General features: G+C 47.2%; 7 protein-coding genes and 1 non-coding gene across 12 annotated transcripts; 2 read left to right on the top strand and 6 right to left on the bottom strand.

The window, feature by feature from the left end:
* Nucleotides 1-3,496: 3,496 nt before the first annotated feature.
* Nucleotides 3,497-5,646, bottom strand: Mzb1 (marginal zone B and B1 cell specific protein). The gene is made up of 4 exons (XM_036205171.1): nt 5,102-5,646; nt 4,237-4,361; nt 3,826-3,936; nt 3,497-3,726 (listed from the first exon to the last, which is right to left on the bottom strand). The coding sequence occupies exons 1-4, from the start codon at nt 5,300-5,302 to the stop codon at nt 3,576-3,578; spliced, it is 588 nt and encodes a 195-aa protein (XP_036061064.1). The 5' UTR covers nt 5,303-5,646; the 3' UTR covers nt 3,497-3,575.
* A 1,557-nt stretch (nt 5,647-7,203) lies between these two features.
* Nucleotides 7,204-12,583, bottom strand: Prob1 (proline rich basic protein 1). Its single transcript, XM_036204231.1, has one exon. It carries the CDS (start codon nt 11,479-11,481, stop codon nt 8,422-8,424), a length of 3,060 nt encoding a protein of 1,019 aa, XP_036060124.1. The 5' UTR covers nt 11,482-12,583; the 3' UTR covers nt 7,204-8,421.
* A 131-nt stretch (nt 12,584-12,714) lies between these two features.
* Nucleotides 12,715-22,406, bottom strand: Spata24 (spermatogenesis associated 24). 3 transcript variants are annotated; one of them, XM_036205333.1, is made up of 6 exons: nt 22,128-22,313; nt 20,804-20,869; nt 20,446-20,576; nt 20,280-20,350; nt 13,481-13,583; nt 13,220-13,411 (listed from the first exon to the last, which is right to left on the bottom strand). In XM_036205333.1, the coding sequence occupies exons 1-6, from the start codon at nt 22,242-22,244 to the stop codon at nt 13,246-13,248; spliced, it is 654 nt and encodes a 217-aa protein (XP_036061226.1). In that variant the 5' UTR covers nt 22,245-22,313; the 3' UTR covers nt 13,220-13,245. The 3 variants fall into 3 exon arrangements, with proteins under 3 accessions (XP_036061225.1, XP_036061226.1, XP_036061227.1); XM_036205334.1 differs by having other exon boundaries at nt 13,220-13,375; nt 22,128-22,312; XM_036205332.1 differs by lacking the exon at nt 13,481-13,583 and having other exon boundaries at nt 12,715-13,411; nt 22,128-22,406.
* Nucleotides 22,407-32,319: 9,913 nt separating this feature from the next.
* Dnajc18 (DnaJ heat shock protein family (Hsp40) member C18) lies at nt 32,320-69,763 on the bottom strand. 2 transcript variants are annotated; one of them, XM_036204841.1, is made up of 9 exons: nt 69,631-69,762; nt 69,041-69,134; nt 67,476-67,662; nt 63,706-63,851; nt 46,670-46,855; nt 43,486-43,595; nt 42,011-42,120; nt 38,336-38,508; nt 32,320-32,999 (listed from the first exon to the last, which is right to left on the bottom strand). In XM_036204841.1, exons 3-9 carry the CDS (start codon nt 67,577-67,579, stop codon nt 32,875-32,877), a joined length of 954 nt encoding a protein of 317 aa, XP_036060734.1. In that variant the 5' UTR covers nt 67,580-67,662; nt 69,041-69,134; nt 69,631-69,762; the 3' UTR covers nt 32,320-32,874. The 2 variants fall into 2 exon arrangements, with proteins under 2 accessions (XP_036060734.1, XP_036060733.1); XM_036204840.1 differs by lacking the exon at nt 69,041-69,134 and having other exon boundaries at nt 69,631-69,763.
* A 9,387-nt stretch (nt 69,764-79,150) lies between these two features.
* Nucleotides 79,151-88,645, bottom strand: Ecscr (endothelial cell surface expressed chemotaxis and apoptosis regulator). The gene is given in 12 exon segments (XM_036204984.1): nt 79,151-79,478; nt 79,677-79,773; nt 81,561-81,597; nt 81,806-81,904; nt 82,774-82,887; nt 83,535-83,600; nt 83,951-84,088; nt 84,661-84,720; nt 84,888-84,932; nt 85,392-85,430; nt 88,536-88,611; nt 88,613-88,645. Coding segments are annotated over 12 exon segments (813 nt in total). The 3' UTR covers nt 79,151-79,469.
* Nucleotides 88,646-94,382: 5,737 nt separating this feature from the next.
* On the top strand, nt 94,383-94,445 carry LOC118595078. Its single transcript, XR_004946453.1, has one exon. It is a non-coding gene; the product is annotated as a U7 small nuclear RNA (small nuclear RNA).
* A 2,171-nt stretch (nt 94,446-96,616) lies between these two features.
* On the top strand, nt 96,617-97,644 carry Smim33 (small integral membrane protein 33). The gene is made up of 2 exons (XM_036205207.1): nt 96,617-96,640; nt 97,255-97,644. The coding sequence occupies exons 1-2, from the start codon at nt 96,617-96,619 to the stop codon at nt 97,642-97,644; spliced, it is 414 nt and encodes a 137-aa protein (XP_036061100.1).
* Nucleotides 97,645-102,223: 4,579 nt separating this feature from the next.
* Nucleotides 102,224-109,158, bottom strand: Sting1 (stimulator of interferon response cGAMP interactor 1). 2 transcript variants are annotated; one of them, XM_036205077.1, is made up of 8 exons: nt 109,062-109,158; nt 108,838-108,880; nt 108,474-108,700; nt 108,160-108,343; nt 107,801-107,909; nt 103,877-104,115; nt 103,095-103,281; nt 102,224-102,730 (listed from the first exon to the last, which is right to left on the bottom strand). In XM_036205077.1, the coding sequence occupies exons 3-8, from the start codon at nt 108,698-108,700 to the stop codon at nt 102,537-102,539; spliced, it is 1,140 nt and encodes a 379-aa protein (XP_036060970.1). In that variant the 5' UTR covers nt 108,838-108,880; nt 109,062-109,158; the 3' UTR covers nt 102,224-102,536. The 2 variants fall into 2 exon arrangements, with proteins under 2 accessions (XP_036060970.1, XP_036060969.1); XM_036205076.1 differs by lacking the exon at nt 108,838-108,880.
* Nucleotides 109,159-116,753: the final 7,595 nt, after the last annotated feature.

Here is a 116,753-nt window from a genome sequence, read left to right on the forward strand (position 1 = left end):
ATTTTCAGCTTCCCAAAGCCCCTCTGCGTTTTGGAGGCTACTGTTCTCTTCATGTGCCTGCTGCATGTGTTTCCCTAACATGCCTTTCTACAATGCTCAGTTCTAGCTGCTTCTGCTTGCCATGGTCCAGATTTCTCTGCTGCTGTCTGTTGAATTCAAGATTTCCCCCCTACCTTTTAATTCTTTAACTGGAAGAGAAAAAAGACCTGATCAAGACCCCTGGATGTTATCAATGGGATGTAAGGTGTAGGGACACTTGGTTATAAAGCCTATTGACCCCCAATAGACTGAACTTTTGGCAACCCTTACAGCAAAGTTAGCAATGCCCATGATGTCATTTAAGACTATGTAGTTAGTCGGGCGGTGGTGGCGGCGCACCGCACGCCTTTAATCCCAGCACTTGGGAAGCAGAGGCAGGCGGATCTTGTGGACTTATAGAACAACCAAAGCTTCACAGAGAGACTTGTGTGAAAACAATCAATACAGAGTCAAGCCCTCTGTCAGGGACAGGCACAGTTTAAGCACAAACACACACACCAGACAGATTACAGACAGACCGGAAACTGGACTATGGACAGCTGGAAGGTACAGGGAGACAGAGAACTACACAGTGTCTTTCCTGTTCTCACACGTAGCTCCTCTCTGTCCCTTCTGCTTTTCTCTCATTGTTCTAAACTTAGGTCTTCCTCATCTCCGTGCTCATCTTTGTTCTTCTAAATCAATTCCCCAGGAGCTGTAGGGGACCGGTATATAAATACATAAGCAGTAATTCTTCTGCCCAGCTGTACAAGGTTTGAAGTTTTCAGGGTGGCAGAGAGAGTGATAAGGATCCACACAAAAGGCAATAAATGTCAGCTTCCAATTCCAACCCAAAGGGGGAGTGACTAAAGGGAGATCTCTGGCAGGGTCAACTAAAGGCTAAGATCAGTTAGGGAACTCCAAAAAGGAATTTATGTGCTCAAACTATGATCTAGAAGTGGTTAGGTAAAATGTTAGGAGTCTGTATATGTCAGCATAAGCCACTGGTAAAGTAAAACTGTCTTTTATTGTTAGGCGCTGCTTTCTGGTTGGGCGGGGGAACGTATGTTTGGTTGCTAGGCAACCTAAGTCATAGCATGTAGCATTTGGTTAGTAAAAGCACTTTCGCTCTGAATAGTTGCTAAGAAGGGAATCTGGGAATAGCACCTGGCTGAGATAAAAGGGGAGGATAGAATCTTAATTTGCACAAGAAACGAAGCTTGGCACCTGCCTGGCCTTGCCAGCAATCTCCTGGGGTCAGTGGGAAGTAACTGCCTTAACTAGCAGATGGCTAAAACATCATTCCAGAAGTGTGAGCAATAAATCTCTTAAATTAGGGTCTTGGGTAAATAACCCGGAGAAAGGTAAAGAGTTGATGATTTAATTGTTAGTGGTTATTTTCTCTTATCTGTAAGTGAGATGAGCTAATTCTTATCTATACTTTTGTTCGGAGAGTGGCTCTGGCCAGAGGTTTGCTAATGAAGAGTAAACACAGCTGGGAAAAGTTATCCAATTACCCCAAATGTATAGGGGAAGTTGTGCCCAATTAATGATCAATCACACTGGAGGAGTCGAATGGGGAACTATTATAGCACACGCAAGAAATTCACTGCAGGATACAGCTAATACATTCAAAAGCCAATATCACCAGGACTCCAGAAGTCTTGGTTTTCCTCTGGAAAAGTTTGTAACTTTTCCCAGGTAAGAGCTTTGCCAGTATCCGCTGAATTCCTACTTCATATCTTTGCGTCTTCTAGCAAATCCACACAGTGGGATACTAGGGATCCAGAGCAGTACCCAGCGTAATGATAAATAAAAGAGAAAGGCGAAGTGGGTACCTTTCGGCGGGCACTGCCAAGGTGTGCCACTAAGCAAACACGCCACGGTTAACAGAGGCAGGCCGTCAGGCAGAGAATAGGGAAGAGGAACAAGAGACAGGACAGGCAAGAGAGGAGGAAGAGGGGTGAGAGAGGAAAGAAGAGACACAAGCAAGCGAGCTGCGCTCTGGGGGCCGCTTTGAAGGGGTGCACTGTGGGATAGCTAATGTGGAAAGGCACCTCATAACACTGATGACGTTACTGCTTCGGTGGCAGAGGCAGGCGTCTGCTGTGGCGGAAACTAACACCCAGGGTCTAAACGTTCAGGCATGCTTGATGAATTGCCCAGATCGCGGGGACCCCCAAAAGACCACCACAGAGACGGAATCCCGTAGGTAAAAGCAAAGAGCCTTTATTTCAATGTTGGAGCTTGGTCTGCTCGTCTGACCGTCTGTCTGGTGCAGAGGTGAGAGCAAAGAGCCCCGAGCCCGGGCGGAGTAGGGTTTGGTTTGGTTTGGTTTGGTTTGGTTTTTTATCCTAGCAGAGGTTGAGATGAGGGGATTTCCAGGGTTCAGGACCTGACTGGGCATCTGGGTGTTGCCTGCCAGTAAGCCTGTCACAGCAGCTGTGTCTGGACCCCTAAGCCTGTTATGGCAGCTGTGTGGTCAAGCTGTTTTGGGCCCCCACCCTTGAGACACGCCAATTCCCCCAGCAGCCCGCATTGCTCCTACCTTCAAAGTCTGAAGCCCCTTCCAGCCCAGACTCTACTCAGTCTGTAGCCTGTCGGGTCCCAAAGAAACCCGGCCAGGGCTCACTCAGCACTGCTCACCCCGGCCCCCCGCCCTAAACCTCCCCAGCCCAGGGGAGGGGCTTCGTTGCCCTCCCCCCAGCTTCTCATTCCTATATAGATCTGCCATCTTGGCCATGCCGTTCTCTTGGTCCTTGGCTCGTCCTGGTCTTCTGCTCCTGGTCCCCTTTCTTGCCCCTCTCAGTGTCTGTCACCATCCCCCCACCTCCTCTCGTGACCCAGTTCAGTCTGGACTCTTCTCTATACCTCTGGCTGTTCTCGTCCCCATATCAACAATAAAATCCTTCTCAACCATACCTCGAGCTGCCACGTCTTCATTCTTGCTCATCATTTAGATTGAGCCTCTGCTGTCTGAATGGAAACAGATAGCAAGAAGTCCATGCCACGGGGGCCACAAGGTGGCTGTCTGCCCTTTGCGTCTGAGGGATCTAAACAGGGACCTGGACGGTTTGGCCCTGGACTGGATCCCTGTGACTGGATCCTTTCCTAGCTTGCTCACATTTCCAACCATGCCAACTCTCTTCTAGGTGGGTGGAGTGATAACGTGTTTGGCCCTCTGTGGGAAGGACAACAGAGACACCAATGTCTGTCCTGCTACCCCATCCCCAAACTCCTTTACAGAGTATTCACAGTCACTGAGCTTTATTTGAAAGTAGAAAGGCCTTACAGGTCGGTCCCCAGCCCCGGGGCCCCAGGAATGGGTGGAGGAATACGGACAGCAGGAGCCAGGCTTCCCCGCCACCGCCTCCCCACCACCACTGCTGAAAGGCTAGAAGGGTCAGGCTCAGAGGCCCAGGACGGTCCTTACAGCGCTTTCAAGGCTGAGGCAGGAGGGTAAGTTCAGGGCCAGCCTTTGCCACATGATGAGACCCTGTCTCCAAACCACCATTAATTAAAAAATTAGAGAAGATCCACAGGTGTCCCAGCTTGTACTAAAGCTCTTCTCTTGTGACCGGGTTCTCCTGTGAACAAGACCCCTGAGTGCCCCCACACAGCAGTGCCTCCAGAGTCTCGTGGCGGTAGGCTTTGTAGATCTGGTCTTCTCCAAAATCTCCCAGGTACTGGAAACATGTCATGGAGAGCCTAAGGGAGCATTAGGCACCTTGAACTCTAACCTACCCACAGGGAAGTTGGGGGACAAACCGGGACTCCAGGGAGTCCTTTCCCCGACCCTGTCATTACCTATTGGGCCAGGGACCCCCAGTAATCATCACGCTGATGCTTGGCTCTGTCCCCTTGCTAAGTCCCGGGCCCATGAGACGTTTCATCTGGTTCACTTCTTGGACTCCATAGCTGATGGGGTGGGAAGCACGGGGTATAGGATCAATGGGGGCCTGGCCAGGGAGGGACTTGCTGCTAGTCTAAGTAACCTGGGCATTTGCTGAGCTCAGAGTTAAATCCAAGGCCCAAGATCTCACAGTCACCTTTACTTGCTGCCAAGAGCAGCTGTAGCCCAGCCAACCTCCTCCCTCAGGCCAGAGCCTCTGTGGAACGGGCATGAGGTGTCAGTGGGGGCCGGGGGGGGGGGGGGAAGGTCTGTATCCACCAGCTTTTCCCCTTAAGAAAGTGCCAGGGCCTGGGTTGGCAACTCACGACTGCCAATTCTGTGAGCAGGTCCGGTCCAGGACATCCGTGTAAATCGACTCACTCAGCTCCTGCAGTCCACTGGAGTCTGGAGCATGAGATTTAGCCTCTGCTTTTGCCAGATGTTGCCCCATCTGGAATGAGGAGGTGTTGAGAGCCAGGACTTTGGGACGTGCTGTCACTTGTGGGGAGGGGATAGGACAGACAGCCAAGTCTCTGGGGAGGATGAGGTGGCAAAGGAGCTGTTGAGAGGAAACACCTGTGAGGCAGGCTGCAGGCGCCCCCCTCTAGGCGCCAAAGCTGGGCTGGGCCAGTTTAGGCAGCACCTACTTTCCTGGGGGCAGGGGAGGAAATGCTGTGTGAAAGACCTGGCCCTTCTTTTAGGGCACACTTGCCCAGTAGCATATGCTATTTTTAAACCACAAGAACAAAGAACAAGGAAAGCCAAGAATAATGATGATAATAATAATAAATAAAATAACCAGAGCCCAGTCTTTAATAACACATGTATTCACCTGCCCTGTGTACACACAGAAACATGGTCACACAGGCATACTTGAGAGGGTCGAATATGGTGGGTTCACATAGATACACATATACCCAACATGCACGCAGTAAAGACACCTCAAGGCCTGGAGAGAGACAAAAAAGCGTACAGAGTAGGAATCTAAGAGGGTGAATGATTCCCTGGGGTGACAAGATAGGATTTGGGTACCTTAGATCGTCTGCTCTTAGGCAAATATGTAAACTGAGGCATGGTAATTCAAGTGAAGGGGCTGGTAATGTCATCGGAAGCTTGCTGCTCGGGGGGCTAAGGACTAGGGCTTAGATGAAGTGGTCTGAGCAAGGACTACTGGGGACCAGTGGAACTTACTTGGTAGGCCACAGCCCGGCAGGCATCACAGCGCAGGTGAGCAGGCATGTAAGATGCGTACTTCTCTTCATCATCCAACACTGGAGCCGTAGCTGAGAGAAAAGCCTTATCCGCAAAGCTTCCCAGGATAGCCTTGCACCCAAACAGTAGCAGCAATGGCAGGGGCAGCCTCATGGCTTCTGAAGTGACTTCATGGAGCATGCACTGAGGTTGGGGTGCAGATGTGCATTCGAATTATCTGTGGTTTCGGCCAATAGGGAACTGACACCTCACTGGTTCTCTTCCCTTCCCCCATGGCCCTGGAGACGCCACGTATGCAGTTTCCATAGCAGGACCCTGGCTCCAGCCGACTGAGCTGGGTTTCACAGATAGGGGATGAGGATGCAAAGAGGCTGGGCGAAGAAGACACACGGGGGCTGACGCAGCTCACTATTGTGACCTGGTCAAGTGACAGGGACTGTGCGCAACATCCTGTGGGGCGAGGTGGTTGATTACAGTCATCTTAATTCTACTGCTGAGGATGTGAAAGCTCAGCGAGAGGAGACAAATCCTCCTGCTAGAGGGGCCATGTTGAGAGTGGTCCCCAATGCCTGTTGGTCACTCAGCCACCAGGAGGAATGTGGCCATGGTTGCAGTTGCCAGCCTAGAGCTCTCACTGTGTGAGGCAAATTCACGAGTGAGTCTCGGCGACCACCGCATGTGAGAGCACACATGGCCTTTCTCCAACCCTAGGGTCCCCTTCTCTCAGGCAGAGCCAGACAGGGAAGGGCTTCGTGGGGGTTGTTTATGAGGCAGCAAGCTAGCTGGGCGTGGTAATGCACGCCATTAGTCCCAGCACTGGGCAGGCAGAGGCAGGTGGATCTCTGAGTTGGAGGCCTACAAAGTGAGTTCCAGGACAGCCAGGGCTACAGAGAGAAACTGTCTCGAAAAAGAGGAGGAGGAGGAGGAGGAGGAGGAGGAGGAGGAGGAAGATGCAGCAAGCTGTAAAAAGCTCAGAAGTTAAGAGTTGCTGAGGATCTGGATTCAGTTCCCATCAATCACATGGTGGTCCACAACCATCTGTAACTCCAGTTCCAGGGCGTTCAATGCCCTCTTCTGGCCTCCATGGGCCTCTGGCATGCATGTGGTGCACATACGTACATGCAGGTGAATACTCATAAAATAAAAATACATATTTTAAGGGTTATTTATTTATATGGCTTTTTTGAGATAGCCCTGGCTGACCTGGAACTTGCTCTGTAGATCAAGCTAGTCTTGAACTCAAAGAAATCCACCTGCCTCTGCCTACCAAGTACTGGGATTTAAGGTAGGCATCACCATTCCAGGAAAAAGTGGGTTTTTTGTTTGTTTGTTTGTTTCATTTGTTTAAAAGGGTGGTAGCAGGAAATAAGGACCATACACTAGTTGTTACTTCGGTCACCATGGCTCTCCATGGTCAGCCATTTATTGCACACCAGGACAAAAGGACCCGCTCCAGGGGTGGCCCTGGTCCCTCTATGCCATTGGGATCAACGTCTGTGGGAGAGATGTCCGGGTCATTCTGACTCAGTGTTTTAACCGATTTCCAGTCCAGGGCAAGGCTGGTAGAGGACCCTAGGGATCTTGGCTGTACAGCCTTGGAACCAGAGAGCTATTGATTGTCAACCTTGATCCTGCTTCTAGTGGGGACTGTCCTTCCCCAGACACCCCTCCAGCAAGGTCCAGTCATTTTAGGCTCGAATCTACAGAAATCACTTGCCACCTCACAGAGGTTATACCCTACCCCTCAGTTTACCCCAGGCTCAGGGCAGGTGGAGTATGGGTTTGGGGTCTTTCCTGCGCTGTGAACAGCCTGAAGGACCAGTCCCTGTGTGGACACTGTTCCCTCTGCATGGAGAATGGAATCAGCTAAAGTGTCAGGGCCCTTGGCCTACTCCATATAAGAACATCCTTCCTCTTCATATGGGAACATCCTTCCTCTCCATATGGGAACATCTTTCCTCCTGCCAGCCCCCCTCCCCTGGGTCTTTTGAGAGAGGGTTTCTCTGTATATAGCCCTGGCTGTTCTGGAACTCACTTTGTAGATCAGGCTGGCTTCGAACTCATAGAGATCTGCCTGCCCTTGCCTCCCGAGTGCTGGGATAAAGGTGTGCACCACCACACCTGGCTTTCTCTTGCCAGCTCTAACCTACCTTCCAGTCATCGAGAACACCCCCTTTGATGGCACCCCAGCCTTCCTCCCTCTTGTCGTCCTGGGCATTCAACTCATTTTCTTTCTATCTGGGTGGATAGCTTCAAGATGAGCAAGCTCAGCTCCCTCCGGGGGTCTACAGGAGACAGACACTGGGGCTTGAGGAGGAGCTAGGCTCCATGCTGTGGGCTGTTAGCTGTGGTCACACCATTTTATAAAGCCCCTCCATTTTGGTTAAACAACCACAACTCCCAAAGCTAACGTGATTTGTTCTTCTAGATTTCCCTGCCCCGTCAATCTTTAGTAATGGCCAGCCAAGAGAAGTATTTGCTGATCCCTTGACATTCTTTAATTCACCACCTGTCCCTAGTCACCCCCAGCAACCAACAGAGAGCCCAAAGAAGAATAATTTCGCTCCTCTTCCTCGTTTCCTAGACCCTTCTGCAGGCCTGTCTGCCAGTGAATGGTCTCAACCCTGGCTGTCTTTACAGGGACCACCACTCCTGGGTCATCTCACTCCGTCCTCTTACCTCCAGTTCCAAGCCTACCCTCCACATCTCCTTGCACAACATCCCTGCTCTGCCTCCACTTACCCTCCTCAGGGCTGCCATTCTCAGCCCCAAGCTGGCCTGGGGCCACACTGCGTTCTCCCACAACCTCCCAGGACAAGGCTCAAATCCCGATTTGATTTGATGGCTGTCATCCACCCCTCCATCTCTGCAACAGCCACTGTCCTGCTCCACTCAACTGGGCCCAGTGTTAGGGAGATACAAACAGCTCACCAGCACCACAGGCCTGCTACTCCCACGCCTGCTATTCTGGGAAACCCCAACATCTCTTAGTGGTCTCACTTTGACATACTTGCTTGCCTGCATACACACATACACACATACAGCACACCCTGGGAAGGGTTGGGAAAGGGATACACATTTTTGTTGGTGGGGGACGGACGTAGGCGGCCAAACATTAGCTAATGATGTTCAGCACTATCAGACCAGGTAGCAGATAAGGTCTCTTAAGATCACTTCCGGTCTGGTCACCGGCTGGAACTAGCCAAAGAGTTGATAGGAGGAAACATTAAGAGACTGGGGATCAGAACTTCCAAAGCCTTCTAGGGAACACAACTTCATGGGGATCGGGACCTTAGGCTTCACAAAGGAAACACGGAACCCTTGCTGGACTGGATGGGACCGGAACTGGAGGGCGGGGCACAGAAGAGCATCGGTGGAGCCGGACTGGGGGTCCCGCTCAAGGGCATGTAGTACATCCCCTCCAGGGGCCCAGCCTCGGGGGCCCAGGGTAGCTGGAGACTGCCGAGGGCCGGCAGGTTGGGGGACGGGGGCGACAGGGGTGAGCCAGGGATAGGCGCATAGGCCGGCGGGTAGAGGCCCGGCCCGAGGGCCAGCGGGGCATAGGCCGGGCGTGGCGGCCGGGAGAGAGAGGGCGAGGGCGGCAGCAGCACTTCCACGTACTGCCCGCTCTCGGGATCGAAGAGCAGCCGCAGCCTCGGCTGCCGCGGAGCCTCCACTAAGTAATAGCGACCGCTCTCCGGGTCCACGAGGACCTTCCCCGGCGGCGCGGTTCCTGGAAGCCTCCGCAGGCCCTGGGAGGAGGCAGGGGGGAGCCGGTCGGTGGGAGGCGCAGAGGCAGCTCGCGGGAGGGGTGCAGCGGTCCTGGCCGCCGTCGCCTGAGGTTCCGGCGGGAGGGGCGCCTGGACCGCAGCTGCAGGAGCCACAAGGGGTGTCTCCAATTCGGGTGCTGCCCCAAGGCTCGATCTGGGGCATGCCTGCGGGGAGCCGGGGCGGGGAGGTCGGGTCTCTGCTGACCCTAAAGGAGACCTCTGGGTGGAGGTACGAGCGCCTCCGAAGGGGCTGGTCCGACCCTCGTGGTCCGGGACCGGGCGCTGGGCCTCAGCATCCGGGTCTTCTCCCCCAGGACCGCGTCCTTGGACACCCGGGGTTTTCTCCCGACGGCGGCTCATGGCTAGAGCGCCAGGCAAGCGGATCTCACTGCGCGCGAAAGGCTTCGCGGTGCTGTTCTCTGCCCTCCGCCTCGGGACCCCGCTGGCGTGGGAGACATCCTTAGAGGTTGCATGGAGGGAAGGCTCTGGAGACTCGTAGGGATGGGGTACTACCGGCAGAAAGTCCTTGAGAAAAATGGACGTGTAATGAGCCGGGGCGGGCGACTCCAGCGCGGGGAGCTCGGGCGCTTGGGATGCCTCGCCCATCTCCCCGCAGGCGTCAGCAGGAGGCGCGGGAAGCCCGGAGCCTGGGGTTCCCGCAGGAAAGCTCGGCGCGTAAGTGGTCTTAACCATCTTGCGCACGTCTCGCGGCCGCGGGATGGTCACGCGCGGACGCCCGGAAGCCGCTTCTCCCGAGGCCAAGGCTTCTGGGCACACAGCGTCGTCCAGGATGCTTGTGGGATGACTTCCGGGCGGTTCCTGAGCATCTATAACTAGAGACGGCGGCTGCCTGCCTCTGAAGGCAATAGCCTCCTTTTCCAGGGTGAGCAGACACTGCGCCTCGGTGAGTTCTGGAGTCCCGGGCGCTGATGGTGTGGGCGGCTCCAACTCCTGAGTTACACCATTCACAGCTTCCTGGCGCAATGCCGTCGACGAGCCCTGCGCAGTAGGACCCCATGTCTCTCGGGGCGATGGGCTGTTCGTTTCAATGGGATGACCAGGTGACTGTCGTGGGGGCAGGACTGGCAGAGATCTGTCCCTACTCAGCTCTATTGCATCTCCGTCTATCGAATGCCGAACCCTCCACAGAGAAGGAGTTTTGGGACACGGATTCCCAACTCCAGCACCCCGAGTCCGTTGGGAAAGAGGTGGAGGGGAAGGGCTCCTTCTGCTGACGACCTCCTCGACGGCCGCATCCCGATTTTCCCACTCGGATGACGTTTCAGGGAAGGACGGGTTACTCATTCTCCAAACAGTCCTATGAGGTTGTGGCAGGTTCTGGGGGGACGGGCAGCGAGGCCCCCGCCCCGCCCCGTTTGGAGCCTGCCGCGGAGGGGATGGGCTCCTAGGCCTCACAACCCTACTGGGAACCACCCCGGAGCTCCTAGAATGGAAGGGAGGACTCCGTGCCCTCGGCACGGTTCCACCGGGAGTCTCACGAGGAAACTGGACCTTAGATTCCTGGTCGTGAGCCTGCTGAATCTTCTCCTCTGACTGCAGAAAGATGCTGGAACTAACTGGACCCAGCGGTTCGGTCCCGGGCGCCGGCTTGTCCCGCCGAATCGCTCGCTCTCTGAGGCTGGGCCAAGGCCGCGGGGCTCTGGCGGGGGCAGAACCATCGTGGGCGCGGGGCGGCCGAGACCTGGCCTCTTCCGGGGCCACACGAGTGCTGCGTGCCGTTTCCTGGGGGTTCGTCTTGGGTTCTGGCTTCCCGGTGGGCCTAAAGGTGACATTGCTGGGGGTCGGGACCGAAGAGCCCAGTTTTCTGGCCAGTGCCGTCTGCACGACGCCCGCGGCGGCCTGCAAGCGGCTCAGAGACTCGTCCAGGGAGCCGGTGCGCAGGAGCAGTCGGGGATGCGGCGCGCGACTGTCCTGCGGGGGACTCCGAGGCCGCGGACGCAGCTCGATCTGACGCTTGGGTACCGTGCGGGGTCTAACGGGCGCGGGCCGCTCCTCCAGGGCCACCTCCACACACTCGTACTGGCCTGAGACGGCAGGGCTCGGCCCGCGGGGCGGCAGCTCCAGGTAGGTGGCCCAGCGAGAGCCCCCGTCGGGGGCCTGCGGCTGCGGCGAGACTGAGACGCGCGACGCTGACCCGGGCTGCAGCGGACTGCTGAAGGCGGGCGCCATGGGCCGTTGCTCCTCCAGATCCTCCGCGTCCGAGCGGCTGAACAGAGGCCCCGCGCCGAAGATGACTTCCATCTCCCCCGACGGCAGCAGGCGCAGCTGGGGCCGGGGCGGCTGCGGGCCGGAGCCCGGGCCTCGCGGGAAACCCGAGCCGGAGCAGTGATGCTGGCGGCTATTCTGGGCGCTGACGGACAGGACAGGCTGCGCGCCCGCCCCCCGCCCAGGAGCCACCCAGAGCCAAGTCCCCCGGCCTTCTGTGTCCGGCCCAACGTCCGGGGGCTCCGGAGAACCCGGAGCTGTGTGGTACGAGCCGGACGAACTGGACGAATCCTGACGCCGTGCAGGGGCAGGCAGCCGCCTTGAGAGCCCAGGAAGGGCTGGCGGGGCGAGCGCAGTCAGCATGGTGGGCCGGACACTTAGCACTACCTCCCCTGGTGCCTCCGCTGGTGGCGCCTGCACTGTCCTGTCCCCGCCCCGCCTGGATGCCGTGGGGTCAAAGCGTCTTAAAGCGCCAGTGTCCACCCCGAAGCTAGCGGCGCTGGCAGCAGAGAGACCTAGGCCCTGGGCCCTACCGGGTGAAACCCCTCTGCTGAACTTTCTCCAGCACAGGTGGAAGGCCCGGTTGGGGCTCCAGACTTTGGCTGACAGGCAGGTGAGAGGAAGGCAGGCCTAGATTTGGAAAGGAGCAAGTGCGAGGCCCAACTCCACCTGTCACAGGTGGGAAAATACTGTCCTTGCAAGGGGCTTACCTGAGTTGTTCAGGGTGTGAAATCTTCAAGTTCCATATCCTCAGCCCCCAACTCTACCATCACAAACTCCATGGCTTCCTTAGCTACAATCCACCTACTTCCTTGACTTCCCTCACACCCACATATCACCTTTGGTAGGACAAGGAGAATCAGAATGACTCCTAACTCAGGACGAGCCAGACTCAGTGCTCTTAGCGAGACCAACAGGGAAGAGCTGGAATGGGGATATCACAAAGCCTCTTAGCACCCAGAACGAACCTGGGAGACAAGCCAACCACTGGAGGGGTCCCAGTGCCCGACATGCCTTCCTTCCCCGGTAGGGAAGCAGCCACCAGCTGTCATTACGACAATGGGACACCACTCGCCCTGAACTTCTGGCTTAAAGGTCCTGCTATGACTCAGGCCCCAGCTGGCCCTGAGACTGAGGCAGAGCACCTGCCTTCTTTTCGCTCACCCTCACACTGACCCAGCACAGGCCAGTCTTAACCAACTGTATGTAGTCTTGTGAACCCCATTCCCCCGATCACTTAGGGGCATCCTTGGTGAAGGCTTCTGAAAGGATTTAACCTTTCGTCCTATGAAGGCCTGCCTGAGCAGCTTGAGCAGGCTGTGGTCCTCTCCCAGATTTAATTTTGTAACTTCCATCCTCTTTGTGAAGGTTTTTTTGTTCTGAAGTTTAAGAAGGTGTAGGAGCGGTTTGTATGGCTAGTATATAATACACTGTTTTTTTATACTTGTTTCGGGGGGTTTTTTGAGACAGGGTTTTTCTGTGTAGCTTTGGCTGTCCTAGAACTTGCTCTGTAGACAAGGCTGGCCTTGAACTCAGAGAGATTCGCCTACCGGTTTCCCAAATTCTGGGATTAAAGGTGTGTACCACCACCACCTGGCTCATACATGTGTTATCATCTGGTTTCTAAGATTCACTGTGGTCCTGGAACTGAGTCTTTAAAGTGTCTGGTCAAGGTACACCAACATACACGCACGTGCGCGCACACTCCATTCTTCCCTAACCCTATCTATAGCCAACTCCAGAGAATCACATTTATTGGAGTCCAGGTAGGGTGTGACTGGGCTAACCCAGGCTGTGCATGGAGAAAAGGCCTAACCACCAAAAGCAAGCAGCAGTTCCTGCTAGACCCGGAAGACCCAGATCCCACCCCATTCCCATCAGCTCTACCCTGTCCCAAAGCAGTACAGCAGCAGGGGCTGGAGGCTTGAGCAGCATTTCCTCCTGAGCTCAGAAGAGGCTGTACAGGGGTGGCAGGCCCCAGACCTGTTCCCCATGCAGCCGTGGTGCCTTGATCTGCTCTTGGAGGGGTGAAGGGACATACAGGGGTGGAAGGGAGGAGCTGTCTCCCCTGAACAGAGACATGGAAGTTGGGCATTACAGCTAGAGAACAGGAAGACAACCAGCATTTTATTTTTCCCTGGGACACTGGCGGCTACGGGCCCGTCGTGTTCCTGAGGCTCTCTTATGCTTCTGGTCCAGCACCTGGGCCATGTAGCTCTCCTGCTGCTTTTGGATCCGGAAGTCAGACACGTGATTCCTGCAACGGAGCCAGCTGGTCGTAGGCTGGACAGCCCTGGGGAGGGGCCAGAAGTCAGGCTCCCCACTTCCATCAACAACCCCCAAGCCTGGCCCGGCCCCTCACCTGAAAATCTGTTTCTGCTGGCTGATAACTTGCTGCAACTCTTTAATCTCATTCTCTTTGCCATTAAGTATATCTTCTTGCTTTATAATGTGAGACTCAATTTCTGTGGGGGAGAGAGGCAGGGAGGGGGGGTGGTTCCCATCTCTCAGGCCCCTCCTGAGCTGAGGTCTTCCCTTGTGAGGCTTTTCAGAACTTTGGTCTTGATGCTCAGAGGTTATCCTTGAACAGCTGCCAGTCCCTCAGTATGAAGTGTGTCTTTCTGTATTAGAGACTGAACCAAGAGCCTTATATATGACAGGTACGTGCTCTACTACTGAGCTACATACCCAATCCTTTTTGGGTTTTTTGTTTGTTTTTTGTTTGTTTTTTTTTGAGACATGGTCTTTCTAGAAAGCCCCAGCTGTCCTAAAACTCACTCTGTAGACCAGGATGGCCTCAAACTCCACAGAGATCCACCTGTCTCTGCCTCCCGAATGGGGCGATTAAAGGTGTGCTACCCTCTATTACTTATTTTATTTATTGTTTGAGACAGAGTCCCTCCATTATGTAGCTCTGGCTGTTTTGGGACTTGCCCCATGTAGACCAGGCTGGCCTTGAATGCAACAGATCCACCTTCCTAAGCCTTCCAAGTGCTAGCTAGCATAACCACCTCATCTACTTTCTACTTGGTTTTGAAGCCAAGTCTCATTAAATTGACCAGGCTAGCCTTAAACTCACTCTGTAATCCTGGTAGGCCTTAAACATTTGGTCCTTCTGCTCTGGGATTACCTCAAAGTGTTCACACAAGGTTCAGCCATATCAGCAAATTTATGGGGTCTTGGGAGTAGAGACCATGATTATGTCAGCGACTTTACCACTCTATTAGAGACCTCACTCAGATGAGGATGGGCAAGACCCTGGGAAAGAAGCAGCCGAAGCCCTGGTCCTTAGTTGCTGCCCCTGGGTCTTTACACTTCCTTGGTAAGACCCCTGCTCTAGAAAGTGCACCCCCTGGTCTTCCTAGTTCCTGCCCTCTCCTGTCCTTTTCCCCTTGTGCCCATGTCTAATGTATCGCATATGTCACTCATTTGTCTTTCTACAACTAGGACCTAAGACCCACAGGACAGGGACTATTGTCTTCTTCACTGTTATCCCTAAGCCCTAAAACCATGCCAGCCCCTTAGATCTGTGTACCGTGGGGTGGATGAACAAGATGCCCCTAAGGACTTTGGGATTGGAAACATCAAGTTTGGCCACCTCTGTCCAACCAGACCCAGTAGGGACAGACTGGATGCCCAGCCCTATGCTATACAGGGACGCTGGTGGGAGATGAGGTCCTTGGCCCCATCAGACATGTGCTTATTCCCCCCAAAAAAGAGTTAGGACTCAGGAAGTAAAGGCTGGACAGATGGCTCAGTGGTTAAGAGCACTGACTGCCCTATGAAGGACCCTGAATTGGTTCCCAGCACCCATATGGTGGTTCTTCACTATGTTAACTCTAGTTCCTGAGGATCTGGGCATACTCTTCTCACCTCCATAGGCACCAGGCACACACATGGTGCACAGACATACATGCAGGCAAACACTCACACACATAAATCTAAAAAAATAAAAAATCCTCAAAAAACAAAACTCAGAAACTACACTGAGGGTGTTGGCACATACCAGTAATCCCAGCATTTGGAAGGCAGAGGTGAGAGTATTGGGAGTCCAAGGTCTCCTACCAAGTTTGAGGCCAGCTACATGTCACAACAGAAAAAAATAAATAAATAAAAATAAAGACTCGGGAGTTGAGGGCTGGTGGTGTGGCTCATTACTGAAACACTTGCCTAGCATGTATAAGGCACATGAGTGCACATGTACACACACACACACACACACACACACACAAACACACACAGAGAGAATAAAAACTAATGACAGACAGAAGAGGAAATGAACAGGATGAGGCCACACACTTCCAGAAGGCTCACACTGATGAGGTAGTGTTAGCATGCTGGGCTAGCTGCCTTTTAGGGCCTGTCACTCACACGGAAATAGTCCCTCTTCCAAGGCAGCATGGAGAGGACAGTGATGACGGACAGCGATGGAAAGCCTCTCTCCTAATAAAACATGCATTTATACAATGATTTCTGTGTTTGGGTCAAAAATCCAAGGTGCCTATACGGATCTGAGAGCACTCACTTATATAACTTCCCTTTGATGGGGCCCTGGAAAATTCTGATCCCATGGGGCACAGGGGTAGGGGAGAACATCCCACTGACTAAAAGGCTGCACAGGACTGGGAATACAGTTCACCGGTAGAGTGCAAGCTTATGGGCTCCATTCCCAGAACCATTAAAGAGAGAAAGGAAGGAAAAAAAGTGCTAGGTGTGGAGACACATGACGGGAACCCAGCACTCTGGAGGTGGCGGCCTGAGAGTGAGCTCAGAGTCATTCCATAGCAAGTTTGAGGCCAGCCAGGGACGCATGAGAACCCTTCTCAAAAAAGGGGGTGAGGGAGCTGGACTTGATGGTTAAATATACCAGCTGCACCAGGCGGTGGTGGCGCATGCCTTTAATCCCAGCACTCGGGAGGCAGAGGCAGGTGGATCTCTGTGAGTTCGAGGCCAGCCTGGTCTACAGAGTGAGTTCTAGGACAGGCACCAAAGCTACACAGAGAAACCTTATCTCAAAAAACAAACAAGCAAAAAAGACCACTGGCTGCTCTTCCAGAGGACCTGGATTCCATTCCCAACACCCATGATAGTTAACAATCTTCTGTAACTTTAGTCTCAGGGAACCTGATGCCCTCTTCTGGCCTCTGAAGGCACCAGGTACACACAGAGTACACATGTAGAAAATACACCCATACATATAAAAGAGTAAGGTTAAAAAACCTATCATTAGCCGGGTGATGGTGGCACACGCCTGGAATCCCAGCACTCAGGAGGCAGAGGCAGGCGGATCTCTGTGAGTTCGAGGCCAGCCTGGTCTACAAAGCAAGTTCCAGGGCAGGCTCCAAAGCTACAGAGAAACCCAGACAAAAAAACAAAACAAAAACAAACAAAACAAAACAAAAAACCTGTCATTAAAGTTAAAGAAATATAAAAAATAAAAAAATAAAAAAAAAATGGAGAGTGAGGATTGAGGAAGGGTTGTCTGTAAAACACCGGCCTTGCAAACAGAACCTGACTGAGGTCTACAAATCCATGTGAAATGCTGGCTATGGTGGCATATGTTCATAATCCTAGTGCTGGGGAGGCAGAGGCAGGAGGATCCTGGGTTTTTCTTGGCCAGCCAGTATAGCCAAATTGGTGAGCTTCTACTGTGGAGTAAATCTTCTCAACATGTGTAAATTATGCTGTGTAGCTGAAGTTTTCCTGTGTCCCACCCAGTCTGCATGTAGCTGAAAGTTTTCCTATGTCCTGCCCAGTCTGAAGCTGCTCAGACCCAAGTAAACACACAGAGGCTTATATTAATTAAAACTGCTCAGCCATTAGCTCAGGCTAGCTACTGACTAGCTCTTACACTTAAATTCAGCCCACTTCTGTTCATCTATGTCACCATGTGTTCTGTGGCTTTACCTGTGTGCTATTACATGATGCTCCCAGGATGGCGGGCTGGCATCTCCTGACTCAGCCTTCCTCTTCCCAGAATTCTCCTTGTCTGCTTATCCTGCCTATACTTCCTGCCTGGCTACTAGCCAATCAGCTAGTATTAAACCAGTATACAAAAGCATTATTCCACAGCATTGCTGTGATTGGTTTAATAAAGAAGCTGATGGCATGTAGTTGGACAGGATAAGGTTAGTTGGAAAACCAGACTAAGGATAATGGGAAGAAGGGCAAAATCAGAGGAGTCACAAGTGAGACACAGAGAAGAAACAAGAGGTGCCAGATAAAAGAGAGGTAACGCCATGTAGCAGAATGTAGATGAATAGAAATGGGTTAAGTTGTAAGAGCTAGTTAGTTATAAGCCTGAGCTATCAGCCGAGCATTTATAATTAATATTGATTTATAATTCATATAATAAATGACTGTGTCCGTTATTTGGGAAATGGCAGGAAGGAAAGAAACCCGTCTACAAGCTTCAGGCCAATGAGAGAGCCTTTCCTAAACGAAGTGGGTACCACTCCTCAGGACGATACTGGATGTTGTCTTCCAGATTCTATGTGTATGTGCACACCTGCATTCACCCCATACATGAACACAGACAACTTAAGTGGAATGGGGACTGAGGAGGTGGTTCAGTTGCTAAAGTACTTGCTGCACAACAAATGTGAGGACCACAATTTGGATACTGAGCACCCATATAGGAAGCCAGGTGCAACTGTGTGTCCCTGTAATCCTACTGCTAAGGAAGTCAAGACAGTGGGTTCCTGGGGCTTTTTGGGTCTAGCTGGACTGCAGTCTAGCCAAAATTGGCAAGTTTCAAGTTCAGTGTGATACCCTGTCACAAGAAATAGGGCAATGGGCCAGTGAGATGATAGCTCAGCAGGTTAAAGTTCTGGCTGGCAACTGGAGGACATGCATTCAATCTCCAGGACCCACACAGTAGATGGAAATGTGAAGGCCAAATTTTCCCTCACCTCCACACATATACTGTGGGATGCACATGCACACATACACACCACACACAAACACACAAGAAACTTTAATACAAAACCACTGCTTAAAAAAAAATGTCAGGGGGTTGAAGAATTAGGTCAGTGGTTAGGAGCACGTGTCCCTCTTGCAGAGGACCCTGTCAAGTCCCATCACCCATATGGCAGCTCACACTGTAAGTCCAATCCCAGGGAATTGGATGCCTTCTTTTGGTATCTGCAGGCACCAGACATGCAGTGCAGATATACACATACATGAAGGCAAAACACTTATACACATAAAATAAAATTTAAAAAATGATAATGTGGAGAGTTATTGAGGAAGCTGACCTCTGGACCTTGCATACACATGCACATACAATCAGACAAGGACACATACAAGGAAGAAGAAAAGGAGGAAACACCAACAGAAGCTCTATCTACGCAGAAATGTTGGTGCATCTAGATTTCCTCTGAAATCTGTTCCCAGAGGCACAGGGTAGAGAAGAGGAAAGAGACAGGGGTAAAGGTGGGAGACTTAGGAACTCACTGAATGACAGGAGGGGCCACGAACCTGCTTCTCAAGATCATCCGGATAATTGCATCTAAAACTCTTTTGGGAAAGAACTAGAAATCTATGTGACTAGCTGGGCATGGTGGCACCTGTTAATTCCAGTATTTGGAGGCAGAGGTAGGAGGATCTCTCTGAGTTCAAGGCCAGCCTGGTCTACATACCAAGTTCTAGGACAGCCAGGGCTACACAGAGAAAACCTGTCTCAAAAAACAAAAGAAAGGAAGGAAGGAAGAAAGGAGCTGTGTAAATATAAAAAGAAAACTGAAATCACAAAGGACCAGGTAGGAGTATTGATTAAAGTGAGGGTCACAGCACCATACTGGCTAGGTAAGGGCTTGTAGCCCATTGGAGAGGTTCAGGACATTATGTGGAGAGGCAGCCAGACTTTGACCCCATGACACATGGAGAACACTACGGCCTGGGCTGATTTTGGTAGAGGAAAAGATGTCTCTCTGGCTATACCAGGAAATAACTCTAGTTGTCTAGGTACGGGAGATGTTAAGGACCCGGGGGGTAGAGGGACATAATGGGTATGAGACAGTGACTCTCTGTTAGGCTTCAGAAGGCCTTGCCACCCATGACACCTGTCAGCCTGCTTGCCCTGATCAAGAGAGCAGCCTGTTGGCATTTCCTAGAGAGTGTGGTGTACCAGGAGTGGCAGAAGGCTGTGCCTGAGGACTATCTAGGGCCCCATGGGGGAGCCTCACCAGGAGGGACCTTGACCGTCTTGGGCTCGGGCTGGTCTCTGGCCTATTCAAGATCTGCTACAAGAATGAACAGATCTCATGCATGGAATTTATGGCTGCTCTGTAGGCTAAGTAACAAGAGCTGAGCAGTCTCTGAAATGAAGAGTGTTCCTGAAAACTAGGACAGCTGTGTCCAGCTCAGAGCACTCTACAGAACCAGCAAACGGCCAAAGACATGTACATAGCAGAGCTGAAATCCAGTGGCCCAGACATGTTTTACTCAGTGAATAAAACACTTTCAAATTGCCTAAATGAGTTGCCTACACTAACAATTTGGAAATTTCCATTAAAGTTGACTTGCAAATTCTTTTTCTTTTCTTTTCTTTTCTTTTTTTTTTTTTTTTTTTTGAGACAAGGTCTTACACAGCCTACAATGGCTTCAGACTTCCAATCTTCCTTCCTCCACCTCCTGAATGCTGGGATTAGAAGCACAGGCCACAACACCTGGCTTCTAGATTCTTTTTTTAAAGATCTGGTGATGCTAGGCTCTGTTCTCACGGGAGGGCCATGGCTTTCATGAGTCCCCATTCCTATTGAGCCCCTTGATCCTGAGTCTAAGACCTCTCACAGTGGGACTGCGCTTGCTCTATGGTTCCTCTAGAAGCAAGGTTATCAACAGGGTACACGATTTCTAGCACTTATCAAAAATGGGAAAAAACAAAAGGTGGACTAAGAAGGTTGTATGTTTCAAGAAAAATGGGAGCGAGCCCGTTTCTTTATGGCTGTGAAGAATACCGCACACCGATTTCATCCATCATTTCCGTGGCCTGCCTGGTCCCTGAAGGCATTTTCGAAGGTGTGACCCGCCTGGACTTGCCTGTATCCTCAGCCGGGGGCAGAAGTTGGGGTAAAACCCTGATTTTGGCACAGGCACTGGGCTGTTGGGAAAGAGCCCATGTATGTTAACGTGGGGGGCAGCACGGGCCTCCCGCCTACCATTACATTTGCTGATGAGCTGGTCCTTCTTGCTAGACTCCTGCAGGACTCTGTTCTTGATACTGGAGAGCCTGCGCAGGGAGAGGGAAATGAAAGGGTGGGCAAGGCAGAAGGCAGCGGAGGAGCCTCCTACCTCCATGCCCCTTGCTGCGGCCCACTCACTCACGCTTTCTCAAAGGCCAGCTTCTCTTTCTCCAGCTGCTTGGACAACACCTCCACCTCTCCAAGGGCAAACTGTAACTTCTCCTCTTCCTTGGCCAGGAGGGCTTTGGTTTTGGCATGAGCAGCTTTTTCTTCCTGCAGGGGAGGTTCATCCCTCTTTATCCCAAGCTTCCTTGGGTCTCTTAGGATCCCCTTAACTAACCTCCTTTCTCAGAGGTGCATGCTGAAGCCAGGGTGCAGGGAAACTCTACCTCACTACAAGGGCTGGAGGTTCTGAAAGACCAGTGCTCAAGGACTCTGCCCGGACACAGGGATCTTGGGAAATGGGAGAAAATTAGGAGTCTGCAGAGGTCATTACTCACCCCTAGTTTCTTCTCTATTTCCTGGAACTCTTCTTTACTGACAAAATTTTCATCCTGGAGAACCATCTGCAACAGAGCCAGGCTCAGGAAGGGACTGGGACTAAGGTGGGATGGGGGTGCCTTCTAAGGACCAGGACAAAGGACGAATAATGAAATGATGTCTAGGACTTCAGTCAGGCCTTAGGACAGGAGAACTTAGTTCTTTACTGAGGCCCAGCTCTAAGTGCTACCTGCAGGGAGCAACTAGTCTCATGGAGATGGCTCAATGCCAGCACTTAGCGCTGTATGTCGTGGGGCCCAAGGGACTGTGGTACACACAGGGACCCTGGACTCAGCTTTAGTGAGGATCAAGATTGCTCTCAGAGAAAGTGACATTAATCCTGATATCTGACTACTAAATATGACTAGAGAAAAAAAATGTTCCAGATGGTGGAACACACATGCCAAAGTGAGCTGCCAAGAGAAAGATCTGGGAGCCATCAGGGAATTGAAGTAATTGAGTGGCTACAGAAGCATGCATTTTGTTGAAATAGGCAGAGTATACCTCTCATAATCCCCCTCAATCTAACTTCTCAGAAGGGAAGACACTGTCTAAAAATCAGTAGAGTGAAAAACATTTTTGGTTGTGAGCCTAGCCTTTAGTGGCTGATCCATCTCTCCAGCCCTAGAGCGAAAATTAGATGTGAAGCTAGTTTTATTTTTTCTTTTAATTTTTTTTTTTTGCGCTAGAGAAATATCTCAACATTGTTACCAAAATAGAAAAAAACAAGGGCTGGAGGGATAGCTCAGCCGTTAAAGGCTAGGCTCACAACCAAAAATATAAGAAAAAAAACAAAAACTATGAGCTCCTGCTGGCCAGCAGCAAGGCAACCTGTGACGTCAATGCTTGGCACCCATTAGCTCAGGCTGGACACAAACGGACACCGAAAGGTTTGGAGACCCTTAAACCAGCACCATGAAAAGCCAAATTTGTATTAGCACTGTATTTGACACTGGGTGGGAGTGAGGCTTAGGGAATGATCTGGTTTCTGTGCTCAGGAGGCCTTGGAGAGTCAGTGAGGTCATCTCCGCTGAACGTGGAGACACTGAGGTTCAATGAGTATCTACCAGTCCCTTCAGGAACCGGGCAGAGTGTGGAACATCTTCTGACTTAGGTTAAGTTAAGGAAGGCACCCTGTTCTTCTTGGTTCCATCCCTAGCAGCCAGGTGAGCCCCGCCCCCAGGATGACGCCCTCCGCAATATATTCTAGCCACGCCCCCTAATCCAAGAGGGCCTGGCCCCGCCCCTGCCGGTGAGGCCTTTCCCCACGCTCTGGCTGCATACCACATTCCTCAGTTGGTGGATCAGTTCCTCCTGAGATTCAATCACGTCCCGCAATTGATCGAAGGCGAGACACACAGATCCGGAGCCCCCCTGCGACCACCCAAGGGGCGTCGCCATCTTTCGCCCCCGCCAGCTCGTTGGAAATGGCCACCCGCTGCGTGCCCTACCGGTCGCCAGCCAATGAGAACACGACGCCACAGAGCACCCTAGCAACCGGGGGCGGGGACTTCCTCTGTTAACAAGGCGGAGGACCGGCTTTAAGAAAGCCTCCGGGGCGTGTGGCTCAGGGAGTAGAGCGCATGATACGGAAGAGCTAGGCTGAATTGCATCCCCAACAATGCAGCAACAAACGACTGGGCGTGGTAACTTAAACTGAAAACCTCAGCATTCAGGAGGCTGGAAGATTGTGAGTTCAAGACCAGCCTGACCTACAGACAACAGCCTGCCTCAAAACAACAGAACCCACAAAAAATACAGAAGCTCAATGGAAAGAGTGTGCTTCTAATTAGCATGTATGGAAAGCCTGTAACCCTCCCACTTCGGAGGTAGAGGCAGAAGAATAAGAAATTCAGTCATCTTTTCATACATAGCAAGTTCAAGGCTACCTTGGACAAGGTTACCTTGACTCCAAAACAAAACCAAACCCAAAAATGGAAATCAAAACCTTATAAAACAAGCCAGGGGTGGGGGTGGGGAGCTAGAGAGATGCCTCAGCAGTTAAGGGTACTGACTGCTCCTCCAGAGGACCCAGGTTCAATTCCCAGCACCCACATGGCACTCACAGCCATCCACAACTCCAGTCCCAGTAGATCTACCATCTTCTGGCTTCCACAGGCATTGCATGCAGGTGGTATACAGATACACATGCTGGCAAACACTTGTACATATATAAAAGTTTCTTATATTTAAAAAAAAAACAACAACACCACGCCGGGCGTGATGGCTGATGCCTTTAATCTCAGCCCTCTGCGAGTTCCAGGACAGCCAGAGCTACACAGTGAGGCCTTGTCTCAAAAACAAAACAAAAAACAAGGGGAGGGGGTGTTGGCTAAAGCAGCAGAACAGTCATTAGAACACCCTGTAGTGGACACAGTCTACAGTCTATACTGTCCTGAAGGGAGTCACTAGCTATACCTGGTTCTCAAACTGTTACCCATGGGCTTAAGAATTTCAGAAAAAAAATTCTTTTGAGATTTTTTTGAGTGTTTTGCCTGCATGTATGTCTGTGCACAAAGTCTGTGCCTGGTGCCTGTGGGGAGTCAGAGTGGAGGCTCAGATTCCCTGGAACTGAAGTTAGGGATGGTTGTGAGCCACTCTGTGGGCACTGGGCCTTCTGAAAGAGCAGGTGCTCCTAAACGCCATTTCTCCAGTCATGTGCTTAAGTTTTTCCAAAATCTTTATTTAAGTTTATTTTATGTGAATTGGTGTGAAGTTGTCAGATCCCCTGGAACTAGAGTTACAGACAGTTGTGAGCTGCCATGTCGGTCCTCTGGAAGAGCAGCCAGTAAGTGCTCTTAACCACTGAGCCATCTCTCCAGCCCCAGGTGCCTAAGGTTTTTTGTTTGTTTGGTTGGTTGGTTTTGGTTTTTCAAGATGGGGTTTCCTCTGTGTAGCTTTGCATCTTTTCTGATGACTTACTCTGTAGCCCAGGCTGGCCTTGAACTCACAGAGATCCGCCTGCCTCTGCCTCCACAGTGCTGGGATTAAAGGCGTGCACCACAGCTGTCTGGCTAAGTTTTTTTTTTTTAAAGATTTATTTATTTTGTATACAGTATTCTGCCTACATGTATACTTGCAAGCCAGAAGAGGGCACCAGATCTCATTACAGATGGTTGTGAGCCACCATGTGGTTGCTGGGAATTGAACTCAGGACCCCTGGAAGAGCAGCCAGTACTCTTAAGCGCTGAGCCATCTCTCCAGCCTCTCCCCCACCCCCTCACCCACCCCCTTTATGTTTTTAATTTTTGAAAAAATTGTTAATGTGTGTGTGTGTGTGTGTGTGTGTGTGTGTGTGTGTGCATATGTGTGCAAGTGTCCATGAGGCCAGAGGAGTTGGATCCCCCAGAACTGGTAGTTGTGAGCCACGTGATATGGGTGCTGGGAACTGAATTCTGGTCCTCTGGAAGAGTCATGCATGCTCATAATCACTGAGCTATCTCTCCAGCCCCCGCCTAAGGATTTTTAAAGTTTTTGGTTTTTGTGGGTTTTTTTTTTTTTTTTCTTGTTTGTTTAAAACAACAACTTTAGTTAGAATTTCTATTTTAGGAAACTCTACTTCTGAGCTACATCCTCAGCCCACAATTCCAATAGATACAAGTAGCTAGTGGTAACTGCATTGGACAGCATATGCCTAAGGTGCCCTGAAGTTTGAGGCCCCCACACAGAGCTTGCACAGAACTTGTCTAGTAAATGAGGCTGTTCATCTGAGTTACCCAGACAAAGCTCCAGTGGCCCTCCTCCATGGTAGTGATCCCTAGGATGCCTCCATGAATTGTGCTGTGTTCCCTCTCTCGGATCTTTCCTGAGATGTTGCTTCATGTCCTCGACACTCGATGTTCACCCCATCAGTCTGTACAGGCTCCCTCGAATGTATTTGGGACAACACCCTGAAGGGCAGGAGGTTCTGACAACCAGTCCCTGGTTCGACCAGGGTTCAAGTCCCAGGACTCACATGCAGCTTCAGTCTCAGGGATCTGATGTCCTCTTCCAGCCGCTGGCAGGCTCCAAGCACAGATGGTACACAGATATCTATTCAGGCAAAGGTCTCATGCACATAAAAATAACTAAAAGTGTCTAACTTTTACAGAAAAGGAAGACAACAGAAAAGTACACTCCAGCCTTCTGCTGTATTCTTTTGGCTACAGGAATGGAGACACAGACCCCACCCATGTTTCCTTACCTACTGGGGACCAAACTCATGGCAAGCACTTTCTCTGACAATTAGCTCCACACCTTCCCTGCTCTCCCCAGCTCTTCTCCTGTTTTCAACAGGAACAGTGTCAAAGGACTTAGGTTCCTTCTTCTGTTCTGTTTGTTGAGAAAGGGTCTTGTATAGCCCAGGCTGCCCTTGAACTCCTGACCCAGTCTCCACTTCCTAAGTGGATGACAGGCCAGTTCCACCACACTGATTTTGTTGTTGTCTTTTGTTTTGTGAGGTGTGACCTTGTTGGAGTAGGTGTGGCCTTGGAGGATGTGTGTCACTGTGTGTGTGTGTGTGTGTGTGTGTGTGTGTGTGTGTGTGTGTGATGGGGGCAGGGCTTTGAAGTCTCACATGTTGAAGCTGTGCCCAGTGTGGCACAGTCTCCTGCTGCTACCTGCAGATGAAGATGTAGGACTCTCAGCTCCTTCTCCAGCACCATGTCTGCCTGCATGCGGCCATGCTTCTCGCCATGATGATAATGGACTGAACTTCTGCCTCCTCTCTATGAGTTGCTGTGGTCATGGTGTCTCTGCACAGCAATAGAAATGCAAACTAGGACAGTCTTCGTATGTCCCTCCTGCTGACTTTGCACCATGGCTCAGGCTTGCCTTGAACTTGCAGCAATCATCATTCACACTCTGCTGGGTTCCAGTTGGGGTCACCCAGTCATCAGACTCCTAGAGCAGCTCCTTTCGGAAGGTGGCATGCTACCTCAAGGCTCATCTCAGTCAGAACTAGGCTAGAGGATGAGTGTGTCAGTAATCAACTACAATTAGTAGTCATGTAGCTATGACAGTGCTAAGAAAAAAAAACAGGGCTGGAGAGATGGCTCAGAGGTGAAGAGCACTGGCTGCTCTTTCAGAGGTCTTGAGTTCAATTCCCAGCACCCACATGGTGGCTCACAACCATCTGTAAGGACATCTGGTGCCCTCTGCTGGCCTGCAGTCATATGTGCTGTGTACATAATAAATAAATAAATCTTAAAAAAAAGAAAAAGACAAATAAGGAGTTCAAGGGGTACTTCACCAAAGCTGCCCAGCGTGTGTGTGGACATGTTCTAGCTGAAGCCTGAGCTAACAGGGAACTCTTGGCCAAAGGGGAAGCGGTCCTCGGAAAGAAGGACCAGTGAAGTTCCTGGGGCAAGAGTGGCAGCGGCGGAGTAACTGTAAGGTTAGTCAGAAAAGACAGCCAGAGCTGGCCCTGCTGCTCTAGGCCGATAACCTCAGCTACTTGGAGGCTGAGGCAGGAAGACCATGAGTTCAGGCAAAGTTAGGTGACTTAGCAAGACTGTCTCAAATTTTAAAAAATAATTTTTTAAAGGCAGTGGTGGTACATGCTTTTAATCTCAGTACTCGGGAGGCAGAGGCAGGCAGATCTTTGTGAGTTGGAGGCCAGCCTGGTCTACAGAGGGAGTTCCAGGACAGAGAAACCCTTTCTCAGATATTAAAAGAAGGAGGAGGAGGAGAAGGAGAAGACAACGACGACAGCATAGCTCAGTGGCAGGGCACTTACTTAGCACATGCAAGGGCCTAGATTAATTATCTGTCTGTCTGTCTGTCTGTCTGTCTCTCTCTCTCTCTCTCTCTCTCTCTCTCTCTCTCTCTCTCACACACACACACACACACACACACACACACATACACACACACAGAGCTGGGTAGTGGTACTAGAGAGATGAAACCAAGTATTGTTCATGTGGTTCCCAGAACTCATGTTAGGCAATTTACAAAACAGCTAATATGCAATTCTAGCTTCAGGAGATCAGCTACCTCTACTTCTGTGGCCAACCCCACTCAAACCAGGCAGTGGTGGCACACGCCTTTAATCTCAGCACTCAGGAGGCAGAGCCAGGTGGATGTCTGAGTTTGAGGCCAGCCTGGGCTACAGATGGAGATCCAGGACAGCCAAGACTACACAGAGAAACCCTGTCTCAAAAAGACAAAACAAAACAAAATCTTCAAAACAAAATGTTATCTATGATTAGAAGTTGGATGATTTTAATGCTGGGGATGGAAACAAGTTACTGAAATACTAGGCAAGAGGGTGAAGCTGCAACTGTGTAAGTGGATGGTGGTTTGGGAGTGTGAGTCTAATTACACCTGTAATCCTGGCACGAGGGATGTCCAGGCAAGAAGATAAGGAGTTCAAGGCCAGCCTGGGCTTCCTGGGACCCCCTCTTTTAAAAATAACCTCAAAATGAAAACCAGTAAGATAGTGGTTCTTAACCTTCCTAATGCTGCGACCCTTTAATACAGTCCTTGTGCTGTGGTGACCCCAACCATAAAATTATTTCATGTCACTTCATAACTGTAATTTTGCTATTGTTATGAATCGTATGTAAACATCTGAAACGTGACTTCCCAAGGGGTCTCAACCCACAGGTTGAAAACTACTGTGCTAGGCATTTGCTCTAGAGTTCTGGGGTAGGTACCATTTGTTCTCTGCCCCAGCCCACCTAGAACACAGGAAGTTCTCAGACTTAGCTGAATTGAGTTTCATGTGTATGTTGGTCCAAGTAGGAGATATACCCTGTTGGACTATGAAACATTAAATACCATGAGTGGTATTTTTAAACCAAGACTTTGCTAACTATGGGCCACTAGGAACAAAGCCAGAAAAGAGCTTGTTAACTAACACAGATGTTTCTGATGCTAAACCTAGTCTTGATCTGGACTGGCTGTGGTAGCTGCCATTGCTATCTGAAGAACGGAAGGAATCCTTAGCAGAATCGACTCTGGTTCAGGTAAAGTTGCACCCTTCACCTACAGACACTCTCTGTGGGTTCATTCCTCTCCTCTGTGCTGTTTCCAAGCCTCTGCCGCCATCTCCAGTGAAAAAAAGTAGATTAGGTTGCTCCTAGGTATTCGGCTTCAGGGTATCACGTTGTGTTATACATTTATTTCAGGATAGGAACTGATTTTTTAAGCTGAGGACCAAACCCAGGGCCTTGCACTTGCTAGGCAAGTGCTCTACCACTGAGCTAAATCCCCAACCCAGGAACTGATTTTTATCAACAGGTTCTTTTTTTCTTTTTCCAAGACAGGATTTCGCTGTGTAGCCCTGGCTGTCATAGAACTCACTCTGTAGACTTTAAACTCCCAAAGATTGGCTATTTCTGCCTCCTGAGTGTTAGGATTAAAGGCATGCACCACTACCAGTAGGCTTATTTTCACTCTTAATGTAAGAGTGTTGTCATTTTATATTGTTCTTGCTGAAATTTTATATGTAAATTGTTTCCAAACACCTCCATCCAAAAGAAAACATCCACTTGCTGCTCCTGCAGAGGACCCAGGTTAGGTTCTGTTCCATCACCCACATGATGGCTTACAACTGGCGACCTCTTCTGGCCTCCAAGGGCACTGCATACACATGGTGCACATACATACATGCAGGCAAAACACCTATACACATTAAAAAATTGATAAATCTAAAACAAAAACAAAAAATCCTTAGCCAAGTGGTGGTGGCTCACACCTTTAATTCCAGCACTTGGGAGGCAGAGGCAGGCGATCTCTGAGTTTGAGGACAGCCTGGTCTACAGAGCAAGTTCTAAGATAGAGCTACACAGAGAAACCTTGTCTAAAAAAACCACTCCCCATCAAAAAAATCTGGAATTCATCCCATTAGTATTCTGTATTATTCTAAACACAAACTATTCCACATCTTTAGTCCAAAGTGGCTCCAAGCATGAAGACTGTGGTCAAAGGACAACAGAGAAAAGCCATAGGTTGCATTTTGTATATAAAATTGTTTAATGTTTACTTTGTTAAAATACACTCATTTTAGATGCAATGGATCAGGTGTCCAAATGTTTCAGCATTTTCACAAGTGTCGTTCCTGACTCCAAACACTGAGTGTGATGCAAATGTGGACCCAGTGTACAACAGTTCCTTGGTGACCCCTGCATGAGGTTATCAACAGTGCAGGCCCACACATTACGATGTAGAGTAACTTGTTCCTTTCCCAAAATAAATATATTAGGACACCAATCTAATACCTTAAATGAATACAAAGTAAATGCCAGCTCCTGGGAGGAGCAGTGCATGCAGACTATGGGTGGTTCTCAAGGGGCCTCCTGGCAGCGCTAGTTCTGAGGAGAGTGAAGACAAGACAGAAAGCAGCCTGCAGCTCAGCCAGCCTGCAGCTCAGCCAGCCTGCAGCTCAGCCAGCCTGCAGCTCAGCCAGCCTGCTGGATCCTGTTTCCAGCAGGGTTTGGCATTTCTTGTCATTTCTAACAGTTCCCATAAGCATGCATAGCGATACTATTTTCTTACCGGTCACTTCTCCCAAGCTGTGCGGCCTGGAGCTGATCAGTGAAGCGTACATGTTTTCCTAGCTTAAGCAGATGAACGAGGACATGGGCTCCTTCTAGCTCTATGGCTCCTTCCAGGGAGAATGTCAGTCTCTGGTCCTGTGTGAGCCCTGTTTCTTAACCTCGTCCCCATCAGTCTCCATTCTGTAGTCTCAAACTACACTGACAGTGAGCCACACTGGCAGCAAAACCATATCTAAAGGGTTTACACTGCCAGGACGTCTCATAAAAGACATAGGCAGGAGTACAGAGCTTACTTTACCACACGCGGACAATGTATCTAAATTATAAACAAGGAGTTAAGAGTTTAACACAATTCTAGATAGTGCCAAATAGATTAAACTACCCCTCAATCAAAGCAAATATAGTTCTTTTGAGGAAATAAGATATGAGTACTGTAGTCTATCAGAAATAAACAAAACAGTACCACCAGGCTATAAGGACAGACAGTTGGTGACAGTTAATGGAGCTGAGTTAGATTGACTCTGGTGTCATCACCACAGATAATTCATCACTGCCATGGTAGCCACAAACTATTCAAGGGCATCTAGGGGAGGGTGTTACCCTGGCACACCAGTTTCATGATGGTCCACTTTCTAGCCGAGCCATAAGCTTGTTCAGTTCATGGGTACATTTTACAACATATGGGTATTGCTGTTGTTTGTTTTGAGAAAGGGTTTCACTATGAACTTGCTATGTAGAGCAGGCTGGCCTTGAACTCACAGTATTCCGTCTGTCTCTGCTTCCTGAGTGCTGGGTTTAAAGGTGTGTTTCACTATGCCTAGCACATTTTACAAACAAAATTCCCTGTTGCTCATAGGTTAAAGAGGTTCTCAAAAAATTTGGAAGATGCCGGTGGTGGTGGTGCACACCTTTCATCCCAGCACTTGGGAAACAGAGTCAGGCAGATCTCTGAGTTCAAGGCCAGCCTGGGCTACAGAGTGAATTCCAGGAAAGGTACAAAGCTACACAGAGAAACCCTGTCTCAAAAAGAAAAAAAAGAATTCAGAAGATAAGTCTGGGGATGTAGCTTAGTAGGCTAGCATGCACAAAGCCTTGGGTTCTTTCCCCAGCACCACAAAAGCCAGGAGTGGCTCCAGCATTCAGGAGGTAGAGGCAGGAGGATTTCAGGCAGTAGTGGTGGACACCTTTAATCCCAGCACACAGGAGGAAGAGGCTCTGAGTCAGGGCCAGCCTGGTCTGCAGAGCGAGTTCTAGGATAGCCAAAGCTACACAGAGAAACCCTGTCTTGAAACAAACAAACATAATCATCATCACCACCATAAAGGGGTCGGGTGTGGTGGCACACACCTTTAATCCCAGCACTTGGGAGGTGGAGGCAGAAGGATCTCTGAGTTAGAGGCCAGCCTGGTCTACAGAGTGAGTTCCAGGACAGCCAAGGCTACACAGAGAAACTCTGTCTAGAAAAACAAAAGAAAGACAAACAAAAAGTTCAAAGTTTTTGGCTGTATATCAACTTTGAGGCCAGTCTGGGATACATGGGACCCTATCTAAAAACAAAAAAGACAAATATAAACCAATTGCCTACTGGTCTTCTCATTCAGTCTCATGATAATCTGGACAGCTCAGTTTCTCAGGTCTGATACTACCCCCACAGGAGGGCACAATCACACAGCCAGAGCAATCAATGCCTTTGTCTACAAAGAGCTGCCTTTTCTTCCTCTGAAGGTTTTGTTGTATCAAAGGGTCATGCTTTTTAAAAAATGTGTATGGGTATTTTACCTACAAGTATGTCTGTGCACCATGTGCATTCAGTGTCTGTGAAGGCCAGAAGAGGGAGCTGGATCCTCTGGAATTGGGGTTACAGAATGTTGGGATCTGCCAAGTGGGTGTTGAGAATTGAACCTGAGTCCTCTGGAAGGACAGCCAGCACTCTTCTTAACCACTGAACCATCTCTCCAGCCCTGGTCCTGCTTCTAAAAGACCAGTGGGTAAGCAGTCCTGAAGGGACACAGACCTACCATGGAAAGGATGCAAGCTGGTCCAGGGGTTGGGGGCGGGGGCAGAGGTGTTCTGAGGACAGAGGCATCCTAGGGAAAAAGCTCTGCTTTGCCAACCTGGCTAGAATCACCTGAGAAATAGGATGATTGCTCACATTTTGTACTTCCTTACCTAGTCATATGACCCAGGCAACCATTTATCATGTTCTGATTCATAAAAGAGGTGATGCACCAGCTTCACAAATTATGAGGAGGCTTTAAGTAAAACAAAAGCAGAACAAACCACATGTGAAAGCCGTTGCGTTGCCGTAGGCACCCATAAACACTGAATGAATGAGAGATCACCTTGTACTAAAATGCACAGGTCACTGAGTCAAGCAAAATGACTGCTAGGCTAACATCAGCCTCCATGAGCAGAAACAGGCTCCTCCCTTTGTCTCCATGCCTGAGCCTCATCTTGGGTTTGAGGACTGCACTTCTGTGCATACTTGTCCTCCCTGTACAGCCCACCACACTGCATGCCGACTTAAAGGGGAAGGGACACAGAATGCTCGCTAGTTCCGAAGGGCAGGGAGCCTGCGCTGAGGAGCTGGCAGCCTTATATTCCACCTTCTTCCTTAGCCCTGCTTCCTGCTGTCGGGCGGGCCACTCAGCTGTGTCACAGATCAACAGGGTTTTTGTCTTTTGTTATTATTATTATTATTTTTTTTTTTTTGAGACAAGATCTCGCTATGTAACTTTGGCTGGTATGAAACTTGCTATGTAGCCCAGGCTGGCCTTAAGCTCATAAAGATTGGCCTGCCTCTGCTTGTGTGAGTGCTAGGATTAAAGGTGTGTTACCATGCCCAGCCTGCTCAACACCTTTTACTTCCTAGATCCTCTGAAAGAGATGACAAAAGAATTAAAAGGAACCTCCCTGGGTATAGCAGGTCAGGCCTGTAATCCCAGCACTTAGGCAGGAGGATCATTGCAAATTCAAGGCCAGCTTGGACTCTATAGTGAGTTCCAGACTAGCCTGGGCTACCTCTCTCAGAAAAAAGAAACCACAAATCAGGCAGTTTGCTAATGCTCCTGTCTCAGCAGAGCCTTGGATAACACCAAACTACTAAACAGCTCGATTTCTCTCCACTCTCCTTGGGAGTGGAGAACTGAACACTGGGGGATGCTGACTCTGGCAGGGAGAGGGTAATTCTCGCAGACACCATCAAGGCTCTGACGTGCACTGGCTGAGCCTAGAAACACCTAGGGAGTGGGCTTTTGCTGTAGGCAGGATGAAGGAAGAAATGTGGGTCTTCTCTGGGATGCCCTGATCTACATTCACAGAGGAGCACGTCCAAACCTCACCACTCATGTAACTTAGATGAACTGTCCCTGCCCTGGGAGCCAGGCCTGGAAGAACTGGATGGTGACAATGTGGCTCCATGTCCTACAGCTCTGCCCGACAAAGTTAGCGGGTGGTAAGTGTCATCATTTCCTACCGTGTATTATAAAATGGAATTTGCAATGGAAATAGTAACAAGAGAGAAGCCCCACCCTGACTGGGCCACCGTCCTTTCAGCCGCCCCTCCGGAGGCCGATTAGCTTGGAAAGTTTGTCACAGTTGTCCAGTCTCATCGACTCTGCTCTCTGCCGCAGTCGCTCGTCTCTGTAGAGCCCCGCCAAATTGGTCAGCTCAGACTCTGAAAGAGACAACAGGTAGCAGTTCCTTCGTTAAGGCTGAGCGCTTTCCTTTCAGTAGTTCTAGACTCAGCAGGCCTCACTTCCATGCCACTCTGTTCTACTCCATCCTGGCACTGCTACCCTCCCCCTGGAGGAACCTGCTGGGCACTGCACCAGGTCCTGAGGGTGAAGGCCGCCCATGACCCGACCGCAGTCTGTGCTGTTCTGAGAGCACCAGGCTTGCTTCTTGTCAGCAGAACACTCGGCCCCAGGCTTGGAGGCCTGCACATGTGCAGAAGAGGAGCCTCGTACCGTGATGGGGACTGGAGCCCCACCGCCTGTTCCTGTCATCTCAACAGAGACAGCGGCTTCTTCACTCTCTCCAGCACTGCAGGCTCCTGAGCCACACACGACATGGGGTCCTCTGGCAGATGAGCATCTTCAGAGGGTCCCCACTCAAACGGCTCTTTTAAAATGAAATCGTCTCGGCCCAGTGGCCTCTGTGTCCTTGACTAAGTACATTTCATTTTCTCCTCATGATAGAATAGGCCATGCTATTTTTAACTGGAATATAATCTCTGCTGTGTTTCCCAACTCCATGGTGGTTGGTCTGAGTTTTTACTCTCTTTTAAGTTCTTCCTTCTGGGGGAACTCCTGACATGCACCTTTGGGGATATGTCATGTGTGCCACATATTAACAGGATGGCACGCTTGAATGACTTCTGAGAGCTGCCAACAGCAGGCAGCTGTTAAAGGACCATGCTTGTGAAAATTCTATTTTAATCATTTTGAAATATGCCTTCCATTCTTAATCATCTTGCTGACAGGTTTTGTTTTTCTTGGTGGAACGAGACGCACCTGTCTGATTAATCGGCAAACTACCAGGACACAGGAATTAGCCTTAGCCGTCAGCCAGAAGGAACAATGGGCATGGACCTCTGAATAAATCAACACCAAACACTGCTTGGCATTTCTGCTCACAATGATTCTATTTACACCAAGTAAGGCCCAAAGTGCAGATGAAGTGCAGGGCTCCAGGCTCCAGGGTGAGGGGTGGCTGAGCATGACAACCCTCCCTGGACAATGGACTGCAGGCCTGGACTCCAGCCAGCAGTGGCTTGGCAGGCAGTGGGTCTCCCAGGCTGCAGAACAATGTGCTCTTACCCTTGGTGCGGGTGCCCACACGCCTGCATGCCAGGGCCTGCCTTGGCACCATCTCCTTGCAGGTGATGAGGCTCTGCAGAGGGTTGTGTGCTGCACCCAAATGTTAAGCTTTTGCTCCTGCACCCCACTAGGTGCTCAGCACTCCTTCCTAGGATTTCTTTGGCAGGTGAGGAGGCTCTATGTAGGAGACTTCTGTGAAATCAATCTGCACTTTGTTTCTCTAGAGTCACAGCTACACCAGTGTCCAGAACAGATTTGTGGCTCTGCTCTTCACTGGGGCAAGCTTCTTATGCTATTTTGTCACTGACTTTTATGTGTCATTCTCTGAAGTCCTCATCCTGAAGGCATTAGAGACTGACGATACTTAGTGTTTTCTGTTTTGACAGCCACTATAACAAGCTGAAGGAAGATACCTGTCACAGGAGACATGGATTGCTTACACAACGCTCATGGAAACCCAGTCAGACAACATTGCTTTGGAGCAATGAAGAGGCAAAAGCCAAAGGTTTACTCAAAAAATATAATATTTTAGCAAATTCTGTTAATACTCAATAACTTAAAAATATTTTAGGGGATGGAGAGATGGGTCAAAGGTTAACAGCATTTGTTGCTCTTTTTTTTTTTCTTTTTAAAAAAGACGTATTTATTAATAAACACAGTGTTATGTCTGCATGTACCCCCGCCCGCCAGAAGAGGGCACCAGATCTCACAATAGATGGTTGTGAGCCACCATGTGGCTGTTGGGAGTTGAACTCAGGACCTCTGGAAGAGCAGCTAGTGCTCTTAACCTCTGGACCATCTTTCCAGCCCACACTTGTTGCTCTTACACAGGACCTGGGTTCAATTACCAGCACTCACATGATGGTTCATAACCATCCATAACTAGCTACAGGTGACCCAATGCCCTTTTCTGACCTCTGCAGGCACCAAGCACACATGTGATGTACAGAAATACATGCAGACAAAACACTCACATATAAAAAAAAAAAAGAATGAATCTTTAAAAAGCTTACTTTATGTGTATGCATGAGTGCCTCATGTAGTGTATATACGTACACTGTGCACAGGCACGCGTGAGTCTGAGGAGGTCAGAAAAAGGTGCTGGATCCTTTGGGACTTGTTACATTACAGTTGTGAGTCACCCTACATGCGTGCTGGGAATTGAAGCCTCTGAAGAGCACTGAGCGCTCTTCACCACTTAGCCAGCTCTCCAGCCCCAGGATTCAATAATTACAAGGAAAATGAAAGAAAAAAGTCTTTGGGAGGAGCAGGATCAATAAAATACCTTTTCTCCTTAACAAAGGAGAAAACAAAAAGGGAGAAAACAGGAGAAGAAAACAAACAAACAAAATATCCTTTTCAATTGAAACTACCCACACCCCAGTCCCATGGAACACTGCCCTTCAGTCTATTGTGTGAGGCTGTTCAAGCATGGACCACTAGGGATAAGGTGTTCACCAGTCACTGCTCTAAGCTACACACACACCACACAACCTCTCAGTAGGAAATGAATTCTTTCCCCCACTTCAAAGCCTAGGATTCTATCCACTCTGCTATCCTGCTCAAGGGCACGAAAAGAAGTACTCAGTGAAGGCCAGCACTCACTCAGCTCTTGATGGACCAGGCTAGGAGGCACTTTCCCGGCAGTATGTATAATATGCAGCTATATCTATGAAAGAGTTCACAGGACAATTATCACCCAAGCAAAAGAATACTCATAAAAAATCACCTATATTAGGCATTCGAGGGAAAAGCAAATGAAAGGAATAATAAAGACTTTCAAAGACAATGGCTACCCTTGATAAAATTTCCATTTGGTATTTTGCCAAGAGTGAACTTTGTTCTCAGTGAGTTTATTTTTACAACCTCAAAGTGCTAAATTTAACCTTCCTGGCTGCACTTGCTGCTGGATTCAGAGGGCAGATGCTGCCTCTCAAATGGCACTGGGGTGGTGTGGAGGCTCCACAGAACCACCCTGTTTAAATGCTAGGAATACATTTGTTTCAGAGTATGTGCTGACAACCTCCATTCAGAACTGGGGAATTGTACCCATCAGGCTCATTCAATGGATTTGTTTATTTGTGTGTGTGTGTGTGTGTGTGTGTGTGTGTGTGTGTGTGTGTGTAGAATGCAAAATGCAGATTCTCCTGTAGTTCTTACAGAAAGCAATAAAATTCAAACCATTCCTGTCCCCAATACAAAGGGGATGCTTAGGACACATTACTGTGGCTTTCACCTGATTTAGATCCACATAGACTTTTGCTCCTAAATTTTTTCCTGGGGCAGGCCTTGATGGGGAACATCTTTAAGTCCAGCACTCAAAAGGAGAGGCAGGAGAGTCTCTGTGAGTTTGAGGCCAGTCTGGACTATACACCGAACTCTTTCCCAATTTCTTGTTCTTTTCCTTTTTTTTTTTTAAATTCCATTTCTTTTTGGGTGTGTGCACCCTCATATGAATCACAGCATGTATGTGGTGGTCAGAGAGCAACTTTGGGAGTCAGCTCTTTTTCTACTTCTGGGTCCTGGATTGAACTCAAGTCAGGCTTGGTGTCAATCGCCTTTACCCACTGACCCACCTCACCAAAACAGAGTCTTACTATGAAGCTATGGCTACCCTTGACCTAAAACTCAAAATCTTCCTATCTCTGCCTCCCGAGTGCTGGGCTCACAGGCCTACACCAGCACACCCAGCTTTTTCTTGATTTCTAAAAGATAAAACCCAATTTAAACAGCCTGGTCTACATAGTGAGTTCCAGGATAGTCAGAGCTACATAGTGAAATCCTGTCTCAGAAAAACCAACACAAACAAAACTAATTTAACAATGAGGTAGGTAAAAGCAACTTCCTTATCCTGTTGACTGCCCCTTATTTGAGAAGGTAGCGAGGCTGCCCTGTAGAAATAGAGGGCAGGGGCAAAGTCCCTGAGGGGGAGGATAATACATCAGCACTGATCCCTTACTCACATTCCTCATCAGTGCACAGATTTCCAGTATGAGAAACTTTTCTAACAACATGTGTTGAACACCTGTTCTGAAGCCAGGACTGTGCCCGCAGCCCAGGACACAGAATTAGTAAGACAATCTGTGCTGGGACCAGCAGTCCTGCAGAGGGAACACACTTAATGGATCACTAATGCTATTGATCAGTACTGTGGTGGCCGGAAGAGCCAAGTGCTTTAAGAACACACAGGAAGGGCGGGTTAACTCAGTGAGGGGTAGGAGTACGTGATGGGTCAGCAAGAGCTTAGAAGCACTGTGAGCAAAGAGCTAATTTTGTAAGTACACATTTATAGACATCCAGTAATAAAGCTTAGAAGATGAGTTATAGTTTGCTTTGGAAAAAAAAAAAAAATCAACCAAAGTCCAGTTTGCAAAGCCAAGATGCAGTTACTTTGCAAATGTGTGTGTGTGTGTGTGTGTGTGTGTGTGTGTGTGTGTGTGTGTGAGAAATTCATTTGTGCTGGGATGAAAGGCGTCCACCACCAATGTTTGGCTCATGCCTACAACTTCTAAACTTCTGACTTGACTCAATAAGGGAGGCTGGCTCCGTCAGATTTCTCTCTAGGGAATGTGGGATTTAGGGACTGTGAAGGAAAGCAGATAGCACCGAGAACTTCATGAAAAAGCTTGGGATGCAAAATGGGGGGCAGTGACTGGTGAGGTTAGGGACCTTAGGACACAACAGGAAGAGCAACATTCAACCACAAAGTCCCACACAGTGTCCCTTGACTGCCACACATACTTTGGGGCACTTGTACACATTCTTGCACAAATAAATAAAAGTAATTTTTTAAAAGAAAAAAAAGCAGGTAGTAAGGTGGCATAGCCAGGGCATACCTCTAATCTAAGTCCTCAGGAATATCAAAATCCAGGGCTACATACGGGCAGCCTAGAGGCAGAGCCAGGCAGATCTCTGAGACCAACCTGATCCATGCAGTGAGTAATAAGTCAGCTAGGGCTATGCAGTAAGCCCATCCCCTGTGGGGTAGGTGGCAGAGAGAAGAAAATACAATAGGAGAATACAGTGATGCCGAGTTTCTAAGTTTTCCAATCCTGGTCACATGTCAATAAGCGTCCCTTTTTTGCAGTAGTAGCTGGGGGGCAGGGGTCTGTCCCCTGTCTCTGTTCACCAGCAGAGGAGAGGGGTCAGGAGGCTGGGGAGACCTCATGACAGCCTGCTCGGCCTTACTTACTTTGCTGTTTCTCCTTCCAACAGCTTGTCTGGATGTAATCAATATAATCTTTCTCTATTGTTTTCTCCAGGTCACGAAGAGAAGCTCCTCTGTAGGCCTTGTCAAAGTTTTTATCCACGAAGTAAGGCACCTGCAGGTTCTGCGTTTCTCTAGAAATGGTATAGCCCAAGGTTCTGGAACAGAGAGCAGCTCCCATCAGCTCATACCACCTGACAAGCTTACTCTTGGCTGGTCTCTAAACATCTCCCAACATCTGTCAGTCCATTAGTGAAGTAGAACACAGTCATCACTATAGGCATCAAACAAGCAATTTGACAATTACCGATGTAACTTACAGTTCATTCTCTCCAAAGACTCACCTTTCCTTCGTTCTTTTTTGGTAAGGTGTATCAGAAGAGGGGACCTGATCCCATAGGACTCCAGTTACAGAGGGCTGTGAGCCACCATGTGGATGCTGAGAATGAACTCAGGACCTCTGCAAGAGCAGCCTGTGCTTTTTACTGTAGCATCTCTCTAGCCCAAGACTCACATTGGAGTCCCCTTCTTACATCGTTTTCTGTGTGTGAAGTAAAATGACTAATGCTTTAAAAGTTTGTTTGTTTTGGAGCTGAGGATCGAACTCAGGGCCTTGCACTTGCTAGGCAAGCGCTCCACCACTGAGTTAAATTCCCAACCCCTAAGTGTGTTCTGAGGTTTGTGGACGAGGCTCAGTTGGTACAATGCTTGCCTAGCCTACATGAAGCCCTGGGATTTTCAATAAAATCAATAAAGCTAGGAGTAGTGGCACACCATGTTACTGAGAGGTAGAAGCAGGATGATCAGAAGTTCAAGGTCATCCTGAGCTACATTGTGAGTTCAAGTCTAGCCTTGCATGCATGAGACCATGTCTCAAACAAAATAATTCAGGGGAGAGGGTGGCACTGGGGAAATGGCTCAGGTAAAGGTTCTAGCTGAGTAAGCCTAAGGACCTCAGTTTGCTACCTGGAACCCATGTAAAAAGCCAGATACAGTAGCATGCATCTGTAACCTCAGCACTTCTCCAGGGGGAAGGAGACAGGAGGGTTGGCTGGAAGCACATAGCCCAGCTAACCTGGAATATGAAACACAGTGTCAGAAACAAAAGAGATCTGCCTTAGTAAAGGGGAGGGCATAAACTAACTCCCCAAAGCTGTCCTCTGACCACACATGCACTAGCACACCCCACACACATTTACTTGCTTTTGTTTTTTGAGACATGGTCTCACTTTGTAGCCCTAGCTGACCTGGAACTTGCTATGTAGAGCAGGCTGGCCTTGAACACATAGAGATAGGCCTACCTCTGCCTCCCAAGTGCTGGGACTAAAAGCATGTGCCACCAGGCCCAGCCTTATTTATTTGTTTTGTATGTATGTGAGTGCAGGTGTGCACAGACCCCAGCACACATGTGAAAGTTAGAGGACAAATTGAGAGACTCCATTCTCCCTCTACCATGTCGGTCCTGGGGATCAAACTCAGGTCTGACAGGCTTGGCAACAATTACTTTTATGTGCTGAGCCATCTTGTTGGCCTCACATTCACCTAAACATACAAAACAAACAAACAAATATGTAAGGGTTCCTGGATACTTAAAAAAAAAAAAAAAAAAAAAAGCCAGATACAGTGGTATACACATGTTGTCCTAGCACTTCAACCTGGTGGCACATGTTAGGGTCCTGGAGAAGTCCCACAAAAGACCACCATCCACGTATGCAAATAGCAAGAGCCTTAATTATCTCAGTACACATCTTATAGTCCTAGCACTCAGAAGCTGGGAGCAAGAGAACCAAACACACGAGACCAGCCTGGGCTATAGCAAGATCGACACTGAAAGAGTCAGAGTAAACTAAACCAAAGGGAAAAAACTAGAACCAGGCATGGTCATACGACTTTAATCTCCGCTTTGGGAGGCTGAGGCAGGAAGACTGCTGTGAATCTGAGGCCAGTTGGACTACAGGGTGAGAGATATATTCTCTCTCTTTCTCTTTCTCTTTCTTTTTTTGGAGCTGAGGACCAAACCCAGGGCTTGTGCTTGCTAGGCAAGCACTCTACCACTGAGCTAAATCCCCAACCCCAAGAGATTCTCAAAAACAAACAAACCAACCCTGAAGTTTACTTTTCTCTCTTCTTTCTTTCTTTTGGTCTTGGAACTCACTATGTAGCCCAGGCTGACCTGGAATTTATAGAGCTCCACCACTCTGCCTCCCAGGTGCTGGGATTAAAGGAGCATGCACCACGTGCAGCCTCAAGTTTACTCACTAACAGGTCTAAATGTGTCGCCAGCTGATGCTCTTGATGCTTACTTAGGGACCAACCTTTGACCAAAGCAATTGAAAGCACTAAGTGGAAAAATTAAAAAAATATTCCTAATCTGTATTTATGTATAATCCACATGCCTCAACAAAAATCATAATAAATTTTGTTCTCAGCAAAAGCAAAGAAACACAATAGCATAGTTTGACTCTATGTCCTTAATAACAACTAATGTCCCTTCTTGTAATTTTTTTTTCTTCAAGATAGAGTTTCTATGAATAACAGCTCTGGCTGTCCTAGAATTTACTCTGTAGACCATGCTGGCACTGAACTCAGAGACCCTCTGTCTCCAAGTGCTGGGATTAAAAGCATGTGCCACCCCTCCTTGTAATTTTCACTAATCTTAATTTTATGTGTATGAGCATTTTGCCTGCTTGAATGTCTGCGAACCATTTGAATGTCTGACCACAGAGGCCAGAAGAGGGCATCAGATCCTCTGAAACTGGAATGATGGATGGTTGTGACCCACCATGTGAGTGCTGCAAGAGCAGCCAGTGCTCTTTACCTCTGAACCATCTCTCCACTCTTCTTTCAATTAAAAAAATGGAAAAAATCACTAGGTCCCAGTCACTATGCATCATCACAACCTGCCCTCTCTCCTTCCCCTCTCCCCCCTCTTCTTTCTGTCCCCTCTTTCCCCTCTTCTCTTCTCTGTCCCTCTTTCTCACTGTAGCTCAGGCTGGCCTGGAATCAAGGCAGTCCTTTGTCCCTGCCTCCTCCATGCTGGATTACAGGTATGAGCCACCATCCCCAACTTCACTGAAGTTCTTCCTAACTTCACTACGGGGAGAGAGATTTATTAGGAACCTCAAATCATCCTGCTGGTCCTTCTGAACCAATCCTGACTGTTTTTCAGTTGACCAGAGGGTGTCATTATGTAACAAAACAACCCCCCTCTTTAGGCGTGGCAGCTGCTACCCACTTGGTATACATTATTACTGCTTGGCTTTTGGTTTAGTGTCGGTGTTTTCAAGCACCTAAACTTAGGACCTCCACAGAAAACACTAGAGAAACTTTGAATTCCTTGAAACATAAGGTCAGCATTTTCCACAGTGGAAGGTGAAATGAAATGTCAGCATGAATCAGCAAAATCTTAAGTCTTTCATCTTTCTTTTCTTTTTCTTTTTCAATTGTTTTTTCCAATTTTTCCCCCAAGACAGGATTTCTCTGTGTAGCCCTGGCTGTCCTGGAACTCTCACTCTGTAGCCCAGGCTGGCCTCCAACTCACAGAGATCCGCCTGCCTCTGCCTCCCGAGTGCTGGGATCAAAGGCGTGCGCCACCACCGCCCGGCCAAGTCTTTCATCTTTCAGACTGATACTAAGGAAAAATTGGAATTTTCAACTTACGATTTATAGAATAGACTATATGGGGGGTTAGCAGCCAGCAGCTGAGTAATGACAGAAATAAGCACAATCACCAGAACTGGAAGCAGCTGAACAAATGCAGAATATGGAGTCTGTAAAAGAAAAATGAAGTGTCTGAGAATACAGACATCCCAGAGGAAATGCAGACTATTGCATATTGTGGGCACACCCACAAAGCCAAGGATTGCCAAAAAAGCTGGACTGCAGCTTAGAACCAAACAACTCATTTCTCCCTGCTGAGAGGGTAAAGGAAGCCCCTCAACCTGGACTGTCAAAGACCGCGCTGTCCCTTCCATCTCTAATTCTGCCAGACACAGGGCTCCAGCAGTGGCCAGTGTGAAGCAGTTCTTACTCTGCCATAGCTGTCCAAAACTGATGACATCGAACTGTATCAGAGACGACCACATTCTCCCTTGACCACGTGGGGTCCAGGCTCATCACACTTCTTCATTAACTACTGTTTGGACAAAAGGCATTCTCTCAGGGCTGCGAACCAGCCAGAGGCACAGTATTTGTTGTTGTTTAGAATGGGTACCTGAGTGTTTGGACACCTTGGTAGCGTAGAACTCAAAGTGCCACCAAGCCTGGAAACCTGAATCCCGGCGGTGCTGTTGTCTTTTGAGCTTTTTATGAGCCTCTCCTGGTTTCTTTCCTTCTTTCCTTCCTTCCTTCCTTCCTTTTCTTTCTTCCTTCCTTCCTTCTCTCTCTCTCTCTCTCTTTCTTTTTTCTTTCTCTCTCTCTCTTTCTTTCTTTTTCAACTTGAAGGTTTATGTATTTATTGTATACACTGTATTCTGCCTGCATATATGCCTGTGGCCAGAAGAGGGCACCAGATCTCACTGTAGGTAGTTGTAAGCCACCATGTGGTTGCTGGGAATTGAACTCAGGACCTCTGGAAGAGCAGTCAGTGCTCTTAACCTCTGAGCCATCTCTCCAGACCTCTTTCCGGGTTTCTTATTTAACACCCCTTTTAGTTCTGAATATTTTGAAAGGGATTCTTATTTTCTGTAATAAAGAAAAGTTTGATCAAGACAGCCCCACAAGCTGGACATGGTGGCATATGACTTTAGTCCCAGCACTTGGGAGGCAGAGGCAGGCAGATCTCTATGAATCTGAGGCTAGCCTGGGCTACATAGAGTTCCAGGACAGCCAGGGCTACACAGAAAGAACTTGTCTCAAAAAACAAACAAACAAAAAAAAACTTAAAAAAGAAAGAAAGAGAGAGACATCCTTACAGGGAAATTGAGATCCTACAAAAACACAAAAAAGGATCAGGGATGGAGGATTACCAACATTCTAGCTTAAAGTACATTTTAGAAACATAGCTCAATTGAACTTCTAGGACTGATTATATACCATAGGAGAAGGCTCAGTATGCCCTGTGTACGAGTAGGTCTCCTCACCCCGACAGGAATGGGCTCAGTATGATCTGTGTATGATCTCGGCTGCACACGCACCTGAGCTTTGTCTTCTTCCTCTCTCTTGTGTGTCTGTGTCCTCTCATGGCGGTGTCGCCTGCGAAAATAGTGACTGTCGTCTGTCACATTTGAGAACATGTGAATATTTCCTGGAAAACAGACATTAGAAAAAGGGAGGGGAAAAGGAAGAGAGGGAGAGAGAGAGAACATTTATGAGATGGCAATTCCTTTTTGGCCCTTTTCAAAGTCTTGTTCCCAAGGAGGCTAAAGACAGGCATCTGTCTATCTGACCCAGCAAAAAAGAAGGCAATAGGTGAGCCAGGGGGGCCAGCCAGGCATGGGATGTGCAAGGTTCTCCTGACTTCATGGACCAGTCCTTTTCAGTTTGTGGGAGAAAACTGCAAAGGCGAGAAGACAGCATTTTGAGCATAAATCCTATCTGACATACTTATGTCTGCTTCTGTGATTTATTTTTAATTTATGTGCATTGATGTTTTGCCTGCATGCATGTCTGCGTGAGGGTGTTAGATCTTGGAGTTACAGTTGTTAGCTGCCATGTGGGTGCTGGGAATTGAACTTGGGTCACTAGCATCTTTAATAACCACCCATAAAATTCAATTTATTGCTGGGCAGTCGTGGCTCACGCCTTTAATCCCAGCACTCGGGAGGCAGAGGTAGGTGGATCTCTGTTTGAGTGCGAGGCCAGCCTGGTCTATAGAGTGAGTTCCAGGACAGCCAGGGCTACACAGAGAAAGCCTGTCTTGAAAAACAAAACAAAACAAAGTCCAATTTGTAGCTGGGGTGTTGCTTAGCGCGGGATACATGCCTAGCATGCTGGAGGCTCCAGTTGCATCCCTAGCAACATAAAAAATTCAACTTACTATCTTGGCACTGAATTTTCTCAACTGCTTTCTGTGATTTCTATTGTTACACATATTGAGGTAAAGAAAATGGGTTTCACTGTGATATTTTAAAAAGATTTCCTTTTATGTAAATGAGTATGTGGTGTTTAAATGAGAATGGATCCTACAGGTCTCTACATTTGAATGTTTAGTCCTCAGCTGGTGGAACTGTTTGGGAAGGACTAGGAGGTGTGGCCTTGTTTAAGTAGTTGTGGTCTTGTTGGAGGAGACTGTCAGTGGGGTTGGAATTTGAGGTTTCAAAAGCCCACACCAGGCTCAGTTTCTCTCTCTCTGAATGCTGTGTATAGATCAAGATGTAAAGCTCTCAGCTACTGCTCTATTACCATGCCTGTCTGCTTCCCATCATGATAATAATAGACTAATCCTCTGAAACTATTAGCAAGCCCCTAATCAAACATTTTCTAAGAGCGTCCTTGGTCATGATGTTTCTTCACAGCACTAGAACAATGACTAAGACAGTTAATAACTACGCCTGCTTGCATGTCTGTGTACTATATGCACAGAGTACCCATGGAGGCCAGAAGAAGGCATCACCAGGACCCACCTGGAAATGGAGTTAGAGATGGTAGTGAGCTGCTGTGTCTGTTGGAAATTGAACCCAGGTCCTCTATATGGACAAGTGCTAAGCCATCTCTCCAACCCCAAATTTATGTATTTTTGTTTGTTCACTTAAAGATTTATTTTATGTTCCTGGGTGTGGTTACACAAACCTTTAATCCCAGCATTCAAGGCAGAGGCAGGCAGAACTCTGAGTTTGAGGACAGACTGATCTACAGAGCTTTCCAGGACAGCCAAGCTTACACACAGAGACCTTACCTTTAAAAATAAATAAATAAATAAAAGATTTATTTATGAGCTTGAGTGGTTTTTTAAATTTTTTAAAAAGATTTATTTATTTATCATGTACACAGAAGAGGGCGCCAGATCTCATTACAGATGGTTGTGAGCCACCATGTGGGTGCTGGGAATTGAACTCAGGACCTCTGCTCTTAACCTCTGAGCCATCTCTCCAGCCCCTGTTTTTGTTTTGTTTTTTTAATTTTATTAACTTTTTTTTGCATTTATTTTACATACCAACCACAGTTTCCCCTCTCTCCCCTCCTCCCAAAAGGACTTGAGTGTTTTTAATCTGCATGTATGTATGTGTACCACATGCATGCCTGCAGAGGTCAATCCCTTGGAACCGGAGTCACAGATATTAGTGAGTCACCATGTGAGTACTGGGACTAAAGCCTGGGTTGTCTGAAAGAGCAGCCAGTACCCTTAGCCACTGAATTCCAACTACCCTTTATGGGTTTCTTTTTGTTGTTGGTGGTGGTGGTAGTGGGTTTTTGTTAGTTCGTTCTGTTTTTTTGTTTTTTCAAGACAGGGTTCTCTGCGTAGCCCTGGCTGTCCTGGAACTTGCTCTATAGACCAGACTGGACTCAAACTCACAGAGATCCATATGCCTCTGCCTCCCAAGTTCTAGGATTAGAGGCGTGTGCCACCACCCAGCTTATTTTTATTTTGTTTTGAGACAGGGACTCACGTAGTCCAGCTGGCCTCAGGTCTGCCATGTATTGAAGGATGACCGTGAACTCCTGCTTTTCCTGCTTCCTCACCCAACAAGTGCTGGAAGTGTGTGTGTGTGTGTGTGTGTGTGTGTGTGTGTGTGTGTGTGTGTGTGTCTGTGCGCGTGCGTGTATCTGTGCATGTGTGTGTATGTGTCTGTGCATGTGCGCACGCGCGCGCGTGTGTGTGTGTGTGTGTGTGTGTGTGTGTATACTATATATATTTCGCTGTGTATATATGAATACTATAGATATATATAAATCATCATGCCCAGTGATTCATTGTGACATTTAAAAATTACTTAATTCAGTGTGTATGGTCTTTTGTCTATACTTATGTCTGTGCATCACATGCATGAAATGCCCACAGAAGCCAGAATGTGTCAGGTCTCCTACAACTGGAGTTATAGATGGTTGTGAGTCACCATGTGAGTGCTGGGAATCAAATCCTGGTCCTCTGCAAGAGCAGCCAGTGCTTTTAACCACGGAGGCAGCTCCCTAGCCTCTAAAGGACTTTTACTAATTTAATTTTTTTTATTTTATTTTTTGGTTTTTTGAGACAAAGTTTCTCTGTGTCCTGGCTGTCCTGGAACTCACTCTGTAGACCAGATTCACTTTGAACGCACAGAGATCTGCCTGCCTCTGCCTCCCAAGTGCTGGGATTAAAGGCATGTACCTAAATGACATAAGGTACACAGTCATACATGCAGGCAAAACTTAAAAAAAAAAAAAAAAAATGAAGATACCAACCTGAAGGAAAATGTCCTCCAAAGAACACATTGAATAGTTCTTCTGGAGAGATGTCAGCTTCAAAATCCCTGTAATAATGGTAAGATCTGGCTGGAGGTGCAGTGAAAGTCACCTGCTCATCTCCATACTCATCATAGCGGAGTCTCTTGTCAGGATTGCTTAGGACCGCAAAGGCATTTCCTATTGCTGCAATCAACAAGAAACCACACATGAGCACATCCTGGGCTGGGGCTGGAGCGGTGGCGGTGGCAGCAGCAGCAGCAGCAAGAAGCCTGGAGTTGGTGCTAGACAGCCTCACAGAATTCCAAAGAGGCCTACAATGTTCCCCCAGGACTTGCCCCAGAGATTTTTCATAGTTGTGATAAAACAGAAACACCACTAGAATCCAACAACTAGGAACCACTAGCCTAACTAAGAGTTCTCCGGTCATCCCAGATATGCTGAAGTTGGGACCCTCTTCCGAGCTCAAGCTGCCAATAATTTCAGGCATGTTAGAAAAATGCCTAACATTCCTATTATTCAAAAATGGAATTTGGGGGGCTGGAGAGATGGCTCAGAGGTTAAGAGCACTTGCTGCGCTTGTAGAGAACCCAGGTTCAGTCCTCAGCATCACAGTTACAGCTGCCTATAATGCTAGTTTCTGGGGGTTTTGACACCCTGTGCAGGCCTCTGTGGACACCTGAACACACAGAGTATACATACAGACACACATAAACACACATACAGCACACACATAAACAAAATTTTTTAAAAACTGTGTTTGTTCAGCCAGGTGGCGGTGGTGCACACCTTTAATCCCTGTACTCAGATGGATCTCTCTGAGTTCCAGGCCAGCCTGGTCTACAGAGTCAATTCCAGGATAGCCAAAGCTCCATAGAAACTTTGTCTCAGGAAACAAAAAATAAACAAACAAATAACTGTTTCAAGCTGGGCAGTAGTAGTACATCCCTTTAATCTCAGAAGCCAGGGCAACACAGAGAAAGCCTGTCTCGAAAAACCACAAAAACAAACAATCAAAAACTCCACAGGGCTCACCAAAGTCTTATTTCAGCACATTCTAGGAAATAGTCACCCCCCCCCCCCCGCCCGCCCCCTTGGTTTTTCAAGACAGGGGTTCTCTGTGTAGCTTTGGAGTCTGCTGGTGTCAACCAAGTCAGAAGAAGCACTTTGTTATGATTCTTCTACAAAAACTCTATTAATGTTTGCATAAGGAAACCCAGCTAAGCAGAAAAACAAACAAAAACACCCAAATAGGGTTGCTTAAGCATGCACACTTCTTGAAATATAACAGATTTCCCAAAGAATTGGCATTGGTTTCTGAGACTTCCATATGCATATACAGAGATCGTGGATTATCTCCGTATTTCCTTAGCAATGCTGTGAGAACTAGATTCACAACAGAGAGGCTGGCCTCATGGTACTCAGGGACTTTTTCTTTCTTTTTTAAAGATTTATCTTTAACTGGGTATGGTAGCACACACCTTTAACTAATCCCAGCACTTGGGAGGCAGTCACAGGCAGATCTCTCTGAGTTTAAGGCCAGCCTAGTCTGCAGAGTGAGTTCCAGGGTAGCCAGGGCTACACAGAGAGTCATCATCTCAAGCAAACAAAAAATTCATTTCCATTTATGTTTATGGGCTTTTTGCCTGAATGTATGTATATGTATGCCACATGTGTGTGGTGCCCACAGGGGCCTGAAAAGGGTACTGAATTGCCAGGAGCTAGAGTTACAGACAGTTGTGAGATACCACATGGGTTCTGGGAATTGAACCTTGGTCCTCTGCAAGAATAGCCAGAGCTCTTAAACATTATCTCTCCAACCCCAAGAATAACTTAAAAACTTCTCAAGTGCCTACAAGATGGTTCAGTGAGTAAAGGCACTTGCCACCTGGCCTGATGACCTGAGCTCAATCCTTGGAACCCACATGGTCTATACAGAACCACATGGAATGAACAAACTCCTGCAAATTGTCCTCTGACCTTCATATACCCACACACCCACACCCACACAAATAAATGTAAAAGAGTTAAGCTTTTTCAAGTCTTTTTCAAAACATCACACATACAGAAAGGTTTATGGGGTTTTGTTTTTTAGTACAATGAAGACATATAAGCTGGGCCTGGCAGTGCACAATTGTAATCCAGGAATCCAGGAGACTGAGATAGGAGATTCTGGAGTTCAAGGCCATCCCTGGGCTGTTGTTGGTTTTTCTTACTCTTTTTTGGGGACCCGCCACCCAGCTCCCAAGTAAATCACACGTGGAGGCTTATTCTTAATTAAGAATGCCCAGCCTTAGATTGGCTTAGTTTCTAGCCAGCTTTCATTAACTTAAATTATCCCATCTACCTTTTTTCTCTGGGCTTTTCCTGTTCTCTTACTTCTATAAATCTTACTCTTACTCCGTGGCTGGTTGTGTAGCTGCTGGGTGGCTGGCCCCTGGAGTCCTCCTCCTTCTCTGGCAGCTAGCTCCCTCCTCCCAGATTTCTCTTTCTATATATTCTCTCTGCCTGCCAGCCCCACCTACCCTTCCTCCTGCCTTGCTACTGGCTGTTTAGCTCTTTATTAGACCATCAGGTGTTTTACACAGGCATAGTAACACAGCTCCACAGAGTTAAACAAATGCAGCATAAGCAAAAGTAATACACCTTAAAACAACATTCCCCAACACCGGGCTACATAATAAAACTTTAAAAACCAAACCCCAGGGCTAGAGACGGCTCAGCAATAAAGAGCACTTGCCGCTGTTCCAGGAGCAGAGTTAGGTTCCCAGTTCCTAGGTCCAGTGGCTCACAGCTGCCTGTAACTCCGGCTGCAGGGGATCTGATGCCCTTTTCTGGCCTCTAAAGACAACCACAAAGATTGGTACTTCCCCCTCCCACCACATGCACATAAATAAAAACAATAAATATTTTTTAAAAAAATAACCTATATGCCCTCTACCTGGATTGATCAATTGTTTTGTTTTGAGAAAGGTCTCATGATCTAGCTTTGGCTGGCCTAGTACTCACTAGGCAGACCAAGCTGGCCTTGAAATCAGAGATCTGCCTATCTGTACCTCCCTACTGCTGGAATTAAAGATGTGAACCATCATGCTTAGACCCTGATTAATTCTTTTTTATTTATTTTTTACCTTTATTGACTTTGTGGATTTCACATTATGCACCCCAATCCTATTCACCTCCCCATCCCTTCATATTCACCATCTGTCCTTGCCACCTCCCCACCACAATAAAATTAAATTAAATTTTTAAAAAAGATCTTGTCAGGTTGGGGATTTAGCTCAGTGGTAGAGCGCTTGCCTAGCAAGCACAAGGCCCTGGGTTCGATCCTCAGCTCAAAAAAAAAAAAAAAAAAAAAAAGATCTTGTCGTGGAAGCTGTAGTGTGACACAGTGAGTTACACAGCATACCCTTTAGTTCACACATCTTTACTTGCAAGTGTTCACTGCAATATGTCATGGTCTGGTTCAAGGCCTCTGGCCTCTGCTACTCTATCAATGCTGGGCCTCACTGGAACTCTTCTTGGACATCCTGTTGTTGCTCTGTGTCATGAAGATCCTGCAGCTTTGGATCTGCAGGACCGGCCCCTTCATGTGCTCCAGCAGATCATAGATGGAGGTGAGTGTTGGGGTGGGCCAACTCATATCCCTGCTTCTGGGCTCAGGTGATCACTGGGTTGGCCAGCTCTTCTTCATCCTTACCACCAGAGAGAACTCTTCAGCATTACCCTGACTAGCTTATCCAATGCTGCAGGCAGCAAGGGGCAGGGCTGGTTCACCCCTGTCCCTGACAACAGGGTCTGCTCTACTATGCTGCCCAGGTGAGGTGCAAGGCATGCTCTCCAGTGAGGAGAGGGACCAACTCTATGCAGCTTTTGGATATCAGCATGGTCCCAGGCAGCAGTCCAGACCAGGGACATCCACAAAGCCTTTGTTGGTAACATGGGCCTTGGACATCAACACAGACCCCTGCTGTTATATGGCCACAGACCCAGACATGGCCCTCAGCAGAAGCATGGGCTAGGACTTCACCATGGTCTCAGGTGGCTTCAAAGGGTACTCATCAGGCTGTTCCTCTCCACCTTTGTGTCTTCGATCCGTCTCTCTTCATAGCACTCAAACACTTCGTCTTCTCTTTCTCTCCCATCTCTCCACCCATACTTGCACACCATAGTGGTTGTGCTGCAGGTGGACCACACGTTGGGTGGGGCCTCTAGGTGTCATCTTCCAGCCCACCCTGCATTGTAGTGGGTGGGGCCTCTGGGTGTCTTCAAGTATTTGTCCAACACAAACCTTCCAAAGGAAGTCTCCGGCCAAGGTTAGACACAGCACGGTAAAACTGTAGTTCAATATAGAGTCGTCCACTCTCAAGGTTGAACTGCCACCACAGCCATAGAGATTATCAGATAGGTCACTGATGAGAAGTAAACACAGCAGGAAACATCCAGTCAGTTGTGGGTCTCTGTTCTGCAGATACTGCTCTTCCTCCTGGACTAGGATGCAGCTCTGGGAGTCACGGTGTCTCATACAGTGGTCAGTTTTCTCAAAGGAAGCAGGCATAGGCTCACTGGCATTTGTGTTTTTGGCTGGCTCAATTGATGGGCAGTGTAATTCACCTTTTCCCAAGCAGCAAGAACAGCAGCCGCCTTCACATCTCCAGTTCTGCCTAGCTTCAGAGTGCACAAATGGCTGGTCCTCCATTTCTCCACCACCTATTTGCTTGCTTCTTTCTCTCCCATCACTCCAACACCTACTCACTCGTGTCTCAGAGTGCCCGGGGATGCTGGACCACAGTGTTGTCTGTGTGTTTCCTGGAGTGACTGCGCTCTGGGGCGGCAGGCGTGGTGAGCTTCCCAATTGATTAATTCTTAGCATTTTATTACACTGTTATTCTCAACTAAGGGCTGGAGATTTAGGTTAGTGGTATCACCATTGGCAGACCCTAGTGCAGCAATCCAAGCAGGAGACAAAAAGCTGGTACCCAGCTGTCTCTACACAAATGCTATTATACTGATCTTCTTGAGGATTGGACTAGTATCCTTCAGTTTGTTAGTTGTTTTTCAAGACAGGGTCTCTCTGTATAGCTCTGGCTATCCTGGAACTCACTCTGTAGATCAGGCTGGCTTCTAACTCAGAGATCCACTTGCCTTTGCCTCCCAAGTGCTGGCATTGAAGGAGCAGGCCACCCCCCCCACCCCCCCACCCCCCCATCCCCCCCCCACCCCCGGCTTAGACCGTTTTTTTGTTTTGTTTGTTTTGTTTTGTTTTTTGAGACAGGGTTTCTCTGTATAGTTTTGGTGCCTGTCCTGGATCTTGATCTGTAGACCAGGCTGGCCTTGAACTCACAGAAATCTACCTGGCTCTGCCTCCCAGTGCTGGGATTAAAGGCGTGTGCCACCACTGCCTGGCGACCAGTATTCTTGTAGAATATTCAATATCTTGGTAAGTTTCCTTATTGTATTCAGGTCAAATGCATGGGCACTGTACCAAATGATATCAGTTGTTCCAGAATGTGGCTCTAGATTGCTCCCTTTAAAAATCATTATTTTGGGGCTGGAGTGATGGCTCAGAGGTGAAGAGCACTGGCTGCTCTTCCAGAGGTCCTGAGTTCAATTCCCAGCAACCACATGACTCACCACCATCTACAATGAGATCTGGTGCTCTCTTGTGACATGCAGACAGAACACTGTATACATAATAAATAAATGTGTTTTAAAAGATCAGTATTTTGTGAGGTAATACTTTAAAATCATGTAACAACAAAGAATCACACATTGGGTGGTTTTAGTATCCACTGATAAATTTTGCTTGCATCAATTATTTCACTTAGGTTTAAAATAGGTTTTAAGTTTATATTTCTTCAGCTAAAAAGATGATTCAGCAGTTAAGAGCACTTTCTGTAATTCCAGATCCAAGGATCTAACACTTTTTGACATCCAAAGACACCAGACATGCATGTGCTCATATTTACAGACACAATTAAAAATAAAATCTTTTTTGTTGTTTTTTTTTTAATATAGTTTCTCCCTGTAGCCTTGTCCTGGAACTCATTCTGTAGACCAACCAGGCTGGCCTTGAACTCAGAGATCCACCTGCCTCTGCATCTCCAGTGTTGGGATTAAAGGCGTGTGCCACCACTGCCTGGCTACATGGTGTTTTCTTATAAGCACATCAATAACATGAACAAGGAGTTCCCTGGTCACAGAAGCTTGAAAATGCTGCCTAGAACTCATGTGAAAGCCATTACCAACCTCTAAGTCTCACGAGGAACATGCCAACTTGATTCATTCATTCTGATATCTAGAAGGTCATCTTTAAAAAAACATTTTTTTAAAAAAAAATATGTGTATGTGTACGTGCCTGCACAGGTCAGAGGAGGACACTGGATCTCTGGGGTTGCCAAGCATCTTGAAGGCACTGCTTGACAAAGCTCACAGTGCTTGGATGACTTGGACTGACCCTTCACTGCCCTTGGTAGAATTTGCTACACAACTCTTGCCTGTGTCATTGATATATTTAATGTTTGAATTCTTGGCTGTTAAGGCCTCCTCACCAAAAGTTAGAGCTGGGATAATGTAACAATTCTTATAAAAGCTGATCTTAGTAAGAATAAAATTTATGATGGTTTCCTAGGAGAATTAGCTGGAAAAAAAAATGAGTTTTTTATAGAACCTATTACTTAGGTGGTGTTAGTAAGCATGAGACACAGGATTTGGAAAAAAAATCATTAAAGAAGGAAAACTTAGGGAAATTTTAGAAGCTGACAAACTATAACTGAATCATTAGGCTTTCATGTTTTACCTCAGAAATACGGAACTGGTATGGACAGGAAAAGACTTTGACAAGCCTTGGTACCCGCCTGAAGGCAAACTAAGCAGTTCTAGGAATTCTGATGTTCTCTGACTCTTTGCAGGATTGTGATAAAGACAGAGAACACATTGAAACAAGAGTTTATGGCAGAGACACAGAGAGAAACATTCTGGCTCAGTGAACTGCCTGGTTTCCTGAGCAGACTTGTCAGACCAGGACTTCTCTGATTGTAGGAAGAATAAAGAAAAGAGCATTGTATTTCAGAGGTCAAGGGAAAGGATGGTGGTCTTATGTCAAATATAAAAGAAAGAATTTAAACAAGGAACGGAGGAATTAATTTCTGTAGAAAGATCAGATATTCATTATAGTAGATTAATAGAATAACACAAGAGAAGCTTGATATAAAAGGTGGTAGGAAATAACTTCTGATCTATTAACTTCGTCAAACTTAAATAGAGACATCCTGTCTCACATTTCTGTAACAGCAAGGCTTTATGACACCAATTTTAAGGGGAAAGATATTGAGTTAAAAGAACTGATTTTATCACGATGTTAGAGTTTCGTTCTCGTGACATTGCTGTTTGCTGGTTTGTTTCTTTTACTTTGATAAGCTTATGTAATCAAGGAAGATTTTAGAAAAGGTGTGCAGCATGGAAAGACTTTGTAAACAATGATTAATTCTATGAGGAAATGATTTTGTGTATGAATGAAGCCTGTGGGAGATGCAGGTTATCTGAGGATGTCTTGCCATATTAAGTTGTGCTTCCTCTCTGTCCCTCTCCTGTGAAATGAAACTAAGAAGTGTCCTGTGTCCGATTTCTCCATCGCTGCTCTTACATCTACCCACTTCAGACCCTGCCCTTATCCAGAGCTGGACTCTAGCAACTGGCACCCTATCATAGGACCTGGAGATAGGGTAAGTTCCCCCTTAGCTGTGAAGAATGACCTCACTAAGGCCACTGCAGGACCTCCTGATATAAGAAAAGACTGGGTAAGAAGAGTGAGAAGTAAGAAGTATAAAAATGGGACAGACTAACTCCTCTGAGAGACAAATATATATTGATATCCTTAAATGTTCCCTAAAAAAAGAAAGGTATTAAAGTCCAGGAACACAGTTTGTCAGAATTTTTACAGTTTGTGCAAAAGACTAGTCCTTGGTTTCCAGACCACAGAACTTTAGACTGAGAAGTTTGGGAAAAAGTTGGAAAAGATATAAGATGTTGGTACACTAAACATGGCCCTGAAGAAGTACCTATTCAAGCATTTACTTTGTGGGGACTTATTAAACAAAATCTGTCTGCAGAAGAAGGGACAGATCTCTCTGACAATGTTCTAAAAGAATCACTCTCTTGTTAAAGGGTATGAACACTCCTGTTCCCATAAAATCTCCTTCTAACCCTCCTTTATTAAAGAATGGAGTTTTTTGTTTTTGTTTTGTTTGTTTGTTTGTTTGTCTTTTTTTTTTTTTTTTTTTTTTGGTATGCAAAAGCAAAGAGCCTTTATTGCAAGCTCAAGCTTGGCCTCTCCATCCATTCAGAAATAGCAGTTGGATCAGTTGAGAGCCTTGAGCTCAGTTGAGGCAGGGTTTTTAATGAGTAGAGGGTGGGGAGGTAGGGGAATTCTAGATTCAGATGGAGTTAAGTTCTTGATTGGGCAGGAGTTGGACAAAAGCATGGCGATTTAATTTATCTGTTAAATAATGATTCAGAAAAATCTGACCCTGAGGATGCTCCTAAGGAGCTTTTAGAGCCTCATGATGCCTCTGATTTAAAAGAAGCTGCAAAACATTATGATAAAGATTGGTCTCCACCTTATAAATAGCCATCTGTTCCTCCTCTTGGAAAGAAAAGAGGGAAACTTAAACTATGGCTCAGGACTCTTAGGTATTTCTTTCACTGCCCATGGAGCAATTTTATTTGGAGATCCCTGTTATTTATGGGGACAAAGAGGATGAAAACGATGGACCTTTATAGGAACCACTGCCTTACAAGCTTTTTAAAGAATTAAAGGATACAGCTGCCAGTTATGGTGCCACGTCACCTTATGTTACAACATTTTTGGAGAATTTTGGTACTTATTGGATGACTCTTAATTATTGGCACCAATTGGCTAAAATGTGCCTAACCAGGAGGACATTTCTTATTATGGAAGATAGAATATGAGGAAGAAGCAAAAAAGGAAGTTGGTATCAGAAAGAGAGAAGAGGATACAGATCTCTCTATGCTATTGGGAGTAGGCCAATGGTTGATTCTAGGCAACAGCTAAAAATACCTAAAAAGGTTTTGCTTTTAATTTCTGATTTAGTTATTGATGCTTGGAAAAATTTGCCTACATCAGATATTTCTTCCCAGGGGATGGTTAATATAAAACAAAAAGGGGATGAGCCTTATGAGTCATCTATTTCTCGGCTCACTGATGCTGTGACGAAAATCCTATCTCAGGAGCAGGCTACAGAAATAATCATTAAACAACTGACCTATGAGAAAGCCAAGAATGCCTACAAGACGTTGTTAAAACCTATTAGAGGACTGGGAACTATTCCAGGTGATCTGAAGGCTTGTGTTGATTTCAGCTCCTCTTTTGCTCAGGGCATAGCTATTGCTGCTGTCCTCCAAGGTAAAACTACTACTCAGTCCCTCAGAGGCAGCCCCACCAGGGAATGGGGGCGGGGGCGGGGGGCTTGTTTTTCCTGTGGTCAGAAAGAACATACAAGTGACAGTGTTCTAATAAAAATCAAGGAGGACCTGTTTGTCCTTCTCCTGTTAATACGAAGCCTGGAGCAATTACAAATCCTCCAGATTCTCTCTGTCTTTGGTGCCAGAAAGGATTTCATTGGCAAAGAGATTATACATCTAAATTTCATAAAAATGGGCCCCCCCTACCACCTATGATAATTCAGGGAGGTAATTTAGCACAGCCTCCTGCTTTCCCCTCAGGAAACTTCCAAAGAGGCCAGCCTCAGGTCCCTCAAATAATGAGACAGCAGTGTTCAATCCCTTTCTTTTCCAGGAGGACACTGGACAATCCAACAGTTACTCCAGACAACCCCAGGAAGTGCAGGACTGGACCTAAGTTCCACCACCTCAGTCATATAACCCCCAGACATTCCTAATGTAACCTCCCTACAGGAGTTTATGGACCTCTACTCCCTGGTCAAGTGGTTAAGAGGGGTTAGTTCTAGGTAGAAATTCAACTTCTCTTCAAGGGACCCATGTTATTCCTGGGATCACTGACTCTGATTAAATAGGGGAAATCAAGGTCAGGATTCAAGCAACAGTAAAAACCATACAAATTCATTCTGGTGAGAGAACTGCTCAATTATTAATCTTATCCTGCTTTTCTTAAGGCCATTCAGCTTTGAATGCACTGTAGGGTAACTAAGGCTTTGGCTCACAGGATCCTTTATTTATTTTGGTTACAAGAAGTAAAAAGGTCAAGGCTTTTTTTTATTTTTTTATTTTTAGGGTTTCTCTGTATAGTTTTTTTTTAATTTTTTTTATTATTATTATATTGTGTTTTAATTTTACACATCAGCCATGGGTTCCCCTGTCCTCCCCACTCCGGCCCTCTCTGTGTAGTTTTGGTGCCTGTCCTGGATCTCGCTCTGTAGACCAGGCTGGTCTCCAACTCACAGAGATCTGCCTGGCTCTGCCTCCTGAGTGTTGGGATTAAAGGTGTGCGCCATTACTACCCAGCAGTCAAGGCCTTTTAAAACCTTAAAAACACAAGAAAAAGAAATATACGGCTTGTGGATACGGGGGGGGGGGGGGGGCGCTAATATCTCTTATATAGCAGGAAAGGATTGGCCACAAAAGTGGTCTACTACCACCACCCCTCCATTTTATATGGAATTGGACAGGCCCCTCACAAGCTAAAATCTCACAAGCCTTACACTGGGAAGATGGTGATAATAAAGGGACTTTTACTCCCTTTGAATTCCAGCACTCCCCTTCTCTTTATGGGGATGTAGTGTTCTGGAACAAATGGGCCTTCTTTTGGTAAGCTCTGACAAAATTGTCTCTTCTTAGATGTTACAAATGGAATAAGAACCCCAAAAGGGATTAGAAAAAAATGGCCAAGGAAGATTATATCCGATAGAAATATAATGACATGGCTTAGGGTATTGGGATTTTTAATTGGGATCATTGCAAAACAATTCTTTTTTTTTTTTTTTTTTTTTAGATTTTTTTGAGACAGGGTTTCTCTGTAGCTTTGGAGCCTTTCCCAGAACTTACTCTGTAGACCAGGCTGGCCTGGAACTCACAGAGATCTTCCTGCCTCTGCCTCCCAAGTGCTGGGATTAAAGGCATAAGCTACCACTGCCCAGCTCCAATTTTTTTTTCTTTTTCTTTTCTTTTTTTTCTTTTTCTTTTTCTTTTTTTGTTTTTTTGAGACAGGGTTTCTCTGTGTAGCTTTGCGCCTTTCCTGGAACTTACTTTGTAGACCAGGCTGGCCTCAAATTCACAGAGATCCGCCTGTCTCTGCCTCCCAAGTGCTGGGATTAAAGGCATGCACCACCAACGCCCGGCAAAAAAAATTTTTTTTTTAAATCAGGAAAATAAGACTATTACAGGACCTCAGAAAAATCAATCAAACTGTGGAAACCATGGGAGTCCTTCAGCCTGGCCTCTCTTCTCCCCAAAGGGTATAATATAATAGCTATAGATTTACAGGATTGTTTCTTCCTCTATCCCCCTTGCTTCTGTAGATAGAAAAAGATTTGCTTTTGTTTTCCATCTGTAAATTTAAAGCAGCCTTATAGACACTTTCATTGGAAAATTCTTCCCCAAGGAATAAAGAATAGTCCTACATTATGCCAAGAACTTGTTGATTTGGCACTTACAAAAGTTAGACTCACTTATCCAGACATATACCTGGTCCATTATATGGATGATAATCTTTTAGCTCACCCAGATCAAGCTTTCTTACAAAATGTCTTACAAATTACTGTTAGTCAACTCACCAGTTTTGACCTGTCAATTGCTCCTGAGAAAATACAGGTAGAGCCTCCTGTCTTCTATTTAGGGAGAATTATTTATTCAGATACTGTGGACCATCAAGCTTTAAATCTTATTTTAAGCAAATTAACTACATTAAATGATTTTAAAAACATTTTAGAAGTTAATTGGATTTGACCTTTTCTTAAGTTAACCACTGAGGAGCTTAAGCCCTTGTTTGATATCCTCAAAGGTGATTCCAACCATAGGTCTCCACGTTCCTTAACTGATGAAGAAAAATGCACTAACATTTGTGTAGCAGGCTATTAATAAACAGCATTACAGAGGACAAAACTGGATGAACCATGGGAACTAAGGAATCTAATAGTATTGCCCACTGCTCAAGCACCCATGGGTGTGCTATGGCAGAATGGTCCCTTGGAATGGATCCATCTACCTGTCACTCCTGGAAAAACTGTTACCTCCTATGTTACTCTGGTGGCCCTTGTGATTTCCAAAGAATGCAAGCACAGTAAGGAAATAATAGGTAGGGATGTTTCTAATATCATAGTGCCTTATAATAATGAACAACTGACTGAACACTTCTTGCATTTAGAAGTTTGGCAGATCTTACATGACTTGCCTAGTCACTCTTTATAGCAGTTCTTTTTTTTTTTTTTTTTTTTTTTTGGTTTTTCAAGACAGGGTTTCTCTGCGGCTTTGGAGCCTGTCCTGGACTAGACTAGCTCTGTAGACCAGGAACTCAGAGATCCACCTGCCTCTGCCTTCCAAGTGCTGGGATTACAGGCGTGCGCCACCACCGCCCAGCATTTATAACAATTCTTAAAAAGCCAACAGGTTATTTTTCCCTCATACTGTTCTACTGAGTTTTTGCCCAATGCAGCTCTAGTCTTTACTGATGGATCAGCAAAAGGCAAGGCTGTGACCATTATTAATGATGGAATCTTTACTCAAGAAACTTCTGAACTTTCTCCACAAAGGACAGAACTAATTGCTGTAAACTTTGCTTTCACTAACAGTGTTCTTTTAATCTTTATTCTGATTCACAATGTGTAGCCAAACTTTTCCTGACTATTGAAACTGCTACTCTGGCTCTAAACAAATCCATTTTCACTTTTATCTACATCACAAACTTATTACACTAGAACCTCCCATACTTTGTAAGTCATTTCTGGGCACACTCTAATCTGCCTGGGTCCTGACAGTGGGTAATTGGCTGGCTGATCCTGCTATGAGGCCCTGTTTGATCAGCTGTAGAACAAGCTGTTGCTAGGCATAAAATTCATCATCAAAACTCCTGTGCTTTATGCTATCAATTTGGTCTAACAAGAGAAGCTGTCTGGCAAATGGTCTGTCCATGTGCCATTTGTCCAGAAACCCATCATTCTCTTCTATAGGAGTAAATCTCCAAGACTCGGGCCTAACATGGATGTTACTCATGTTCCTCCGTTTGGCAAACTTTTATTTTGTTCATGTGTGAGTGGATACCTTCTCCCACATCATTGTCGCCTCTGTACAATGAGAGGCTACAAAAGATATGGTTCAACATTTTTTTGTTTTTCATATTTGGGTATGCCACAACAGCTAAAAACAGACAATGCTCCTGCTTATACTAATAAGACCTTTACAAATTTGTTTGACATTTAATATAAAACATACTACTGGTATTCCCTATAACCCACAGGGTCAGGCCATTATGGGAAAAGCCTATCAGACCCTTAAAGCATGTGTTTTTAGGTTACAAGAGGTGAACTTAAATACCACTCCCCACCTGCTCTTTTTGTTCTAAATCATCTCAATAAAGAGGAACTGGGGACTTCCCCTATCTATGTGCTTAAGACACTGGGAGCCCGAGTCTTCCATGCCCCCAAAACCTTTGGTAAAATGGTGTGATTTGCTCACAGGAACATGGTAAGGTCCTGATGTATTGCCAGCTCTGGGTTGAGGAGATGCTTGTGTTTTTCCATAGAATGCAGACTCACTTATCTGGATCTGGGATCCACTCATCAGGCCTTATTGTGGACTTGCCTCTGATCCACCCCAACCATTTTCTCGCACTTGGACTCAGCAGACAACACTCCTGATCCTCCCCCTGCCTCTGCGCAGACAGGCACTCCTCCTCCACCTTGCTCAGCTGAATCTTTGGCTTGGCTCTTAACATACTTCATCTGCATTCCCACCCTGGCACTTGTGCAACGCTTCTAGGTACCAACTTGGGGAAAACTGAAGTCGCTCAGCAATCGTACTGCAAGTTTGATCGAAACTCAGACGCTGCTGCGCACACCAGGGAATCTGCTTTTTTGCTATGGTGTCTCTAATTACAATTGAGGTACTATTACTCTCCCTTCCTGGCTGTGATGCAGCCACATACTGGCTTATTTACCTGACTCTCCTATCTTTCATCTTACAAGATGGGACTTCACTTCTGTTAAAGTTATGGCCGATGCTATGGATCTTATGGGAGGAGAGAGCAGTGAATATTTGTTCTATCAGGAGTGTGTTAATATTACATACCAAGGTGTTTCTGATTCATTGCCCATTTGTTTTCACACTGATCCTGCTTCCCCAGTTACTGGTAATTTCTTGCTTACCCAACATACTTTGATTGCTGATTTTCCTGGTGGAATAACCATTACCTCTGAAAACAAACATAAGTATCTTTGGGCTCTACAAATTATGCTTCCTGCCTGACACCCTAATTGTGCTGATCCTTCCACACTGGATAATGCATGGACACATAGTTCCTCTATAGAAACTTTTCCTAAGTGGTTTTCTTTCTTTTTTTTTTTTTTTGGTTTTCTGAGACAGGATTTCTTTGTGTAGTTTTGGTGCCTGTCCTGGAACTCACTCTGTAAACCATGTTGGCCTTGAACTCACAGAGATCCGCCTGCCTCTGCCTCCCGAGTGCTGGGATTAAAGGCATCTGCTACCATGGGCCGGCCTTCATTCTCATCCTTTTAATGCCTCTTTTACCATTACTGACTGGTCAGTTAATAATCCTAGCTTTGACTATAAAACATATTTTGAATCTAAGAAACAAAAATGTATTTATGACCCTCAATCCTTCTTCCCTCAAACTTTTAGTACTTGGTATACCCGTTGTTGGCCTACTCCAACTTTATTCCACCCCTCTCTGTAAATGTCCTTTACAAAAGGATTTATTTCCTCTTTGCTGCTTCTCATAAAGCTCTGTTGTATCACTCTTTGTATGGGCCTGGTTATTACTAATCTATTTGTACTTCTGTTGGAGGTTCCTCTGCTATCCTTTGTCAAGGACCTCGAGGTTCTCTTACTTCTTATGACTGACATGGTTCCTTTAGACTTCCTTGTCTGTGTTGTAAAGTTACTAACTGCATTACTGCTGCTTCTTCCTATGATGTTATGTTTTAATTAGACACCGTACGTCCTTCTGCCTGTTAAGAGTTCTAATCCTCGGTATGCTATTCCTGGCTACAAGTCCTAGATCAGATCTCCTCTGCTCTCTTACGACCTAAGCGGTTTGCTGCTGCCTTAGTCTCAGGGGTCACAGTTCTAGGAGGTATTGTGGCCAGTTTTACGTCTACAGCTGCTCTGGTTCAGCATGTTCACACTGTCACTCACGCTGATCAAGTTTCCAACTTTTCTGTGGCACTTATGCTACAGGAACAAATTGATAGTGGCCTTCAGGATCATATCAACACCTTGGAGGAAGTTGTTCTCTTAATAGGCTAGGCATGTGTCAGGGATGTCCCTGCATGGAGGTCTAGAGAGGCTATTGTGTGAAGATGAAACCTGGATTGCCTTGGAGAAATGCCAGAGCCTTGGGATACCTGCTGAGGAAAGCTGCTAACAGGGAGTGGAACCAGCCCAGGAGAAAGAAGTGTGTTGCAGTCAACAAAACTGAAAGTAATTAGAGATCTGAAGAGCAGTTTGACAACAGACATGAGGATGCAGAGTTTGGAGTTTACTTAGCTGGTTTTTAGTCTTTGTTTGGTCCAGTATTGCCTCACTGTGTTCCTTTCCCTATGTTTTAGAATGGTAATGTATATTCTGTGCCGTTATATGTTGGAAGTATGTGATCTCTTTTTTTATTTTGATTTTACAGGGATTACACTTAAGAGATTGCATGAATCTCAGAATAGACTTTGAGCTTTAGATTTTTAAATAAGTTTGAAACTGTTATAGATTATGGGGACTTTTGGAATTAGACTGAATGCAATTTTTGCATTGTGATATGGCTACAACTCTTTGGGGGCCAGAGAGTAGAATGTGGTGGTTTGAAAGAAAATGGCCCCCAAAGGAAGTGGCATTATTAGGAGGTGTAGCCTTGTTGAAGGAAGTGTGTCACTGTGGAGGAGGGCTTTGAGGTCTCATATATGCTTAAGATACCGCCCACTGTCTCAGTCCACTTCCTGTTAACTTTTGATCAAGATGTAGCCAACACCATGTCTACCTCCACGCTGCCATTCTCCCCGTCATGATAATGGATTGAACCTGTGAAACTGTAAGCCTCCTCAATTAAATGTTTTCCTTCATAAGAGCTGCCATGGTCATGGTGTCTCTTCACAGCAATAGAAACCCTAACTAAGACAGAGGGTAAGAGGTACTTGCTGCCAAGCCTGATGACCTTGAGCTTGATTCCTGGGACCCACAGAATGGAAAGAGAGAACTGTTTCTCAAAAGTTGTTCTCGCCGGGGTGGTGGCGCACGCCTGTAATCCCAGCACTTGGGAGGCAGAGATCCCAAGTGGATCTCTGGGAGTTCAAGGCTAGCCTGGTCTACAGAGCTAGTCCAGGACAGGCTCCAAAGCTACAGAGAACCCCCGTCTCAAAAAAGACCAAAAAAAAAAAAAAAAAAAAAGTTGTTCTCTGACCTCCATGCATGTGCCCCCTACTAAGATAAATAAATATAATAAAATATTTGAAAACAAACAAATTTGCTACCAACACCACAAGGGCAGACAGGCATGGGTGTAGTGGATAGCCATCCCAGCATTGGCCTGGAAGTTCCAACCCCCATTGAGGCTTCGGTAATGGTCACGCCCACAAGGCGGGGTGGAGGAGGAAGCGGAAGACCCAGGATCGGGAGGTCTCTCTCTTGGTTCTGGGATGCTGGACGTTGGAGGTAGACCGAGCAGAGTTCTCCAGAGAACACCGCCAGACTGCGCCATACCTTTGCCAGACCCTGCAACCTATCCCTTCATTTGTAAGTTAGCCCACAAAATAAACCTCCCTTTTAATTACGTGGAGTGGCCTTAATAATTTCACCAATACATGGGTTCAAGGGCAAACCTTTGAAGGCGTCTGTTGCTCCAGGAGCACAGTTCTTGTCAGGGTGAAACTTCAGGGCAAGCTTCCTGTACGCTTTCTTAAGCTCTTCATCACTGGCATTTCGAGAAACACCCAGAATTTCATAGTAATTTCTGCACTTCTTGATTCTAAAAAGAAAAAAATTAAAAGTATGTATATCTACAGAGGCTCTATTTGTATAACTAGTAGCCAAACAATACATTCTCCAACCTGTGAGCCCCAAAACAAACCTAACAGAAATAATGAACCCATTTATGAAACATTCAAATCTTCCTACCCAGACCTCAGCACTTCACACAGCTCCTGGGTGTACCCTCCTATATTCATATCAGGGGGCTAAGATCCTGAAAGTGAACTAAAGAACAGCAAAGCTGGAGGAATTAGCTAGCTATCTTATTTGGTTTTCTTGAGACAGCATCTCAAGTAGCCCAGGGCAGCCTGGAGCTCACTATGTAGTTACGGCTGGCCTTGAAGTCTTAATCCTCCATTCCTCACACGTTGAGATTACAGATGTGTGCTCTCACATCTGCCCTATGGCTATCTATCAAAATTGTTATATGGTTCTCACTGCAGGGAGATAGGGAGGGGTTCTGTTTTGTTTTGAGACAGGGTCTTTCCATGTAGTTCTGGCTGTCTAGGAACTTTCTATGTAGACCAGTCTGTCCTCTAACTCATAAAGATCCAATTGCCTCTGTCTCTCTCCCAAGTGCTGGGATTAAAAGCATGCATACTATGCTTGGTCTTTTCTATTTTTTTCCAGATAGAATCTCATGTAGTCCAGCCTGGGCTCCAACTCTCCATGTAGTGGAGAATGACTTCCTGTGTGTGTGTATATATATCCAGACCAGAGATCAACATCAGATGTTTTCCTTTCTCACTCTTCATCTTATTTAAAATTACATTTTCTTTCTTCCTCTCCCTCTTTCTTTCTGAAACTAGGCTCATTGTGTAGCCCTAGCTGCCCTGAAACTCACAGAGATCCACCCACCCCTGCTTCTTTTTTTAGATTTATTTATTATGTATACAGTGTTCTGTCTGCACATATCCTTGTAGACCAGAAGAGGGCGTCAGATCTCATTACAGATGGTTGTGAGCCACCATGTGGTTGCTGGGAATTGAACTCAGGACCTTTGGAAGAGTAAGCAGCACTCTTAACCTCTGAGCCATCTCTCCAGCCCTAATACACTCTTTTTTTTTTTTGAGCTGAGGATCGAACCCAGGGCCTTGTGCTTGCTAGGCAAGCGCTCTACCACTGAGCTAAATTCCCAGCCCTCACCCCTGCTTAAGTGCTGGATTTAAAATAGCATCACTCCCCACACCTGCCCTGAATTGGTTTTCTGTGTCCATGAGGCTAGGGTCCAAGTTCCTCCTTTTCATGTGAATATTCAGTTGTCTAAACATTTACTGAGGACTGTTCTTTCCTCCATTAAAATGTCTGGGCACTTTGTCAACAAAGAATGGACCAGAGCTAGGCTCAGTGGTACATGTCACCTGGCATTGCTAACATTTGATAGGCTGAGGCAGAAGACTTACTGGGAGTAAGTCTGTCTTGGAACCAGTCTGTCTACAAAGTGAAATCTTATCTAAACACAACAGCAGTAAAAAATCAGGGCCCATAAACACGAGGGTTATTTTTGGACTCTCAGCCTATTCCACTGAGCTACATGTTCGTCCTCACATCTGTCAGATGGTCTTCATTGTTGCAGTTTTGAAGTAAGTTTAAAATTTAAAGCATTACTCATCCAACTTTGATCTCTTTTAAAAACTGTATTGGCTATTCTGGGTCCCTTCCATCTCCATTCCATGTGATTTTCCTCTCTTTCTTCCTTTTTTTTTTTTTTTTTTTTTTAGACAGAGTCTCCCAGGGCTGCTGGGCAGTAGAGGCACATAACTTTAATCCAGCACTCAGGAGGCAGAAGCAGGTGAATCTCTGAGTTCAAGGCCAGCCTGTTCTTCAGAGCAAGTTCCAGAACCGCCAGGGCTAAACAGAGAAACTGTCTTGGAAAAGCCAAAAAACAAACAAACAAACAAACAAACCCAAACCAAACAAAGTCTCCTAGGGTACAGTGGCGCCTTAATCCCAGCACACAGAACAAACAACAACAACAAGGAGAGAGCTGCTTACTCTGTAGCTCTTACAGGCCTTGTCTTGCTATATAGACAGCTGGCCTCAAACTCACACTCCCAGCATCAGGTGGCTCTCAGCTGCCTATAACTCCATCTCCAGGGGATCTAACGCCCTCTTCAGGTCTCTGTGGGTATCTGCACTCATGTGCACAAACCCACACACAGACACATAAAGTAAAATTAATAATAAAAAAAGGGTAGTGGTGTCCTCTCTTATCGGGCCTAATTTTGTGTATGTCTGTGTGTTAAGGAGCACACAGCTCCTTATGTAGCTCTGGCCACCCTGGTAGTTGCCTATTCCTCCTGCTCCAGAGTGCTGGGATTACAGGTTTGCACAACCAGGCATGCCTAATGCCTCATTCCTGATTTTAGTCATTGGAGTATAATTAAAACTTCATCAATTTTGTTGACATTTAAAGAGTCAATTTAACCTTTGGTTTTTCTCTATTGTTTTCTATTTTCTACTTCATTTATATCTACTCTTGTATTAGTCCCTTTATCCATTTTATGTAGGTTTTTTTTTTTTGTTTTTTTTTTTGCCAAGAGTTGCAAACCCCAGATATTCCTGCTTCAACTTCAGTTCTGTAACAATAGACTTATGGCACCATGCCTACCCTCTGGTTTCTTTTTTGTTTGTTTGCTTTGTGGTTCTGGGGAGTGGACCCAGGGTCCCAATGCTAGGCAGGCACTCCACCAGTGAACTATATCCCCAGTCCTCTTTTCACTTTCTTTTTGAGACTGGGTCTCCCTAGTTGCCTAGTATGGCCTTGAACTAATTTTGTAGTCCAGACTGGCCTTAGCCTTTCGAACCTCTGCTCCCAGTCTCCTGAGCAGTTGGAATTACAAGCCTAGAATGTCACACCTGACTGGAAGACATCTTTTTAATTTTTTTAATGTACTGGAGATCAAACCTAGGGCTTCAATGCATAGAAGGCAAAGCTCTCTCTACTACTGAGTTACATTCCTGGCCCTTGCTATTTCTTACTTTGTTTTCTCAGCTTCTCTTAAAGCAAACCACACAACTCACATTATATTCTAATACTCCATTCTTACCCAGTCTTTTATCTGAAGTCAAGAAGCTAGTGTCTTTCAATAATAGGATAATGGGGGCTGGAGAGATGAATCAGTGACTAAGAGCACTGGCTGCTCTTCCAAAGGTCCCGGGTTTGATTCCCAGTAACCACATGGAGGCTCAAAACTGCCTACCTGTAACTCCTGTTCCAGCGTCCAAAGCCCTGAGCATAAATGCAGGGAAAACATCTACACACATAAAATAATAAATAAACCTAAAGAAAAATGGTGGTGACGCAGGTCAGCAGTTACATAGCCCATCCTGACACAGACACTCTTTTAAGCTCTTTATATAAAAATCCCTTATTTAATCCTACTACAACAGCAGTCCTCAACCTGTGGGTCGTGACCCCTTTGGGGCTTGAATGACCCTTTCACAGTGGTCACATATCAGATATCCTGCATACGATTCAGATATCCAGACAACAGTAACACAATTACAGTTATGAAGTAGCACAGAAATAATTTTACGATGGGGGTCACCACAGCCGGAGGAACTGTATTAAAGGGTTGCAGCATTAGGAAGGTTGAGGACCCCTGTACTGCAGGCTTACCTTTGTACCCCAAGTAGCTGTTCCTCTGTATAAGTGGAGCTCCCCTCTCCCTGTCGGGTCTGATTCCACTCATTCTCAGACTTGTTTTCCTTTGGTGCCCTCATGCAGTTACAGCAACCACAGGGATCATGGCTGCCAGGTCGTCTATCTTCTGGGTATTTGTTTCTTCTAATTGCATCAAAGTAAGCTGCAAAACAACAGCCAATCAACCTCCAGTTCAAACCAACTTAGACTTTGGTTTACTTTTGTGGAGATGGGGTCTCACTATGGCTAGCCTAAAATCCATAAACCCAGTGTTGGAATTACAGCCATATGAAACTATGTCCAGCTCTACACTTCTGCTACTTGCCTTAGCTCTCCGTGAGGCAGCTTGTAGATAAGCGCAAAGAAGTGTGAAGTAGTGTCTTTAGATGACTAAAGACATCATGGACACTTCAAAGTTTCCATTCAAAACTCCAACAAACATCTTCCCTGGGGTACTATACAGGATATACAAGGTGTACCCAAGAACAAATTTTAAATGCCAGAAACACAATGCCCCAAATTTTCACCATATTAAACAGTGCTCATTCACCAAATGCTCTTAGATACAGATGAAGGGCTTGTGAGGCCTCTACCCAATACCTTGCCTTTAGTGCAGTGTGGAGAGAGGCCCATTTCTTTGTGCTACATGGACAGAGGCGACATTGCTCATAAAATAATACTTTGCTTGCAATGTCTCCTACCTTAAATTTTAAAGCACAGACAGATGCTGTCTCAAAAATGAACAAACAAAACAAAACAAACAAAAAGGAATGGAGTAGTTTAATTCTTTTAGACTAGCATTTGTAGGAGCTGGAGAGATGGCTCACAAGCTAAGAGCTCTTGTAGAGGACCTGAATTTGGTTCCCAGCACCCATATGGCAGCTCAAACCTCTCGTAACTCCAGCTCCGGGTGGATCTGATGCCTCTGGCCTCAAAAGGCACCTGAACTCCCAGGCACATATTCCTTCCCCCACATACACATAATTAAAGATAAAATAAATATTTTTTTTTTTAATTAAAGGAGGGTTGGGGATTTAGCTCAGTGGTAGAGCACTTGCCTAGCAAGCGCAAGGCCCTGGGTTCGATCCTCAGCTCAAAAATAAATAAATAAATAAATAAATAAATAAATAAATAAATAAATAAATAAATATTAAAGGAACACTTGTAGAACTAATACGAACCAAGACACTGGTAGGCATATCAGGGGCTTTATGGGTGAGACCAATTCCTAGCCACAAAAATATAGTTTAGTGCAAGAGGATTCAAAAGTCCTGACACCTACAAAATGTACAAAGCAAGCCAGCGAGGACAGGCCACTCCTGTCTCGTCAGAAGACCCGAAAGGCTTTAAAAACATCTTTCTCTCCTACTTAAGATCCTCCAGTGGCACCCCCTTGACATTCTTCCTTTAAGGTATCCTTCATATCTTTACATGTAACGTTTTTCTCCACGCAGCTTCTTTTGACACCCAAGCTGTGTTTGGGTACCTTATCCGTGTGCAACCCAAACCCCCAACCTCGCTGTGGAAACCCAGCAACTTACTGGCTGTGTTTTGTAAAAGGCTGTTAACCGGCCAAACTCTCTCAGTGGATTGACAGTTCTGTGAGCTCGGGGACCCGCGTCTGTCAGATTCCCCCTGCAGAATCAGCATAACGCAGGACATATGATAGGTATTGGGGTCCAAGCTTCCTGCCTGACCGTAGGATGGAAAAGGACAGACAGCCTACTGGCCTCGATGAGGCCTTGAGGGGCAGGATCAACCCGGGACTGAGAGTCAGGTGGCCTCACGTAGAGGAGTTATCCATACAGGGCAGGGCAGCTACTCAGCATCCTAAGAGCCTTCGCATCACCGAGGCCAAGACCGGCCGGCAGCCGCGGGCTCTGGACGGGGCACGGCCGGGGCGGGGCGGGGGGCTCTGAGGAAACCAGTCGTAGCGGGTGACGACCACAGCCTCAGCCGGAGCCGGCGTCCCCGGCCTCTGCCCCGGGCCCTACCCGAACCCTACTCAGGCTTAGCATCTTCCCACAAGCCTCCATCTGGCCCAGGATCTCAGCCTTAGGATCCCAGGACGCCGCATCCCTCATCTCTCCGAATGCTGCCTCGTCCCACCCTTCAGTCGGGGACCTGGTACCTTGGGTCCAGCGCTCCCCGCTGCCCAGAGTGGCCGCCATATCGGTTTTCGGTCAGCAGGTCGGCGGAGCTTCGCAAGTCCCGGAGGCTGAAAGAGAAGGGGCGCGGAGCGCGGGGCACGCCGGTCATTGTAGTTTAGCCCGAGTGGGCTGCAGTGCTACGCGACTACAAGTCCCAGCGGGGCCCGCGCGAGAGACGCAGAGCTGCAGGGACGTGAAGAGGCCGCACCCCCGAGTGAGCCTTGTAGGGTTCGGTTGCCCGGTGTCGGCGGCGTGGCTGCTGGCTCTGACTCAGACTGTAGCTGAGGACAGTGGCTTCTCTCCTGCCTGATCCTGACAGCGTACGAAGATCCTGCGAGGCAACGGCTTCACACACTGTAGGCCCACCCGCGACATTTACACCCTCAGGAATGGCCATCTTAAGAATCTACCAATGCCGGCCGTGGTGGCGCACGCCTGCAATCCCAGCACTCGGGAGGCAGAGGCAGGCGGATCTCTGTGAGTTCGAGGCCAGCCTGGTTGGTCTACAGAGCAAGATCCAGGACAGGCACCAAAACTACACAGAGAAACCCTGTCTCGGAAACCCCCCCCCCCAAAAAAAAAAAAAATCTGCCAGTGCCTATAATGTGTGAAAGTCTATGCTAGGCCCTGGAGATAGAAAGATGGTTTGGGGAAGGCTAAACTCAACCCTAGGAAGTTTAATGCCCCCCCCCAAAAAAAGTAGGATGAATTTAATGTTAGACAGTAGTTTGGGCTCCTCCCATCCAAGTTCCTTAGGTATCAGAGGGACCATTACGGGGACGGTAAGTTTGGGGACTGCCATCAGAGCCCTCTCTTTGCCATTCCTTGTTTTTACTTCATTCCCGTCTACTCATGAGCCTCTGAGGCTTCTCTCCTCTTTCCCAATCCTTTCGCTGGCCCGTTTCCTTTTCTGAAGGGCCAGCTCTAAGAGGTTTGTAAAGAGGAAATGGGAGGAAGGGGACAGAGTTTCTTGTGGTTTTCACATAGTCTCGCAAAGAATCAAAGCAATTCTTTCACATGATTCACTGGAGAATCTCTGGTCTCCTTGCTCCCTTACTCATCCTCAGAGTAAGGTGATGAGATTGAAATCACTAAACCTAATCTAATCACCAAGTCAAAAATGAGGTCTGCAAAAAGGCAAAATGATCAGGATTTCAGAAAATTATCTGGAAAAAAAAAAGTACCTGGAATTTGATTAGCTCTCATTCAAGAAAACTAATTTCAATTTTGCTGTCAACCACCAGCTACTTAGGCTGTTGGGAAAGTGAGGTGAACATGGGGATGCCTAGCCCTGAACCCAAACAGTGTAGTGCTTATTAGGCACACATCATAGTCTCCAGTATGTCTAACTAGGTCCCCATGCCTGTATATCAGACCGTTATTATTACTACAAATAGGAAAAAAAGAATAACACTTCCAAAAAGGGATAGGAAGCCAATTTCCCCTATGTCCTAGCATCTGGCTCCAGCTACTAAAGTTAATGATCTTTTCCACTCCTGATTTCAAAAAAGATCAAAGGATAAGCCAGGCATAGTGAATCACATGTTTATCTCAGCATAAGAGAGGAAATAGGAGAATCAAGAGTTCAGGCAATCTGGGATACAGGAGACCTTGTCTTAAAAAAAAAAAAAAAAAAATGTGGCAGAAAACATCTGCTGTACCAGCACCCAGGAGGCTAAAGCAGGAGGATCCTAGTTTGAGGTCAGCCTGAGATACACAATGAGACCTTGTCTCAAACAAAAAAGCATGACAAAGTGAAGGGGAAGGACTGTGTATCACAACCAGGTGGATTACGTTATACTCTTAAACTTGAAAGACAAAAGCATCCAAACCATGAGGTAAGCTGAAGTTCCAACTCTGAGGCCCTAGGCCTCATATATTTCAGGTGCCAATATGTTAACAGAAGATGAACTGGGCAGGGGAGATGGCTCAGTGGTTCAAGGCTAGGCTCACAAACAAGAAGACAGAAGCCTGTCCTGAAGGATCCACTAGTGGCCCAGTCAGGAGCATGCATCTGATGATTATACATAAAAAGGTTTTCTGCTTTGGGGATTGTAGGTAGCCTGCTTCTAGAAGATGGCCAGCTGAGATAGTGTACTGCCTTGGATTCTCAGGGCACAGCGTAATCACAGATGTCTGAGCACCACCAACTGACAAGTTTCTGGCTAGACTGAGAAGTACCATGAATTATGAAGTCACTTGGGTTCAGAGTCTAGGTTTAAGAGTGTTGGGCAAAATTGGAAAACTGAGGCTTCCTGAGGAGCACTCACTCCCCATTCTCTGAAACCTCCCAGTAAAATAAAAAAAGGGGGGGTGGCAGTGACATTGCAACCTCAGATAATTACCATGAAAATGTACCCATTGACTCCTTTATGCCTCTACTGACATTTCTGGATTCATCTGTTTCTGATTATATCACTTGGACAAATTTAGAACTCCAAACCCCAACACTAACAACACTTCTGTGCCAGTTGCTGCTTATATTCACCAATCACTTAGCAGCAGAAGTCATTACCATCAGTCAACATCTGTGTTTGTATGAGGTGAAGGAGCCAAGGGAAAGCAACCAGTAGCCAGAGCAAAGTAGTCCCAGAGGTGGGCTGAAGAGTTGCTCAGAGGTTAAAAGCATGTACTGTTCTTGCAGAGGTCAGTTCCCAGCACCATGTCAGGTGGCTCCTAACCACTTGTAACTCCAGCTCCAGGGCATCCCACATCCTCTTCTGGCCTTCATGGGCAGCTGCATTCACATGCACAACCACACACACATGCACATATACACATAATTTAAAAACAAAAATAACAGAACTTCTGGGAGGGAAATAAGGGAAGAGAACGGGGATCTCCAAGCCAGTTCTCGGGAAGGAAATAGGTGTGAAAGTTGCAGGGGAAAGGAGAATGTTCACATAATCCAGGTGGCTGGCAATCAGGACCACAAGTTTATTTGTTTTTTGGGGTTTTTTTTTGGGGGGGGAGAGGTTGTTGTTTTTTAATTTTTTTAGAATTTAGTAGGACTAGCCTGGCTTTAGGAAATATGGTCCAGAGTAAGAGAAAGGGGGCCTGCAGACAGTTTCCTATCAGTTTTATCCACCACATTTAAAATATTTGTTTTTAGAGATACTGATGTGAGGTTTGCCCCATCCAGGACTGAAAGAAGAAATATTGGGTAAATTTTTCTTCTTTTGGTTAGGGCCTTTGTACCTGAGCTGGTGTGTTGCTTGCTTTCTTATAGGTTGAGCAAAGAAATAAGGCATTCTAAAACACACACACACACACACACACACACACACACACACACACACACACACGAGAGAGAGAGAGAGAGAGAGAGAGAGAGAGAGAGAGAGAGCCAACTTCCTGCTTTAGAACTGTGTAGTCTTGTATAAGAAAAGGGAGGAAGTTGTCTTGTAAATGGTCATCATCCTGTTGTCTAGACATCAAGGAAGAGATGTAAGCTTAGGGAAACTACAGGAGCAGCAGAGGGCTGCACTCGGATTTCCTGTCAGAGCGGGACTCTTGTATTTACATACAAAATAGGATCCCACCAAAGCCCCTCCCCAACCTAGTTTGCTGAGAGCAGGATTTAGTGTTAAATGAGTTCATCCTGGACCCCTCCCCAGAGTATTGTTACTTAGCAACAGGAACATCATCACAGCTAGGGTAGTACTGCAGTGTCAGCAACAGAGTAAGAGCCTTGCAATCTCAAAGATATTAATACCAGGTCATTCCTCCCCTCCCATATATAAATACCTTATGACTAACAGCTCACATTTGTAGTACATTATCCAGAGTCGGGAAAATTTGTGGCTTTGTAATGAAGAAGTCATATGAGTTAACAGAGTGAAATCCACCCATGTCCTTGACCTGATTAGTCCAGTATGCTAAGCAGTTGAACCAAGTGTCCATGGCAGAATAACAATTCTAACAGAACTCAAGACTTCTAGACATTGTTATGTCACCTGGAAAGTTCTATGCCAGTAATAGGTTTTTTGAACTGTAGCTGCATAGTAAAGCATGTGCTTTTGGAAGTGCAATTTAAATTCAATATGTCTAAAATTCTAAAAACAAACAAACAAAAAATAATGTAGTATGGGGTCATAGATGACTCAGTGGGTAAAAGCGCTTGCCCCATAAGCTTGAGGACTAGAGTTGGGGATCCCCTGCACTCATATAAAAGCTGGGTAGGCATGGGGGCCTGCTTGTGATCCCAGTGTTGGCAAAGTAGGAGATGGGTATTTCCTGAGGTGAGCTGGATAGCTAGACTAGCCAGACCAAGAAGCACTGGGTACAAGTGAGAGACCCTGCCTGAATATATAGGGTGAGAGACCTTGCCTGAATACATAGGGTGAGAGACTCTGCCTGAATATATAGGGTGAAAGACCCTACCTGAATATATAGGGTGAGAGACCTTCCCTGAATATATAGGGTGAGAGACTCTGCCTGAATATATAGGGTGAGAGACCTTCCCTGAATATATAGGGTGAGAGACCTTCCCTGAATACATAGGGTGAGAGACCCTGCCTGAATACACAGGGTGAGAGACCCTGCCTGAATACACAGGGTGAGAGACTCTGCCTGAATATATAAGGTGGAGAGTGAGTGAAGAGGCCTGTCAACATCTGGCCTCTACATGCAAATGTACACATGTGCATTCCCAGTCACAAATATGTGTACTCAGACATCTAAGTACACATAGCATACACACATAAGAAAGAATAAAAGAGGGGCTGGGGATTTAGCTCAGTGGTAGAGCACTTGCCTAGGTCCTCAGCTCCAGAAAGAAAGAGAGAGAGAGAAAGAGACAGAGAGAGAGAGAGAGAGAGAGAGAGAGAAAGGAAAGAAAGAAAGGAAGGAAGGAAAGAAGGAAGGGAGGAAGGAAGGAAGGAAGGAAGGAAGGAAGGAAGGAAGGAAGGAAGGAAAACTGTAGTGTTAGGACTAGAGATGTAACTCATTTGGTAGTGTGTCTGACTTGCATGAATCTCTGAGTTTGATCCCCTGCACTGCATGACACTGGGCATGGTAGTACATATCTATGCTTGGGAGTGCAGGCAAGGTTATCTTTGGCTACACTGTGAATTCCAGGCTAGCCTGGGATAGAGGAGATCCTGTTTCAAAATTAATAAATACTATATATGAAGAGTACTCCAGGAAATGGCTCTGAGACACTGAGATATGTATACCAAATGATGATTAATGAATGTTTCTGTAACAAGCAAGGGAACATAGTCATGTAGAAGAAAAACTGAGGCCCTTCCATCCACCAGCCAACCATCAGCCAGCCACATGTCCTCAGCAGCCCACAGCTTGTGAACAAATGCCTTGGCTCTGAATTGTGGTCTGGGAGGTAGCACCCTAGGCCGTCTGCTACAATTGTTGATGTCTTGCTTCCCAAGTACCTTTCCCCATTCTTCCTGCCCAATAAAATGTGAGGTGAACAAGGCATGGTACAGCTCATTCTCTTAATACACAAAGAGAAGGAAGTCCACAGAATGTTGAAGACTTGCCTGGAGTCACCAGAGACTGTCTTTGGCCCCTACTCATCTTTTCTTTTTAGAATAGGATTTTTTTAAACAGTGTCTCATTGTGCAGCCAGACTGGCCAGAACTTGTTGGCCTTAAATTCACAGAGGTCTTCCTGCCTCTGCCTCTGGAGTATTGGGATCAAAGATGTGTGCTGTCTCTAAATTTTTTTAAATTTATTGTTATTTTATGTGCATTGGTGTTTGTCTGCATGTATGTTTGTGTAAGGGTATTGGGTCCCCTAGAATTTATGTTGTGAGCTGCCACCTGAGGTGCTGAGAATTGAACCTGGGTCCCCTGGAAGAGCAGCCAATGCTCTTAACCACTGAGCCATATCTCCAGCCCCCTGTCTTTAATTTTTTAAGACTAATTTTTAGATGGTGTGTGTGGGTGTGTGCACACACATGAGTGTGCTTGCAGAGAACAGAGGGTCAGATTGCTGGAGCTGGAGTTACAGATGGTTGTGGGGGTGTGGCTGCATGACCTTTGTGCTGGAAATGTAACTCCAGTCTTCTGGAAGAGCAGCAAGTATTCTTAACTGATGAACCATATCTTCTGGCCCTTTTCTTTCTTTCAAGGCTTATTTATTTATTATGTAAACAGCATGTATGACTGCAGGCCAGAAGAGGGCACCAGATCTCATTACAGGTAGTTGTGAGCCACCACGTAGGTGCTGGGAACTCAGGACATCTGGAAGAGCAGTCAATGCTCTTAACCTCTGAGCCATCTCTCCAGCCCCGTCCCTTTTCTTTAGACATGGTCTTACAATGTAGCTCCAGGCTGGCCTCCAGCTTAATATTCTCCTGCCCAAGCCCCTTACAGTGTTAAGATTATGAGTGTAAACACTACACCTGGTTTTCATCATCATCATTATTTTTTTGTTTTTTGAGACAGGGTTTCTCTGTGTAGCCCCAGCTGTCCTGGAACTCACTCTGTAGTCCAGGCTGGCCTCAAACTCAGAGATCCTCCTGCTCTGCCTCCCAAGTCCTGGGATTAAAGGCATGAGTCACCACTACCTGGATTCTTTATTTTATTTTATTTTATTTTTTTTGAGATAAAGTCTTTTTATGTAGCCCTGGATGGGCCTAGAATTAGCTATGTAGAGCCGACTGGTCTTGAACTCAGAGATCTGCCTGCCTCTGCTCCCAACTTCTGGGATTAATCTCTCCAATCAAACTCAATCTTTCCAAACTCTCATTTTAATAGTTTTGAGGGGTTTGAGGTGGAGAGATGACTCAGTGGCTAAGAGCACTGGCTGCTCTTCCGGAGGACCTCTGTTTGAGTCCCAGCACCCATATTTAACTCCAGGGGATCTGAATTCTTCTTCTGGCCTCTGTGGGCACTGCACATTGGGTAGACATACATGTAGACACAACAGCCATACATCTAAAAATAAATTTTAAAAAGAGAGAAAAAATTTTTTTTATAGTTTTAATGAGATGGAGGTGGGGAGAATGAGACTTTTTGTTCTCGCTCTTTCATATCATTTTGTAAAGTTTAAGCTGGAAGAAAATGGCATTTGTTTCTGCAGATTAAATACACGATATTCTCTTTGGGTTCTAAATTACTCTTCAGGCACACACATACAACTATTCCCTCTATTCTTTCCAAACTAATAGCACAGTAGCCATAGCTATTCCTAAGAAAACATATATTTCCTTTTATCCTCTCCTTTTTAGGAATTGATGCTACAGAGCTAGAGAGAAGGCTCAGCCTCTGAGAACACTGGCTGACCTCGGTTGGATTCCCAGCACCCAGAAGACAGCTCACAACCACCTGCCACTCCAGTTTGGGGGAACCTGACACCTTCCGTTCTCTGAGGGCACCAGGCAACAAGTGGAGCATAGACATGTACGCAAGCAAAACACCCATACACATAAAAGTAAATTTTAAAAAATCAAGTGATGTCACAATGCACCTGAGATCCTTGATTCTGTTTCTAAGAAACAAACGTTTGAGCTGAACAGAGCAAATCAGGTGAGTCTTTGGTGTATGGAGCCCTGTTATCTGCCTTTGTAAACCTTTCTACTGTCCCATAGCCAGGACCAAATGATGGCAGCTTACTCTGAGGCAGGCAAAGGACATTTGTCTTTGTCAGCCCTGAGCAATTTGTCAAAAGGAACTGTCTTTCTCATGTTCTTTTTCCTGGAGATTTCTTTTTTCTCTTTCTCTTTCTTTCTTTTTTTCTTCTTATTTTAGTTTTTTTTTATATGGGGTCTCTCTATATATCCCTGGCTGTCCTGGAACTCAATGTGTAGACGAGGCTGGCCATGATCTCACAGAGATCCTCTGGCTCAAGTGCTGGAATTAAAGGCATGTGCCACCACCACCCGGTCTATATTTTAATTTTTATGATTTAAAAAAAATTATTTATTTATTATGTATACAGCATATATGACTGCAGGCCAGAAGAGGGCACCAGATCTCATTACAGATGGTTGTGAGCCACCATGTGGTTGCTGGGAATTGAACTCAGGACCTCTGGAAGAGCAGTCAATGCTCTTAACCTCTGTGCCATCTCTCAGCCCTGTTTGAATTTTTAAACAATTAATTTAAAAAGGATTTCTTGCTTCCTCTTGCATGTGCATGTTTGTATGTGTGGGTACTTGTGAAGTCAGAGAACAATCTGCTGGAGTCAGTTCTCTCTTTCCACCTGTGGGTCCTGGGGGCTAAACTCAGGTCACCAATCTTGGTGGCAGGCACCTGTAACAAGCTTTCTCTTCAGGACAGCAAGCCCCCAAATAATGACACAGAGACATTATTAATTATGAAAGCTGGGCCTTCAGTTAGGCTTGTCTCAGCCAGCTCTTATAACTTAACCCATTTATATTAGTCTATGTTTTGCCACGTGGAGTTACCTCTCTTCCATCTTGTACCTCCTGTTTCCTCTCCATGTCTGGCTGGCGACCCCACCTTCTTCCTCCCAGAGTTCTCTGTCTGCCCAGAAGTCCCACCTATACTATCCTGTTTAGCTATTTGCTGTTCAACTTTTTATTACACCAATCACAGCAATACATCTTCACACAGTGTACACAGTGTACAAATATCCCACAACAGGCACTGATTCCATTCACTATTGGTAATAACTGGTCACCAATTACAGTCTGTTTCTTCTGTTGAGGTGGTTGCCCAGTGCTTCTACCTTACCTAATAAGGTAAGTAAAGCTGGGGCCTGGTTGAACAGGTTTGTAATCCCAGATACTCAGGAGGCTAAGGTCCAGAGATTTGTTAAATTCAAGGTCCACCTAACTCAGAGTAAGTTCAAGGCTAGCCTGGACAATTCAGTGAGACTGTCTCAAAATATAAAGTATATCTCAGAGCATATATCTTAACAGTAGAATGCTGAGTTTTAATCCTAACTACCATACACATACACACACACACACACACACACACACACACAGACAGAGAGAGAGAGAGAGAGAGAGAGAGAGAGAGAGAGAGAGAGAGAAATAATTAAATTAGCAAGTGAAAAGACAGGTATCAAGCAAACCTAAGAAAAATTCCCCCTACCACACAAGTTTTCAGAGCTACCTACAGAGGTAGAAACACGCAGGCATATCTGGCCTAGGAGAGAAGACACCAAACTTGCTAGAATACTATCAAGAAATGTATATGGGGAGAGGGAGAGAGAGAGAGAAGAGAGAGAGAGAGAGAGAGAGAGAGAGAGAGAGAGAGAGAGAGAGAGAAAGAGAGAAAGATAGTTCAGCAGTTAAGAGTATTTACTGCTCTCAAAGAAAACCCAGGTTTGCTTCCCAGCACCCACAGGGCAGCTCACAACCATCTGTGATTCCAGTTCCAGGGGATCCAGGCCTCCTTCTAACCTCTGTGGGTTCCTACATGTACACAGTGCATATACATACATACACACAAGCACATACTCATACAGAGATAGAGGGAGGAAGGAAGGAAGGAAGGAAGGAAGGAAGGAAGGAAGAAAATAAGTAGAGGGCAACATAGATCTTAAAAGAAACTGGATTCCAGGCCAGAAAAATAATTTTAATGTGAGTAGAGTGGACCAGTCTACCTTATTTCTTGGCTCTTGCTCTATTGACTCCTCATTCCTTAGTATCTGAGGAGGAGGAGGGAGAGCAGGCCAAATGTCTAGACTGGCTTCCACATGGCACACAGTCTCTCATATGGTAGCTGCTTCTGGATCTAGAGGGATGCAATATCCTTTAGAGCTGGGAGCAGACATGAAAGAAAATAATTTATATGTGGTCTGTTGCCTTCAACAATCTCATCTCCTCTTCCTCATCGTCAGTGGGCAGCCGCATCACACTTGGACCCATGGCGACTCACTTTTAAAGAATCTGAAAAACATATACGATGAGGAACGATGAACTTGGGAGGGCAAGGTAGGAGAGCAGAGGAGAGAGCCTGGCTCTTTGAGCATGGTGTTAGCCTTTCTGGGTAAGGAACCAGAACCTGAAAATAGGGTTGGGGTGGGAGAGGAGAGGAGGAGTGGAGGTGGGTGAATCTGGGGAAGGAAGGAAAATTTAAAACTGCACCTTTTCTGCTGAGGTGTGGCCTTTGCTATTATTCATGTTGATGTTCTTCATGGAGATGAGGGTGATGCTGTCTTTCTCTCCATTGGCCGTGGAACAGCTGAGATGGGAAGGGATCCAGTTTACAGAGAGGAGTGGACAGAGCAGTGGGGAGTAAAGGGAACTTGGGGCCACCGTACCTTCAGACTTCGTTTCAGAAAACTGGATTTAGGGATGGCTCATGATAAAATGAGAGTGTGCACTGAAATCCAGGGGACTTGTGTTTAAAGTGCTTTTGTTCTTTTTCACGTTGGGTTGGTGGTATACAACTATAAAGCCAGCACTTGGCAGGTAAGAGGTAGGAAGATGACGAGCTCAGTGCCATCCTCAGCTACACAGTGAGTTCAAAGCCAGCCCTGGCCCTGTGAGACTCTCTCTTCAAGACACTTTTACTGTCTACTAGTTGTTTGTTTACAAAGTTACAGCCTGTCTCGTGCTTCAGGTTTGTCGGTTTGTCTGTTTGATTTGGGTGGTATTTGTCTGTTTGATTTTTAGATTGGCCTCATATGGCCCAGGCTGGCCTCAAACTACATCTGTAGTCACTGATGACCTTGAACTTCCAGTCTTCCTGCCTCCCACTTCCCAAAGTACTGGGATTACAGCTGTGTACCACCAGGTCTGGAATATGCAATAATTGAACTAGAACCCAGGGCTTTGTGTATCCTAGACAAGCATTCTGCCAACTGAGCTGCATCTCCAGCCCCAATTTTTTTTAAAAAAGATTAAATTTAAAAAATTTAAAAACTTATATGTATGTGTGTGTTGAGTGGGGTTGGGGCACAGGTGTACCAAGGAGTATGGGTGTTCTTGGAGGACAGAAGCATTGGATTTCCAGGTGAGCTGACCAATGTGGGTGCTGGGAACCCAAATTAGAACCTTTGGAAGATAAGTACATACTGTTAATTGCTGAACTGTCTCTCTAGCACCAACAACTTTTTAATGTATAAAATAAAGTTTATGGCTGGAGAGATGGCTCAGCAGTTAAGATCATTGGCTGCTCTTCCAGAGGACCCGAGTTCAATTCCCAGCACTCACACATAGCAGTTCACAACTGTCTCTAACTTCAGTTCTAGGGAATCTGACACCCTCACACCAATGAACATAAAATAAAATTAAACAAATTATTAGAAAATAATAATAAAATAAGGTCAAACATCCCTTAAAGAATTGCTATAAAAGCCAGGCATAGTGGCACACACCTTTGATCCTAGCACTTTGAAGGTAGAAACAGGTGGATCTCTGTGAGTTCAAGGACAACCTGGTCTACATAGTGAGTTCCTAGAAAGTTAGAGCTACATAATGAGACTCTGTCTCAAAAACAAACAAACAAAAAGAATTACTATAAAGATTTGAGACAATATCATAAATTGAATGCCATTGTGTACAGTACATAGTAGGTTTGTTTTTATTTTGTTTTCTCAATACAGGGTTTCTTTAAGTAGCCCTGGCTGTCCTGGAACTCGCTCTGTAGACCAGGCTGGCCATGAATTCAGAGATCTGCTTGCCTTTGCCTGCCTAGTGCTGGGGTTAAAGGTGTGTGCCACTACACTTGGCTTCAGAGTAGGTTTTCAAAAAGTTTCCTGAGCTTAGAGAGGATGTATCTTACATCAGAATCTGCATTCCTGCACTTTTCATTAAGAGACAACAGAAGCTGAGTCCTGGTGCCAAAGAACCTCCCTTATCTCTGCTCACCTGAGCCTGCCAACCTGGCCCAGCTTCAGGGAAGAGCGCAGGATTGTGGGGCATATGTCTGCATGTGGTGTGAATGGGTGTGGTACGTGGCGGGGAAGCAGGAGGAGGATTTCAGGTTAGATAGAAGAGTCCTCTCATAGGCTTCTAAAGTCTTACCTTTCAGATAGCCCTGAACTCCCTGGTTTCTGTGGATCTGTGAAATCCCAAGGGCACAGGTTAGGGTCAGACGCTCTAACTCAGATGCCCAGCCTTCCCCTCAAAGCCCACCTGAGCCCGCCTTCCCATCTCATCAAGTGCTGCTGATTCTGTGCCGTGCCTGCCCCCAGCCCAGCTGAGCCCCTTGCTCCGGATCCGTCCACACAGGCAGGGGTCAAGGGAACCCAGCATGTCAAGACAATTACCTTCAGACTCCTTGTTCTTCCGACACTTAAACCTTAGACTGACCACACTGACGAGGACGATCACTACAACCACCAGGATGGCGATGAAGCTGATAACACCTGAGCAGGGAAGAGGTGGGGAACAGCGTGAAAGGGGGGGACAGGGAGGAAGAAGGGGGGCCGGGAGAAAGAAGGGGGCAGGGAGGAAGAAGGGCAGGGAGGAAGAGGTGGGGGCAGGGAGGAAGAGGGGGGAGCAGGGAGGAAGAGGTGGGGGCATGGAGGAAGAGGGGGGCAGGGAGGAAGAGGTGGGGGCAGGGAGGAAGAGGGGGAGCAGGGAGGAAGAGGTGGGGGCAGGGAGGAAGAGGTGGGGGCATGGAGGAAGGGGGGGCATGGAGGAGAGGGGAGGGGGAAGAGGTGGGGGCAGGGAGGAAGAGGGGGGAGCAGGGAGGAAGAGGTGGGGGCAGGGAGGAAGAGGTGGGGGCAGGGAGGAAGAGGTGGGGGCATGGGAGGAAGAGGTGGGGGCATGGAGGAAGAGGTGGGGGCATGGAGGAAGAGGTGGGGGCATGGAGGAAGAGGTGGGGGCATGGAGGAAGAGGGGGGGGCAGGGAGGAAGAGGGGGGAGCAGGTAGGAAGAGGTGGGGCAATAAGAATGAGTCTAGAATTCCCTTCCCTGGTAAGTATAGTATAGTGTGTGTGTGTGTGTGTGTGTGTGTGTGTGTGTGTGTGTGTGTGTACGCGCTTCTGAAGTGAATTCTGCTTCTCAGGGGAAAATGAGTAGTCTATTAGCTGGCACTGCTAGCATGGAGCCCATTAAACCCAAGAAAAACTGGCCAGAAGGTCTGTGACGATTTCTTTCCACAAGGGCCTTGCTCGCCAGCAAGTCCATCCAAGCATGAGTGGATGAGATTTGAACTTGCGTTCCTATCCTGAGTCTAAGTCAGTCCTGAGGTAGAGTCCCCTCTCACACCCCACCCCCTGCCATCTCTCACCAAAGGCTGCCACAATTAGCACTGACTCTGATGTGGGGCTGGGCACGACGGTCACCTCTTCCCCGGTCCGCAGGTTTGTGGTCCCTGAACTGGGGGTAGCATTCAGAGACACTTCTGAAATAGAGTGGGTGTCGGTGCATCAGTGAAGGATGCTGGCAGGAACTGGCAAAGAGAGCTAGCCTCTCTCCTGATCCCCTGAGGTAAGAGCCTGAAGAGGCTAACAGCTGCCCTGAAAACAGAGGTTGGAGAGCCCTCCTCTCTATGAATAAATAGCTCTGTGGGTGTTTACATTAGTGCTTTCAGAGGACTCCAGGAGGTTCAAGATGCTTCCCACCACTGCTTGGTGCCCAGAAGGAAGGATTTATGCTGCAGAAGCAGGGAAGACAGACTGGGCAAAGCAGAGCCATCCATGTTCTGCAAACCATTGAAGATGGGAGGAAAGAAGGCACCAGCCCAAAGAGCCAGGGTGCCAGGTAAGGGGCATAGGTTTCTGATCCTCTTACAACACTGGGTTGGGTACATAGCTCAACAGGTAAAGGTGCTTGCCACCAAGGCTGGCGGCCTGAGTTCAATCCCTAGGACCTACGTGGTGGAAGGAGAGAACCAAAGTCACATACTTCAGACCTATTTGTTGTCCTGTTTCCTCATCTCTGCTCCCCTCCTGACTAAGCCTGGACTCTAAAATGTGCAAGGATCAAAACGTGACCAGAAAGAAAGGGTCATAGATATGACTCTTCGCTGGGAACACGCACTGGACATACCTTCTCTTGTGTTGTTGACAGTGCTGCTGCTGCTGCTGCTGCTGTCTGGGGTCCCTGTGCCTGCACCTGAAACAAATGGCCAAGAGGAAGGGTTCCCTCCCAGCATACCCTGAGAAGGGTCTACCCTGTTCCCAACCCTGTATTTGGGAGTCCCCTTCCCATTTCCCTCTCCTGTCCATTCTTTTCTCAGTCCCAAATTCAGGATTGTTCAACCTTGACTATGAGCAGGCCCAGATTCCTGTTTCTACTTCTCTCCGATGTTTTCTTACAATTTTCCAAACCAGGGTACCACTTGTGTAGCTTCTAGACTCAAGAACCTCCACCCAGCACTTAGGCCGCCTGGCTTAAGGAAGAAGGAACCCATCCAGACATATCTAGGGCCCATCACCTCCTGCCCGCCTGCTCTGGGTACTCACTAAATCCCAATGTGTGCTTCTGTGGCTGGAACAACATCAAGCCGGGCAAGGAAAGGGAGTGATGATCTGTGGTGCTTGACCTGGGCGTTACAGGCTGACTGGATACCAAGGAGCCTTGTGAGGTCTTCTGTAGAATTTCTGTGGATTGGGAAGTACACATAACCCCCTCAAAGCATCGGCCAGAATATGCACAGGGAGGGTTCCTTAGTCTAAAATATCCTCCTTTCTTTCTGTTCCTTTTCATGTGTGTGTGTGTGTGTGTGTGTGTGTGTGTGTGTGTGTGTGTTGATTAAATCTAGGACTTCTCTTACACTAGGCAAGCCCTGTGCCCGAGCTACAGCCCCAGCCCTCCATCTCATCACTGTTTTCCATTTCCGAAGGAGCCATTCTCTGGCTCACCTCTAAGCCTTGGTCTTTGCAGTTTACTCTGCTTGGAACACGTCTTTCCCACCTTCCACCCTACAGCCTCCACTTGTTCATCTCACTCCTTCACGGGTCAGTTCTTGAGGCCACTGCCCCCCCCCCCTTGAACTGATGTCTGAACTAGGTTGACATTCCCATGACACCTGCTGCCCTGCTTTAGGATGGCCAGTGTGAGGCCCTGTTTGCCTGTCCCTTCTGCCACAAGTCTACACTCTCCTGCAGAGCTGACACTGCCCGGTTCCTCCTGAGCCCTTGTAGGCACTATCGAAGTCTCAGCAGCTAAGTACCTGGGGTAGCAGTGCTAAGGAGAAGCCTTGAGCTGCCAGGCTCTGAGGAAGATTTGTCTCCTGCAAGAACAGAAGCAGATGGGGAGAGGAACGAGGTGGGGCGGGTCTGGTGATGTCATACCCCTTTGCCCATCTGAGAAGCCCCAAGCTCCAAGCACATCCGAATGGCTGGGGGCGGCATGGGAGGGTAGAGGTGGGTTTCTCAGCAGCCACACTCATTCACTCACCTGAGCTGAGAGAAACTGGCTGGGGGCTCGTACTCCTGAAGAGCCCTGAAACACATCACTTGAGGGTCGGTTGCCTCTGGCCCCCAATGGCTCTGTGCCCTTCTCCTCTCTGAAGCTATGTTTTTGTTTTTTGTTTTGTTTTATTGTCTTTGTCTCCCTTCTACCTCTGACTGGTCATTTCTACCCTCCTCAAGCCGTGTTAGACAAGGCCAGTTGAGCCCCAGAGACCTGTGGCCCAAGATCTCATCACTTGTGTTCAGTGAAAAAGAGACTGGGCCACGTGGTTGGTGGTGCACGCCTTTAGTCCCAGCCCTGTTGGGGTAGGGTGGGTCTCTGAGTTCCACCCAGCCTGGTCCACAGAGAGAGAGTTCCAGGACAACCAGGACTACACAAAAAACCCTGCCTTAAACAAAAAGGAAAGAAAAACAGAGACCAGAGCTCCCCCCTCTAATACCTTTCTAAGCTTTTAGGCACAAACGCTGGAGTCGGCCCCATGAATCTTACCCTGAGAGGTCTGAGTTGTCGTAGGCTGAGAGCTGTAGCCTGTGAGAGAAAGCAAAAATGCATAGACTGTGTAACTGGGTATGGTGACACACACCTTTGTTCCCAGCACTCGGGAGGCAGAGGCAGGCAGATCTCTGTGAGTTCAAGGCCAGCCTGGTCTACAGAGAGAGTTCCAGGACAGCCAGGGCTACATAGAGAGACCCTGTCTGGAAAAATCAAACCCAATATATAGACTACCTTGGTAACTCTGCCAAGAGGAGCTCACAAGGGAACCTTGGACTTTTGGCTGTGTAAGATACGCCCCCCCCTGTGTCTCGATCCTCTCTAGGTATCCCACCAACCCACACAATGCTAGGGGATGGTTATTTAAACTAACAACCTGTCTGGACAAACACCCAGAACTCTAGGTCTCTGGGCCATGCCACTAGGGGCCCATTGGTTTCTCCCTGTGAAGAGTCGTTTTGACTCCAAGGGGAGGGGACAGAGGGTGAATGAAATGGGGTGTTATGGTTCAGGGCTTATGATGTTCTCTCTCTCTCTCTCTCTCTCTCTCTCTCTCTCTCTCTCTCCATTTTCCCTCCCCCACCGGAGGTAGAGGCCTGTACCGGAACAGTTCTGAGGTATATCCAGGAGAGGAAGCATTAACAGAAATGGCTGGTTCACTCTAACAGGCAGAGGCACGTTCAGAAACAGTTGTTCTGGGCCAAACACGGGGCGGAGGTGGTTACCAGCAGCTAGAGTTGGAGCCCTTGTTAGCTATTCTGTTTGCACACAAGTGTGTCTGTGGGCCTCTGAGTAGATATGTGTATGCTTTTATGTGTGCGTGTGTAGCAGGGACTGGAAGGTCAGGTTATGTTTGCTCACTTTCCACAATGAAATCATGTTTGAAAACTCTGAACAATGTGAAAAAGGAAAACAACATAGGGAAATGGAACCGCCCATCTGGAGCCGCTCCCTCCACACAGCCAGGGACTGAGCTGCTGGTCTGGCCCTACTGTTGCTTGGCTTCCCATCATTAGAGAAGGATCAGACTCAGGCCCCATGGGCTGAAGCAGCTGGATTCCAGGGACCCACCCCCAGGCTATGGCAGCCTGCTGGTCTGTTTGTTTTCCTTAAGCTACTACCTTCCTCCGTGGAGCTATCACTCAGATACTGTGGAATTGCTTCCAAAGCTTACCTAGCCCTGAGTTGTGTTTTTCCAGGTCAAGATCGCCTACATCCCTGTTCCTTTGTGGGTAGTGGTTCCAGAAGGAAGTAAATATTACAGGAACCCCATGCTAGAGAGAATCCTTCCTAGCAAGGGATGAGCCTGAGCGAGCCCTTTCCATCCAAAGTCTCTGAACACAATTGCTTCCAGTCTTATGAAGCCTCTTAGGAGTGCAAGTCACAGTGTACCTGTTTTTATGAACCCTTCTAGAAAATGATCTACATGTTTTCGAGGCATTCCCAAGACACAGACATCAAGCCGTAAAGGTCCGAACTCTCAGCCTCCTACCCCGCTCCTCCCAACTTGTCACCTATAAAGCAGAGGAGGAATGTGTGTTCCTGTGAGGGCAGCCTCTGACCAGGGGACACCAGACATCCAAAGAGTCATGGCCACAAGAATCTCTAATTTTCCTGACCTCCTCTTCCTAATCCTTACCTGCTTCATTTCCTTCTAGTCTGATCCTGCCCACGCCCCTGTTTTCCTGAGCAGCAGCAGAGAGAGTGTTGAAAACCATGGGCTTGCAGGGCCTGGGGATGTAGCTCAGTGGTAGAGCACTTACCTAGCCTGTGTGAGACCCTAGGATCAATCCCCAGCACCACAAAGAAAAAAAGAGGGGGATTAGAAGTTCTGGCTTCACTCACTGAGTTGGATCTGAATTCTCTGAAGTGTGAGAGGCTAGAAGTATAATTCTGTGTAAGCCCTAAATTAATTGGCTCCTCAGCATCACACCACACACACCCATACAGAGCGAGCCTCGTAAGTTGCTGGGGTGGGAGAGAAAATACACATAAAACACACAGCTTCTGACAGCCCTTACTCATCAGCACTTCACATTTTAAAATTTGCCCCATTCTCGTGATTTCTGACCCTTTCCATCGTCCATCCCCTCTGTTGGCATGAATCTGCCCCAAACAGTTCCTCGGTGGCCAAAGTGAGGCAGACAGGTGCTGTGAGCTTCTGGATGGAGAGCTTGGGCAAGTTACGGTGGCCTGGCTAGAGAGAGTCCAGGCCTATGGGATCCCTCAGAGGTCCTCGGGATTAACCTCTGAGTCTATCCCGTGGGAACTGATGGGCAGGGAGGGGTGTCAGCGTTGACCCCAGCCCATGGACTTCTAAAGAAACGTCTCACTTTGGCAGCAGGTAGCATTTTCTGGAACACAGACCCTTTCACCTAAGCACGCTGCGGGCCATCTTTCCACTGCCTGGAGCGGGCCTCATAAGTCTACCACAAAGGACTGGGCTTGGGGGTGTGACAAGGGGAAATGCTGCCCTGTGAGTCAGAGTGTCCTGGACTTCTCATGGTTCCCAGCAGTGGCTCCCTAATTAGAGGATCCTGCCGCAAGGCCCCACTCATGACCACCAGCCATGTCTGAGAGGTTTTATTTCAGGCACCTTGCCGGAGGAGGCCATCTGTCTCATCCAGTCCCGGTGCTGGATACCCTCCTCGGTAAATGGCTCTTTGTGTCTAACCAGAAGCCCTCTTGCTGTGATTTGAGATTAAACTCAGCATTTCAGATTCACAGGTTGTAATTCTTCACAGGATAAAAGAGAAGGTCACCAGTGAAGTCCAAGGTGCAGACCGTTTTGTGCTAGAACCTTCCAGAGAGTGACTGTGGTAACCAGATGAGTCAAGACTATTGACAGGACAGCCACAGGCTTCTTCTGCCTGTGTACCCCTTAGAAGGAATTTTCCAGGTTCTGTCATGCAGCAAGCCAGCCACTTCCCACCTTTCAGGGGCCAGACTCTATGGGGGAACTCTAGAAAACATCATAACTGAGCTAACAGTATCTGATTTACCAGGGCAGTATTTCCCATCCTCCAGGCCAGCTGATCCGCTTTATGGGAAGGTCCTGGAATTTCCCTATTTCGGGCAGAGCCCTGGATGGCGAACGTGGCGGGTGGGAGGTTGCTGGACAAAGTAGCAGGTGCTTCTTACCTTGGAGCAGTAGTAAACCCAGGATCGCTGAACCGAGCCGCATGGCTCCGCTGGTCCCCATATCAGCTGGGCGGGCAGTGGGCAGGCGGCTCTGTGTAATCTCTGTCCATAATGGAGAAGGGGGGGGGGAGTGCTGGGAGGGGGTAGGGGGCGGGGGCTGGCTCTCCGGGGAGCTTCCTGTCAAAGAATAGAAGGAAACAGATTGGGACTGGCTCCAGGGGCCCCAGTTGAGCACACAGCCCAGATGAGGATGTGAGCCTGAGCAGCAGAGCTGTGGTGAAGACCAACTGGGGCCTCTTTGGTCTCTCTGGATGATGTGTACAATGACCAATGGTGGCGGTGTGCCCCCACTGCCACCTTCCTCTCTGAGGGGTCCCTCAGGTCCCTCCCTACAGCACCTGAGTCTTCCCCAAAGCCTGCTGTTCCAGACACATTCTCCTCTGCGAGGACCCAGCCCTAAGCTCGACCCACCAGCTGCCCATGCTCTGTAGACTGAATTCTCTACATTCCTCTCCCCACTCACGGCTCCCAGTCCAGACGGGACTCCCAGCATCCTTTAGGGAGACCTTACAAGCAACCTCCTTATCCCTGGAAGAAAAACAAGAGGTGGGCTGGGCTCAGTGGATAAAGAATTAGCGTTGCAAGCTTGAGACTCTAGATTCCATCCCAACACCCTCATAAGAATCCAAGCAAGGTGGCTGGCCTGTCATCCCAACACTGCAGAGGCAGAGACAGGAGAATCCCTGGGGCTCACTGGCCCTCTAGCCTAATTGGTAAGCCCCAGGTTCCTAGGAAAGGCCCTGTCTCAAAAAACAAGTGGATGGCTCCTGGGGAACAATCCCTGAGGCTGACTTTTGGTCTTTGTACAGACACTTGCACTGGTGTGCACATGCACACACACACACTCACACACACATACACACACCACACATATATACACCATACATACACACACCACACCACACACTCACACCCCACACATACATACACACCACACCATACGCACACACACACACACCACACATATACACACCATACATACACACCACACATATACACACCATACATACACACACACACACACACACACACACACACACACACACACACACCATGAGGATCACATGCCAGGCATTCCCCTTGCCTCCCTAGTCCACTAAGGTTAGGTGTTCCCTGTGCCTGGGCAATGCCTTGTCCTTACCCTCCATAGTATGCCCCAGGCTCTCACTTTCTCCTGAAGACTGCAGGCCAGCAGTATTCCTACACAAAACTTACCATATAGCAAGGCCCCGGCACATACTTATTGAATTAAATCTAAAACATTTAAGAGTATGAGAAAAATGAAGAACAGAGATATTTGACATACAATACTACTATCATTTATGTATTTATTTATTTAGAGTTTTTCTCTGTGTAGCCCTGAGTGTCCTGGACCTCACCTTCTAGACCAGGCTGGCCTCAAACTCAGATCCTCCAGCCTCTGCCTCCCAAGTGCTGGGATTAAAGGCATACAACATCATGCCTTCCCTGCTTATTGACTGATTGATTGATGATTGATTTTTAGGCAGCACTTTGTAGGCAGAGTTTTCCTGTCCTGGCCACCTGGTGTCGAATAAACACACAGAGGCTTATATTAATTACAAATGCTTGACCAATAGCTCAAGTTCATTACTAACTAGCTCTTACATTTAAATGAACTCTTTTCTGTTAATCTCTGTATTGCGTGGCTCATGGCTTTACCTGTCCTCTACATGTCTTGCTTCCTGGTGGCTGGCTGGAGTCTCCCTGATCCCACCCTTCCCCCCCACACACACATTTTCAGTTTGGCGTTCCCACCTAGCTTTATTCTGCCTTGTTATAGGCCAGTCAGCTTCTTTATTAACCAATGAGAGTAATGCATATTCACAGTGTACAGAGGGATTATTCCACAGCAGAACCTGGTATAATTCAGCCTGGTCTGTAACTCACTTTGGGGACGATGCCGCCCATGAGTTCCTAATCCCCCTGCCTCCACTTCCCAAGTGCTGAGATCACATGTGTGGGTCACAATACCTGGCTTTCTTATTTATTTATGTGTTTTTTTCATGATGTTGGGGGTTCAGGGCCATGTACAAGAGAGGTAAGCACACTTCCAGTGAACTACATCCTGGCCCTTGTTTGAGAGGGGTTTGTTCTTCTTGTTCTTTTCTTTTTGGTTTTTCAAGACAGGATTCTCTGTATAACAGCTCTGGCTGTCCTAGAACTCACTATGTAGATCAGGCTGGCCTCAAACTCACAGAGATCCGCCTGCCTCGGCCTCCTAAGTGCTTTTTAGGGGGTGGAAATACGGTATGGTAGCTAAGAGCACTGATTTCTCTTGCAGAACACCCAGGTTCAATTCTCCACACTCATATGGTGGCTCACAGCCATCTCTAACTCAGTTTGGGGGAATCCAATGCTAGGCATCAGGCATGCGTGTGCTACACAGATATAAGCACAGGCAAACACCCATCACATGAAATTAAATTCGAATTTAAAAAAATTAAAGATTTTGTTTTCATTGATGTGTATTTGTGTGTGTGTAAGTGCATGTCGTGTGTGTTTGGGTGTCCATGGAGGCCAGGAAAAGGTATCACTTACCTCGGAGCCAAGTTAGAGATGGTTGAGAGCCATTGGATGTGAGTGATAGAAAACAAACTCAGGTCCTCTGGAAGGGCAGCAAATGCTCTTAACTGATGAGCCATCTCTCAAAACCCTGGTTTTTGTTTTGTTTGTTTCTTATCTATTTTTTCTCTTAAATATTTATTTATTTGTGTTTTTAATGTGTATGGGTGTTTTACCTGCATGTATAGTATTCCACATGCATGGAGTGCACTTTCAGGCCAGAAGAGGGCATCAGATCTTCTGGAACTGGAGTTACAGATGATAGCTGGCATGTGGCTGCTGGGAACTGAACATGGATCCTTTGAAAGAGCAGCAAGAACTTTAAGCTGCTGAGCCATCTCTCCAAACCCTGTATTTTTTGTTTTGTTTATTTAAAAATTTTTTTGAGCATTTCATACGTGAGTACATCATTCCCACCCTTTCTCCTCCTCCCAGCTACTCCTGTGTCCCCCTGCTCCTTCTCAAATTCATGACCTCTTCTTCTCTAAATATTATTGTTACTATATGTACATTTGTGGCTCTGTTTATCTTACTTTATTGTTCTGAGACAGACTTTATAGCCCAGGATGGCCTCAAACATCCTGTCTCAGATGACATTTGACAGTGTTAGAAACAGATTTGGAGGTGGCTCAGTGGGGACCTGGGTTCGAATCCCCAGAACTCATATAAAGCTAGGTGTGGTGGTGGGGTTCTTTAATTCCCAGTGCTCCTAGGTGAGATGGGAAGCAGAGTGCCCGGGAATCTTCAGGCCAGGCCAGTGAGCCTAGCGTATGCAACAGCAAACAACAGAGATGCCTCTAACAAGGTGGGAGGTGAGCCTGACACCCGAGGTTGTCTCTGTCTCCACATACATGCCATGTCACAAGCATGCCCACACTCACACACATGAATATGCACACCCACAAAAGTCCACACACATCATATACATATACAAAGGAAAAGCACATGTTAGTAACAGGTAAGAAACACACTTGTATAGAGGTCAAGGAAAAGAAAGGTTATTCCAGCCTCAAGAGCTGAAGAATACATTCCAGGAAGAGGTGATGCCCAGACTAATGAGCCCAGATGATTAGGCTTAGACAGCAAGGGGAGAGGGATAGTTGTAATGGTGAGTGTGGACACAGGAAAGTGATGGAGAAGCCTGCGGCCAGAACGTTCACACTCTTCCTCTCCCAAGCTCAGAAGTGAAGGTCTTGACTTGGGGCAGAGTCCAGATTCCCTCTGGCTAAGATCCAAGAGGACCAAATTGGGAGGTAGAAGATCGTCAGAACCTTCAATTGCTCTGGGAAATGATTTGTAGGAGATTTCATGACTCATCAGCAAAAGTGATTTGAGGGTCAGGTCAATAGCCCTGGACTCAGTGGAGGTGAATGGATAGTTTACAGAGTCTGGGAAAGGCATGGCACAGTCCGGCAGTGTTCTCTGGAGAACTCTGCTCAGTCTACCTCCAGCATCCAGGGTCCAGGAACCAAGAGAGCCCGTGCATCCGGAACCTGGGTCTTCAGTGTCCTCTCTCAGCCCCTTGTAGGCGTGACCGTTAACGGAAGCCTCAATGGGGGTTGGAACTTCCAGGCCAAAGCTGGAATGGCTGCCCACTACAGAGTGTGGGCAGCTTGGCTAGGAGACAAGAAACCAAAAAGCTGTAATACTTATTGCTTCAAGTCACTAAGTGAAGGGATCCTCTGGGAGTCTACTGGTCTCCATATGAATAGAGGCCAGTTTGCCTCCAGAGGCAGGATGAGGAATGGCTGGTTACTGGCAGCTAATTGGGACCAAAAATTTACCTTGGAAAAACTAGGCCAGAAGGGGAGGTGCACATCTGTAATTCCAGTACTCAGGAGTCTGAGGCAGGAGAATATTGAGTTTGAGGTCAGTCGGGGCTCCTTAATGAGATCCTGTCTTAAACAAACACAGAACATTGGTTATGGTGGTATATGCCTACCATCTTAGCACTCAGTGGGGTGGAGGCAGGCAGATTGAGGGTTTAAGGTCATTCTTTTTGTTTGTTTATGTTTGTTTTTGTTTTTTTGAGACAGGGTTTCTCTGTAGTTTTGGTGTCTGTCCTGGATCTCGCTTTGTAGACCAGTCTGGCCTCGAACTCACAGAGATCCATCTGTCTCTGCCTCCCAAGTGCTAGGATTATAGGTGTGCACCACCACTGCCCAGCTGGTCATTCTTAACTACATGGTGAGTTTAAGACCAATCTAACCTACATGAAACCCTATCTCAAAAACAAATTAATTAATTTAAAAAAATTAGAGAAGTGTCTTGCTGTGGTGGCACAGGCCTTTAATCCCAGCACTCTGGAAGCAGAGACAGGCAGATCTCTGTGAGTTCCAGGCTAGCCTGCTTTATAAAGTGAGTCCCAGGACAGCCAAGGCTACAGAGAGAAACCCTGTCTCAAAAAACCAAAAGAACAAAACAAAACAAAGCAAACAGAACCCAGAGAGAGGGGTTAGAAAGATGGCTCAGTGGTTAAGAACACCGGCTATTCTTTCAAAGGTCTTGAGTTCAATTCTCAGCAACCACAAGGTGGCTCACAACCATCTGTAGTGGGATCTGATGTCTTCATTGCCATAAAGGAATACGTGCAGACAGAGCACTCATATACATAAAACAAATAAATTAAATCTTTTTTAAAAAGAAAAAAAAAAAAGTACCTTGCAAAGAGACATAAATGAGAGTTCTATAAGTGTTTGGTTGGTTATCATAAGGTAAAAAAATATAGGCTGGAGAGATGGCTCAGAGGTTCAGAGCACTGACTGCTCTTCCAGAGGTCCTGAGTTCAATTCCCAGCAACCACATGGTGACTCACAACCATCTGTAATGAGATCTGGTGCCCTCTTCTGGCCTGCAGGCATACATGCTGTATACATAATAAATAAATAAATCTTTTAAAAAAAAATATGTGTGGTGAGGTAAGGAAATGAGGATTTCTAGTAGATAGTATAGTATGGTAAAGAACATTTATTTTTGGTGTGTACTGGGAGGGGCGCATTCCATAGTGTGTGTAGGTCAGAGGACACTTGTATGAGTCAGATCTCTTCTGCCACCATGTGGATCCTGAGACCAAACTCAGGTCATCAGTGCTGGGAGCAAGCACCTTTACCAGAGGAGCTATACCATCAGCCTGGGATTTCTGTTTCACTGGGGACATTTCAGGTCCTTGTTCTCAGCACAGAGAAAGGACAAATCTTTACAGTGAAGTGTTGCGGCTCTTTTAGAACTTTGTCTAGCAGGTTTGTGGTTTATCCCGGAGAGACTCCTACCCACTCCACTACCCCCACCTGCCCACCCTTGGAAAAAAAAAGCCTGCAGTGGTAGACGTACCAGCTACCAACCTCAGCCGGTGTTTCCATATTTATGTACTGCATTAACGTCCCACACAGTGGCCTAGACCTACAATCTCAGCACTCTGCAGGCAGAAGGAAGGATCAGGGTAAGACCCTGTCTCAAAAGACATGGAGGAGGGTGGCTACATTATATTCCCTATGAATATACAATGACTATGTGTTGGCTAAAAATCAGGGCTAGAGAGATGAATCTGTGGTTTAGAGCATTTGTCTCTCTTGCTAAGGACTGGGGTTCCATTCGAAGCACCCACACAGTGGCTCACAACCATTAGTAACTCCAGTTCCAGGGTATCTGATGCCCTCTTCTGAGCTCCTCGGTCACCAGATATGTACATGGTGCACAGACATACATGCATGCAAATACTTTTTTTTTTTTTTTTTTAAAGATTTATTTATTTACTATGTATACAGCATGTTTGACTGCAGGCCAGAAGAGGGCACCAGATCTCATTACAGATGCTTGTAAGCCACCATGTGGGTGCTGAGAATTGAACTCGGGACCTCTGGAAGAGCAGTCAGTGCTCTTAACCTCTGAGCCATCTCTCTAGCCCCCGCAAATACTTACATACACAAAATAAGACAAATAAATCTAAATAAAACTCTACTTAATGCACAATGTTAAAATAAATAAAACATGGGGTTGGGGATTTAGCTCAGTGGTACAAGGCCCTGGGTTCAGTCCTCAGCTCTGGGGAAAAATAAATAAGTAAATAAAAACAAAAAAAAGAGATGGCTTTGCCAGGGGGTGCTGGCACATGCCTTTAATCTCAGCACTCAGGAGGCAGGGGTGGGGGACGACTCTGTGAGTTCGAGGCCAGCCTGGTCTATAGAGTGAGTTCCAGGACAGCCAGGGCTGCACAGAGAAAGCCTGTCTCCAAACAACAACAGTGATAGCTGGCTTAGCAAATGAAGATGCTTACTGTGCAAGCCTGGCCAAATCAACATAAAGGTGCAAAGAAACAACTCCACAAAGTTGTCCTCTGACCTCCACACACGTGCATGACACAAATGCCCGCCCATACCGTGCATATGCACGTACACATTCACACAATAAATACATGTATGATCTATACTCTGTCATGCTTGAAATGTTGTGCTTAGAACAAGGAAGAGCAAAGGACCTTAGCTTCAGGAAATGAGAGTGGGCAGGTCCTAGGGAGGGAGCAGATGACAGCTAGGTGTCTGGAGGAGAAGTGGGCAGGGCAGGTTAGCCTCCTGAGCAGCAGAAGGTATAAAAGGAAGTGCCTAGGAGGAAGATCAAGGTACTCTCAGAGTCGGGGGCTGGCCCTGGGTAGCCTAGAAGTTCCTGTAAGTCCAGGCGCGGGAAAGAACGGTGAGGGTGTGTGCAGAGGGTGTGTGCCCAGAGCACGGCAGACGTGGCAACTCCGGGTAGGCACTGAACTAGGGCAGTGAGCTCTTTTCCTTTGCCCAGCTGGTATCCAGTCCCAAGAGAACGCTACTCCAGCCCCGGACAATGCACCAGGTAGACTCTTTGCTCGCCCCTTCCTGCCAGCCTGGCCTGACTCCCTAGAGGGCCCTACACCTTTCCCAACCTAAGCTTCCTTCCCCCTTTGTGCGCCTGGAGTGGCTTTTCTGCCCCTGCCCGGAGGCCCATGGTTGCCCCTCCCCCAAGCCCCCCCAGCTGGGCCCTGCATGGGCAGAAGTATTGAGTTGGGATCTAGGGACAGTGTGACAGAGGGACTAAAGGAAGCAGTTTTGTCTGATCAGCCTCTCATGGCTCCAGCTGCCTTCTACAGAGTGGGTCAGGCCGAAGGCACAGAGTTAGGGGCCCCCACAGCTTCCAGTGTATTGTAGAATAGCTGGAGGGGGGGTCACCTCACTAACTCTGGGCTTCCCTTCCTTCACTGAGATCCCTCTTCCCTACTCAATATCCAGCAGGGTAGGGACACACGAGTGACCTGGATTAGTCCTCCACATAAAAGACAATAATGGCAGAAAGACCCAGAGATCCTGGCAAGGGTAGACTGGTGCAGGATCTCAACCCATCCTGAGCATAACCAGGAATCTACACCAGACTCCAGCCCTATCTAGGCCTCTAGAACTTGGCCCCAAGCCCCCGGGGGAATGGGACATACTTATGGGATGATGGTATGGGCACACATCCCACCTCACACCAAGTTTCTGGGGTTCACGTCTTCTCTTTCTATCCCCAGCCTAGGGTACCACTCTTCTGCTTCCCAGTGACTTGGAATAGGGGAGCCTCTGAGACTAGACAATGACTCCCTTTTTCCAGAACACCTTGAAGCAGCTGCTGCTCACTGCCCACTGCCCAGGATGGGGGGCAGCAGCCCAAAGAGTACTCAGATTTCCAGTGCAACACCAGATCTATTTGCGACTCTTGCCAGAGACCTGGGAAGAGAGGAGACTTGGAGGACAAACTGTATTTAGTACGCCAGACTGTAACAAAGCCTCTCCCTTTGCCCTTTCTGAGTGACTTAACACCCTGTCTCTCAGGGGGTTGTTTTTCTGGCATTCTCTCTGTCTTCATTTCTGTCTGCCTTTACTTCTCCACTCCCCCGCCCCCACAGCTCACACTGTCTTTGTCTTTCAGATTATTGTTCTCCTGAGTGTGTTTAAGCCTCCTCTCTCCCCTCTGTCACTGTCTCTGGGGATTTCTGTCTCTCAGATCCCTTCCTCTCCTCTGTCCTTTTTCTGTATGTTGATGCCCATGCCACCTTATGCCATCTTTCCTCTTCCCCCAGGATGGCCACTATCCCCAGCCTTCTCCACCTGTGAATGGTTCATTGGAACAGGAGCCTCAAAAGCAGCTCCCAGAGATGCTAGGTGAGGTCTGGGAACAGCCTCGAGGGGACGGGCTGCCCCTTCTCTCGGTCATCATCGCTGCCTTTGTCCTACTAGCGATCTGCATCGTCCTGGCAGTTCACTTTGGGCCGACATTGCACCAGGGCCATGCCACCCTCCCTACAGAGCCACCAGCCCTAAAGCCAGAGAACGGCATTTACCTCATCCACTGGCGGCTGCTAGACCTCCAGGACAGCCGCAGAGAAACCCAGCAGGGACTTCCTATTCCTTACTCTGGCCTTGCCCTAGATGGGCACAGGCCCAGCATTGATGAAATCACATATCTCTAGGAAGGTGATGTGGATGGAGTTAGCCTGACTGGTCTCAGAACAAGAAACTGGATTGAGAAGTGAATTGGAACCTGGATGTCAGAGCTGCAGACAGGCCTCTGGACTTGGCTAGAGCAACCCTCAGATACTTCCTGGAGAAGCCCCACGGAGATATGAGAAGTAAAAACCACCTGAGGACTGTGCCCACAGACACGGTGCCAAGGCCACCCTTACAGTTTCCCCTCAGGGCTCTCCAGATCCTCCTCAGAGTTCCTGGTCCCTTCCTGTACCTCTCATCTCCATCCCTTTTGGAGCAAAGTGAAGAATCCAGCCCTGAGCAGGAATATCAGAGGTCTACAGAGAAGGCCCTGCCTCCACACTGCTGATCCAGGGAGAGCGAAGGCAAGAGGAACTGTGGGTGTCTTCTCTGAGATACTGGGGACTTGGGAAAGGAGGCACCTCTGCTGCCTTTCAGCCTTTGGAGGGTACCTTGGCTGTTAGCCCAGGCCTTGTTGATGACATCCAAAGCCCTTGGGATCCTTAATCTCCATGTAAGAGTTCCAAGATTGGCCTTGATTTGTCCCCCAACTCTGCCTTGACATCCTTGGGTGTGATGGGGGGGCAGGTTGTGGGCTCTTATTAACTCTTACTTTCTGAGTAAGGGTGGGCCTGTTGGAAAAAGCCTAAATTTCACTACAAATCACTTCCAGATCCAGAATTTTCCAGCTGGTGGGGAAACAGGAAAAGAAAATGAACTCTATGGAATGTGTTTGGGAAAGGAGGGAGACTGAAGAGGTCCATCACTGTTGGGAAGTAGTATAGTTCATCCTGTAGCCAGGAAAATGTGGGCTGGGGCCAGGAAAACCAAGCCGGGCTTCCTGGTGGCTCTCTGGAAAGGCACCCTTTTCTCTGGTACCTCAGCACCTCATTTGTGTGCAGTTACAAACATAAACCACGTGAACTGGGCATGGTGGTACAGCTTTTTAAGCTAGTACTGGAGAGATGGAGATGGAAGTTCAAGGTCATCCTCAATGACACAGCAAGTTTGAGGGCCAGCCTAGACTACATGATACCCTGTTTATTAAGAAAAGGGGAGCAGGGTGCTGGAGACATGGCTCAGTGGTTGGGAGCACTGATTGCTCTTCCAGAGGACCGTGGTTCAATTCCCAGCACCCACAACTGTCTGTAACTCCAGTTCCAGTGGATCTGGCACCCTCACACATTACATGCAGGCAAAACATCGATACACATAAAATTAAAACAAAGTTTAAAAAAAAAAAAAAAAGAAAAGGGGGGGTGGTTAGTTGTGCTGGTCAATGCCTTTAATCCCAGTACTCAGGAGGCAGAGGCAGATGCATCTCTGAATTCAAGGCTAATCAGTTTCACATAGTGAATTCTATGTTAGCCTGGGCTACATAGTGAGTCTCTTTCTTAAAAAAAAAAAAAAAAAAAAATTGAAGACATTTATGAAGACACCTATGCTGCTTGACCGTTGGGGAAGAGCCTTAAGGATAAGTCAACCTTAAGGCCCTGGCCTCCGGGAAACCCCACAGAATGAGAGAGGCTGGGAATCAGGGAAGTGGGGGAGGAGCAGAGTGTACAAAATATGTACAGAGAATGAACTCACCTCCTTCTTACTGCTTAAGAAGGAGCTGTAGCCCGGACGTAATGGCACACACCTTAATTCCAGCACTCGGGAGGTAGAGGCAGGCAGATCTCTGTGAGTTCAAGGCCAGCCTGGTCTACAGAGTGAGTTCCAGGACCCCCTGGGCTACACAAAGAAACTGTCTAAAACAAAACAAAACAACACCACACCAACCACAGGAGGCACCAAGCAATGAGGCCAGGATTTGAACTTGAGCTGCACCGGCTCCACAGCCTGGGAACCACCCAGGGACTGGTGGGTTGAACATCGTCAAGCTGGGGAGGCCCTTGATTCTGGGCTGGTTGCTAGAGAAGGAGTCAACACTGTGTGTGATAGAGACTCCTCAGTGTTGGGGTCAAGACGGTGGTGACAGTCAGAAAGAGAAGGGACTGCCCACCCTCCCATCCCCATCCCCCTCCTACCCCTATCCCCCACACCCCCCTACCCCCATCCCCCCACCCTCCCCCCATCCCCCATCCCCCATCCCCCCTCCATTCCCCGTTCCCCCATCTCCCCACCCTCCATCCCCCATCCCCCCACCCCCCCACCCTCCATATCCCCGTTCCCCCATCCTCCCACTCTCCCATCCCCCCCCCCCCCACCCCCATCCCCTCCACTGCAGGCCACTTGATTCCCCTGGCTCTGCTGTCCTCAGAACTACTGGCTTCCTCTGACATGTTCCAAAGTGACACTTCAGAAACAGATGAGGGCCGAGGCCATGGCTCAGCGATAGAGTGCTTGCCTGTGTGAGCAAGCCCACTGATTTGATCCTCGGTACTGGAGAAAACACATACACAAAAAACAAACAAAAACAAATACATAGTACCGTCCTGAGCCCTGGTGACAGAAACAAAGGTAGAGAGCGGCCATGTGGGAAGCCTGGGTGGAGCTGGTAAGATGAACTGTGTGCCTGTTACAACGGCATAAGGTAGGCTAGGTGACTGTCATCCAGTGTCCCCAGGGAACGTCCTATCTGCTTACATACGTCCTCCCTGATCCTTTCACAACTTTCTCATCTGTGAACATCTGTCCTGTGGCCTCTGCTTCTCTGGAAGGCCCCTTCTCTGGGACACAGCTGTGTACCACTTGTGGGATCCGTGTCCTAACTCCACTCAGCCCGACTCCTTCTGCCTGCCACTGGAGGCAAGGCCATTGAAAGCAAAGTGTGACTGATGGGCTCTGTCTGGATTGAAATGACACCTGTCTACTATTCCTCGGCAGCAGGATGAGGAGGCAGGCGTGCAGAAAGTGTGCTGTATATGCAGCCATACGTGCATGTCAGAGGGGATACATTCCAGTGCCTCAGCCATCGCAGCCTAGCAGCAAAAAGGGGGTGTGCGCAAACTAGGTAACAGGAGGAGTGTCTTTAAAAGGAGCACTTTGGGGCTGGGGAGATGGCTCAGAGGTTAAGAGCACTGGCTGTTCTTCCAGAGGTCCTGAGTTCAATTCCCAGCAACCATATGGTGGCTCACAACCATCTGTGATGAGATCTGGTGCCCTCTTCTGGCGTGCAGGCATGCACACAGGCAGAGCATTGTATACATAATAAATAAATAAGTCTTTAAAAAAAAATAAAAATAAAAATAAAAGGAGCACGTACAAGGGACATGATATAAAGGGACCACAGAGAGCAAGTAAGCCAGTGTCACACAAATACCAGTGCTAGGGGAAAGGGGAAGGGACCCTTCCAAAAACATGAGACTAGATATGTTCGCAAAAAAGGTGGTCTGGCTGGACAGGCCACTGCGACTGCATACAGTTAACAGAACAAATGCTCCTGACTTGCCCTCCTCCCTCCCCCATTCATCTACTGAAGCTCCCATTGAATACACATGACCAGAAGCTGGGCTGCTGATACCACCTAGCAGGTCAACAAGGAGCAGTGAGTGCTGGAGCATCCATGGGAAATACTTGGCCTATCTCTCTCTCTCTCTCTCTCTCTCTCTCTCTCTCTCTCTCTTTGTTTTTCAAGACAGAGTTTCTCTGTGTAGCTTTGGAGCCTGTCCTGGATCTTGCTCTGTAGACCAGGCTAGCCTTGGACTCAGAGATCTGCCTGGCTCTGCTTCCTGAGTGCTAGGATTAAAGGCGTGCGCTGCTGCTGCCAGCCACCTCCACCTGGCGCTCTCTCTCTCTCTCTCTCTCTCTCTCTCTCTCTCTTTTATTAAGAAATTGTAGCATGAATCTTAACAGGTCTTATTAATAAAAGCAAATCCGGGCTGGGTATTGGGGTGAACGCTGGAAGATCAGAGAAGCAGAACAAGCCACAGCTACCTCACCTCTTAGTCCTCATCCGGAATGTATCTCAGCTGAACTGCTACTCAAAAGCCTAAAAGCTTAACTAGCCAAATGCTTCTAGTTTCTGGTCTTCACGTCTTATATTTCTTTTTGCTTTCTGCCGTCACTCCCTGGGATTAAAGGCTCACTTCTTGGGATTAAAGGCGAGTGTCACCATGCCTGGCTGTTTCCAATGTGGCCTTGAATTTACTGAGATCCAGAGGGATTTCTGCCTCTGGAATGCTAGGATTAAAAGTGTGTGTGTGTGTGTGTGTGTGTGTGTGTGTGTGTGTGTGTGTGTGTCTACCATTTTCTAGCCTCTGTATCTAGTGGCTGTTCTGTTCTTTGACCCCAGATAAGTTTATTAGGGTGCACAATATTTTGGGGAACACAATACCACCACAAGAATTTTTTTATTCATTTTGCATACCAATGAAAGATTCCCCCTCTTCCCTCCTCCTGCCCCTCTATCTCCCCCAACCCACCCACCCCCATTCCCTCCTACAAGAAGGGAAGGCCTCTCATGGGAAGTCAGCAGAGCCTGGTCCATTCAGTAGAGGCAGGTCCAAGCCCCTCCCCCTGCCTCAAGGCTGTGTGAGGTGTCCCACCATAGCTAGTGGGCTCTAAAAAGCCAGCTCATGCACCAGGGATGGATCCTGATCCTACTGTCAGGGGGCCCCTTAAGCAGATCAACATACACAACTGTCTCACCATGCAGAGGGCCTTTGGCCTATCTCTTAAGTTTACCTAGCAATTGACACTAAATTTCTACATGGTTAGTCCTCACAAAAACCCTATGAAGTAGGCAGGGCACCCATTATAATCCCATTCAACAGGGTAGTAGGCTGAGGCTCAGAGAGGCAAAATGGCTTGCCTAGGAACGTGGGACTCATCTAGAGATGTGAGATCTCTGTGAGGCCCTCCAGCCATTGAGGGAAACCATAGCCAGGAGACTGAAGGATCACCAGCAGCTCAGACCAGGCTGTCTCATGCCTCAGATGAGGTCAGTGCGGAGTGGGAGAGGCTGCTCCATATCACTGATGAGGAGTCTTGGCTCTTGGGACAGCACAGAGGAATGAGACGCCATTGAGGTCTGGGGGCCACTCATGGTAACTTCCTCCCTTTCTTCCTGACGAATGTGCCGGAGAACCTCCTGAGACAGTGAGAAGCTGTTTCCCTCTTCAGGTTCTGGAACAGGAAATGTAGGGTGGGGGTTAAGTGGGGACCTTTCACACTCCCAACAAGGATGCATGCACCCTTAGGAACTGCTGGGGCATCCTTCAGCCTCTGGGGGGAACCCAGAGCTGGGAGTACGTGTCAAGGTCCTAGATGGCCACCCTCCTGCTTTTAGAAATGATGTTCAGAAAGGGCAAAGACCTGCCTAAAGGTCACTTAGCCAAGGCAAGAAGACATCTACCAGAGGAGGAAAGGGGCACACACGACCCCTCTGACCATGGGGAAAGTCCAGAAAACTCTCCTTCCTTGCTCTCTGACCCTCTGTGAGACACTGGGATTCCTGATTCCTGCCCTCCAAGCCTATCAGTCTCTTCACCTTGGTAGACAATGAGGCGACAGTTGTTTCTAGATTCGGGGACGTTGGCCAGGATGTCTTCGAGTGTCCGGCAGAAGAGTTTGGCCTGCTCAAGCCGATCTTCCCGACTGAAGCCAGCTTTTGCATCCTGTGACATGGCAAACAAGGTCTGCAAGGGGGTAGCATACTCCAGGATACAGGTGCCTGCCTGGAGGAGGTGAGAAGAACATTAGACTGAGCCAGGACCCTGACAGATGAATCGTGGGCCTGATGCCATGGGCTATGGCCCTACTCCCTCAGTCTGCAGAACCAGGGTCCTGGGACATGACTGCCCCTTCCTAGCTTAAGGCCTGGGCTGCCCTAAACACTCTTCACAGTTTCTTCCCCCACGATCCTAGAGCATGGTATTCTGGCTGAAAATAGAGTCTGGGGGAGTGCTCTGGGGTTTTGCTTTGCTCTGGGCTTTCCCACACCCAACTCAATTCTTCAAATGCTCTCACAACCTTCATTATTGGGTCCCTGAGCCCCACTTTCCTCTGTTGTAGAAACGGGGATCACAACACTCCCTGCCCCACAGGTTGGTGGTAAGCTTAAGTGGGGTGGCCATTTGATGCACACAGACTAGCTTCCGGTATACAGTAAATGCTCCATAAATATTACTCCTCAATGTAGTTCACAACTAAACCTTGCCTTGACCAGCTGTGCAACCAGGCTCAGAAAATGAGTTCTTACCACTGTGTGGCTAGGGATCCAGGGTTCTAGGGAGATGGGCCTTTTCCCCATGCCCAGCTCTGTACACTCACTGGCTGCCCATTCTCCAGAAGCTCATAGACACTGTTGGAATAAACCCGATTCTTGATGCCAGCACGGTCTAGGCTTTGCTGGGGCAGCATATCTCGGAAGCGAATGTTGGGGTCAACCACACTCAGGTCATCAGGCACCCCACAGTCCAAGGGGAAGAGAATATACAGCCTCCGGCTCCCTGCTCCCTGAAGCAAGTTGTTATGTCGCTGATTGAACATTCGAATCCGGTCCTGGAGTCCTGACGTGGGGAAGCCCAAGAAATCATCCCATTAACTTTGTCTCCCACCCAATCTAGAACTCAGACCCAGGTCAGACCCAGCCAGTGGTTAAGAGCACTGATCGCTCTTCCAGAGGACCTGGGTTCAATTTCCAACACCCATGTAGTGGCCACTCATCTATAGTTCCGTTACAAGGACTCTGATGCCCTCTTCTGACCTCCATGGGTACTAGGCACACACATTACGCACAAACATGCATTCCAAATGCCCATATGCATAAAAACATACTTTAATAAATTCAATACTTGAATCTTTAATAAAATCAGGTTAAAATGAAATGTGAATGCTAATGATCCCAAGTAGTATATGAGTTAAAAGAGAAAAGGAAAATTAGAGATATCTGGCATGTTTTAATATATATATATATATATATATATATATATATATATATATATATATATTAATGTGGAGCTGAGGATCAAACCCAGGGTCTTGCGCTTTCTAGGCAAGCACTCTACCACTGAGCTAAATCCCCAACCCCTGTTTTAAATATTTTTCAAAAGCATTCATAGGGGCTGGAGAGTTGGCTCAGCAGTTAAGAGTACTTACTGCTCTTCTACAGAATTTATTTATAGCCAGGCGGTGGTGGCGCACACCTTTAATCCCAGCACTAAGGAGGCAGAGGCAGGAGAATCTCTGTAAGTTCAAGGCCAGCCTGGTCTACCAAGTGAGTTCCAGGAAAGGTGCAAAGGTACACAGAGAAACCCTGTCTCGAAAAACCAAAAAAAAAAAAAAAAAAAAGAATTATTTATTTTTATTTTATGTGCATTGGTATTTTGTCTGCATGTATGTCTGTGTGAGGGTGTCAGATCTGGGAGTTATAGACAGTTGTAAGCTGCTATGTGGGTGTTGGGAATTGAACCAAGGTCATCTGGCAGAACAGCCAGTGCTCTTAACCGCTGACCCATCTCTCCAGGCCCCTTGCTGCTCTTCCGGAGGACCTGGGCTCATGATTGCTAACCATCTGTTACTCCAGTTCCAGGGGAGCCAATGGCCTTTTCTGGCTTCTGCAGGAACCAGGCACTCACATGGTACCCAGACATACATGCAGGCAAAACATCTATACATGTAAATTTTTAAAAGTATAAAAGCATTCATGGAAAGCCAAGTGTGGTAGCACATGTTGTAATCCCAGTACTTGAATCAGAAGGATCACAAGTTCAAGGCCAGCCTGGCTTACATATGGGTTCCAGGAGAGCCAGGGCTACATAGCGAGTTTCTGTTTCAAAAGACAAAAAGAAGAAAAGGAAAGATGTAAGGATTCTGTCCTTAATTCCATCATCAGCCTGGAACAGCAGGCCCAGCCTAAAAAGCGGGCGGGCTCTCTGTGTGTCTCCCTTTTCCCTTTTCCTCACTCCCCACCTCTGCGCGGTCCTTCTCTCTCTGCCCCCCCTTCCCCTCTCTTTCCCAATAAAGCTCTAGAAAGGTAACCATGGCTCATGACTTTCCTCCAGCGCTCTCCTCTGTCAGCATGGCTGCTGCAGGCGGTGGCCAGCCACAAGCAGCGCCGATTTACCCAACAGAAGGGAATAACGCAGGAAAACTGGCCGTAGAGGCACACACCTGTAATCCTAGCTTTTAGACTAAGGCAGGAGGAGAATTACTGGTCTGAGGGCTGCCTGGGCTACAGAGTGTACCTACAAGCACATAGCACACAAAATTCACATAGGCACACACTCACAGACACAAGCTACAACAAATAAATCTTTGCCAGGCGGTGGTGGCACATGCCTTCAATCCCAGCACTCCAGAGACAGAGGCAGGTGGATCTCTGAGTTCGAGGCCAGCCTGGGCTACAGAGTGAGTTCCAGGACAACCTGGGCTGCACAGAGAAACCCTGTCTTTAAGGGAAAAACAAAACAAAACAAAACAAAACTAACTAAGTAAATCTTTAAAAAAAGAAGGAAGACCAGGCTGGGGAAATGGCTTAGCGGGTAAAACTTGCTACAAAGGCTGACACTGTGAATTGGATCCCCAGAACCCATGTAAAAGGCCAGAATATGGCAGAGTGTTATAATCCCAGGGCACCAATCCAGAGATCAGAGGCAATGACAGGGGGATTGGCTATGCAGCCCCAGAAACAAGAAAGACCTGCCTTGGGGGCTGGAGAGATGGTTCAGTGGTTAGGAGCACTGACTGCTCTTCCAGAGGACCTGAGTTCAATTCCCAGCAACCACATGGTGGCTCACAACCATCTATAGTAGGATCTGATACTCTCTTCTGGCATAAAGGCATACATGCAGACAGAGTACTCATACATAAAGTAAATAAATAAAATTAAAAAAATATATTTAAAAGAAAAAGAGAAGGAAAGGAAGAGACTGCCTAGAGAAGGTGGAAGGAGAGGACAGACTCCCAGTGTTGCCCTCTGACCTCTGTGCACACACCCGCACTCATACACACACAAAAGAAAAAGGTTTAAGGGAGGGAAGAAGGCAAGCATTCGTAGACGACCTCGGGCAAAGCACTGACTAGCTTTTATCACAATTTGATTTACTATACACCAGGCATAATAATGATACCCTTGGGCTTGTAGTGTAGCTCAGAGGCATACTCAGATTTTTGGGGGGCAGCCAGCTCACAAAAAAATGACACAGAGACTTATTAATTAAGAAAGTTTGGCCTTTAGTGTAGGCTTGTCCCCAACTAGCTCTTATAACTTAAATTAACACATTTATATTAATCTAAATCCTTTTTTTTAAGTTCTTTTTTTTTTAAAGAATTATTTATTTATTATGTATACAGAAGAAGGCACCAGATCTCATTACAGATGGTTGTGAGCCACCATGTTGTTGCTAGGAATTGAACTCAGAACCTCTGGAACAGCAGTGAGTGCTCTTAACCACTGAGCCATCTCTCCAGCCCCATTAATCTATATTTTATCATGTTGCCAGAAGTGATACGGTCTATTTCTGCCCAAAAGTCCTGCCTGTCTCTCCTGCCTAACTATTGGCCATTCAGCTTTTTATTACACAAATCACAGAAGTACATCTTCACACAGTGTACAAATATCTTACAACACAGTGGTAAAGGCCCCATATTCAATCCTCAAGACAACAAATTAATTAATTACAAAACAACAATAATAATAAGCCAATTTTAGTGGCTCACACCTGGTTTTTTTGTTTTTGTTTTTGATTTTTGGAGCTGAGGATTGAACCCAGGGCCTTGCGCTTGCTAGGCAAGTGCTCTACCACTGAGCTAAATCCCCAACCCCATGGCTCACACCTGTAATCCTAGGACTTGAGAGGTAGATGCAGAAGGATCAGAAATTCAAGGTCATCTTCAAACACATGGGGTGTTTTTTGTTTTGTTTTTTATTTTGGTTTTGGTTTTGGTGTAACAGTCCTGGTTGTCCAGGAACTCTGTAGACCAGCCTGGCCTCGAACTCACAGAGATCCACCTGCCTGTGCCTCCCAGTGCACCACCAGCTCAGCACATAGGGTGTCTTAAAGCACCCAGGGCTTTAAAACAATTGTCTCAAAGATCACACTAAAACTCTGTAACACCCTTCACACAGATGGGGATGCTTTAGGAATAATGTATTTTTTTGGTAGACAAGGAAATGCTTCCAAAAGTGTAGCAAAAAGTATAGCAGAAGCCGTGTGTCTTGTCTTAAAAACGAAGATGCAAAAGTTGGCCTACCTGGCAAGATCAGCCGCAGGTACCCAATGTAGTAGGACCAGGCTAGCCCTTGGGCAACATTGAAGCCTTTTTTTTCACAGATGTCAGAGATTTCCGCTGGGGCCAGGCTCTATAGACAGCAGGAAGGGCCTGAGGGACCTCCAAGAGGGACAGGACAGCCAGGGCCCCTCTCTTGCAGGGAGCTTTCCCCATCTGCAGCCCACTTGTTCTCAGTGCTGCTCTTGAACCCACCATCCCACATCTCACAGCTCTACACCCAGCTCTCCAATCTTTAGTCTCAATCCCAGCACTGAGCTCAGACAGGTCAACGCTAGTCACGTTCCCATCTACCCAAACCACCCACCTCTTCTGGGTCCTACCTCGAAGCCTAGAAGGATGTTGAGGGACTGTGAGAGGCCCAGGGGGGCAAATATCCAACCATGATGCAGGCCAGTAGCATGTGGGAGGGAATAGTAGAAGTAGAATGACAGGAGCAGCAGGGCCATGCGGCGGATGGGGCAGCCCAGGCAAGCACGTACAGCCTTCCAGTATTTGCCCTGATACCTGCAGGGGACAGCCCAGCCTCAAATCCCAGCCCAACTCAGCCAATGAGGTTCAGGGAAGGCCAAAGTTAGGAGTCAAGGGTGTGATACTTGTTGGGTACCCAGTCTCCATGGGGACGGCAGAGGGTCACCTGGAGTGAACATGGAACAGCTCTTCAGCCAGACAGCAGACCTCTTTCAACAGTAGTCCGAGTTGCAGGGAGGTTAGGTGGAGTACCAGGTACCGGAGTGTGTGATTTGGGGGATCCCCAAGCCCCCAAAGGATCATCAGGCTGGCCACCAGCAAGACCAAGGCTGCCTGTTTGGATCGATGACCTCTGGGACGCGGAATGGATGGATGTAGGCTGGAATATGGCATCTGTGGGCATCAAGAAATCCTTATCTCTGTTTCTGGTCCTCTCCTGCCCTTCACAGACTGAGGTTCAGACTGGTCACCTCCCCTGGTCTCCCATCCTTTGATTCCCAGTTATTCCCACAGGCTGCTCTTAGAGATACCTCTAGGAGATGTCCTGTGTGTATAGCATTCCACAGCACCTGTCTAGGAAAGGTATATTGTAAACAGAACCCATGCATGCATGCCCCACTGAGCCCACTGGTGTGATAAAGAAAAAAGCAACAACCTAAGACCTAGACCTTAAAGTGTCCTATGTCAGTCTGCCCACCCAGGGTTGCTCCCGCCATGGATTACCAGGGCAATACTGCCGCATTTCTAACCCTACCTTCAGCCTCCTAGACTGAGGTGTTCCTCCTGGAGCAGGGAAGACAGGGGAGAGCTGTACAGTAGCTCCTGGCAAGTGGCCTCCTGAAGTGCAGACTAAAAATGAAATGTTAAAAACAACTGCAGCTTCCTCAGTAAAACCGCAGCCCCGGTCCTTTACGAGATCACAGTTTTGGGTACTCTAGGGAGAAGTGTTTCCTGCCAAAGCACCGCCCCCATCCAACCCTGCCAGCCTTGATAAACCAGGTCTGATTATAGGAGAGGAAATGAGACAGCCCCTCCAGTGACCTTGTTGAACCCCCAAACTTAGGGTGTTCAGAAAGTCACTTACCAGCAGCCACAGCTCTGCACTCTGGGTTCCTCTTAAACTCCCAGGATGTACCACACTCATGGACACCTGCAGGACTCCACACAACCACACCGGGTTTCCAGGTGCCCATAAACCCAATATTACTAATGCCTGGGCTATGAGGAGGGGAAGGGTGGGGCAGGAGAGGTTGAGAGGGTAAACGGCATGTTACTTCCTGAAACCAACGGGCTCTGAGCAGAATTTGGTGGAAGAATCCTGGAAGAGGAGGACTGCTGAGTTCTGGGAAATGACCCGCCTGTGACTTAGCTCAGAATGGCAGAGTGGGTGGGTGGTACAAGCACTCGAAATCCTGAATCCTGTTTCACTCAGTCCCCCCAGGTCCCCAGGCAGGTGGCTCTAATTCTCTCCTGGATTTTTGTTTGTTTTTACAACTACAGCCATTTACTTATTGTTGGGGATGGGACGGGGGGGGGGGGGGGGGGGGGGCGATGGGGACGACTAATTCATTACTTATTCTCTCCTTTAACCATGTGGGTACCGGGGATCTCACACATCCTTAGGCTCAGCAGGAAGCACCTCTTCCCTGCTAGCCAGCCAGCTCTTTATGCTTCTTTTAGGTGAAGGTGATCTGAGCTCAGAGAGGTACAATAAAGAACTTTACCCAAGTGAGTGAGGGAGTTGCAGATGAAAAATGCCATGACCATGACTCATGCAGTTCCCCTGCCACAGGGGGAATCCGGCTGCCACAGCCTCTGGACAAACATTGTTCATTCCCTCCCAGGCAAGAAAGTCCTCTCCTGGGTCCTCCCCACATCAAAGCAGACACAGGGAAAGACAGACATTCAAAGATGCCCCTTGCCTCCCAGGAACACTTTGGCTTCCTGGAAAGTCTTCTTTTTAAAAGAAGTTTCTTGAACTGCAGGGAACCCCCTATATTTCCCCTTCTCCATAGATGACTTACATAAAGACATAAAAAGGGTAGATGACAGCAGGAAAGACGTGATGATTCCTTGCAGTAGGAATCTCGGTGATTTTTATTCTGTTTTCCCTTCATTCACTACATGGAACAAAAATTATCTGTTATTTTGCCTTTTTTTTTTTTTTTTCCAGAGCTGAGGACCGAACCCAGGGCCTTGTGCTTGCTAGGCAAGCGCTCTACCACTGAGCTAAATCCCCAAACCCAAAAAATTATGTATTATGCAAACTATACAGTAGCACAGAAGGGTGGGTGTGGTGGTGCATGCCTATCATCCCAGCACCAAGGAGGCTGAGGTAGGAAGATTGTACTGAGTCTCAGGGAAGCCTAGTGTACATCGTGAGCAGTAACAACAAAGTATTCATCAAGGAGGGGCTGGAGAGCTGCTCAGAGGTTAAGAGTCCTGCCTGCTCTTCCAGAGGGCCTCAGGTAGATTCCCAGTACCTACACAGTAGTTACATCCATCTCTAACTCCATTTTCAGGGGACTAGATGCCTCTTCTGGTCTCTTCCGGTACCTGTCATGAAAATGGTACAGATATACATACATGTAGGCAAAACATCATACACACTAAGTAAGTAAAGAAATAAACCAATGGATATGTTGTTTGTTTTGTTTTTAATATCCAGTTAGAAGAAAACTTTTTGACATTGCCTCCATCTGGACACTTGCTCTGCCCCCTTTACTCAGCCACTATTCTGGGCAATGGAGTGCATGCGTGCCACAGAAGGTACTGAGCCAGGTTCTTTAGGAACAGTTAAATGTGCCTAGTAGTCAGGAGCAAGGAGTAATGGAGACCAAGTATCTTAGTTAGGGTTTCTATTGCTGTGACGAAACACCATGACCAAAAGGCAAGTTGGAGAGGAAAGGGTTTATTCAGCTTACACTTCAGCATTGCTGTTCATCACTGAAGGAAGTCAGGACAGGAACTCAAACAGGGCAGGATCCTGGAGGCAGGAGCTGATGCAGAGACCATGGAGGGGTGCTGCTTACTGGTTTGCAACCCATGGCTTGCTCAGCCTGCTTTCTTATAAAACCCAGGACCAGCAGCCCAGGGATGGCACCACCCACCATAGGCTGGGCCCTCCCCCACTGATCACTGAATGAGAAAATGCCTTACAGCTGGATCTCATGGAGGCATTTCCTCAGCTGAGGCTCCTTCCTCTCTGGTGACTCTAGCTTGTGTCAAGCTGACAGACAAAACGACCGATACAACTGACCGCTTGTCAATTTGACACACAAACACATCACTATTAAACAACAACCCTTCCTTTCTTACTCATCCCCAGGATCTTAAATAACGTCAAAAGTCTTTACACAGTCTTTACAAATTCAAAACATTACAATTTCAGTTCTGCCAGTCGGTCGGTGGTGGCACACGCCTTTAGTCCCAGCACTTGGGAGGCAGAGGCAGGCGGATCTCAGTGAGTTTGAGGCCAGCCTGGGCTACCAGGTGAGTTCCAGGACAGCCTGGAATGTTACACCGGGAAACCCTGTCTCGAAAAACAAAACAAAACAAAAATCAGTTCCTTTAAAATAGTCCATCAAAGGCTGCACTATCTTAACAGGTATTTTCTAGGGTTGAGTTTCAACCCCATTGTGAGGTACTAAGTGGGTGGGGACTTAGTCTAACCACGATGTATAAAGATGAGGCATTTCAGGGTTAGAGAAGATCATTAGAGTGGAGCATCTATTATTTAAAATTTCTGGTTTTATAAGAACAAAAGACCAGTGGAGATACACATTGTCTCTTGCCTCAGCCAGGCATCATGGTATACTCCTGTAATTCCAGCACTTGAAGTAGAAGCAGGAAGTTCACGGTCATCACAACCTGTCTCACAAATCCAAAACAAATAAATAAATACATGTCTCCTGTCTTTGGCCCCATAATGCCCAGCCTGGCTATTTTGCCAGCAAGAAAGTTAATACTGAGTGAGGGCCTTTGACCTTGGACCAGAACTACAAACTGAAAATAAACCTGTTTTCTTTGAAATCTCCCAGTTTGTACCCTTAGCAACTGAAAACAGACACGGACACACATACTGGAGGATGGGACTTTAGCACATCTCCTTGGGGATACAATCAAATCCCTAGCCTGGTCATTGATACAGGAATCCTGGTGACTTGAGTACCACCCTGAGGCCAGGCCTGAGAGACAGGGCTTGCTTGTAACGATCCTCAACATATAGACAGGCAAGGGGTTTGTGTTTGTCCAAGACTGACTATCTCACCAGCCAAGGAAGGCCACAGAGGAAAGTTGGTTTCAAGTTGCTGTCTAGCATCCAGGCTGCTACTTTCAGGTGGTTTTTATAATTTCTTCTTTGTCCAGACACCCAGAAGTGCTAGACTCAACAGGTACTTACTTCTATCTCCAGGCCAGTTTTTCTGTCTTCTCTGATACTCATTGTTGACGTTCTTGGAAGAAAAATAACCTCATTAACCCATTCAGAGGAAGCTTGGTCCTGACACAGTGTGAATGTGCCCAGTTGCCTCTGGCCTCTCAGAGCCACTCTGGCCCACACAATCTCAGCATCTCTTAACCCTAGTAGGATATCAACACTGGGGAAGTTTTAATACCAGTGACCCTATGGGACCTGTGATGCAGCCTGACTTCTTGTGATTCTGTCTTCTAGCTGTGTGGCCTTCACCAGGTGTAATTATGTTATGTCCTAATTCCAACATTTAGGAGGCTGAGGCTGGAAGACAGTGAGACAAGTCTACAAAGCACAATTAAATAGCATAATTATACTTGATCTTAGCCAAAAGACCAAGAAGTGAGAGCAGCATAAGATACCTTTGTGGAGCCGGGCGGTGGTGGTGCACGCCCTTAATCCCAGCACTCAGGAGGCAGAGGCAGGCGGATCTCTGTGAGTTCCAGGCCAGCCAGGACTACACAGAGAAATTCTGTCTCAAAAAACAAAGAAAAAAAAAAAAAAAAACAAGGAAAATTTACATTTGTGGTATGATTGAGTCGTCACCACTGTTAGTAATTTTTTTCATCACCCCAGACAGAAACATGATACCCATTGAGTAATAATTCTCTATTCCTCTCTTCCTTCAGGTCCTGCTGATGTCTAAATTATCCTCTAACCTCTAATTTCTGCCTTTTCTAGATGTTCTTTTCAGAACATGTGATATTTGCTTGTTTTTAATTTTAACTTTTTTGAGTTATCATTTTATGTGTGTGTGTGTGTGTGTGTGTGTGTGTGTGTGTGTGTGTAATGTCGAGACCCCAGACCTTAGCACAACTGATTCCATGATGGAAGTACCATTCAGGCCATAAAACTCAGCATATGACTCCACCAGTCAAAACGAAAACAAAGACCCAATCTATTAAAGTCCATAGTTCTAGAAAAGTCTCTAAATGCTTTTTGGCTTCTGTAGTTCTGCTGTCCTTGTTAGCTGAAGTGTGTGTCAACTCAGGATATGGCTTTCTTTCTTTTCTTTTCTTTTTTTTTCTTTTTTTTTTTTTTTTTTTGCTTAAAAGCTCACCCTGGGAAAAGCTGGGGGCTGCACTGGGACTTTCTATTGGCTTGAACCCATGTCCGAGTAGTCTTCCAGTGAATGACCTTAACAGATTTCCTTACAGCATTGTCAAACAAAATGTGTGTATTTTAGCAAATTTCTACGTCCTCATTTTCCCACCCCCTCTCTTCCTACCCTTTCCTGTAGCCACCCTCAGACGCCTTTCTGGTTTCACTTCACCCTTCACAAGGCTCTTTTTACCCTCCTCCCACTTCCTCAGCACCCCTACCCACTCTTGGTCTCCTTTCTAGTTGTTTGAGTTTTTATTTGTTTGTTTTTAATGATTTTAACCCACATTTACAAGCCAGGATCAGAAGTTCAAGGTCATCCTTGGCTACATGGTAAGTTCCAGAAAAGCCTGGACTTCCTGAGCTCCTGTCTCAGTGCAGGAGAGGGTGTAAAGGTGTCTCAGTATATAAAGGAGCTTGTTACTAAGCCTGACAGCCTGAGTCCTGAGTTTTATCTACATGTTGGAAGGAGACAACTGATTCCCCAAATTTGTCCTCTGACCTCCACACCTGTGTGCACACCCCCCCAATAGATAAATAATGTAATTGCTAAATTTAATTTTAATTTTTTTGTTTGTTTTTGTTTTTCAAGACAGGGTTTCTCTGTATAGTTTTGGTGCCTGTCTTGGATCTCAATCTGTAGACCAGGCTGGCCTCGAACTCACAGAGATCCGCCTGGCTCTGCCTCCCGAGTGCTGGGATTAAAGGTGTGAGCCACCGCTGCCCGGCCTAAATTTAATTTTAAAAATCTCCAGGAGGTAGAAAAAACTATATATAGTTTTAATGTATATACTTTATGTATTTATACATATATGTATATATGTATGTGTGTGTACACACACACACACACACACACACACACACACACACACATACACACACACTCATACATTTGAGGCCTGGAGGTGCAGACCTACAATCCCAGCTACTTAGAAGGCTAAAGCAGGAGAAGCTCAGGTTCCAGGTCGATTAGAACTACAGAGTGAGTTCAAGGCCAGCCTGGGCAACCTAGGGAGACAATCTCAAAATCCAAAGTAAAAAAGGCCCAGTATGGAACTCAGTGTTGATATCGGGTAACAGCCTTAGGTCATGAGGAACTGAGTCAGGTTATGCAAGGCAATAACCCCTAGCCATAAAGAATGGATTAGCCCCAGCCTGGCTGTTCTGCTCTACCTATATAAACAATATGCCCACGTATGGAAAAGAAACCACCCTGCTCCTAGTGAAATCACAAAAAAACAGCTGTAACTTCCTGGTAGCTACTCATGTATTTGTGTATGTGTATACACCTGCCTCTCAGGTCCTCTAAATGAACTCAACCTTCATCCTGCAGGAAGGTTGAGGCCCTTCACTGTTCCAATAAAGTGACTTAGCCTGTTGAGATGGAGTCTGTCTGTCTCATTTTTTTCTATAACAACAAACTTTCCATGATCTGTCTACAGAGAGACCTTCCCCAAGAAGCACTCCCCCATACCAGGCTTCTTGCCTCTACCTCCCAAATACTGGAGTAACAGGCTTGCACAACCACACCCAACTTGTTTTTATGGCGTGTGTGTGTGTGTGTGTGTGTGTGTGTGTGTGTGTGTGTGTGTGTGATATGCATGTGTGAACATGCCTGTTTGCAAAATCCAAATGAGGACATGTGACATCCTCTATCACTTTGTGCCTCATTCCTTCCAAGAAAGGTCTCCCTGAATTCATGGTTTGCAATTTCAGCTAGTCTGGCATCCAGAAAGTCCCATTGACCCTCCCGTCTCTGTCCCCCAAACATTGGTGTTGTAGGCATGTGAGTGACCGTGCCTAGCTTGTTACATGGATGCTAAGACCTGCACATCAGGTCCCCATGGTTGTGCAATGACACGCTTAACCACTAAGCCATCTTTCCAGCTCCCTTTTGGGGTTTTGTTCTGTTTTGATGTGGCTTTTGTTTTTGTTTTGAGAAGGGCCACTATATAGTCTTGGCTGCCCTTGAACTCACAGAGATCCCCCTGTGTCTGCCTCCACAGTGCTAGGATTAATGGAGTACACCACCATCCTGGCTTGTTGGGGTTTTGTTTATTTGTTTTGACAAGTTTTCATGTAGCCCAAGCTGTACTCAGATTCAGTATGTAACCCAGGCTGGTCCTGAATTCCTTATTCTCCTGCCTCAGCCTCCCATGTTCTGGGACAACAGGTATGAGCCATCATACCAGGCTTTGTTTGTTTCTTGGGTTTTTGTTTTGTTTTTTGAGACAGGGTTTCTGTCTGTAGCCCTGGCTGTCCTGGAACTCCCTTAGTAAACCAGGCTGGTCTCAAACTCAGAATCACTTACCCTTGCCTCCTGAGTGCTGGGATTAAAGGTGTGTGCCACCACTGTCTGCCTTTTTTAAAATAAGGTTATTTTTCATTATTTTTAATTATGTGTCGATGTGCATATCTGCACATGGATATGTTCACATGAGTTCAGGTGCCTGAGGAGGTCAGAGGCAATGAGTCCCCTGGAGCTGGAGTTATAGAAGGTTATGAGGTCCCTGGTTTGGGTGCTGGGAACAGAACTCTAATGCTCAGCCACTGAACCACCCATTTAGTCCCTCTTCGTTTTAGGCGGGGCCTCACTCTGTGGCCCAGGATGACCTCAGATTTATTCTTCCAGCTTCAACCTTCTAAATGCTCGTTATAAGTATGGCTCACCATGCCCACCGGTCCTTGGCTTTTTGGACAGACTGTAAGCCATAGGAGGAGAGAGCTTAACCTGTTCATTCGACAGTGTGGTCCCAAAGCCAACACACAGTGTCTTTAGACATAAACTGGTGACAAGTAAACTCTGTGGAGCCCAGCAGTCTCTCTGAACATTAGAAGAACTTTCCTTCCCCGTGACCCTCGACAGCATACATA

The sequence above is a fragment of the Onychomys torridus genome, chromosome 13 (genome assembly GCF_903995425.1).
Source record: "Onychomys torridus chromosome 13, mOncTor1.1, whole genome shotgun sequence".
NCBI lineage: Eukaryota > Metazoa > Chordata > Mammalia > Rodentia > Cricetidae > Onychomys > Onychomys torridus.

What these genes read in the sequence shown, in the direction of transcription:
- Mzb1 (XM_036205171.1), bottom strand. Translation starts at nt 5,302, where the DNA reads ATGCTCCATGAAGTCACTTCAGAAGCCATGAGGCTGCCCCTGCCATTG. An exon ending in GCCGGGCTGTGGCCTACCAA is followed by an intron (nt 4,362 to 5,101) that starts GTAAGTTCCACT and finishes TCCTCATTCCAG; the next exon opens with ATGGGGCAACATCTGGCAAA. An exon ending in GGGGGTCCCTGGCCCAATAG is followed by an intron (nt 3,727 to 3,825) that starts GTAATGACAGGG and finishes ATGCTCCCTTAG; the next exon opens with GCTCTCCATGACATGTTTCC.
- Prob1 (XM_036204231.1), bottom strand. Translation starts at nt 11,481, where the DNA reads ATGCTGACTGCGCTCGCCCCGCCAGCCCTTCCTGGGCTCTCAAGGCGG.
- Spata24 (XM_036205332.1), bottom strand. Translation starts at nt 22,244, where the DNA reads ATGGCGACGCCCCTTGGGTGGTCGCAGGGGGGCTCCGGATCTGTGTGT. An exon ending in TCCACCAACTGAGGAATGTG is followed by an intron (nt 20,870 to 22,127) that starts GTATGCAGCCAG and finishes GCTCTGTTGCAG; the next exon opens with ATGGTTCTCCAGGATGAAAA. An exon ending in AAGCTGGCCTTTGAGAAAGC is followed by an intron (nt 20,351 to 20,445) that starts GTGAGTGAGTGG and finishes CTCCCTGCGCAG; the next exon opens with GCTCTCCAGTATCAAGAACA.
- Dnajc18 (XM_036204840.1), bottom strand. Translation starts at nt 69,670, where the DNA reads ATGGCGGCCACTCTGGGCAGCGGGGAGCGCTGGACCCAAG. An exon ending in CAGCTACTTGGGGTACAAAG is followed by an intron (nt 63,852 to 67,475) that starts GTAAGCCTGCAG and finishes TTTTCTTTTTAG; the next exon opens with AATCAAGAAGTGCAGAAATT. An exon ending in TGGAGGACATTTTCCTTCAG is followed by an intron (nt 43,596 to 46,669) that starts GTTGGTATCTTC and finishes TCTGTTTTCCAG; the next exon opens with GAAATATTCACATGTTCTCA.
- Smim33 (XM_036205207.1), top strand. Translation starts at nt 96,617, where the DNA reads ATGGGACATACTTATGGGATGATG. An exon ending in GACATACTTATGGGATGATG is followed by an intron (nt 96,641 to 97,254) that starts GTATGGGCACAC and finishes CTCTTCCCCCAG; the next exon opens with GATGGCCACTATCCCCAGCC.
- Sting1 (XM_036205076.1), bottom strand. Translation starts at nt 108,700, where the DNA reads ATGCCATATTCCAGCCTACATCCATCCATTCCGCGTCCCAGAGGTCAT. An exon ending in CCTGCGGCTGATCTTGCCAG is followed by an intron (nt 104,116 to 107,800) that starts GTAGGCCAACTT and finishes TCCCCACGTCAG; the next exon opens with GACTCCAGGACCGGATTCGA. An exon ending in TCGCCTCATTGTCTACCAAG is followed by an intron (nt 102,731 to 103,094) that starts GTGAAGAGACTG and finishes TTCCTGTTCCAG; the next exon opens with AACCTGAAGAGGGAAACAGC.